Source organism: Antedon mediterranea, chromosome 4, assembly GCF_964355755.1.
Source record: "Antedon mediterranea chromosome 4, ecAntMedi1.1, whole genome shotgun sequence".
Classification (NCBI taxonomy): domain Eukaryota; kingdom Metazoa; phylum Echinodermata; class Crinoidea; order Comatulida; family Antedonidae; genus Antedon; species Antedon mediterranea.
The window spans coordinates 24,854,038-24,975,933 of NC_092673.1; the positions used below are offsets into that span (position 1 = coordinate 24,854,038).

General features: G+C 33.4%; 11 protein-coding genes, 3 long non-coding RNA genes and 1 other non-coding gene across 19 annotated transcripts; 4 read left to right on the forward strand and 11 right to left on the reverse strand.

Moving 5' to 3' along the window:
• Positions 1-11,809: 11,809 nt before the first annotated feature.
• Positions 11,810-13,350, reverse strand: LOC140046100 (uncharacterized). The gene is made up of 3 exons (XM_072090628.1): positions 13,163-13,350; positions 12,474-12,665; positions 11,810-12,177 (listed from the first exon to the last, which is right to left on the reverse strand). The coding sequence occupies exons 1-3, from the start codon at positions 13,257-13,259 to the stop codon at positions 12,161-12,163; spliced, it is 306 nt and encodes a 101-aa protein (XP_071946729.1). The 5' UTR covers positions 13,260-13,350; the 3' UTR covers positions 11,810-12,160.
• A 939-nt stretch (positions 13,351-14,289) lies between these two features.
• On the reverse strand, positions 14,290-17,300 carry LOC140046101 (uncharacterized). The gene is made up of 3 exons (XM_072090629.1): positions 17,146-17,300; positions 15,176-15,367; positions 14,290-14,778 (listed from the first exon to the last, which is right to left on the reverse strand). Exons 1-3 carry the CDS (start codon positions 17,240-17,242, stop codon positions 14,750-14,752), a joined length of 318 nt encoding a protein of 105 aa, XP_071946730.1. The 5' UTR covers positions 17,243-17,300; the 3' UTR covers positions 14,290-14,749.
• Positions 17,301-29,016: 11,716 nt separating this feature from the next.
• LOC140046102 (uncharacterized) lies at positions 29,017-32,561 on the reverse strand. The gene is made up of 3 exons (XM_072090630.1): positions 32,403-32,561; positions 30,802-30,999; positions 29,017-30,376 (listed from the first exon to the last, which is right to left on the reverse strand). The coding sequence occupies exons 1-3, from the start codon at positions 32,497-32,499 to the stop codon at positions 30,357-30,359; spliced, it is 315 nt and encodes a 104-aa protein (XP_071946731.1). The 5' UTR covers positions 32,500-32,561; the 3' UTR covers positions 29,017-30,356.
• Positions 32,562-33,974: 1,413 nt separating this feature from the next.
• LOC140046103 (uncharacterized) lies at positions 33,975-36,598 on the reverse strand. The gene is made up of 3 exons (XM_072090631.1): positions 36,421-36,598; positions 34,913-35,104; positions 33,975-34,617 (listed from the first exon to the last, which is right to left on the reverse strand). The coding sequence occupies exons 1-3, from the start codon at positions 36,521-36,523 to the stop codon at positions 34,598-34,600; spliced, it is 315 nt and encodes a 104-aa protein (XP_071946732.1). The 5' UTR covers positions 36,524-36,598; the 3' UTR covers positions 33,975-34,597.
• Positions 36,599-38,039: 1,441 nt separating this feature from the next.
• LOC140046104 (uncharacterized) lies at positions 38,040-40,404 on the reverse strand. The gene is made up of 3 exons (XR_011844734.1): positions 39,938-40,404; positions 39,428-39,598; positions 38,040-38,902 (listed from the first exon to the last, which is right to left on the reverse strand). It is a non-coding gene; the product is annotated as an uncharacterized lncRNA (long non-coding RNA).
• A 392-nt stretch (positions 40,405-40,796) lies between these two features.
• LOC140046105 (uncharacterized) lies at positions 40,797-42,567 on the reverse strand. Its single transcript, XM_072090632.1, has 3 exons — positions 42,388-42,567; positions 41,845-42,024; positions 40,797-41,449 (listed from the first exon to the last, which is right to left on the reverse strand). Exons 1-3 carry the CDS (start codon positions 42,482-42,484, stop codon positions 41,424-41,426), a joined length of 303 nt encoding a protein of 100 aa, XP_071946733.1. The 5' UTR covers positions 42,485-42,567; the 3' UTR covers positions 40,797-41,423.
• An 18,698-nt stretch (positions 42,568-61,265) lies between these two features.
• LOC140047025 (uncharacterized) lies at positions 61,266-66,070 on the reverse strand. Its single transcript, XR_011844898.1, has 3 exons — positions 65,920-66,070; positions 65,124-65,261; positions 61,266-62,018 (listed from the first exon to the last, which is right to left on the reverse strand). It is a non-coding gene; the product is annotated as an uncharacterized lncRNA (long non-coding RNA).
• Positions 66,071-72,874: 6,804 nt separating this feature from the next.
• On the forward strand, positions 72,875-89,212 carry LOC140047023 (negative elongation factor A-like). Its single transcript, XM_072091821.1, has 10 exons — positions 72,875-73,090; positions 81,330-81,501; positions 82,663-82,824; positions 83,470-83,559; positions 84,226-84,417; positions 85,273-85,394; positions 85,992-86,121; positions 86,393-86,667; positions 87,236-87,335; positions 87,770-89,212. Exons 1-10 carry the CDS (start codon positions 72,875-72,877, stop codon positions 87,946-87,948), a joined length of 1,638 nt encoding a protein of 545 aa, XP_071947922.1. The 3' UTR covers positions 87,949-89,212.
• LOC140047024 (uncharacterized) lies at positions 75,899-80,259 on the reverse strand. 2 transcript variants are annotated; one of them, XR_011844897.1, is made up of 6 exons: positions 80,101-80,259; positions 79,221-79,291; positions 78,588-78,667; positions 77,953-78,032; positions 77,330-77,419; positions 75,899-76,727 (listed from the first exon to the last, which is right to left on the reverse strand). It is a non-coding gene; the product is annotated as an uncharacterized lncRNA (long non-coding RNA). The 2 variants fall into 2 exon arrangements; XR_011844896.1 differs by having other exon boundaries at positions 78,584-78,667; positions 80,101-80,252.
• Positions 89,213-89,940: 728 nt separating the features above from the next.
• Positions 89,941-102,669, reverse strand: LOC140047012 (armadillo-like helical domain-containing protein 3). Its single transcript, XM_072091807.1, has 24 exons — positions 102,639-102,669; positions 101,833-102,003; positions 101,588-101,644; positions 101,225-101,290; positions 100,660-100,740; positions 100,227-100,334; positions 99,695-99,787; positions 99,456-99,530; positions 99,062-99,148; positions 98,616-98,672; positions 98,149-98,192; positions 97,831-97,897; positions 97,222-97,268; positions 96,611-96,692; positions 96,188-96,350; positions 95,834-95,892; positions 95,281-95,416; positions 95,072-95,132; positions 94,522-94,610; positions 93,652-93,861; positions 93,072-93,147; positions 92,602-92,680; positions 91,891-92,007; positions 89,941-90,565 (listed from the first exon to the last, which is right to left on the reverse strand). The coding sequence occupies exons 2-24, from the start codon at positions 101,929-101,931 to the stop codon at positions 90,473-90,475; spliced, it is 2,046 nt and encodes a 681-aa protein (XP_071947908.1). The 5' UTR covers positions 101,932-102,003; positions 102,639-102,669; the 3' UTR covers positions 89,941-90,472.
• On the forward strand, positions 97,638-97,739 carry LOC140048159 (small nucleolar RNA U13). Its single transcript, XR_011845065.1, has one exon. It is a non-coding gene; the product is annotated as a small nucleolar RNA U13 (small nucleolar RNA).
• A 333-nt stretch (positions 102,670-103,002) lies between the features above and the next one.
• Positions 103,003-104,259, forward strand: LOC140047015 (coelenterazine h 2-monooxygenase-like). Its single transcript, XM_072091813.1, has one exon. It carries the CDS (start codon positions 103,058-103,060, stop codon positions 104,051-104,053), a length of 996 nt encoding a protein of 331 aa, XP_071947914.1. The 5' UTR covers positions 103,003-103,057; the 3' UTR covers positions 104,054-104,259.
• A 722-nt stretch (positions 104,260-104,981) lies between these two features.
• On the reverse strand, positions 104,982-108,450 carry LOC140047018 (copper homeostasis protein cutC homolog). The gene is made up of 7 exons (XM_072091815.1): positions 108,316-108,450; positions 107,659-107,718; positions 106,992-107,160; positions 106,638-106,678; positions 106,159-106,194; positions 105,824-105,985; positions 104,982-105,331 (listed from the first exon to the last, which is right to left on the reverse strand). The coding sequence occupies exons 1-7, from the start codon at positions 108,365-108,367 to the stop codon at positions 105,111-105,113; spliced, it is 741 nt and encodes a 246-aa protein (XP_071947916.1). The 5' UTR covers positions 108,368-108,450; the 3' UTR covers positions 104,982-105,110.
• Positions 108,451-108,495: 45 nt separating this feature from the next.
• On the forward strand, positions 108,496-110,220 carry LOC140047019 (large ribosomal subunit protein bL35m-like). Its single transcript, XM_072091816.1, has 4 exons — positions 108,496-108,649; positions 109,122-109,366; positions 109,490-109,618; positions 109,743-110,220. The coding sequence occupies exons 2-4, from the start codon at positions 109,122-109,124 to the stop codon at positions 110,026-110,028; spliced, it is 660 nt and encodes a 219-aa protein (XP_071947917.1). The 5' UTR covers positions 108,496-108,649; the 3' UTR covers positions 110,029-110,220.
• An 85-nt stretch (positions 110,221-110,305) lies between these two features.
• LOC140047013 (HEAT repeat-containing protein 4-like) lies at positions 110,306-120,904 on the reverse strand. 4 transcript variants are annotated; one of them, XM_072091809.1, is made up of 15 exons: positions 120,812-120,904; positions 119,339-120,290; positions 119,052-119,195; positions 118,168-118,382; positions 117,643-117,754; positions 116,869-117,042; positions 116,360-116,413; positions 115,438-115,607; positions 115,076-115,090; positions 113,548-113,847; positions 112,786-112,969; positions 112,428-112,613; positions 112,038-112,227; positions 111,654-111,852; positions 110,306-111,357 (listed from the first exon to the last, which is right to left on the reverse strand). In XM_072091809.1, exons 2-15 carry the CDS (start codon positions 120,282-120,284, stop codon positions 110,437-110,439), a joined length of 3,810 nt encoding a protein of 1,269 aa, XP_071947910.1. In that variant the 5' UTR covers positions 120,285-120,290; positions 120,812-120,904; the 3' UTR covers positions 110,306-110,436. The 4 variants fall into 4 exon arrangements, with proteins under 4 accessions (XP_071947910.1, XP_071947909.1, XP_071947912.1 ...); XM_072091808.1 differs by having other exon boundaries at positions 113,548-113,850; XM_072091811.1 differs by lacking the exon at positions 116,360-116,413 and having other exon boundaries at positions 113,548-113,850.
• Between the last annotated feature and the right edge of the window lie 992 nt (positions 120,905-121,896).

Genomic DNA, 121,896 nt, shown 5'->3' on the forward strand with positions numbered 1-121,896 from the left:
TGTGATGTGCCCAAATATGGTGGCGATATGCCCAAATATGGTGGCGATATGCCCAAATATGGTGGCGATATGCCCAAATATGGTGGCGATATGCCCAAATATTTATTTCTGGTTTTATTCATTCTACTCATTTCAATATAAACATTGAATTGAGAGTAAATTACATATACAAATGCACAATAATAAAAAACAGTTAAAAACATTAAAATCTCTAAACATCAGTTAAAAACATTAAAATCTCTGAACTTCAATAAGTCAAAGATTATTATTATTATTATATTATTATAAGATTATTATAGATTAAGAAGATTATACAATCAGATCAAAAAATCGTAGCAAAAAACTATAAAGCTTTAGACAAAACAGGACGTTACTATTTGCTAAAACATTAAAATCGACATTGTGATAGCATATTGTTCTGATTAAAATTGTTAAAATTCATTTTTCTATTATTATTACTACTATTATTATCACATTGACAGGACAGGCATATTCTGTTATAGGCCTAATATGACTCATATCAATTTGTTTACGGTGGTTATATGGAATACTAAATTTCTTTAAGCATGAAAGCATGTATACATTTTTACCTACCCTACTAGCAATATAAAGATAGTAGCGATATGATATCATCATGTCCATTTATGGGCATATTACATTTTGTTGTTGTCACATAAAGTTTGATAGTGTAGACATGAGCTTGAGAGTACGACGATTAGAGTAATGCGCAGATATTACCGTATTCTTACGCTTTCTCGTCACATATCATGACTGATGCGAACATTACGGTACATTGAAATGCCTATCGGCCTTTTTAGGGAATGCAACGTAAAATTTGTTGTGGAAGTTATTTATGATGCTATTACCGCCGTACAGTCGAAAACGTTTAAGTAAAATATTGACTCCTACGGCTATGCACCAGACGGATAAATTGCAAATGGCTATACTTTACACTGTTTGTGTTAGTTTTAGGTCTTAAGATCATATTTATTATTCTAATTATTGTAAGTATGTTTCCGCAGGTTGATAAGTTAGGGCAATATTTGATTTAGTCCAGATATTAGTACATCTAAGGAGTTGCTAAGTACTTAACTTACGTTTAATTAGATTTCTAAAGTAAGTTAGCCAGTTTAAAGAGTGTAATAAATCGATTTAACGACGTACTGTATTTCTACAACCGATCATCATTGCTTTTCAGAATTTGGCGGTTGAAAAAGTTAGTCCAATAGCTTTTGAGATGAGAAAATGAATGTAATGTATAACACCCCGGAGCACAGATGTTGATGCGAATAGTGCTAATAATATAAGACGAATAATATGATTAACATCGGAAATAAACCAGCCATGACAGATTACCACACAATTTCAACCAATTGTCAATTAAGAAAAAAAGAAACACATCTTGATGAATAATGTTCAATTCTGTAAGCTGATAAAACGTAATTAGTTCGCTTGAACATCATAGGCGGAGAAGATTAGTCCATCTATCAAACATCATGTAATTTCTCTAGCATCAACAATCGACTGCACTCTTATGTCTTGTTATTTAATTATCTAACTTAGTAACGCATATAATAACAGTTTCTAATCAAGATGAGAATTTATAAAAGTGTGATATTGATTGAGGAAAAGTTGAAGACGACCTTTGTCTGTCCGAGGTTTTTTTTAGTGTAATTATATTAACGAATGTAATAACAGTTTCTAAAATCACAGATGAGAATTCCATTTTATAAAAATGTTATATTGATTGAGGAAAAGTTTAAGATGACCTTTGTCTGTCCGAGGTTTTTTTTTAATGTGATTATATTCACATTTAATTCGAGGGCATATATAATAACTATTGCTTTAACAGATTTTATACAATATCTTTATATCAATTATTAAAACCATCAATCGTCATTTTACTAAGGTTTCAATTCGTACAGCAATATAGGTAACTGATAAATATTTATTAGGCCATACTAACAGTACTATATTATAGTACAATGGACCCCCATACTCGTGAAGAAAACGCGGGTCAATATATACAAATGAGGAGTTCTCTAGAATGATCATGGGGGGAAAACGAGCGTAGTTCTCAAAGTCCCACTGTTTAAGGTATTTTTTTTTACTATACGGCTAGCCCCTATTCAGATAAAACCTCTATCAAGGGGCCACCTCTAAAGATAAACTTGTTATCACACTGAATAATGTATATTCACAGTACATTTTTTTCTATTATAGATATGCGTATTTCATTTCATGCGCTGTTAATTGTCGGGTTGATGACGTTTTGTAATTTCATTCAACTGATTTTTGTAAATGTATGCTTTCTCTGACGTGTGAAATCAGTATTTGTAATATTGAGATCAGTCAGTGTTTATCACACTAAACTCCTATTCAAAGGCCAAACACTAGGTGTCCTCATAACTTACGTGTCCCTATAAAAGGGCTTACCAGGTTTGTTTTTTTACTGAATAACGATTGGTGTTTCCGGGTTGATTGTATAAAACAGGAACAAGCATTAAAAAATTAAGATATATATTTCCTTCCAAAATCACTAATGTCACAAACAAATTTATCAATTTAATTCCACATGAACTCTATTCCTTCAACTTTTCGCCTTCGTATCTAATAATAACATCTACCTTGTTTGTTAATTTACTGTTAAATGTCGTACCGTAGGAAATGAATGTTCATCCTACAGCCTGAGAGATCATTGAAACCAGCAGTTACTATAGGGCATGGCTAGGGACTTTGAAGGTGTTCATAATTCAATTCAATATAGCTTTATTTCTTCCTCATGGGGAAATTACTTCTGTAGTCTAGTTTGAGGTGTTTTGGATTGGCCGTGTTCTCTCCCGAGGCTATTTTTCCACAATTTGTCTTCTTTTATAGGAGGAAGTGCGCAGCGGTTTTTAATGGCTTGTTTAGCAATACCTCTGTACGATTTACCATAATAAATTGACTCTCTGCCACGGGTGTTAATTAGATAATATAGATATATAAACACCTGTCAAAATATATTTAGGCTATACTTTGTAATCTGGATTGATAACAATACACAGGCACACTGTAAGTATATGCCATGCGTGCCAAAATATATACCTTTTTTCAATAGTAAGTTGAATAGCCGTCTAGAACTTATTTATTCAGATTTAAGAAACCAATACTATAATTCTTAATGATAAATTAAAAAAAAATATTCGAAATGCTTGTATATACAGTATTCGTCACACATTAAGTAATAATAATAATACTTTAATAGAAAACGGTAGATGAATCAAGCATGGTAAATCAATAATTGATGGGCCATGAAGACATGATGGACCAGTCACTCTTCTCAAATTTAACCTAATTAGGCCCTTCTGTATTCCGTTAGTTAAGATATTATTTAAAAAATATCACCCACATTGTAATAGCGTTATCAATTACCAATGAATATGATTATTCGATTATTAATTTAAATGGTCAACCTGAAATCAAATTGTTATTTAATTATACTCAGACAATTCTAACTAATCTTTTGAAAGTTTTCCGCTTAATTGTACTATGAACTGTGGTGAAATACAAGAGCGAACACGAACTCACTATATGGCCACCACTGAATTGGCGACTTTTTCCTTTTCAATTAGCAGAAACCAGGGCAGACTGAAATTAGACTTTACAATTACACTGAAATTTCACTCTTTTCTCACAGAAACATATTTAAAAGAGTCTAAAGACCAATTTACACAGACGAGCGGTAATAGTATGGTTATATAGATACAGAATCTATGACCATTTTACACACAACGTGTAGCGGACGGGCGATTTCCACTCAAAATAGATGCAGATTCTACGTGAAACAAGCTACGCGGTTTTCCGCTTAACGTTACCGGTCGTCTGCTGTGTAGATTGGCCTTAAAGATAATACAGTAGGCCTACTATTTAGTAAATCACGTAATGTTCAATATTTCTTTGTGAAGAACTGAGCGTTTCGTTGTGTAGAACCAAAAATTTAAATGTTAAAATATTGCAAACTTACCTCGTTTGTACGTCTGTCATCAGTTCCGTATGAATAATTATATTATACAGCCTCAAACCAAAAAGTTGTCCTAGAATATCTCATTCAGGCGTATAATAGAAAGCTATAACGTTATTTTCTTCGTATGTGTATTGTCTGTACGATGAAATACAAATAACTTGTAACCAGACAGCATTGGAGTGTCATACAATTTAACGCACAACTTCTGCGCTCTGATTGGTTGACGTTAGTGTTTTTACATACTTAATTTCTCACTGATACGGTAATATTTTACAATACTGAAAGTCATTAAATGGATGAGAGATGATAAACCTTAGATAACTAACTGGCGTATAGTAAGTTGAACCTGCCGTGTCATCATACAACGAGTTTACAATTGAATATTCACAATTGACACAAATAATGCTCATTAGAATGAACTTAAATCAATTATTATTAAGAATTAAACAATATTTTCTCCTCGTTCGTTTCACAAGAAAGTGTTCTTTTAGGAGTGTCCCAATCTGTTCTATTCTATGGTAGAAGAACACGTGTGAGAAAGTTTGGATGGGAGGGGGCCGGAGGAAACTTTTTGTGACCCAACGAAGTGTTCCCTTGTGAGGTGACTCCTAAATTGGTCGTGTAGTGTACTTCTTCCTTGGTTAGTTTCAAAGAACAGTATAATAATCAGTAGGGGTGTCCCAAAGGAGAGGTATACGGTGCTGTTTAAGATACTGTAATAAATCATCTAACATGTACCACGACTGAGTTCGGCAAATACGTGATCAAGTTGAATCATAATTGTAGATTATAGCTCAGAGCATAAGTCTGGTTACTTGTTCCTAAATTTCGCGTTCATTTTCAGCCGCCCAACCCAACAGTCTAAGGAATATAATTGCCGGTTCGACTTAAAACATTCATTAATTATTTTCTAAATTGTAAGCAAGTTTAACCAAAACGAAATTAATTGTATTAATGTTTATCGATACATGATTTAAGAATTAATAACTGACGCTAATAAATGTACGGAACGTTGAAAGGTTCTAAATTAATGAAAAATTAATTTCTGTATATTACAGTTAGGGATGATACTAATAGTTTGTATAACTACAGTAGTAAATATGTATAACACATAATTTAATATTGTCTCCATGCTTTCAGTGACGTACATAACCTACCACAAGATAAAGAATAGTTGGGAGTTGTTGTTTATAAAGGGGCAGAACCTAAATTCATTTTCATGTTAAAAGTTTGGCAAGATATAAGAGAGAATCGTTACCACAGTAGGAGATAAAGATGCCATCCGATTATTAGTGCTGTATCTCCACATATGACAATATTTCTCCAGAGGCCTATCATAGAAATACTCCGTAATTCGGCATGTGTATCACACATGTGGTGCCCTTTGTCATGGTACCGAATCGGCTGGACGTGTAGTCTTCCTTGGCTGGTTTTACACAATATTGTTTTAAGTTTCCAGGTATGCCATGTCAGTAAATAATGCTAAGAACGACCCAGTATATGCATATGTTACAATCTCAATCTTCTTTATTGGAAGCGTGCGTGCTGCAGCAACCAGTTGGGTAACTCATGGAGAAATAAATAATGTCTCCATGGTACAGTTCTTACTACTAATGGCATATATGCACTTTCAAATAAAACATGTACCACTGCTTTTCTTGATGTTAACTCCTCAATCACAATGCTTCTCCCCTATGGGGATCACGTCATGTGGCTGTGTAAAGCTAGTACATCCTACCGGGGTAACCCCCTACTCGTCTCGAATGGTGTACTGGTTCTTTAACGTGCACATGATAATGTTGTGTACACTGGACCAAGTCAATCTAGATTGTCTTGACTGGACCCACGGTAATAATCCGATAAGAATTGCTCTACCACAAGAACCATGGAACAAGTGAGCCTCAAACCCTTGCCATAAGGCTTTATAAATGGATATTTCCCCGCATTTGTTTCCTTAATAATGGTACGTACATTATTAATTAGTTAAATGAATAGAGTTTATAGTACACATTTATCTGTAGACCATGGTCTAGTCAGTTTTATGACTTGAAGAATGGGGCTTATACTACCTTTCACTCTTCTCTGACCTACATTATGTCTTTATCCAGAGAAATGAATGTCGTCATAGTGTACCATCTATTACGCTATGACATTCAAAATACACACGTGAATAAATGCAATATAATTTAGGTTAAGATCGATTGTTAAGTTTACATTTATATATTTCAAAACGTTATAAATAATAACCAAACCCTGCTGGAAATGTCATGGAATATAGACATAGGACAATTATATTATTCAAAGGTAAAAAATAATGATATAATGTTCACATACGTTACGTGTAATGAGGTGCGTTCAAAAGTTGTTATTAAGTTGCTAGGCCAGGCGATTAATTGATTCTTTACTCTAAGCCTCCGGCTTTGGAAAATATATTGAAAAGTCTCTAAGCTCGGCAAGTCGTATATCAAATTAGCCATGAACACTAGATTCGTAAGCAATATTGATAAACAAATGTAGGCCCTACTAAACATTACATTTACGTAGCAAGTTAAAGATCGTAGTAAGTAAACCGCTCGTTAGTTTAACTTCTTTATTTAAAATATCGTTGACAGGCGAAGATAATAAACAAAGCAACGAACATTTTTTTCCCTTGATTCAATAAAATTAACCAAAAAATATGAGGGAGGGGGGGGGGGGGGAGGCGCCGTTTCAACATCATACATGTATATAGTATCTTTTTTTGTATAATAAAGTGTCTTTGAAATATAAATTATGCGAAAGAAAATTTAAAAAAGATATATTAGGGGACGCTTAGGTCATGGGGTTAGGAGGTGAGCATCTTGGGAAGGTGGAACGAAAGCGTACATACTTTTTAGTCGCGTGGAAGCGACTCTATAGTTCACTAAGTCGGTCGGTCGGTCGGTCTGTCTGTCTGTCTGTCTGTCTGTCGGTCTGTCTGTCTGTCGGTCTGTCTGTCGGTCTGTCTGTCGGTCTGTCTGTCTGTCTGTCGGTCCGGTATCACTATGCGTTTTATCGCTTTCTGACCTTATCTTGATATCAGTTTAATCTAGCTAGGTCAATTTTTCACAGTATATTCCTTATGGCCAGGAATCAATGTGGTTATGTTTTCACGGTGCGCAATAAAAAATTACGCGGTCTACGCACGATTTAACGAAATCACGTTTGTAATCATATCTTCACAACCATGAATCACAATTAAATAGAATTTGGTACTCATAAATTTCAGGGCATAAAATATCATCATATGGCAATACAATTACGTGCGTAGCGCATGTAACGCATGCGTACGCGCGCTTAACATTTTCAAAATTTATTTTCGATGAAATAAGAGTACATTTCAGGCAATTTTAAGCGTTTACAAAATTGCCATGAGTGCGCATATTTTTGCGCGCGCACTGCGCGTTAAATGTTATTGCGCACTCTTTTTGCCCGATTTCTGTTTTCTTGACTTACTTTTCAACTCGAAATTACGTTATACGAGCACGTCGAAATTGACAGGCTACGCACGTGTAAATTAAAAAAATATAACTGTTTTTAAACATTTCAACATTTTTAAACATGTTCAGTAATTTCGGTCAGTTGGTAGGTTGGTCGGTCGGTCGGTAAACACTAAGCACACGACTGCAGCCATCTATATGGCCTTGTTTCATAATGTCTCTGTTAGTAGGATAACGTCAAAACTAAATGACGGAATTTTACCAAATTTCAACCACTACTAGGTATGTGGTCTCGGATTAAATTGAAAATCTCAATTCTGAACGACTTTTTATTTTATTAATTCTTGACCATACGTCAAAACTACAATACGATTCTTGATAGTTTTCTCTTTTCACTCCTAGCGGCTGTTGCAACTCCCTAGTTTCATTGTTTTTATAAAACAATAATTCGGCTCATTTTTATGTGGAACTATTTGCAATTATATGTACAATATTTTAATATAATTATTGTATTTACAGTTATTTGCATATAAATGTTTCAATATCTTGCGCTAGACATCAAACAGAATAATGTTGTGTATTACTTTTGATAAGTTATAAACCTGCAACAATAACAATTATTTGCCCTTTTTATAACCAGTCTATGGTAACGGTATTGCTTTCAGTTTCTTCGATACTATATCTATTTGTATTTGAAACTAGATATGTGAATATATTTTAATAATTAAATTATGTTTTCAATCTCAATTTTTCTCTTAATTTATACTTCATTCTGTTATGAGTTAAAGTTTAATTTTCAACAACGTATGCAATTCAAATGCATAGTTTTGTTTATTATTTTAGTCGCGTGGAAGCGACTCTATAGTTCACTAAGTCGGTCGGTCGGTCTGTCTGTCTGTCTGTCTGTCTGTCGGTCTGTCTGTCTGTCTGTCGGTCTGTCTGTCTGTCGGTCTGTCTGTCTGTCTGTCGGTCCGGTATCACTATGCGTTTTGTCGCTTTATGACCTTATCTTGATATCAGTTTAATCTAGCTAAGTCAATTTTTCACAGAATATTCCTTATGGCCAGGAATCGATGTGGTTATGTTTTCACGGTGCGCAATAAAAAATTACGCGGTCTACGCACGATTTAACGAAATCACGTTTGTAATCATATCTTAACAACCATGAATCACAATTAAAAAAAATTTGGTACTCATAAATTTCAGGGCATAAATCATCATATGGCAATACAATTACGTGCGTAGCGCATGTAACGCATGCGTACGCGCGCTTAAAATTTTCAAAATTTATTTTCGATGAAATAAGAGTACGTTTCAGGCAATTTTAAGCGTTTACAAAATTGCCATGAGTGCGCAGATTTTTGCGCGCGCACTGCGCGTTAAATGTTATTGCGCACACTTTTTGCCCGATTTCTGTTTTCTTGACTTAATTTTCAACTCGAAATTACGTTATACGAGCACGTCAAATGTGACAGGCTACGCACGTGTAAATTAAAAAAATATAAATGTTTTTAAACATTTCAACATTTTTAAACATGTTCAGTAATTTCGGTCAGTATAGTTCACTATGTCGGTCGGTCCGTCTGTCTGTCGGTCTGTCTGTCTGTCAGTCTGTTTGTCTGTCGGTCCGGTATCACTATGCATTGTAGCACGCGACTTAATGGCTGTTGGCCTTGTTCTGAGATATATTTGGAAAACAAATTCACCGAGGCTTACTAAGTAACTCCTAATTTGGGACTCCTTTATTAAGAGGACACTTGGGTAGGCACCTACAGAATGTGCTCTAGCTTCTACTGTGTATGCACTATAATTATTACGGAGAGCGAGGATCCAAGACAAATAATTGCTAATTTCTTGATAAAAACAGAAGATTAAATGAAATGAAAAGACTTAAGATGATGAAACTAATAATAGAAACGGGAGTTATACTTTTGCAAGGTTGATTAAAATTTAAGGTATTCATTCGTTCAGAAGATGAATAATAAATCCTCTGCAATGATTATAGTTACATGTGGATCAACTAGATTTAGAATTTATTTATCTGCATTTCATTGTATTTTCCTTGGCCTAACTTTAGTAAAGAGGTCAGTAATGCAACCATTTTTTTTAAGTCACATAAAAAAAAATGCAGTAAAATCATTTGGATACACATGGTTATCGCCAGCAAATAATGACCATCCTATCCTAAAAAAGTAATGCAGTCTAATTGTTCATTGAGAGTATTATACCACTAAAGAGATATAGGCTACAGAAGCTATCTCCACCCTGAATCAAATGGCTTTACGACTTTATCGGAACCTCAAACTGTACAGCATTCAGTGTAATGTAAATTACTATCACTTTAAATTCAAAACCGACCAAAACTATTTTGACCCAGAGAAAAATTTACTGGTTCAAGTAATAGTAGTAGTAGTAGTAGTAGTAGTTCATGTGTATTCAAAACGAGAGAAGTACAACCGAAAAAAATTAAATATTTAAAAGATTGACATTGTTTCGGCCCCTTACTTGCTAACGATTGTACCGAGACTTGTCAAAATCACCTTTGACTTGGAGTAAAATTGATTCGACTGCCTCTTTGATAGCCTATATGCGTAAATGATACTTTGAATTTACGTTTAACATGACGATATTTGTGTGTGTAAAGACTCACAATGTTGCCGCCTTCAATTATGCATCATTTAGATCTTTGGGGATTTATGTGTCCTTTTACCGATCTTTAGAAATGCTCGTTTAAGCTGACTTTCACAAATGTAGCAAGCGTCCTCGTAAACCTTTGTCAAACCATGCTAAAAACTTATACAAGAAATTATGACACAGTGTAAAACTAATAGAAACATTGATAACATATTGAACTGTTTTATTGATAATACATCGTTCGTGCTCAGTGTTTGACCCCGAGGACTACATTTGGTCAAAAATGTAAATATATAAATAAGGTTTAGGTTAACTTAACTTAAAATGTACACTAGTTTATGTATTATTCGAAAAGGTCAATGAGTAATATGTTGCATACTTTTCAAATCAAACTAGAAAAACGTGAAAGAATAAAGCGAAATATGTATAATAACTTTATGCTTATGATAGCTGTGAAATGCGTTTTATTGCGCATTTATTAGCGTTTCTAGTATTTTGTATAACCCTTTCCACAATTTGTCCATTTTCAGAATGGTTTGTTATTGTGTGTTAACATCCCATTCTTGATTTGTTTCATCCAGTTATTTTTTTGGTCTTTCTGTTTTTCGTTTTACTTTGTTTTTAGTTTTCTTCATTTGTTTGATTGAATTATGTATTCATTACCATTGTAGTCCGCTTCGTTTTAATTGTGTTACTCTATATTCCTCTTGATTGATTTAATTGATTGATTGATTGATTTTTTTAAAAGTAGCATTTAATGCGTATAACGTTGATCGATATGTAACTTTAAATAGTATGCCTACAGGATAAAAGTGATATAAAAAAGCTACAGTTATTTATTGAGGCCCCCATCTATACTCTGATTACCTTGAACTACGTCAGTACAGTAGTACTTTCGATAGGCCTACAATAGGCACTCGTCTACTATAGCGGGTATTTTTTTCATTAGGCATACGTGCAAACAAGGTGAATGTTGTTGACGCAAGGACCTAACCCGTACTCATTCATGTATTTATGTATTAAGATAGATTTTGGTGATATGAATTAGTGTGAGGTTGCAGAATTGGCATTTTAAATTCAGTTTTAGATGACAGCCATGAGGAGAACGTTAAGGTATAAGCCGTACATAATTAAAATTTACAGATGTCTGGTAAAGATTCACCTCTCCGTGATGATCATGCACACACAAAACCGAACCTTTTATTTAAAAAACAAAAATGAATGGATATTTTGGTTGTTATTTAAATCATTGAAACAACTGATTGAACGCAATTGTGCATAGCTTTTACTATTTTTCTATAGTCTCACTTTAACCGAGCCGCTATTCTCTACAGATGATCAAGAGGTAGTTGTCGCCCTTTAGATAAATCTAAAATACATTTGTGAAATTAAACATGCATATCGCCCTCTAGGCAAACTTTTCTCAAATTCAATTTTCTTCATAGTTCTTCTAGTAGCTCACTTTATCCGAACCGCTAATTCTCCACTTATCAAGAGGTAGTTGTCGCCCTCTAGATAAAATCTAAAATACATTTGTGAAATTAAAGATGCTTATCGCTCTAAACAAACTTTACTCAAATACAACCCAACACCAACACCAACACCTTAACACCACCACTACTACAGTAGTTACAATTTAAGTATTAGCAGTAACCTATAGATGTTGACGAATGTGTTACGAACACAACATTGACAATAAATGCATTCACAGTAATAGATTAACATTTATTTCGTCCACAAATATAACAACAACATTATAAAAATATAGAAAATACCGTATTAATATTATTAATTCACGATATGATTACCATATTTCAATATATTCATAATTTATAATACATTTTGTTATGCCGACAAAACATTAGGTAAAGCAAGCGATTGGAATGACTAAAACAGCCAAGCAATTGATAGAAATTAAAAGGAACGAATAAAAACTATAATGATATCGTTTATACTATTTTGGGTTTACACATACGGTAATTCCAGTATCTGCAGTTTAGTGGCCTAGCCTCTGTTGCTGCAACGTTACATTCGAATACGTCGTATATTTAGGGCTTTTTTTTTAAGGACATGGTGCGACTGAAAATAAAAAGAAAAAAAACGATTCAATGAACATTCTAAATAAAATAAAACTCCATCAACCGAAAAATCAATTTTTTTAAAGCTATTTTAATAACATTATGATTAATAAAGATATCACTTCAAATCAATGCATTCAGTCAAATAGAAACAACATTCTTAAATATCATCATTATTGTTTTTCTCACAAATATATTCAAAAGTTATTAAATAATATTACAGGAATTAACCGATGTTCAATCATCAATCAATTAACTTAAGTGTTAAACGTAAACGAAAAACTATATACATCTTACCATAAGGGCAACCTCTTTTTCCCTTCTTCTTCTCTATTTTCTTCTCTGTTTCCTTTTTTTGGTTCTCTATTTCCTTTTTTTGCTTCTCTATTTCACTTTCTTTCTCGTCTTTGTAATTCAATAAACATCCCATTAGTTTTCTTGAAGCCAGTATTTCCCAAACAGGATAACAGACATCTTTCATTTCAACATCTAAAAAAAAATTATATCTACTATACAAGAATTCCATTTGATTAGATTAATTAATTCGTTTTACCCCGGAAAAGATGTATCGTTCACAACGAACTCGGATATTCCGGTTCGGAGACCAGAAAAAGAAGCAACATTGGTTTAGTGTTCCAGATTCCGTACGGATGGATTTGAAACGGTGCACGATTTCGGATCCAATGGTCGAAAGCTATTTAATCGCACTGAAATTAACTTCTACCCAACCATAGAAAACAAAATAATCTACTATAAAATATTACCTTTACCTTCTTTTAAAAATATATTTAACTAATATGAACTTTTAAAACCAATGTGAAACTATGCAACACGAAAACAAAACTCTCACGAAACTCTCATCGGGTCGTTCCAGACGCATGTGGGTACTGGATTAGATTTACTGATTAAATAGGGGTATCTTAACATTTTATCATCAGACATTGTCTAACCATTCAAAGAACAAAAGTAAATTTAAATATATTTACCATTATTATGTATCTGGACGTTGTTGAAAATTCCAAAAGCATAACAACCGTTGATCATCAGCGACAAAAGAGCAAATGCAATCATTCTGGTCCTCATTTTAGTTGATTTACACAGCAATACACAATGTAGAATAAAGTAAACTTCTCAGTTGAAGCAATACTCTGGAAATGGTCAGTTTCACTCAAACTTTACTTGTTATAACAACATCTTCAAATGATAATAATGTATAATTTAAACGAACGGAATAATGCCACGTGATGTCTAAGTGCGTTTCTTCATAAAGTACATATATTATTTATTATTATATCATCATGATAATGGTCTATTCTATTATTAATAATTAGGAAATCCGTTTTACAAATTTCTCAAACCGAAATTAGAGTAAAATAACGCAATCAACGTATAGTTTGTCCGAACGATGGCACATATTTTTTTCGACAATTCCAGCTGTCCTAACCAAAATTACGACATGGAACCGGGGCTGATTAAAAAAAAAGACAACAGGTTATCAAAATACTGAAAAAGTAATATGTTTGCTTCCATTACACAATGTTGCACAGCGCCTTAAGGTTGATTCCCATTTGAACGTAACGCAACGACGTAGGCGCAACGCAAGCGAATTGACCAATCACAAGCGACAGTTCGGATGGCCCATCGATAAGTTTTGTCCGGTTTATTATTCCAAATGTATTATCACGAACTGCAATTAGTAAAACCATGAACAATACTATCAACACCAACACTTTCACCACCAACATCATCATCACCTACACCATCATCACCATCATCACCAACACCATCATCACCACCATCACCACCATCACCACCACCATCACCACCAATACAAACAACACCATCATCACCACCAATACCAACAACACCATCATCACCACCATCACCACCATCACCACCAATACCAACAACACCATCATCAACACCATCACCAACAACAACAACACCATCATTCATCACCACCACCAATACCACCATCAACACCATCACATTACAGTAGTTACAATTTAACTATTAGCATGGACTGCTGACCAGTGTGTTTGTCTTACGAGCAATCAAACATAGCCTAATTGACAATAAATAAATTCACAGTGAAAAAGTACCATTTATTTTGTTCACACATAATAAGAATTTAAAATATAGAATTACTAATACAGATAGAATACTAAATAATTACGTTATGTTCAAAAGTACTGTGAACGTACTGCAATCTACTATCAGTTTTACTGCCTCAGAACATTGAACGTAAAAAAGTCAAAAATATATATTTTTTAAAATTTATATTTTTATAATTTTATATCATGTGAATACAATTCTTTCAGCTTTTGCTTCCTTTTGAAATAAATAAATAAAATATTTACCGTATACTATTCATAACCCATACATTGATTTTGTTATAGCGACAAAACAGGAAATAAGGCGCGCAAGCAAAACGGAAAAAAAAACCCAGACAATTGATAGAGATCAAAATAAGCATTATATTATTCGTTTACACGTAATTCCAGTGAGTGTGATACAGAGTGACCTATGATGATCCTGCAGGGTTACATTCGAATACTTTCTGACAACAGAATTTACTTTTTAGGACAAGGACTTGTTAAGCCTGAAAAATAAACGAAAAATGTATTCAATCAACAATAAATATATTGTTAAAGCAATTTTAATAAAAAATTATGGTAAATATAATATAATACAAATATCACATCAAATCTATTATGCATTTATTCAAAATGTTTCATAATAAGCATTGTTTTTCTCATAAATAATATTCAAAGGTTATTAAATATTGTAGAAATTAACCGATGTTAATTTAACTCATTCTAAAGCTCTGTTTACACTATCAAACTTTATGTGACAACAAAATGTGATGTTCCCAAATATAGACATGATGATGATCACTACCATATTTTGGCATATTACTACCATATTTAGGCACATCACACTTTTTTGTCAAACTAGTTTGATAGTGTAGACAGAGCTTTAGATTTAACAAATCTTACTTTTTGAGCAAACTGGTTTTTCTCTTTTTGGTTGTGCTGGTAGTCGGTTTCGTGCTTTCTTCTCTATTTCATTCCTTTCTTCCTGTATTTCGTTTCTTTCTTTCTCCTCTTCGTAATTCAATAAACATCCCATCAGTGTTCTTGAAGCCAGTATCTCCCAAACAGGATAACAGATATCTTTCTTTCCAACATCTAAAAATCCAATAATAGGCCTATATTTATACGAGAATGCAATTTTACTAAATTAAATTATTTAAGGCCGTGTTTCCACAGCAATAACAAGTATTATCTGTTGTTTTTTTAACCAATCAAATAACAAAATAACAAATACAATGTGCGCATGATAATTTATTACCGAACACCAAACGCTTAATCGCAACTCAACAATTTGTCCTTCACGTCTCCTCCAAAACCACTGAACGGTACGTGCTCACATTTGGCACACTGATGTTTATTTAGCGGCCGCACACGATAGGCTGTCATTTTACTGAATTTTATATGTATCAAATAATTAATACACCACGAAAAACACCCAAATAATATATTTTGGCATTTTATACTTTCATTAGTGTTTGCGTGCATCATCTAATTCACACAGAACAATTTTTCTTTAGCGTTTTTTATTTTCGCGAAGTCTGAACAGTCAAAAGTAAAGTATAAAGTTCCATATCCAGTATTGCTTTCATTTTTTAGTCTACATATATTACCAAGTGAATGGATTTTGTATAACAAATTAAAATATAGTAATATATTGATATAATTTGTTTTTATTTTAATAATAGCATATGTCAAAGTACTTTTATCAGAGTGCGCTTTTATTATACTTGCCCATGCAAAGTATATAACCACCCACATAAGGCAGAAAAAGACCGTGCGGAAGTCAGTTATTATTTATCGATTGGAATCGGCTAAACCCTTTTCACTTTATCGGTTAATTATCGTATATTTTTTGTCGGTTAATGTTGGGCTGCGGAAACACGGCCTAATTTGTTCCCGGAAGAAGTGTAACAGTTACCGATAAGCCCGGATTCCGGTTGGTGACCGGAAAAAAAATTAGTAAAAAATAGGTGCGCAATCGGAACCAACCATGATAACGAAACAATACACTATACATTATTTTCTTTGCCTTCTTAGGAAAAATATTTTAATAGCAATAGAAATAGGTTTGAACTGTTACAACAAATGCGAAATATTAAAACTCTCAAAAATAAAAAAAAATAAAAATTTATATCAAATGAATTTGCTCAAATCAATAGTACTAAGAAGGATTTATTCATCATTATTAGGCATACTTGAATATATTTTTTTTGTAAGTTTATTTCTTTTAGGAATTCTTTCCGTATAATATTTTGTTTCAAGTAGCTATCAGGTCATACTGATTATGAAGTTGAAGATGAATATCATTTTGTTACAGTTTGCTCTCGTTACAAGGAAATCAGAAAAAAATTTATACCTTCTTTATTTTTTGAAAATCCAAATACTTTTAAATTCTGCCGTTTAATGTCATCACAGGATCCAATAATTATTGATAATCTATCTAAATATATTTATCATGCTTATAAGTTAAGATATATGTTTTGCTTAGAGAACGAAATTAATTAATTCATTTATCTTGTGACCATAAATTGCTTTATTTTTCAATGTAATTATTATTTTGTTAATTACTAGGGGCCAGAGGCCTAAAGTAAATAAAGTCAGGCGATAAGCCTGAATGAATGAATGATTAAGATACTACCATGCTAGAGCAAAGCCATAAGAACAAACATACATGGAACTGGATTCATGGAGGGAAACCTCTTTGAAAGAACTGATAAATCATAAAACAAATGTTTCTTTCACTTCAGAAATTAGTCCGCGTCCCATAAGCCCTTTCTATTAAAGAGCTTATCAGATATACTGATTAAATAGAGGTGTACTTAAATATTATGATCAAACATTGTCTAACTAGTAAAAATACAAAATACATTTACCATTATTATGTATCTGGACGTTGTTGAAATTTCCAAATCCAAAACAATCGTTGATCATCAGCGAAAAAAGAGCAAATGCAATCATTCTGGTCTTCATTTTAGTTGATGTATAATGCAATACACAAGTGTCGAATAAAGTAAACTTCTCAGTTAAAGCAATACGCTGGAAATGGTCAGTTTCACTCAAACTTTACTATGTGGAAACAACATCTTCAAATATTAATAATAGGCTAATGTATAATTTAAACGAACGGAATAATGCCACGTTGTGTTTAAGCGCGTTTCTTTATAAAGTACATATATTATTTATTATTATACAATCTGTGTCATGATAATTGTCTTTTCTATTATTAATAATTAGAAAAAACGTATTACAAATTATCAAATCTAAATTAACAATAATGCCGCAATTAGAGTCTTAAATATTTATAGTTGGCATATTATAGTGGCACATACGGTTCCAAGATTTCTACCGTAGTTGATTAGTAATATATTGTTAATTTATGAGAACCTACGTCCCTAGCGAACAGTTTTCATTAACAGTTTTATTGTACGTTTCTTTTTAATATGAGGTGGCATTTTTTTCTTTTTGCCAAAAGTAATTTTTTCAATATTCATTTCAACATAAAAGAAGTACATAACATGAAATTCAATATTATCATCAATTTCTTTTGACTTAATGTAAAATTCTTATGTTTTTAGGTGTGAGGTGGCAATTTACAATTGACGATGGAAGATCGTAACACAACTTTAAAAATACACTACATTTTAGAATGTTTAATCAATTAAAACAGTACTAATGCACAAATTTGAGTGATCGTTATAGAATATTATTATTATTATATTTAATAATGCATTTTAGCACACCCGGTAACTACGATATCCAGTATACATATAAGTGTAATGAAATTGATTATTAATGACATGTCGTTAACAAAAAATGTATGCACGTAAAGCAATAACTAGCGTCTGAACGGCCATCAACACGTGTGAACGATTATATTTGTTATTCAGGTCCGGGTAAGGATTATATCAGCGCCACCACCTCCTCCGCACCACCAAACCTCCTCCGCACCACCAAACCTCCTCCATTAACAATATGAAATAAGGCAAGCAAAACGAAAAACAACCAAAGAATTGATAGAGATCAAAATGAGCATTATATTATTCGTTTACACATAATTTCAGTGAGTGTGATACAGAATGGCCTGTGTTGATCATGCAGTGTTACATTCGAATACTTTCTGATAACGTGAATTTAAGTCTTTTTCAAACAACAATAAATACATTGTCAAAGCTATTTTAATAAAATGATGGTAAATATATATTACAAATATCACATCAAATTAATTAGGAATTTATTCAAAAATGTTTTATAATAAGCATTGTTTTTCTCATAAATAATATTCGAAAGTTATTAAATATTGCAGGAATAAGGGATTACCTTGAACTACGTCAGTACAGTATTACTTTCGATAGGCCTACAATAGGCACTCGTCTACAATAGGCACTCGCCTACTAAGCGGGTATTTTTTTCATTAGGCGTACGTGCAAACAAGGTGAATGTTATTGATCCTAGGACCTAACCCGTACTCATTTATGTATTTATGTGTTAAGAGAGATTTTGGTGATATGAATTAGTATAAGGTTGCAGAATTTGCATTTTCAATTCAGTTTTAGATGACAGCCATGAGGAGAGAGTTAAGGTATAACCCGTACATAATTATGATATACAGATGCCTGAAAATAGGCCTATATCAGCTAGATAAAGATTCACTTCTCCGTGATGACCATGCACACACAAAACCGAACCTTTTATTTAAAAAAACAAAAATAAATGGATATTTTGGTTGTTATGTTTATTTTTTGTTGTTGCGCGCCGAAATCGTTGAAACAACTGATTGGACGCAATTGTGCATAGCTTTTATTATTATTTTTCTATAGTAGCTTACTTTATCCGAGCTTCTACCGTAATTTTTTTTTTCCAGGACGAACGTGGACAATTTACATGAATGGGCGTGGCTTAACTCCCCCCCCCCCCCTTTAACTACTCTCGCGCATGCGCGTATTGTCTACTTTCAGCAGAGAGAGTATGCAGAGAGATTAAATCATTTTTGTTAACAGCGTTCGCCAACCGAAATGTTTGGTCTAGGTAAAGGCGTTAACCTATTACACTGGAGCCCTTTAAGGTCTTTCAAGAACATGTTTTTTAAATAGTTGAGAGAGATTATTTATATATGAGAAATCCATATAATTCCAATTTAATTAGTAAACTTGAAATGGTACAGAGAAGAGCGGCTAGATTTGCCTGCAACAACTATAGGCCTAAGCGCATGTCAAGTGTAACCGAAATGATGAAGGTCCATGGTTGGGAAACCTTGGAAGAGAGGAGGAGGATAGCTCGACTGCTAATGTTCCATAAGATACACTACTGCAATGTAGCAGCCGATATAAAAAACACATGTAGACCCAGTCGGAGAAAGAACAGTCAATCATACCATATTCCTCACTCAACAGTTGATTAGGCCTACTTTAGGTATTTATTCTTTCCACGTAACTGCCATCGACTAGAATCATCTACCAGATAAGGTTGTAAATTGTACTTCCATTCTGGAATTCAAAACCCATATTGTCCAAACTTAGGCTAATTAATAGTGTACCCCTTGTCACAACTTACTCTCTGAGGGTGTCTGTTCCTAGTGACAGCTCGCTGGGCACCTGGGTGGCTGAGGCGGGGTAAATGGTATCCGACTACTTTATTCTGCCTCATAGGTAGCGGCCCAGGAAAGTGATAGCAGTTGGCACGGACGGTAGACTTCTATAGTGTTTGATGTCGGGTACAGTTTACTCTATTTCAATTCAATTCAATTCAATTAAAACTTTATTATCCCCATGGCGAAACTCTGTTGGCCTTTTGAAAAGTACAGTACATACAAATATAAAATGGATACAGTACATAAAATATAAAATACGATAAAAAAAGCCATACAAAATATACATATAAAATCCTAAAAAGTCGATTTAAAATACTACAAAAAATAAAACTAGCGCAAAAAATACGATTATACGATTATATAATGAATGATATTATCATTCATTATATAATCGTATAGCGGCAAGGACGAATGAATTGCCATATCTATTTGTTTTAATTTTTCTTTGAAGGAGTCTGTCACAACGTTGACTTTTGTTAAATTTATAGTGCAGAGGATGAGCGTGGTCTTTTAAAATAATTTTCAATATTTTAATTACTAATTCCTTATATAAAACTTCAGGTTGAATTTGTTCAGAGCCTACTATTCTACTGCCTTGTTTAACTATTTTATTAAGTAAAAGTCTATCTTTAAAACGTGAATTACCATAATAACATATTAGGCAAAAACTAAGTACACTGTTTAAGATAGAAGTATAAAAAAGTTGTAAAATAGTACGGTCAATCTTAAAAGAGTTTAATTTGCGTAGAAAGAAGAGACGTTTTTGTAATTTATTGTATATGCACCTACTATTTGCATCAAATTTAAGTTTATTATCAATTTCAACCCCTAAATATTTGTAAGTTTTAACTTCCGGAATGGTCTCACCATTGATTTTGATCTTGGGAAGGTAGTTTATCTTCTTCCGAAAATCAAAAACCATCTCTTTAGTTTTATTTATATTTAGATCTAAAAAATTATCTTTACACCATTTGTGAAAAATATTAATACTGTCTAAGAAGCCTGTCATTGAATCATCTTTTTTATCTTTTAAAGGTGTCTGAATACAATTATATAAAGGATAGATTAAATAATAATATATATTCGTACTAACATGTATATATACTTATATAAGTAGAAAAAAAGAGAAAAGGGAACGGAAGAAGAAAAAAAAGAAGGGAAAAAATAATAATAATTATAAATAAATAAGAGAGTCAGTTTTCTCTCTGTAAAAGAATAAATTAATAGAATAACACCACACAACCAAATAATGTAGAGCTTTTTTTTCTCTTTTGTGTCGCAAACACCACTTTTATTCACATTCATATTATCTCATATTACATAAAATCGTATTATTTAACTTACGTCGTTACAGTTCATAAGTAACATTTTTACATATATGAATTCTGTATGTAATAATGTAGAGCTAGCAAATCAGAGTTGGAGGAGCAGAGTCTTCACATCTGAAGTTGGCTCCAAAAACAAAGAAGAAGAAGATGAAGATTTAGAGGGTTAAGTTTAGTACATTTAGGAAGTAGATCAGCTATCTTGCAATTCTTTATAATAAAAAATAATTAAGGTAATGAATTATTCATGATTTCTGCCCTGAAAAAAAAAAACCATGATCCGCGATTCTCAACTGATCAAGAAGTAGTTGTCACCCTCTAGATAAAATCGAAAATACATTTGTGAAATTAAAGATGCTTATCGCCATCAAGACAAACTTTCCTCAAATTCAATTTTCTTCAACTTAAGGCCAATTTACACAGACGAGCGGTAACGGTAAGCGAAAAACCTCGTGCTTGTCTTTCGTAGAATATGTATAATTACATTACACAATTACACTCCCATTACAGTCGTTACAATTAAGTATTAGCGGGGACTGCCATGAGTAACCAACAACACCACCAATACCACCCGACACCAACAGCCCAACATCAACACCACCACCACTACCGTAACAGTAGTTTACTTAATTTAAGTATTAGCATAGACTGCCATGAGTAACCAACACCACCAATACCACCCAACACCAACATCAACACTACCACCAATACCACCCATACCACCCAACATCAACACCACCACCACCAATACCATCCAACACCAACATCAACACCACCACCAATACCACCCAACACCAACATCAACACCACCACCAATCACCCAACATCAACACCACCACCAATACCACCCAACACCAACATCAACACCACCACCAATACCACCCAACATCAACACAACCACCACTGGTTCTAGGACACCTACCCCCTAGACAGTTACCCCCCGGATGTTTACCACCCGGACAACTACCCCCTTAGGACAACTACCCCCCGGACAACTACCCCCCGGACAACTACCCCCTTAGGACAACTACCCCCTTAGGATAACAACCCCCCGGACAACTACCCCCCGGACAACCACCCCCTTAGGACAACTACCCCCTTAGGATAACTACCCCCCGGTCAACTACCCCCCGGTCAACTACCCCCCGGTCAACTACCCCCCGGTCAACTACCCCTCCCCCCCCCCCCAATCCAAAAGTAGACAAATATATAGGACCGGTTTCTGTAAAAATGAAATCATCTGTTTTTAACGGGTGTTTCGAAACTAGAGACCCGAGACCAGAGACCTGACACGAGACCCAATACGAAAAGGGAGACCTATATTTGGGTCTCCCTTTACGTATATTAGGGTCTCCCTTTTCGTATAGTGTGGTCTCTCTTTTCGTATAGTGGGGTCTCCCTTTTCTAATTATAGTGGGTCTCCCTTTTCGTATATTTAGGTCTCCCATTTCGTATATTTGGGTCTCCCTTTTTGTATATTTGGTCTCCCTTTTCGTATATTTAGGTCTCCCTTTTCGTATATTAGGGTCTCCCTTTTCGTATAGTGGGATCTCCCTTTTCGTATAGTGGGGTCTCCCTTTTCGTACGTGGGTCTCCCTTTTCGTATATTTAGGTCTCCCTTTTCGTATTGGGTCTCGGGTCTCTGGTCTCTGGTCTCGGGTCTCTAGTTTCGAAACACCCGTTTTTAACCGATTATTCTGTTTAACAGCACGCTAGACCCTAGATGTGCTAGATTTAAAGTACCGTATTTATTGAAAAAACGGCCTGGGCTGTTTATTGTTTAGGTGGTTTTTAGGTGGACATTTATTGGAAGAAAGTTGTTTATTCAATGGGAGGGGGTATAATCTAATGGAAATAGACGCCGATTATTCCATATGATGTTTCATGGGAGTGACATGGTCACCGTTTATTTGAGGGGAATTTATTTAAAGATCGACGTTTATTCGGTGAGTGAACATTGAGGTCAAATATCAAAAGTGATATTATTCTTCAAGTGTACAAAAATACATATATGACAAATTTGAGACAAAAATTAATTCTTTTAAGACCAGTGGTTATCGAAGCATTGTCCTGACGCAAAAATTATTATTATTATTAGCGAACCCAGTCTTTACAGTAAATACATGGAGTACTATATAATACGTTCGACTATCCTATGATCATGTGTGACAATCTTCAGTTTATACCACCAGGCTATATTTATGTTCAATCTTTTACTTTTGTTTACAATAATGAATAGTAATTCGTCAAAGTAACGAATTAAAATATAGTTATTAATTAATAGTTGCAGAGTCAGGTTGTTGAATGGTCTGGGTGGTTAGGGTGTTCTAAAGGGATAGTTTTCTGGGTGGTAATTGTCCGGGGGGTAATTGTCCGGGGGGTAATTGTCCGGGGGGTAATTGTTCCTAGGGGGTAATTGTCCGGGGGGTAGTTGTCCAGGGGGTAGTTGTCCTAACGTTACATCGTCGTCGTATTGTCTGAAGAAGAAGGATCAGGAGGAAGAGGAAAAGGGAAACATGGTGCGGCTGAAAACAAGAAGAAAGGAAAACTCTAAATAAAATAAAAATCCATCAACTAAAAAATCAACGTTTTTAAAGCTATTTTAATGACATTATGATATATATATATATATATCACTTCAAATCAATGCATTCAGTCAAATAAAACCAACATTTTTAAACATCATTATTACTTTTCTCACAAATATTATATATAATTTTATATTTTTATTGATATGAGTGGTGTTTAGTAACTTAAAAAAATAATAATCCCATAACTTTAAATTAATTTGAATGCATTTTTCTCTCAAAAACGCATACACTTCTGCTTAATGCGTGACAAAATGTGGTCACGCATGACGTGTTTTTTCAAAAAGCGTGTTTCAGTAAAAATCACTTTGAAATGCGCCCGTCCCGCATGATGCGAGACAGTTGGTAACTATGAGACCAACTATCAAACTAAAAAAAAAAAACATCAATATTGAAAAATCAACGTTTTTAAAGCTCGATATCAAATCAATGCATTTGTCAGCCCAATAAAATCAACATTTTTTAAACGTCATAGTGTTTTTTTCATTAAAAAGTTATTTGGCTAAATATTACAGGAATTAACCGATGTTGTTATTAATTATACAGTCAGTTTACTCAATATAAAGCTCTGTCTACACTATCAAACTTTATGTGACAACGATTAATGCATTTTTAAATCTATTCATAAGGACACGAAAAAGCTGAAATTGCAAAAATAAAAAAAATGTTGAACAAAATCAACTCCGTGGATTGAGTACAACATAATATTTAAAAGCCTACTAAATAAATCAACAAATGCCTCAATCGAAATAAACTTACCATGTCTAGTAATTGCTTCTTTTTAGAAGCAACACCAGCTAAGCGGCCGTTTGTTCTTTTCGAATGAATAACATAGGAAACGCATGAATCCGTTATTCAAACATAGCATATTAGAAAATAGTGTAATACTTTCTATTTCATTTGATTTATTTCAATTAATAAACTTGATGAAATAAAACAATTAAACAGATTAAATTAACTAATTTCATAAATTCTTAAAATAAATAAATCCTCAAAAAGCTATCATAATGGTAATATGATTCAATCAGTTTATTTAATTAAATCATAACATCAAATCAAGTTGCGTTACATTAATTCAAACAAATAAAACAGAAAATAACTTTAATGTCTTTTTGTGTTTCATTCTGATGCAATAATTAAATCTTTAGTAAATATTGTATAACTTACTGGATAGACATAATGGTTTACGCGGTTGTCTCTCCAGTTCTTTTCTTTTTTTCTCAGCTTTGTTAGTCAAAATAATAATGACAAGAAACAGGTTAGTCTTGAGATCAACAATGAATATGTTCATGATAAGAAAGAAGTTGCTGAAGAGTTTAATTCGTACTTCACCAACGTTGCTGGAGAGCTAGTAAACAAACTTGACCCTCCTAGTAATACTTATAACTTGGAACATGTCAATGTCTTTTACAGTAGCAAAGGTGTCTTTCCTAATGATTTTTCTTTCATAGAATTATCTGAAGATAATGTTCTTAAAGCTTTGACACAATTATCGACGAGTAAAGCTACCGGAATAGATACTCTACCAGCCAAATTCTTCAAAGATGGGGCTTCTGCAATAGCAAAACCATTAACTCATATTATTAAGTTGTCCTTCACATCCGGTATTGTACCCAAAGAATGGAAATTAGCGAGAGTCATCCCAATTCACAAAAAGGGTAGTAAAACGGTGGTAGGTAACTATCGTCCGGTGTCTATACTCTCGGCTTTTTCTAAAGTTGTTGAAAGACTAGTACATGACCAATTGATGGAATACCTTAATTCTAAATCACTTATCTATGATTTCCAATGTGGGTTCCGAGCAAATTTTTCGACAGATCTTTGTTTAATTCACCTAACTGACCATATTAAAAAGAACTGGGATAAAGGTAATTTAACAGGTATGATAGTCTTAGACCTACAAAAGGCTTTCGATACTGTAGACCATCAGATTTTACTAGGCAAAATGAGAGCATTAGGATTGTCCCAAACAGTAATAGGTTGGTTTAAATCATATTTAACAGATAGATGGCAGGTAGTTGATAATTGTGGTACTCTTTCAACGTGGAAAAAAATAACATGTGGGGTCCCTCAGGGGTCAATATTGGGCCCACTGTTGTTCTTAATGTATGTGAATGATATGGAATCTGCATTGAGTAGTAAACTGCTCCTTTATGCCGATGATTCTGCTATAGTTGTATCTGATAAAAGTGTCGCCAATATACAAAATGTATTGTCAAAAGAATTAAAATCTATTAATTCTTGGTTATTAGATAATAGATTGTCATTGCATCTAGGCAAAACGTATTCAATTCTATTTGGATCTAAACGTAAACTCAGAAATCAACAAGAATTGAAAGTTACATGCAATGATTATATAATCACAAACAAACCTACAGTAAGTTATCTAGGACTTGAACTCGATAACAATCTAACTGGAGATTATATAGGTAAAACAGTTATAAAGAAAGTAAACTCAAGGGTAAAATTTTTATATAGAAATAGAAAGTACTTAACTTTCAGAGATCTTAAGTTACTAGCAAATAGTTTGGTGTTATGCCTTTATGATTATGCTTGTAGCGTGTGGTACTCTGGATTAAAAAAAACATTAAAAGTTAAATTGCAAACTGCACAAAATAAGACGGTCAGATGTATTCTTGGTCTTGAACCAAGGGATCACATTGGGGCTAATGAATTAAACAAACTGAATTGGCTCCCAGTAGACTTAAGAGTTAAACAGATAAAACTTTGTCACATGTATCGTATTATTAATGGATTAAGCCCTACGTTTATGAATGATGGTATTAGTAGAGCAAATGTAATTCACCAGTACAATACTAGATTTGCAACTCAATCAATTTATAGACCATATATAGGTAACCACTCCCAAACAACCTTTGTTAACACGGCAATAACGTCATGGAATCACCTGCCAAAATTGATACAGTGTTCAGAAACCATCAATCAATTCAAAAGAAATATCAGGAAACATCTCAAAGAGGTTATGCTTGAAAGATTATAATTTATATTTATATTGTGACTACATGTGTTATTGTTTATTGTAAATGTTTATTCTTATGGTGTTTTTTATCCTTAAGGGCCACAATGGAAATAAGTTTGACCTTTGGTTACTTTTTTGTGTTACCCTGAATTCATTCTTTGTATTTTTTTTTTATTTTGTGTTATTTTATGAATTCGAATAAAGAAATGAAAAAAAAAAAAATCCTTCAGGATAACTAACATTACTTATTCCAACCTCTGCAATGCAACAATACAGCTATATAATTAATCTATCATAACACTGTTGCATTACCATTAAGGATGTCCCCCACAAATATGAAACTGATGAAGAGTATTAAAATAAAAATAAAACAATCTTTTTTTTCAGGGGACAATGAAGATGAACTAAATCAGACTTTGAATGGGTTATTTTGTAGTTTTAATAAATGTAATCACTTCTGTAGAAAAAAATGTTTTCACTTATAAAATGACAAAATAAATGGTTACAGTAAATTCAACCAAAAAGTTGGCAGCCAATTTGACTATTTTTTATTTATAATCAATAACTTTTTTATAAATATTTAATTTTTTTATATCTATTATGTGACATTAAAATGACATATTCAACAAACATATTTTCAATAATTATTTTTTCAGGAGATAATACATCTTTAATGATAATGCTAGGTCTTGTATTTATACCACAACCCGATCCTGCAGCTGTTTCTAGTAGATTGTAACTGATTATTGACAGTGATAACATGTATTAAAATTACTGAATACACACACTCGTATCAGTTACAATTTACCTAGAGACACCTGTAGAATCCTGATCTCTTTGATATTGTACAATATTATCAGGTTGTCTTGAGTTAAGGCCGCTACACTTAGGACGATCGACGATAAATAGGTACACTTAGGCCTATATTTGTATTGAATAAAACAAAAGAAATTATAAAGAATTTCATTCTATTATATGATAACGATTTATGCTGTGTTTGATAATAATATTGTTCGATCGATATCGTTCTAGTATAAAAAGTATAGACGTTTTCAATTTTACTCAGACATTCATACTTGGCGACACGTTTGTTTTCATTAACAAATTATCTGAGTATAGCAAGTGCGGTGCATGTATCCGATTGATATTCCTTTTTGATCGGTTCATAGGCCACCCCACCGATCAACACCCCAAAAAAGACAAACAAAGAATATTAATAATTTACCATTATCCTGGCTTTGTGTGGTGGAATTCTTAACAGAAAAACAGTGGTTGATCACCAGCAAAAACACAGGGAATGCGATAATCCTGGTCTCCATTTTATAACAGTAGGCCTACACAGCAATACAATATAATATAAACTACGCTTGAAATGGTTGATTTCACTAACAACTCTCTTTTTAAATCATTATGATGTATAATTCAAACGAACGGGATACAATGTTAGGTACAATCTTTTAATTTAATCGAGTAAATGATTTGTTATTATTATATGCATCCATCATCATCATAGAAGTAAGTAGCCTACATTTGGTCGTCTATTATTAATAGGGAAATCTGTTTGACAGGTTATCAAAATGCTGAAAAAAGAAATATGTTTGCTTCCATTACACAATGTTGCACAGCGCTTTAAGATTGATTCTCACTTGGACGCAAAGCAACGACGTAGGCGCAACGCAAGCGAATTGACCAATCACAAACGACATCCCATCGATAAGTTTTGTCCGGTTTAATTATTCCAAATGTATTATCACGAACTGCGATTAGTAAAAATACGAACAATACCATCACCACCAGCACCATCACCAGGATCATCACCATCACCACCAACACCAACACTATCACCATCAACTCCAACACTATCACCACCAACACCATCACCACCAACACCATCACCACCGACACCACCAACACCATCACCACCACCACCATGTAATGTAATGTTGTTCGATTTATAAAGCACTTTTACAATCAAAGATTGTCCCAAACCAAAGAAAAAAGATGGGTTTTTAAGAGTGTTTTGAAAACTATGATAGAGGATGCATTTTTAATAGGATCAGGAAGATTGTTCCACCATCAACAACAATATCAGCATCACCAACAGCATCACCATCAGCATCAACACCAACACCCTAGATTCAATCAGTTACAATTTAAGTATTAGCATGGACTGTTGACCAGTGTGTTTGTCTTATGAGGAATCAAACATTATTGACAATAAATAAATTTACAGTAAAGAAATAACATTTATTTTGTTCACACATAATAACAATAAAATATATAAATACTAATATAGACAGAACACTAAATTATTCCAAATGTATTATCACGAACTGCGATTAGTAAAAATACGAACAATACCATCACCACCAGCACCATCACCAGAATCATCACCATCACCACCAACACCAACACTATCACCATCAACTCCAACACTATCACCACCAACACCATCACCACCAACACCATCACCACCGACACCACCAACACCATCACCACCACCACCATGTAATGTAATGTTGTTCGATTTATAAAGCACTTTTACAATCAAAGATTGTCCCAAACCAAAGAAAAAAGATGGGGTTTTAAGAGTGTTTTGAAAACTATGATAGAGGATGCATTTTTAATAGGATCAGGAAGATTGTTCCACCATCAACAACAATATCAGCATCACCAACAGCATCACCATCAGCATCAACACCAACACCCTAGATTCAATCAGTTACAATTTAAGTATTAGCATGGACTGTTGACCAGTGTGTTTGTCTAAACATTATTGACAATAAATAAATTTACAGTAAAGAAATAACATTTATTTTGTTTACACATAATAACAATAAAATATATAAATACTAATATAGACAGAACACTAAATATTAATTTATATAATATAAATTTATTTTTTAAAAGTACTGCAATCTACTGTACAGCTTTACTGCCTCAGAACCTTTAATGTGAAAAGTCAAGAATATATATCTTATGACTTTTATGTGCAGTTTTTACATGGGTGAATGTTCATTTACTAATTAAACTATTTAAGCCAGAACTTATGTTGTATGCGTCTTTATTTATTATTCTATGAGTTTGTTAATTGCCGCAGTCTCCGAGTAGCAAAATAACATTTATTTTGTTCACACATAATAACAATAAAATATATAAATACTAATATAGACAGAACACTAAATATTAATTTATATAAAAATGTCGATGAATTGAATTGAATAATATAAATTTATTTTTTAAAAGTACTGCAATCTACTGTACAGCTTTACTGCCTCAGAACCTTTAATGTGAAAAGTCAAAAATTTATATTTTTAATAATTTTAAATCAGGAGAATACAATGCCTTCAGCTTTTGCTGCTTTTCGAAATAAATAAATAAAATATTTACCGTATACTATTCATAACCCAAACATTGATTTTGTTATAGCGACAAAACATATAAAATGAGGCAAGTAAAACAACAAAACAATTGATAAAGATCAAAAGTGATATTCCATTATGGGTTTACACATAATTTCAGTGAGTGTGATACAGAGTGACCTATGTTGATCCTGCAGTGTTACATTCGAATACTTTCTGACAACGTGAATTTAAGTCTTCCTTTAAGGACAAATAGACGGCACTGAAAAATTGAAAATAAACGAAAAATATATTCAATCAACACTAAATGCATTGTTAAAGCCATTTTAATAAAGTTATGGTAAATATATAATACAAATATCACATCAAATCTATATGCATTTATTCAAAATGTTTTATAACAAGAATCGTTATTGTTTTCTCATAAATAATATTCAAAAGTTATTAAATATTGCAGGAATTAACCAATGTTGTTATTGTTAAATAATAATTGTAACCAATTTTTAAGCTCTATCTACACTATCCAACTTATGTTACAACAAAATGTGATGTGCCCATAAATAGACATGATGATGATCACTACCAAATGTTGGCATGTCACTACCTTATTTGGGCACATTACACTTTGTTGTCGAACTAATTTAATAGTGTAGACAGAGCTTTAGATTTAAACGCAACACATCTTACTTAATTGGCATTGTGGTTTTATTGGTGATGGTGGTGGATTTTCTCCGTTCTTCTTCCCCCTTTCTTTCTGTATTTCGTTTCTTTCTTTCTGTATTTCATTCCTTTCTTTCTCCTCTTCGTAATTCAAGAAACATCCCATCAGTGTTCTTGAAGCCAGTATCTCCCAAACAGGATAACAGACATCTTTCTTTCCAACATCTAAAAATCCAATAATAGGCCTATATTTATACAAGAATTCCATTTTACTAAATCAAATTAATTAAGGCCGTGTTTCCGCAGCAATAACAAACATCTGTTAATTTTTCAACCAATCAGATAATAAATAAATGTGCGCCTGAGAAAATAAAGAAAGATCAGTTATTACCGAATACAACCCAACTTTCGTTGCTGTTGGTTTTGATGAAATAAAATAAAATAAATATACAATTTGTCCTTCAAGTCAAATGTTCACAATTATTATTATTATGGAAGCGGCTAAACTCCTTTTCACATGAACTTTATCTGTTAATTACCGGTTAATTTTTTTCGGTTAATGTTTGGCTGGTGAAAACACGGCTTAATTGTTCCGGGATGAAGTGCAATAGTTAAAAATAAGCCCGGATTCCGGTTGGGTGACCGAAAAAAATATTAGTAAAAAATGGTTTAGTGTTGGACACATACGGATTTGAACCGGTACGTGGGATGTACGATATCGATCAATGGAAACAATCGTACAGATGTGATCTAACCAAAATGTAAGTTCCGCTCGTTCTGAACCACACATGATAACAAGAAAATCTACTATACACTATAACCTTTTTTTTTCTTAGGATAATTATTTAATAATAATTTATGTTTTACAATGAAAGCGAATATTATAAATCTCTAAAAAATAAAACCGTAGAAGTGAAAACGTTGACACAATCAACATTATATCAAATAAAAAAAAAATATCAAAATAAATAGTAGTAAAAAGGAATTATTCATCAGTATTAGGCATACTTGCGAATCTATTCATTTTCTTAGAAATATTTGGAACTTTGGTTCTAGGAAAAATTCAGTATTTTGTTTCAAATAGTTAAAGATGTATTTTCCCCCTGCAAAACTAATTATTTAAATTGTTGAATATGCCATTTTAATGCCACATAATAGTTATCCACTTTTACCAAAAATTAGATTAAAAAAATAATTATTTACCTGAAAAAACTGTAATTTAATGCAAAAAAATTAATCAAATTGGCTGCCAGCCAATGGATTTTTGGTTGAATTTAACCATTTATTTTGTCATTTTATAAGTGAAAACACTATTTCTTTTTGTTTTTACTACAGAAGTGATTAACTTGATTAAAACTACAAAATAACCTATCTTAATTGTTCATGTTTTTGAGGAACTATTATTAGACTGATGATTAAGATCAGCTAGAGCAAACCATGAGAACGAACATAAATTGAACTGGGTCCATGAATAAAATCATAAAATATGTTTCTTTCATTTCAGAAATTAGTCCGCGTCCCATATAAGCCCTGAGCTTATCAGATTTACTGATTAAATAGAGGTGTACTTAAATATTATGATCAAACATTGTCTAACTAGTAAAAATACAAAATTAAAATACATATACCATTATTATGTATCTGGACGTTGTTTAAAATTCCAAAAGCATAACAATCGTTGATCATCAGCAAAAACAGAGCAAATGCAATCATTCTGGTCCTCATTTTAGTTGACTTTAGTACGCAGCAACACAGAGTGTAGAAAAAAGTAAACTTCTCAATTTAAGCAATACGCTGTAAATGGTGGTTTTCACTTTACTTGTTATATTATAACAACATCTTAATAATGTATAATTTAAACGAACGGAATAATGCCACGTGATGTATAAGTAAATATATTATTTATTATTATACCATCTTTGTTTTCATGATAATTGTCTTTTCTATTATTAATAATTATAGGAGAAAACGTTTCGAAATTAACAACAATGTCGTAATTAAAGTCTCAATCAAATATTTATAGTTTGTCCGAATATGGCACATACGTTTCCAGGATGTCTAGTTGATTAATAATATATTTTTAATTTATGACAGGTTTCTTACAGTTTCATTAACAGTTTTATTGTACCTTCCTTCTTTCATGTGGAGACAATTTAAAATTAAAAATGGACAAATCAGAATTTTAAAAATACAAAACATTTTAGAATGTTTAATCAATTAAAAAAAAAAAAATTAAAAATGTTAGTGGTCGTATAGATGAGTATTATTATTATATTAATTACAACTAGAGGGTACTCCGAGAGTACAAATCTCCGCCTACATAAAATATCCCCGGAAAATGTATCTATATATTTTTTTATTATTAATTCTAAGTGTAAAATAATAGGCTAACTGCACACTACAAAGTTGTGGATGAGAGTTTGGTGTAATGGTTATGTATCCAGTATAATGAGTCATTGGTCATTGTGGCTAAGTTTGGTGAGAATCGAATAAAAACAGTGACCTCCACGCTGTTCACAGACAGACACACAGACACACAAACATGCAGGGGGGAAATATAACCTTCTTGGCGGAGGTAATTTTAGCACACCCGGTAACGATATCCAGTATACAAATAAGTGCAATGAAGTTGATTAGTAATCACATGTCGTAAAAAAATGGTATGCACGTAAAGCCTATAACCAGCGTCTGAACGGCCATCAACACGTGTGAACGATTATACTTTTGTTTTATTTTTTATTCAAGCCCGGGTAAGGATTATATCAGCATCACCATCATCACCAAACCGCCCCCATCACCACAACCACCCCTCCATCACCACCACTAGCCACTCTTTCATCACCATCAACACCAAACCACCTTCTCACCACAACCACCCCCTCCTTCATCACAATCAACACCAAACCGCCTCCATCACCACAACCACCCCTCCTTCATCACAATCAACACCAAACCGCCTCCATCACCACAACCACCCCTCCTTCATCATCATCAACACCAAACCGCCTCCATCACCACAACCACCCCCTCGATGACAACAACCACCCCTCGATGACAACAACCACCTCCTCGATCACAACAACCTTCCCCTCCTTCATCACCACCACCACAACCACCACTAACACCGCAGTATTAGTTAAGTTTAAGTATTATGATATTTCATACAAATCAAACATTGACAATAAGTACATTAACGGTGAACGAATGCCATTTATTTCGGCCACAATATGATAATAATAATAATAACAACAATATAAAGTATAGAAAATACATAATATTAATTAGGCCTAGTGTCATGATTATGTTTAAAAGTATCGCAGAAATCTACAGCGTTACTGCAGCACCTCTAATGTGAAAACAGACAAGAATATTGACCGTTTTTCAATACTATTCATAAATTAATATTGTTATAGCAGCAAAACATAAAACAACAAATACATGCGGTCGGAATGACTACAACAACAACACAAGTAATAGAGATCAAAGAAACAAATATCCATACAAAAACGATAGTTATATCGTTTTCACTATTATGGTTTTACACGTAATTGCAGTGAGTGTGATACAAAGTGGCATGTTAAGCTATACTTTCCACTAGGCGAATCGAATCGTATTGACTCTAATGCGCATGCGTATTTCAATTTTCATCTACTTTTTGTGCCGTGATAAATGCGAAAAAAAACCCCAAGTAAATAAAATCATGGTTTTCGATTAAGGTTTTACTTTAAAACCACGTGAATTTAAATCTTTCGTTTATAAGGACATCGAATTAACATGTTTTACGATCATTACTTCCTGTGACAACTTGAAATCAAATCTTACGTTAACATACAGCCATGTACGCTGAAAATAGAAAATGAATAACGTTAAACAGATCAACCAAAACTAATAAAATAACAAATCCAACATTTGAAAAATCAACGTTTTTAAAGCTCTTTTTGGCTGATCAACGGATTGATTTGACATTTTTTAGGTATCATAATGTTTTTTTCTCATAACATATTTCTATTTCAAAGTTTTTCAATGATACAATTTAATATAAAGAAGTAACCAATTCATACCATGGAGAAATACTTAGTCTATGGTCATCAATAAATTTGACTCATTAAAATGTAAACGCAAAACACAGAAATCTTACCTTGTCTGCAATCTGGTGGTACTGGTGTTTCAGTATTATCATCTTTCTTCTCTATTTCTTTCTGTATTTCGTTTCTTTCTTTCTGTATTTCGTTTCTTTCTTTCTCCTCTTCGTAATTCAATAAACATCCGATCAGTGTTCTTGAAGCTAGTATCTCCCAAACAGGATAACAGATATCTTTCATTTTAACATCTAAAAAATCGATAATAGGCATTCTGTTACTTTCTTACTCCGGACGTCTCCGAACCTATACAACCATTTTAAACAAAATTAAATTAATGGAGTGAGTGAGTGAGTGGCCGAGCGATTAAGACAATGTAACCCGTAATCCATAGCCCTTTGGCAACATTTGGTTTAAAGCTCACTCGCTCTATGATTCTGGTGGTAACCGGTCTTCGTGGATAAGAACTTTAAACCGTAGGTCCCGCCGTACGTGTACACACAATTATCATGTGTAGGCTACCTTAAAGAACCTAGTACATCTTTCCAGACGAGTGGAGGATTACCCAGATGTACTAGCTCACACAGCCACTGTCGCGGACAGACGAAATAGCGCTGTATGTGTTTAACAGCAATGACATGACGTAACTCTCGCGGGGAGTCGCATTGAGACGACAATGTTTGTGAAATTCGCTATTTTAAATACATTAACATTAATTAATACATTGTTTTTTTATTTTTTTTTTATTTCTTTATTCTGATATAAAATCAATAGGATAAAAACACAAAAAAAGTACCGAGACGGCAAACCTATTTCCATTGTGGTCCATTGTGTTACCCAGGCAGAAGCCTGATGGAAGTGCAATCGTTCACAATCAGCTCGAATTTCGGTTCGATAAAAAACATTGCAAAAAATGGATTTAATGTTTAATTAATTTCGGATTCCGTACAGATAGATTTAAACCGGTGCGCTTGGTGCACAGTGGGCGGAGCGATTAGTCTGAAAGCCATTCTATTAGGGAAAAAAGTACGAATTTTATCCAACCAAAATTTAACTTCTGCGCGCTCGAGAGAAAGTTTTTAAGATTGAAGCAGCGACAACGAATTCGAAATATTAAAACTCATGACCAACAAGTAACAACAAGTTAGAAGTAAAAACGTTGACAATTTATTACATTAATTGGCTCAAAATCAAGTACAGAAGTAAGTACGATACGGTATTCATCATCATCACGCATACTTATAACGAATCCACTTTCTCTCGGAAAGTTTATTTTTTAGGACTTTGGTTATAATAGAATTCTTTCCGTACAATATTTTGTTTCAAATAGTTAACTATCATTATACGTATTAGAAATACGCCGAATGTTTTACAATTTTTTAGGTAGTTTATATCAGCTACCGTACTGCTTTTACGGAATTTCGAGAGCTTTTCTAACTTTCGTAAGTCCTTGATTGACACCGAAGTGTTTAAGGTGATATCGTGACTAGTGTTTCCGAACTTCCGACAGCATAACAAAATTAAAATAAGCTTCCCTCAAGAGAATTATAAAACAATTATAATTTACCTGCATTATTATTATGTATCCGGACGTTGTTTAAAATTCCAAAAGCATAACAACCGTTGATCATCAGCAAAAAAAGAGCAAATGCAATCATTCTGGTCCTCATTTTAGTTGATGTATAATGCAATACAAAGTGTAGAATAAATTTCTCAGTAGAAGCAATACGCTGGAAATGGTGGATTTCACTAAGAAAAACTTTACTCTATCATCGTAAAAAATAATGTATAATTCAAACGAACGGAAGTGCCACGTGATGTGCAAATTTTCATAATGTAAATACTTATGTTTTATTATTATACCATGTTTGTCATAATAATTATCTTTTCTATTATTGATTTTAGGAAATCCGTTTACAGATTATCAAATCGAAATTGACGTAAAACAACACAATTATTTACAGTCTATTTATAGTTTGTCCGAACGATAGCACATACTTTTTTTCAGGATTTATAGTTTCACCACTACCACCAACACCATCAATGCCGCCAACAACAACTCCACCACCATCACCACCAACAAACACCACCAACACCACTAAAACCAACACCAACTCCACCACCTCCAACACCGCCACCACCAACACCACCCCCATAACCAGCAAGTCGTTAAAGTTGGTTTCGAGCACTTTCGGTGACGACATTCAGTTCATCATTTAAGTTTCGTTATCAAATACTCTTTTCACCCACCCCACCATCCAACACTTTCAAACCCCAAACAAGATAAACGTGTAGGCCTATATAATAATTTACAGTTATTCTGAACCGCAAAACGAATGTTGGTTGTGTTATTCCAAAAGCATAACAACCGTTATAATCATCAGCGAAAATAGAGCAAATGCAATCATTTCTGGTTCTTATTTGAGTGGATGTACACAGCAATACAATACTTCTCAGTTAAAGCAATACGCTGTAAATGGTCTGTTACACTAAAACTGACTAAAAGTTTTAGTATTATTATTATTATTATTATTATTTATTGCCAAAAACCAGTTACAAACAAACAAAACACAGAAACTAAGGGAGTAGGCAGGAACCTAAAAGTGAACCTAATCACTATAACAAGAGTTCAGGTTCCGTACTCCCAAAGTAACAACAATGATATAAAATAAACTATATAAAAATATTTTTTTGTCCAATATCAATTATACCATCTTGGTCATAATAATTGTGATTTTTATTATTAATAATTAGGAAATCTGTTTTACAGATTGTAAAATCGAAATTGAACTAAAATAACACAATCAGAGTCAGAATCAAATATTTATAGTTTTATAGTTTGTGATGTGTCCGGACGGTGTTTTCCAGGAATTTATATAGTGAAATTCCAGAAATTATGCGTTTTTTTATTTTATGCAGTACACCTATTTTAGTATTGGGAGTTAAGTGTTGTAACTGGTGTATATAAACTACATTAAGGAAATACATATACCCATCCCCGTTAGATATAATTAGGGGGACCGTGTATTCTGTTGAGACAATTTCCGTAATATAACAATTAAATGATTACAATTGCTTGTAAATCCGTCCAAAAATACGAGTGTGAAGGCATGTCAGCGTCTGAACGGATATTTGTTCTGAATTGACAATAAATAGAGTAAACGAAAACAGTATCATTTATTTAGTTTTTATTAATATAAAAATTCACAACCGTAATAGCATACTGCAGGAATGTAAAGCTTTACTGCAGAAACGTGAATGTAAAATCACAAGATTTCAATAATATTCTTAATAATTCATAAGAGTCGGCAAAACTTAGCAATGTATTCGATCGGTTGACTAAAACATCTAAATATTTCATTTTTGTCCAATATCAAAATCGCCTCCGAAACATATAAAACACTGTCAAATCGACAAAGTACATGTACAGTAAAAATCAACTCAATTTTTAGAATTGTTTAGTAATCAAATATATTATAGTATTTCTGTTTATATAAAGGCCTACATAATTTTCAAGAAAGGAGGACAAGAGGCACCGCAAGGACGTACCCAAGCGAGTTGACCAATGACAAGCGGCCACAGTTCTAATAATCCATCTCTTGTGATTGGTCAAATGACAACGCAGCGACGTATTTACGCAAAGTGCTGCATTGCGTAACCAGAGAAGTGGGAACCGATGACGCAACAGTGCTGCAAACATTGCAGGTTTGATTTCACGAAGGCGGGGCAAAAACAATTATTGGGAGGGCATTTTCTTACGTTGCGTCGTTTGCGTTACGTTACGTCGCTAGTGGGAACCAAGCTTAAGCTTTACTGAGTAGTAATTGTTATTATAAAAAGGTATTACAAAAGCTGATTAATTATTACCAATCATGTACAATGAGTACCATTTTGGTGCTGAGCATATTTCAACGATTTCACCATCGTTTTCACCATGATTTCACATTATAATTCTCGCGGCATCAGCAATGTTGATTGGTGCCACGTTGCCAAGTTGACATTTCAGATGAAATGAATTTAAATCTATCGTTTACCACATGGAGCTGGGGCTGAAAAATCAAAAAAAAAAGTTGTCGGCTCATGAATAAATCAATTAATGCATTCAGCATTCATAATATGTTTAAAGCTCTACACTATAAAACTATATGTGAACAAAAATGTGATGTGATGAACACTACCGTATTTGGGCACATCACACTTTTTTGTCACTAACTAATTTTGATATTGTAGACAGACTTTAACAAACCATAAAATGACAAATTGATAATACTGTACATTCAAATGAAGCTATGAAACTATGAAAATATTTTTTCTTAAATAAATTATATTGCATGCAATTAATAAAATCGATTGATGCAGTTAATCTTAAGCCGTTTTTTTTTTCAGTAGGTGAATTTGTTTGCGATAATCGAAAGCGTCTGCTTATACACATGCGTATTAATGTTTCCATCTTTCAAATCCCTCTCTACGCATGCGTATAAGCTGACTCTTTCGATTCGCGCGAACAAATTCGCCTAGTGGAAAATAGGCTTAATGCATTAACGTGTTCAAAATATTGAAATTTATTTACATACAGACACATTCCGGTTTCCCTCGTTTGAATGTTTTATCCTTCTGTATTTTATTTCTTTCCTTCTGTATTTCATTTCTTTCTTTCTCATCTTCGTAATTCAATAAGCATTTCATCAACGTATTCGAAGTCAATATCTCCCAAACAGGATAACAAACATCATTTATTTTAACATCTGTAAAATACAATATCATCTGACTCATTTATAATTATCATTTTACTATTAGGCTATTTTAAATAACTTATTTCGATATGTTATTTTTCTTCAGAAAAATGAGCCTGCGTCTCACGTGCCGTGCCTTGGTCTTGAATGGCTGATCAAAAGTACGTCGCAGGTAGCAAATATCATGCAATTTATAACAGCCCATCAATACCCACCCGCAAAAGTATGTATATAATAATTTACAATTATCCACAAACCTATTAATATTCCAAAAACCAAAACAGTTAATTTTGTTATCCATAAAACATCGTTCAATTTAATACATATCTCACCCAAAAATGTATAACTTACTATTATTTATCTCCACGTGGTAGAAAGGTAATCCAAAAGCATAACAACCGTTGCTAAGCAGCAAAAACAGAGCAAATGCAATCATTCTGGTCCTCATTTTAGTCGATGTACACAGCAATACAAAATGTAGAATAAAGTAAACTTCTCAATTTAAGCAAAATGCTGTAAATGGTTAGTTTCACTAACTATACTCGGCCTCGCTAAAGTATTATACATTATTTAACGAATATAAAAAATGCACGTGTTTTGGCATATGCATTTTCTATTTAATACGTAATTTCATCTCGTAAATGGTGTGTCTTATTATTATACCACCTTTTTCATCTTGGTATCTTAATTGAAATCATCAATTGTTACTGGGGACATCCATTTTACTACAAACTATTATAAAAATAGCCGACCAATCAAAATTATAGGAAATATAATAAGTGTTATTTAAGGTTTATCCCCAGCGTAAAGCGTGGTTCCCATTAGAACGCAACGCAGCGACGTATTGACACAAAGCGATGTATTGCGTAATTGCAAGTGGGAACCGACGTTCGACGCAACAGTGCTGCAAACATCTCAGGTTAGATTTCACGCAGGCGGGGGAAAACACAATTATTGGAACGGCATTTTCTTACGTTGCGTAGGTTGCGTTACGTTGCGTCGCTAGTGGGAACCAAGCTTTAGTCAATATTATAACCGCTTCTGTATCGAGCATTGATATTGATGTTATCTAACGAAAACTGCATTATGTCCATCTGCCTAATTAACGATGTATGTGACATGATATTACGACGAACTGCCATGAGTAAGAAATCAAACAACATTGACAATATTTAACTTTCACAATAGACAAATATTTATTTTGCACCAACATTTAAATAACAAAATTACATATTGATTAAACATTAAATATCAGCTAATTTGAACTTGAATCAATGATTTTAAAGACTAAAGAAAGAGCATGACTAAAGCTTGGTTCCCACTAGAACGTAACGCAAGCACGTAAATGCAACGCAAGTGAATTGACCAATCACAAGCGATGGCTTATTCGCTTGTGATTGCTAACTGTCCATAACATCTCTTGTCATTGGTTACGTTGCGTTTACGTCCTTGCGTTGCGTCGCTAGTGGGAACCACGCTTTACTGCGGAGCAGAGCAATCATATTATTGGTTTCGTATTCATTATGACATATACGTGTCTATCGCGATCCACAAAAATGTCAACTCTTTTACAAGGAGATGGAATACTGTATTTTGAATATAACTTTCACGTGATACCAATTTAGGCAAGGATATACGAAGTGTGTAAAAACAACAAAATAGACTGAGGTAAAACAAATACATAAAACAGATAAAACAATACGTGATAGGTACTATCGTGGTGTTGAGCGTCATTCAGCAATTTACGTTTTCACCGTGGTTCAAACAGTAATTGTACTGTACTAGTGGTATTCCAGTGGCCTATGATGTGTTGCTGCAACGTTAAATGGATTTAAATCTATCGTTTAGGACATAAAACTGAGCCTGAAAAAAAAAATCATCAATCGAAAATTTATAGCAATTACATTCATTTTTTCCAGGCACCTGCCTTTATTTCATCTGTAGGCCATGGGCCCATAGATTTACATTATATACAGTAAGGTTGACTCTCTCCTATTTACAATACATTGACAGATTAACATAAGCATTTACATCTGTTAGTAGTTAGTTAGTAAATAAATAAAATAAATAATTCAGTTTAGTTCAGTTCATCACAAAAATAAATAAATCAAATTATTTATATATGTATAAAATCAAATAAACCACATGCTCTTATACATTATATTTGATTTGAAGTTATTCAATAATATAATTAATAACGATTTCTTTTTCAAGGATAATTATAATCAATTGTAAACGCAAATCACTAGAAATCTTACTTTGGCATGTTGGTTTTTTTCTTTTCTCCACTATTTCTTTTATTTCTTTCTGTATTTCGTTTCTTTCTTTCTGTATTTCATTCCTTTCCTTCTCGTCTTCGTAGTTCAATAAACATCTCGTCAACGTTTTTGAAGTCAATATCTCCCAAACTGGGTAACATATATCATGAATTTTAACATCTGTAAATACAATTTAAAAAATTACAAATAATGTTATTTGAATGATTAATATTCATTGATTTCGTTTTTTATTCTTCAGAAAAATTTGCTGACTAAATTTAAAAGTACGTGGGTTGCTGAATATTTTGTTATCCATCAAATATAATCAAACTCGTCTCAACCTCCCCCACCAGCCAACCCCCACCCCAAATAACAATCGTAGTATGCCTACTGTATATATTAAGTTTCCATTATCCATAAACCTATTCGTATTAAAAAGCAGAACAACTGATGATTGTGTCCATAAAACATAGTCCAACTCTTCCTATCCACCCCACCAACCTTTCATCCGAAAAATCGTAACTTAAATAATTTAAAATTTACCATTATTTAAATCCACCTGGTAGAACGGTAATCCAAAAGCATAACAACCGTTGCTAAGCAGCAAAAACAGAGAAAATGCAATCATTCTGGTTCTCATTTTAGTCGATGTACACAGCAATACAAAATGTTGAATAAAGTAAACTTCTCAATTTAAGCAATACGCTGGAAATGGTGGATTTCACTAACTATACTCGGTCACGCTAATGCATTATTCAAACGAGTAGGCCTATAAAAAATGCACGTGCTTCGGCATATGCATTTTCTATTTACTATACGTAATTTCATCTCGTAAATGCTGTGTCTTATTATTATTATTATTATTATACCACCTTTTTTATCGTGTTGTTTGTCTTAATTGAAATCATCATTATTATCATATTTATAGGACATTCATTTTACTACAAACTACTATAGAATTAATCAAACTTTTAGGAAATGTATTTGCAATTTTTGAAGTGTTATTTTAAGATGTATTGTCCCCCAAAAACCTGAAAATGAAGATTAATTAAATCAGACTTTGAATATGTTATTTGTAGTTTTTAATAAAGTTAATCACTTCAGTAGAAAAACAAATGAAAACGTTTTTTTTTTTACTTACAAAATGACAAAATAAATTTTGGCAGCCAATTTGACTATTGTTTGCTTTAAATTACATTTTTTCAGGTAAATACATTTTTTTTCGAACCATTGTTTGATCAAAGTGGATAACTATTATGTTACATTAAAATGGCATATTCAACGAAAATTTTGTTCAGAATTATTTTTTCACGGGGACAATACATCTTTAAGGTTTATGCCCAACGTAAGGTCTCGCCTGAAGGTGGTATCGCCAACAAACTGTATACACATTTTAGGAATCAGCCATTGAAATGACAATCTGCGCACTGTGTCATGAGTAACATATTGACGATGATGAAAATGTGTTTTTAACCAGAACAATATTGACAAAAGTTGAATTAAGAATACTATTTATTTGTACTAAAAGATAATATGTAATATTTAAATGTAGTTTAAAACCATGGCCATCATGGTAACTCTAATACCCATGCTTAGCAAAAATACAAATACAATTTACGCGTTAATTTACGATATGTTAAAAGTTATAACGACATTTTAAACTTATAATATACTGCAGTGAACTACCACGGATAATAATTGATACAATATGCCTTCATTGTTGTTGATATTGAAGGCGGTATAATACTTAGGAAACAACAATAGGGCCTACAGTTACTCCAATTCAATAGACATTTATTTACAAAATCTGAATACATACAGTAGGAAAACCAGAAACAGGATTGTACAGAATTATAAAAGTATATCAGAAAATGAAGGCAAAAGCCCTGAAAGATGTTTGTAACATCTTGTGTTGGGTGAGCCTTAACACAAATAAAAAAAGAAAAGAAATGCATTGAAGAAAATCATAATAAATTTCATAATCTAAAATATGAATCACAGAAAAAAAAAATCTGTTGGTACTGCAGATCGAGACATGACCGATTAATAAATATTTAATAAGTAGAAAAGGTGTATTTTTTTAATTTTGAGAGAAGTATCTTAGGGGAAGCAGATTTTAAAATGGAGGGTGGTAGGTTGTTCCATAGGGTGGGTCCAGAGTATCGAATGTTATGTTGGAAAGAATTTGTTCTATGGGAGGGTATGGATAATTTATTTTTAGTACGTGTGTGATGGGAATGATAGAAGGAATTGGAAGTAAATAGATAACAAAGATGGTGAGGAAGGATGTTGTTTAAGGCAGAGTAGATAAAAATGGTTTGTTGAATTAAATTGATATCATTAAGTTTGATGAGATTAAGATTTGAAAATAAATGAGAGGAATGGGAAAGCGGAGGCGCGCCAGATATAATTCTGATAGCCTTCTTTTGGAGGGTATGCAATTTATCAAGGTTTGTGGGGTATGTGTTGCACCAAACAATATTATAATAACTCAAATAGGGAAGAATCATAGAGCAATACAGGATGCGTAGGATAATAGGGGTAAATATGAAGACAAACGAAAAATAATACCAAGGCTTTTGGAAATTTCGTTTTCAGTTACACTAATGTGTGTTTTCCACGTCAGGCCAGAGTCAAGATGGACACCTAAGAATTTTGCTGATTGAACAGAGGGGATGTTTATATTTTCAATGGTATGGAAAGTGACGGGTCAACATTTTTTAACTTCTGGGGAGTCCCAAACAGGATGAAGTTGCATTTTTTATGGTTTATAGAAAGTTTATTAGCAGCAAAGTATTGGGACAACATCTCTAGGTGGGAGTTGTTAGTATTAAACAGAGTTTGGATTTCAGGGTGAGAATAGGTGACAGTTGTGTCGTCAGCGTATAGGTAAAAATCAAGTAGGCCTAATGAGGAAGAAAGATAGATATCGTTAATGTACAGAATAAATAAAAGGGGACCGAGTAAGGAGCCTTGGGGAACACCACAAGTTACATGATTGAAATTAGAGATTGAATTGGAGAATTTTGTGCTTTGGACACGATTAGAGAGGTAACTTTTGAAGAGATTTAATGCAGGGCCACGGATTCCATAGTGAGATAATTTGAATAAGAGTATAATATTGTGATCAATTGTATCGAAAGCCTTGGAGAGGTCTATAAAAATTCCTAATGTGAGGTGACGGTCTTCGAAACCATCAACAATTTTATTAGTTAGGTCGATTAGAGCAGATGCAGTATTGTGGCTTTTTCTGAAACCAAATTGTTTTTTGTAGAGAATGTTGTATTTATTTTTGAATGAGGACGTACGTTCATAAATCACTCTCTCCAAGGCTTTCGAGAAAATTGAAAGAATTGAGATAGGACGATAGTTGGAGAGATCAGATTTGTTTCCGGACTTATAAATAGGTGTAACGCGCGCTATCTTCATCCTGTCTGGGAACACACCATTAGTTAAAACAAGATTAAAAATATGGGATAAAGGGAAGGAGATCAAATTGGCGACATATTTAATGGGTTTAGTTTTAAAATCGTCAATGCCAGGGGATTTGTTTGTTTCAAAGGATGTGATAATTTTTATAACTTCCGTCTCATCAACTGGATTAAGAAATAAAGAATTATGAGTTGGATTTGGCAGAAAGTCTTTAACTGAGTTGTTCACATGGGGAATTTTGTTAGCAAGGGAGGGACCGATTTCTACAAAGTATTTGTTAAAAGCATTACATATTGTATTGGGATCTTTAGTCAGTTCACCGTTACAGTTGATAGAGATATCAGAGTTTCGATTATTGGGGTTTTTGAGTAGTGAATTGATGGTTTTCCAGGTTGCCTTGATATTATTTTTATGTTTAATGAAAGTGTCCTTGTAATGTAATTTTTTAGCCAGTTTGACCAAAATATTTAGTTTATTGCGAAATTTTTTGTATGTTTTTTCATTGGCGACAGAAGGACAGTGGAGGAATTTAGAATAAAGTTTGTGTTTATATTTAACTGAATTTAGCAATCCATTAGTCATCCAGGACTTTATTTTATTTATTTTATTTTATTTTATTTATTTTTTTTTATTTTTGGAGGGGAAAGTGTTTATTATAATAAAGTGATTTTAATTTATTGTCAACATTTTTATATCCGAATGACTAACAAAACACAAATAGATGCCTTCATGAGTATCTGAATATCTGTATATGTATATACTCAATATCAGTATAGTTGCTGTGGTGAATATCTTCCGTTAACATAGACCAGTGACTGAAATATTACAGAAAAAATACAAAAGATTCAATCCACATTGTGAATATTAATCAACAAATAATATCGATCGAACAGCCATAAATTTCGTTAAGCTATAATATGATTTAATGAGGTTATTGTTTCAAAATTCATTCATTCAATGAAATAAAGAACGATTATTTAAAGTTCTTCAATTATTCTCATATTTGTTGCTGTAATCATATTGAAACTAAACTATAATTAATAAAGGTAAAATCAAATATTGCATCTTGTACATGGGTCACATTTAAATGAATTCAATGCCCTAATAATGCTATGTAATTAATTTAAACTTTTAAAACAATAGAAAAAAATCACTAATCTTCACTGAATCAACTGTGAGTATTTACAAGCAAAAATATACTTACAGTTGCACCCCGGTTCGTTTCGTTTAATTGATTCGTTTGGTTGACCCTTTCCCTTCGGTATTATTTCCTTCGGTATTTCGTTTCTTTCTTTCTGTATTTCATTCCTTTCTTTCTCCTCTTCGTAATTCAATAAACATCCGATCAGTGTTCTTGAAGCCAGTATTTCCGAAACAGGATAACACATATTATTCTTTTCAACATCTAAAAAATACAATATTAATTATTACAAAATATAACAATAAAATTAATGTATTATTATTATGAATGTTACTGTTATTACAAATAATATTCATTTCGAAATGTTCTTTTCTTCTTCAGAAAAATGGGTTTTCGTCCCAAGTGCAGTATCCATGCCTTGGTGTTGACTGGCTGATTACAACTACGTGATAGACAGATATTTCTTTGTATCTTCTACCTCATCTCAGCCCACCAGCCAACCCCCACAACCGCCAAAAAATCAAACATTGTAAGTATATAACAATTTACTATCTTCCAAAAACTTAACCAAACGTATTCTAAAAACCAGAAAAAATTTGATTATCAGAAATTATTGTCCAATACTTCTCTACCACCCACATGAAGAAAAGAAAATCTTAAATTTATAATTTACCATTATTTATCTCAACGTGGTAGAAAGGTAATACAAAAGCAAAACATCCGTTAATCAGCATGAAAACAACAATCATTCCGGTCCTCATTTGAGTTGATGTACACAGCAATACAAAGTGTAGAATAAAGTAAACTTCTAAGTTGAAGCAATACGCTGGAAATGGTCAGTTTCACTAGAAGGCTCTAAATCATGTTCAAACATTATGCATAATTCAAACAAATGTAAAAATGACACACGTGTGTTTGGCGTATGCATCAAGTAAAATTGCGTACTGTATGATTATACCATCTTTGATCTTATTTTCTTAATTGAAATAAAGTAAATTTTCTCTATTATTAATGATAAAAACACGAATAGACAAAAACATACATTAAATAAAAAAAGGAATTTATAATTGATAGCACAAAATAAGTCGAAATGTAAGTGGAATGTGATTGTGTATAATAATGAGAATAGAGCTGGAAAAATGGTCAACTTTTAAAAATATTTTTACTTTCATGAAAAGAAACGAAAATACATAACGTCTGTACAGTTCATTTATTTTGTTGAATTATTAAATATAATTTTTTCATAGAACACTACTAGAGATAAAATAAAACGTAAACCACTAAAATCATCGGTAATCATGGATCTGTTCAATATAGTTATCATTATATACCGATTCATGGTTAATCGCCGGTCTAAAGTTATTAGCTAAACTGCGCATGTCTGTTTCCTATATATCTTCTTTAATACAATCTGATCCACACGAGCGATGCGATTGCGTAGCCCTTGCGTTAGTAGCTTAGCCTACGATGATTAACTTGTATGAGCTGACTTAGGCTTAGGATTTAACCAGTTTAGCGGCAAGTTAAAATATGAAGAAACAAATAAAGTATGATTTGGGAATATTTATTGCATACTGTATCTGGAACTGACGAATTATCAAATGCAGAAACCAGGTGATGTTTTTAAGACGGTTCCAGTACAAATTATGTTAGCCATCACTCCCAACCCATAATCCCTCAGTGGCAGTTTTCAAATGTAGTTTTAAACATTCCCAGTTTCGGTCATGGTGATGGGGCTACATCCCCACCCCAAAATCCCAGCCGTTTCCCAGGAATAATTAAATACATTTTCCATCCACAATTCTGGTCAATTTGATAGCCTACTATTCCTAGCCTAAGCGAAATCCCCACTATCCCCTGAACCCCAACATCCTATCTCCACTACTCCTAGCCTAAACAAAATCCCCACTATCCCCTGAACCCCAACTCCCAAACCGTATCTCCCAACGCCCCTCTCCCACAATGGGCGTTATTTCCTTGGAGGCATGGTGATGTAGTTGAACACAGTAACACACAGTATATGTTCACACAGGAATGGATGTCTGTAATGAGACAATCCAAGATACTGATACATAGCTGGATATGGGCAAAGTACTTTGATAAATGTGTAAATGAATAGGTGTCATATTGGTTAATGAATAAAATATGTATATCTATATCTGTGTTTTCCCCAAACGCCTTGCTGAGGATAATTGAACTACTGTAAAACTTTTGTAGTATAATTTTACAATTCGATAGCCTACAACCCCGAGCCCTAGCAAAAATGACATCACAAACCACCAGACCCATCCCCCCTCCCACAAAAACCCCAGGAGTCGGGGGAATTTTTTAAATGTAGTTTAAAACCTTCCGGGTAAAATTGCCATCATTTTGAAACCCCATATGTATGGTTACGTGCAGAAACAGAAATTTGTATAACGAACAAACATCGAAAGTGGGGGGATTGACCACATTTTGGTCCCTAACTTGGATCCTAGGTGGCGGATGATGTTCAAATATAGCTTAGAACATTCCCGGTACAATTGCGGTCATTTTTATACCCCATATGTAAGATTAAGTGCAGTAACAAAAATTTGTATAACGAACAAACAAACAGACAAACGTACAAACTCTCTCACTTATAATAGATGATGATGATGTTGGATGTTGCTGCCATACTGCTCTGGTCCCTGACGCCGCCGGAAGCTGCCACTTGACAGATCAGGAGAGTTTGTTACTTACTTCATGAAGCTATCCCTCGGTGTTTTTACAGATATGATTTTCAAACAAGGGGAATTTCGTGTAGGCCTATATTGAACAAAGGGCTCATAAACACGCATGTAGGCCTACGCTTCCAATTAATAATTTGTTTGATAAAAGCCGATTCTTAATATGTAGAATAGAATAAATTCTCCAAGTGCCCGGTATAACAGTATTACTACTGTATTAGGCCAACTATGAAAAATCTATAAGCCGGATTTCTTCTACAATATCGGAACGAAGAGATATTATCTCAATAATAAAACAACATTGACAATATTAACATTCACAATAATCGAATATCATTTATTTTGTTCACAAATTAAGATACATAAATACAAACGATTACACTTAAATTTACTTAATTTGAAGTTTGAACCTGCAACTAATTTGCATATGAAGGCGGTGGGTGGTGGAGGGTTAATTTGTTGTACATGAACATAAACAGATATACATAATTCATTTAAAACTGTAAAGCCTTTGTCTAAAATGTTGTCCCACTTCACACCATAATTTAGAGATTCAGTAGCCTATAAATACGGCGTGTTTATTGCGTTGCAGAGCTGACCGTTGAATATAACCATAATAATCCTTTTAACGCTGTCGTGTGCCATTTTATCATGATTACTGAGTTGGCGGAGGCGGACCTGGCTAACATATAGCTGGGGCTGAAATAAAAACATTTTTTTTTTTAATATTAAAAGAGTTCACAGATTTGTTTTCAATCAATGACACAATAAATGAAACAAAAATGTAGATCTAATATCTTACAGTGACATTCAACATCATTTTTTTCTCTGTATTTCTTTTCTTTCTTTCTCGTCTTCGTAACTGCGTAAACACTCTGTCACCTTTTGAAAAGTCTCCAACTCCCGAGCAGAATAACAGATATCATCTGTTCAATCTCTAAAAACACAATTAATGATAATTCAAGTATATTAATTCTTCATTACTACTGGTGTTGTTTTATTTGTTTACCAATATAATAATGTGGTTAGGTCACCATCCTAAGATTCAATTGCAAACATTCGGGAATCTAAAAACAAAATACTGTAACACCAGCATAAATCAAAACAGCATTAAACATGACGATGTAGACTTGCCCCAAGTCTGTATTGTATTTTTTTTATTTTATTTTTTTTATTTCGACCGCGATTTTTGTCTGAAATCCAAACTCAAGTAATACACGTATGAAACGCCATATGTGCAAAAATATTTATATTTTTACTAATAATATTAAGAAAAAACTCCGTCTGGAGCCCAGACTAATGACGATGATAACAATACATAAACGAAAAATCATTGAAGAGATATGGAAATAAAATTGTAAATTAAAAAAAAAACACAAACAATATTTACGAAAATTCGAGCTTTGTGGGAGGAGGAGGTTGTTTCTAAAAGCAAACGAACTGTTGATTACCAACAAAAACAGAGCAAATGCAATCATTCTGGTCCTCATTTTTGTATAATGCAATACACAACAAGTGTTAATGTAGAATAAAGTATAAACTTCGCAATTGAAGCAACACGCTAGAAATGGTCAGTTTCACTAGAAATCGTCAAATAATATAAAATCTGCATAATTCAAACAAATGTCACGTGTTTGTACGCATGCCTTTCTATTTAATGCGTATCTGTCCATTAAATGCGCATCTTATTTTTATACCATCCTTATCACATTATTATCTTAATTGAAATGTAATCAATTGTATTATATTATTGATGAAAGAATGCGTTTTACAGATTGGCGTACAAAGTAAATCAATCAAATCCGATATGAAATTAATTATGTGAAACCATCAAGTAGAAGAAGTTACAAAGACACGTGGTATCTTTCGTGAGTAGTTATTAATTATAATATATTCAGCGTCTTTTTTGGACAATAAATATCTGTATCTATGCCCCAAATCGGATGTCGATTGCTTTCTCGATCTGTCAGATATTTCGCTAGACATGATACCGCTTAATCTAAGTGATCAAAACTCATATTCCACTGCAGTAATTACTTTTTACTGCAATATTGTATGATTTTAGTTTGTTGCAATGAAGTTTATGGAGCAGTCATTGCAATAAACAAGGTATGTTGGCATATATATGAATAATCATGTAATGCATGATTCAGGTCGTCGCGAGTCGAAAGTTCCTTTTATGCTTAAAGCTTAAAGCCGATTTTCCACTAGGCGAATTTGTTCGCGCGAATCTAAAGCGTCGAGTTTCTGTCTGTCATACTCCCTTCTGCGCGACGAATTCTAGTTCCTTGATTTTTTGCTGCAGCGAAATTTACTAGTTCGAATTGTTTCTACTTTTTGCGAAGCGAAATATTGCGCAACCAATCAGAGCTCAGGAAATGAGCTATGACGCTTTCATGAGCACTCATGCGAATCGAAATGCTCAGCAACCACGCGGGGAACATGAACGTCGCAACTATTCGCTCATGTAGTGGAAAGAGAGTAGGCGATTTTTTTCTCTTCGAAACGTTTGATTCGCGCGAACAAATTCGCCTAGTGGAAAATCGGCTTTATGCAAATGAACGATATAATGTCACGTGGCGTATTACTGTGTTTAAATATTGAAATGTACGTCTGGTATAATAATATTGTAATATAAATTATAAGACGTCTGATAAATATTGGTCAGTATATAATTTGTGTACAAGCACGTTTCGGTTTTATAAATCGTCATCAGAGATAAACATGTCATTGTCTTAATAATATTGAATTTACGAGGAAAATCGTTTTATTTTATGTAGGCCCTATTATTTGTTTAAAAGTTGATTTTTTAAGGAAAAAATAAAAAACTAATTAGTATATTTAATTATTCAACAATTCTCGAATTACTGCAAAATTGTGTTCAGATTGTGAGTAGGCCTATTTCTAGATTAAAACAATTGATTATATGGTTATTATTGAGACATTCTGCTTTAAACAGTTTAAATAAAGTTTAATCAGCCAATCGGATCCAAGGTTTAGATTTCCTTGCCATTGCAATACTATACTAATCTGTAAACCGGATTTCTTCTTTGTCATGAACAGTCCACAGGTGAAATGAGCGAGTTTTAGGAATAAAACGAGATCGACAATATTTACATTCATAATAATCGAATACCATTTATTTTAAGACATCATAAATACAAACGATTTCACTTTATTATGGATAAAAGATAAGAATAATGACTTAATTTGCAGTTTTCTTCTGAACCTGCAACTAATAAGTATGTCTATATTCATTAATAATGAATCCATTATGGCAAAGGACACACCACAAAGAGGTAGTGCATGCGCAGAAGGTGCTCTCACTACTGATTTTCTTTTGCTTTTGCTTTATGTTCTTTTTGTCCTTTTTCCGGCATACAAATAGCTGAAGACCCTGAAATAAAAAGAGAAATGAACATATAATATAATAAACAATTTTATAATTTAATCAAAAAATGCATGAATCGAAAATATCAACAGTTGTCATGAGCAGCTTAACAAATCACATTAAATAATACATTCAACTCTATTAATAAATCCTTTTATCGAAAAATGTGTAGATCAGAATGATTCATATCAGTTATAGATTAAATTCAATCAAATATAACTATATTATTTTACAAATACGTTATTTCATAAGTGGTAGTCAATTTGAAGGTATTTTGATAAACAGATTTGTGCTTATTCATTAGGGAGGTTTCGCAACCTTACGAATACGATAACGAAAACGGATACGTCATACATTTGTGAAACTTTTGAGCTGATCCCCATTTCATATTCGTAAAGTGTATTCGTGATGACGAATATCACCAGTCATATTCGTAACTACAAAACGAATATAATTTTTGATCTATTTAGCACATTTTGCATTTGAATCAGGAATGATTCATGATTATAATATAATACTAGATTTAGGCCTATTGAAAGTAATTTACTAAAGTAATTTACTAAAATGCCAAGTCAATTTTGATAAATAGCAGTTTTTAAAGTCCTCACTCGCTTTGATGTTACGCTTCGCTCAAATTTACCGCAGTCATATTTTGAACGCGCCTCAATATTTCGTTGCCATGCGAAACAGATTTTTTTATGGCTTACGAAAACGAATACGTGTCCGTGACGTATCCGTTTTCGTTATCGTATTCGTAAGATAGCGAAACCTCTCTAATAAACGACACATAAACGAAAACAAAATATTAGATATAATATCTTACCACATCCTTTTTTTATCGGTATTTCTTTACTTTTTTTCTCCTCTTCATAGTCCAATAAACATTTTATCAGGATTTCTGAATTGTCTAACTCTCGAATAGGATAACAGATATCCTCTGGTTCAACATCTAAAACACAATAATGTTAATTGTTAATAATTAAATTGTTAGAATATATATAATATAAAAGACCATAATTAATTGTAAAAATTACACCAGCATAAAAAAAATGACGATGATAAAAATACATAAAAGGAAAGAGATATGAAAATAAAATTATAAATAAAAACAGAAAAAAAACCAAAAACAATATATTATTTACCAAAATCAGAGCGTTGTGGGCCTGGGAAGTTATTCCAAAAAGCAAAGGAACTGTTGATTACCATAAAAAACAGAGAAAGCGCAATCATTCTGGTCCTCATTTTAGTGGATGTATAATGCAATACAAAGTTGAAGCAACACGCTGGAAATGGTCAATTTCATTACAAATCGTCTTCAAATAATATCAAATCTGCATTATTCAAACCAATGTCACGTGTTTGTATGTATTTCAATTTAGTGCGTATCTATCCAATAAATGCTTAAATCTTATTATTATACCATACTTATCACATAATCATCTTAATTGAAATATTGTCAATTGTATCTATTATTCATCAAAGTATCTGTTTTATAGATTATCCTAGTTAACACAATAAACGGGGGTACCCAGTTCAAATCAACTAGTAAGAAGTTGAAAGTTTCGGCAGTGGTAACTACGGGATCGTGTACTATTTCTGACCGACATTTCTTTGTTTTTTTACAGAGACAAATTAAGTTTCCTGTATCTTGTATAACTTAGACCATCTAGTTTTTTCAGTAAAGTATCAAACAATACTGTAAACAATGAATCATTTTTAGCAACCTGAAATGACATTCAGAAATGATTTTGATTGAAATTCTTTAAAACAAATTTAAACTTAATACGCGGGTACGAAAGATGGGCCAAGCGTTTGAACGGACTCTTCAAATGTGTTTTTCTATATCTATCTCTATAGCTCACTATGTCCGTCGGTTGGTCGGTCGGTCGGTAAAAACTAATTAAAAAATGTGCACGCGACTGCAGCCATATATCTGGCCTTGTTCTTTTTCTGATGACTGATATAATAATTTCTAACTGCATAGATGTCTAATGTCCACACGTTTATATGTGCGCGAGGGAAGGAGTGGGCAGAAGGAACGATGTGGGTTGGGTGAGTAGAATAGTAATATTGTCCAAAAATCAAACTGTCTAATATTATGTTTAATTAAACTTTGCTTTTCTTCTCGAGAATGCGCTATCTCGAGAATGCGCTATTATGTATGAAATGTTTCCTCATCAGCAGTAGTGCGAACATCAAATGTAGGCCTAATTCATGCACCAGTAACTTCCAGAGCGGATCCACTATGTTACGTTGCTGCAGCAACGTTGAATATAATGTGTGTGAATTTAAAATCATCGTCCAGGACATGGACCCGTGACTGAAAAATTGCAATAAACAAGAATAAGGAACCGTATACATCGAATTTGAAATTATCAAAGGTTTCCGAGAATGCGCTATTATGTATGAAATGTTTCCTCAGCAGCAGTAGTGCGAACATCATTGTATTGTTGTCGCATACCAGACTCGTCGGAACCAAACCGAGTGCGTTTTGTCTTATTAATCGTAGCGTTGCTGTTTTCAATGCCCAAGAATCTCCCGACTTTTTATAGAAGAACATTTAGGCCTACTTTAGAACAATAGGGTATTATTAATTAATTAATTAATTAATGTTGTATTTTGTTAGCGGATGCATGATTATCAAAATGAGGCTTTCCGGCCGCGATTTTTTTCGCGGCTGGAACTCATCTTTATACACGCCATACATTATAAAAGTTCGTTCACTGTAAACCGAAGGTCCGACCCGGCCTCCGGGTTGAGTTACGTTTTTCATTCACACATACAGGATCCGGAATAAGACTGTATACTGTACTCTTGCATTTTAGAGGTAGTCCCTAACTGATGAATCTCCGTGCGACCACCTACCGTAAGCGGCCACCTCAGCTCCCTTAACGGCTCATGTGAAAAGTGAAATTACAATTTAATTTGAATTTTAAATCTCGGGAATTGTTTTGGTAAATATTCTCAATGAATTTACCTTGAATTGAATTTACCTTGAATCGCCACAGTCTATTTTCTTTCGAATGTTGTGTAATTCCACATGTATTACCAAAAAAAACACATTAAAATAAATAGATATAACAAAACTAAACTAAATTTATTTACCAATATCCGAGCGTTGTGGGCCTTGGAAACTATTCCAAAAAGCAAATGAGCTGTTGATTACCAACAAAAAAAGAGCAAACGCAATCATTCTGGTCCTCATTTTAGTTGATTTACACAGCAATATAAAGTGTAGAATAAAGTAAACTTCTCAGTTGAAGCAATACGCTGGAAATGGTCAGTTTCACTAGAAATCGTATTCAAATGTTAAACATTAAATAATTCAAACGAATGTCACATGTTTACGTATGTATTTAGTGTGTATCCATCTATTAAATGCGCAACTTATTTTTATACCATACTTATCCAACATTCTTAATTGAAATAATATAGTTAATTGTATTATTGATGAAAAATCCGTTTTACAGATTGGCGTACAAAGTTAATCAATTAAATACGATATGAAATTAATTATTTGAAACACTCATGGAGAAGAAGTTAAAAAGGTACCTGGTATCCTTTGAGATAAGTATTTATCCCGCTTCGCTCGTGCTGGTTCTCGAATATAGTAATTTCAGCGTGAAACAAACTGGCGATTTCAAATGTACGTAACGAAGGACTATAAAATACATGTCGTTTACAGGAAAGAATAAATAGACATGGTGATTCGTATGTAGTCAACTAAAATTAGTACCCTGGGAATTACTTCCGAAAGAAAAACTTTTCAGAAAATAAGTAAAATTTAAACAAATCCATCTTGTGTTTTGTATGTAACATTAGGGTTGAGGGATGGGGAAGAGGATGGGTGCAAGGAGGAACAATTTTTAAATATATTCTCCTAATATTAATTTGTTTTCATGATTTATAAGTAATACCACTAATAAACATTTGCGATTTAATACTTTGTTGAAACTGTCACTGTCATAGTCGATTGAAATAAGATACACCGCCACTTTTCTGTTTATGTCAGAAAAGTATAACACTGGTGTAAAAACAACGAATTATAAAATTTTAAAAAATACACATACATAACTAATACATAATTATTGAAATGTGCGTCTGGTATAATAATAATTATAATATCAATTATCATAAGACATCTGATAAATATTTGTAGCTGTATAATCTGTTGCAAACACGTTTTGGTATTCTAATCATCATCAGAAATACACATATCAACAACATTCTTCTCCCCTAAATGTCCCATCGTGTCTTAATTCCATTGAATTTACGAGGAAATCCGTTAAAACAAGTTTATTGGCGATATTCATACTCACAATATTAACACGTGGAAATGGTTCATGACATTGAAGAAGAAATCCGGTTTAAAGATTATAAATAGTAATAGTGTATAGTATTGCAATGGCAAGGCAATCTAAACCTTGGATTCGATTGAATGATTACACTTAATTAATTAATGTATTTATTTAATAAAAAAACCGTTCTACAGGATTACACAATCGGTTGTGGAATAATTAATTTCAGTTGGTAGGTTATTCCATATTTTTGCGCCTGCAACTTTCAACGACGAGTTCGTACTATGGTATGGGCCTAGTAGGCTATTGTTATAAATATTAGGCGTTCTACTCCAGGTGTTTTAACACAAGTGTGAGTATGAATATCGCCAATAAACTTGTTTTAACGGATTTTCTCGTAAATTTAATGGAATTAAGACACGATGGGACACTTAGGGGAGAAGAATGTTGTTGAAAAGGTGTAACATCTTAGTCCACATCGCCTTTGATCACTTGTTGCTGGAATTGGTGCTTTAAAAATTCATATATATTATTAAATTCGTATATATTTCCAGGTGAAGTGAACGTGTGTATATAGGAATAAAACGAGATCGATAATATTTACATTCATAATAATCGAATAACATTTATTTTGTTCACAAATTAAAAGATATCAATACAAACGATTACACTTTATTATGGATAAAATATAATAATAATATTAACTTAATTTGAAATTTGCTGCAAAACCTGCAACTAATAATTATGTCTTTTATCATAAGGACATTGACCGGTACCTGAAAGAAAATAAGAAAGAAGACAAATGAACAGAATCAGTAACATTTAAAACATTTAAAACTACCTTGCACTGATTAGTGCAAATTGTCATGGCTGTTTTACATTATCATTTTTGCTTATTTTATTTCCTTTTATATTTTTCTCCATTGAGATCCAGCCTCTGATACCTCTGATATACTTTTTTATAAACAACTATTGTTGAAAAACATTTAATATTTTAATTATTAAAACAGTTTTTGATATTATATGAATAATAAATAAAACACAATGATGAACTAAATCGTATTTATAAATTAAAATATTAGATATTTTATTAGTGATTTTCTATATTGACTGTTTTCTGCATGTACGTATATTGTTATTATTTCTGCAGTGTATATAAGAGGAATTTCTAATGTATTTTTATATTGGACCAAATAAAGAATTGAATTGAATTGAATAATGTCTTACCGAACGGGCCACAGCCTTTTTTTTTCTCTGGTATTCTTTTTCTTTCTTTCTCCTCTTTGTAATCGTGTAAACATTTCATCACAATTTTTGAAGTCTCTAACTCCCGAGTAGAAAAACAGATATCTTCTGTCTCAACCTCTAAAAATACAATAATGAGAATTAAAACTAAGTGTACTATTTTCTTTTTTTACAGTCCTAATTAATTCATATGAATCCGTTGCTATGGGGCCTATTTGTTTCCATTGAGGATCATAGCATATACTGAAACTACAACTATATAAAACCATTTTCAACAGAATTAAAGATATAAAAATGACCAAAAAATGGCCTATAAATATAAATTAATTTACCAAAATCAGAGCGTTTTGGGCCTGGCAGGTTGTTCCAAAAAGCAAATGAGCTGTTGATTACCAACAAAAACAGAGCAAGCGCAATCATTCTGGTCCTCATTTTAGTTGATGTATATACACAAGTGTTGAATAAAGTAAACTTCTCAGTTGAAGCAATAAGATTAAATGATCAATCGTTAAAATCGTCTTCAAATAATATCAAATCTGCATTGTTCAAACCAATGTCACGTGTTTTTACGTAGTATTTCTATTTAGTGCGTATCTATCCATTAAATGCGCGTCCTTCGTATTTGTGTACCATCCTAATAATCATCTTAATTGAAATATAGTCAATTGTATCTATTATTGATCAAAGATATCCGTTTTACAGATTATCGCAGTTAAGACAATTATTCGATATCAAAACTGTGTAAATTAATTTACACAGTTCAAATTAAATAGTAGGCGTAAGTAGTGATGGGTGGTGCACTATTTTCGGGATAGGTGGTTATAACTTAGAGCATCTAGTTTTGGTGAGAAAAGTAAAAAGAAAATGAAACAATGAATCATTTTTATCAAACTGAAACGACATTCAGAAATGATTTTGATTGAAATTCGTTAAAATAAATTTAAACTTAATACACGAGTAGGAGACCACGAAAGCTGTGCCAAGCGCTCGAACGAACACTTTCAACTACATAGGTGGAAGTGCAGCTCTCTCTTTAGTTGGCAAAACTCTGAAACGGCTTAAGAGATATAACCTAAACTCATCTTTATACACGCCATACATTGTAAAAGTTCGTTCACTGTAAACCGTTGGCCCGGTCTCTGGGTTGACTTACATTTTTCATTTACACACGTACATATGTTGTTCCACTTAAAATTAATTTATTTCACAAAGAAATAATTAGGAATACCAAAAGACCTATGTATTTACAATCCACCTCTACTACACTGCCTTGAACCTGACAGCCGCCACCGCCACCTCCCCCACCCCCAATTAAAGTTTGGCTAGAGACTAGTAGCCTACATTAGATATTGTAGATACATTACCTTGGTCCTGACGGACACCCTAAATAAAAGTTCGACTAGAGACCCCTTACCTCAACTAGCCTACATTAGTTATTGTAGATACCACCAGAAACCAATGTCATGTTATCTAGAACATTGTACGGAATGCCAAATGACCTTACAGTACAGACAACATATACAAAGTTTGACTAGAGACCCCCTTATTGTAAGGAATACCAAATGACCTTACAGATCTATACCTACACTGCCCTTGTCCTACTGACATCCCCTCACCCTTTCAAAATAGACACCCCTTTCCCTAACACTATATTGCAGATATAATGATTTATACATTGTAAGGAATATAAAATGAGCTACCTACTGTACAAACTGCCTTAGTTTTATCATCACAATTTAAATATAAGGTATACTTATATCATCTGGGCTATCCTTTGCAGGTACCAGAATATAAATACCAATAATCCAGAAAAAAATCAAAACAGTAGCTTTAATTAAGTTTAGGTATATCAGTGCATTAACCTATTTGCAGGTTAGACTCATCAAACAAATGGAAAAAAATAGATACAAACAATTATAAAGGGAAACAGTTTCATTTAAAATGTATTATAAGTGTCTAGTCGAATTTAGCGGGGTCTGCCAGGACTAAGGTAATGCATAAGGGGTCTGTAATAGACCATTCGGTATGTAGTCGAATTTAGCGGGGTCTGCCAGGACTAAGGCAATTCATACGGGGTCTGTAATAGACCATTCGGTATGTAGTCGAATTTAGCGGGGTCTGCCAGGACTAAGGCAATTCATACGGGGTCTGTAATAGACCATTCGGTATCTAGTCGAATTTAGCGGGGTCTGCCAGGACTAAGGCAATGCATAATGGGTCTGTAATAGACCATTCGGTATCTAGTCGAATTTAGCGGGGTCTGCCAGGACTAAGGCAATGCATAAGGGGGTCTTTAATAGACCATTCGGTATCTAGTCGAATTTAGCGGGGTCTGCCAGGACTAAGGCAATTCATAAGGGGTCTGTAATAGACCATTCGGTATCTAGTCGAATTTAGCGGGGTCTGCCAGGACTAAGGCAATTCATAAGGGGGTATGTAATAGACCATTCGGTATCTAGTCGAATTTAGCGGGGTCTGCCAGGACTAAGGCAATGCATAAGGGGTCTGTAATAGACCATTCGGTATCTAGTCGAATTTAGCGAGGTCTGCCAGGACTAAGGCAATGCATAAGGGGGTCTGTAATTCGGTATTTCTCGGTATATATGGGGTGAGGGTGTTGTCTATATTTGTAAATTGGCAGACTGCACCGTAAAATGTAACCAGCATTTACCAATACCGCGCACAATGTATCGGCGGCCACCATATTTTTTTAAAGATGAATTTCTGACTGACCACAGTAGTTGCTTGTAGTGCGTCATGAGAGATACGAAAGGAGGCCAACACGCACTGTTTTCGGGAACAACCTGGCATATGGGTCGTCGATTTGTCCACAATAATATAGAATTTTATTCATGGAGAAATAAGAATTTCGTCTTGAATCAGCCTGTTGCGTTGAAAGATTGACTCATTCTATTAGAACGGTTAATATGTCTACTCATGGGGTGAGTTTGGATGGTGGAGAATATTTCAAGATTGAAATATTGACTGCTATTGTAAAGCTCACACTATCAAACTAGTTTGACAAAAAAAAGTGTGATGTGCCCAAGTATATGGACACATCACATTTTTTCGTTTTTTGGATAGTGTAGACAGATCCACGAATGAATTGTTTTTTGATTCTCAAAACGTTGAAAACATTTACATTCACAATATGTATACCATTACCATTTATTACGAATACAAACAATTGAAAAATACAAAAATGTACGTATTATATATATTCAACAACTATTGAATCAAGCTACTACCACTGTAGAAATATTATTTTATTATTAAATTATTTTACCAATTCAAATTCATGTATTACCATATCGTAGGCCTAACTCAATAACAAATAATACACCAAAAACTGTATTGTTTGTTGAGATGTCATAAAACATTACATGGGATCGGAAGTACAAACAACAAAAATGAATTGATAGGGATTAAACGAAAAGACGTGATAGGCTTGCTTGCTATACTATATTATATCAACTTGATTTATTCACGAGACTGAATGTACAGTACAACTCGTTCAATCAACATTGATTGTTTTTACACAAGTTCGTGATATTACGCACTAATACAACTTTTCATTTAATTGATTCCAAATTTATTTAGTCATCAATTACGTCATAATTGCAATACAACTGATAACAAGGATCCTGCATTAAAAAGCTGTATCTTCGTTTTTTTGTAGGACCCTTTTATATAAAAACAATATAAGTAAATAGAACACCATATAAATACGAAAAAAAAGAAAGAAAACAAATTGAAATTGAAAAAAAAAAAAAAATAGCAGAATCCCTTCCACCTGGCACCTCTATTTAGGGAACACCATACCGGTACTTCCCGCGTAAACGGGAACCCCTATTCAAATGTCTCTCTTATTCAACAGAGATGAGAGCATCATCAATATTCAGGGCATTCATAGAGTACGGTTGGTTGAGTCTTCTTATGGTCTTAGCATGGTCCTGTTACTGAAATATTGCAAAAAAATGTGTTTTAATGAACAAATTCATCACTAAAAAAACTTAACATTTCTTTAAGTTTTAAGTTTATTTCTTATCGTAATTGTTACCGTAAATCTTCTAAATTTTAACCCTGGGTTATTATTCTTTAATTGTTTTTTAGGGTGGGTTACTATTAGAAGGGGGTTACTATTAGAGTAGTGGGTTACTATTACTAATCTTAAATTAGGCACCTGAAAATAGTAACCCACCCCAACTTTTCCGGTCAGCAAATCATAGCAAAATAATAAAACAGTACAGATAAACTCAAAAACACTCAATCCTCCCCACTCCCGAGATCAACATGCATTATCTCCTTGTTTTTAAAATACGGCTGCATCATAAACGACCAGTCTTCATAAATGTCATTTTGTCAATAGTTTTTGTGAATCTAATATTAACCCCGATGGGTTACTATTAGAGTAGTGGGTTGTTATTATTATAGATTAACTTATAACGTGCGTTACTATTAGAAGGAGGGTTACTATTAGAAGGGGGGTTACTATTAGAGTGTGGGTTACTATTAGAGCGTGGGTTACTATTAGAGTGTGGGTTACTATTAGAGTGTGGGTTACTATTAGAAGGGGGGTTACTATTAGAGTGTGGGTTACTATTAGAGTGTGGGTTACTATTAGAAGGGGGGTTACTATTAGAGTGTGGGTTACTATTAGAAGGGGGGTTACTATTAGAAGGGGGGTTACTATTAGAGGGGGGTTACTATTAGAGTGTGGGTTACTATTAGAAGGGGGGTTACTATTAGAAGGGGGGTTACTATTAGAAGGTGGGTTACTATTAGAGTGTGGGTTACTATTAGAAGGGGGGTTACTATTAGAAGGGGGGTTACTATTAGAGTGTGGGTTACTATTAGAAGGGGGGTTACTATTAGAGTGTGGGTTGTTACTTTTATAGATTAACTTATAACGTGCGTTGCTATTAGAAGGGGGTTACTATTAGAGTGTGGGTTGTTATTATTATAGATTAACTTATAACGTGCGTTGCTATTAGAAGGGGGGTTACTATTAGAAGGGGGGTTACTATTAGAGTGTGGGTTACTATTAGAGTGTGGGTTACTATTAAAGTGTGGGTTACTATTAAAGTGTGGGTTACTATTAGAGTGTGGGTTACTATTAGAGTAGTGGATTATTATTATTATAGATTAACTTATAACGTGCGTTACTATTTCAAAGGGGGTTACTATTAGAGTGTGGGTTACTATTAGAGTGTGGGTTACTATTAGAGTGTGGGTTACTATTAAAGTGTGGGTTACTATTAAAGTGTGGGTTACTATTAGAGTGTGGGTTACTATTAAAGTGTGGGTTACTATTAAAGTGTGGGTTACTATTAGAGTGTGGGTTACTATTAAAGTGTGGGTTACTATTAAAGTGTGGGTTACTATTAGAGTGTGGGTTACTATTAAAGTGTGGGTTACTATTAAAGTGTGGGTTACTATTAGAGTGTGGGTTACTATTAGAGTGTGGGTTACTATTAAAGTGTGGGTTACTATTAGAGTGTGGGTTACTATTAGAGTAGTGGATTATTATTATTATAGATTAACTTATAACGTGCGTTACTATTAGAAGGGGGGTTACTATTAGAGTGTGGGTTACTATTAGAGTGTGGGTAACTATTAGAGTGTGGGTTACTATTAGAAGGGGGGTTACTATTAGAGTAGTGGGTTACTATTAGAGTGTGGGTTACTATTAGAAGGGGGGTTACTATTAGAGTGTGGGTTACTATTAGAAGGGGGGTTACTATTAGAGTAGTGGGTTACTATTAGAGTGTGGGTTACTATTAGAGTGTGGGTTACTATTAGAGTGTGGGTTACTATTAGAAGGGGGGTTACTATTAGAGTAGTGGGTTACTATTAGAGTGTGGGTTACTATTAGAGTGTGGGTTACTATTAAAGTGTGGGTTACTATTAGAGTGTGGGTTACTATTAGAAGGAGGGTTACTATTAGAGTGTGGGTTGTTATTAGAGTAGTGGATTATTATTATTATAGATTATCTTATAACGTGCGTTACTATTAGAAGGGGGGTTACTATTAGAGTGTGGGTTATTATTAGAGTGTGGGTTACTATTAGAGTGTGGGTTACTATTAGAAGGGGGGTTACTATTAGAGTAGTGGGTTACTATTAGAGTGTGGGTTACTATTAGAAGGGGTTACTATTAGAGTGTGGGTTACTATTAGAGTAGTGGGTTGTTATTATTATAGATTAACTTATAACGTGCGTTACTATTAGAAGGGGGGTTACTATTAGAGTGTGGGTTACTATTAGAAGGAGGGTTACTATTAGAGTGTGGGTTACTATTAGAGTAGTGGGTTGTTATTATTATAGATTAACTTATAACGTGCGTTGCTATTAGAAGGGGGGTTACTATTAGAGTAGTGGGTTGTTATTATTATAGATTAACTTATAACGTGCGTTACTATTAGAAGGGGGGTTACAAGAGTGTGGGTTACTATTAAAGTGTGGGTTACTATTAGAAGGGGGTTACTATTAGAGTGTGGGTTACTATTAGAAGGAGGGTTACTATTAGAGTGTGGGTTACTATTAGAGTGTGGGTTACTATTAGAAGGGGGGTTACTATTAGAGTGTGGGTTACTATTAGAGCGTGGGTTACTATTAAAAGATTTACGGTATTGACTGCTTCTCAAAGCAGGGAAATGTAATTCTCCCTTTTCAAATAAAGTATAGTCACATCGCATCAATTTAATTCTACATTATTCAATCAAAGAAAATGAGATACTATAATTGTTATTTATTTAAGTTGTAATGAAATAAAGCATGTATGTTATTTTTGTTTTGTTCAATCTAACAAGACCGTATCAAGGGTGAGAACGAAGCCTTTTCCTGGCGTGCCCTTTTCATTTCTTTTCGGACTAGAGATCATCAGCAATAGTAATAATTGATAATGCTTAACTAGCCTATTATATTGCTTATAACGATGATGATTTATGCCTCTTTTGGTGACATAAGCTTCTATTTGTGTAAAAAAGAACCCCCTGTAGAAACCCTGAGTATCTGCTACTATAGGCCTAAAAAGTCACTTAAAAATAGATAAAGGTATCTTACAATGACAAGAAACAGCACCGGCCCTCTTTTCCTCCAATCGCTGTATTGCTTTCTTGGCTTCGTAATTTACTATACATCTCCTCAGCGTGTCTGAAGCCCGTATCTCCGAATTAGAATAACAGATAGGCCTTTCAACATCTAGAAATATTATAATAATAATAATCATCATAACAATAACATGCCTAGAAGTATATTAATGATATTAAATAATATGCAGTAATCATAATAATAATTATATCTAAAATTTATTTTTTGTGTTTCTTTAAATTCTAATAATATTAGCATTTTATTGTCCTTACTGGTGAATCCGATCTTTAAGAAAATGTATTAATTTAAGTTTTATGATAGACTCTATTGCTGTCAAATAGCTCAATATTAATCAGTGTCGATTCATATTATACACCCCTGGGAAATGAATGCAACAAGCTCTTTGATCCTATAATGCATTTTAATAATTTAAATTGAATAACGGTTCAGATATCAGATATTAAAACAAAAATTAGCAATCATTATTATTAAAATCAATTAATTCAAATACAAAATAAACAAAAATGTCAAACGTTTGAGCTAAAATCAAATAAGAAATTAAAGCAACATATTAGATATATTATTACATCCGTGGCTCTGTACATAGGATCTAATAACATCTTTATTAACTACGGTATCATTTATACAGTATTCAACTCGTCTCCAACACCCCGCCAAAAACCAATCACCAACCAATACACTCGAAATTAACAACCCACCAAAAAAAAAAAACAACCTAATAACACATAGATAAATAATAATAATTTACCTTTAGCCCGACGTTCTATAAATATATTTCCAAACACAATATATGTGTTGATCAACAGAAAAAGCAGAGAAAATGCAGTTTTGTTACTCATTTCAGTCGATGCACAAAGCAATACAAAAATTGAATAAAGTAAACTTCTCAATTGAAGCAATACACTTGAAATGATTCAATGACAACTTTTTTTCAGAATCGTTTTCAAACATTATGCATAATTATTCGAATAATGTCACGTGATGTTGACGTATACATTTTCAATTATCCTAAAATTGTATTTTAATCAAATGAATTTGCATATTAATCACCGTCTACATTCTAAATCAATTTTTACTACCGGTTCAGATTATCAAAATATTATTAAAAAAGTCAATTAAAATGTCAAAAATAAATTTACACTATACGAATCAAGTTACTAAGATAAGTATTAATAACAACATCACTTACTGCAAATAATAATTATCATCTTGTAATTATGTTCTCTCGTAAAGCTCTGTCTACACTATCAAAGTAGTTTGACAAACAAAAGTGCTTGCCCAAATATGGTAGTGATATTACGATATCGTGTCCATATATGGGCGCATCAATCCCTATTGGGCTGCAATAGTCGTGTTACATGTTTTAATGAGTTATAATGTTGAATAAAATATACAGAAATATATATAATATATACGAATATACTTATTAAGATTTATAGAAGACATAATGGACATTAAAGCGGATTTTCATTGTTCTCCGTTCACATCCACCCCTCCAATGCATTATACAGGATACATAATCGGACATGAAAGAAGTTTTTTATTGTTCTTCGTTCACTATCTCCCGCTATCACCCGAAAATGCATTTATTTCCGTTCTGTCTCTCATAATTCTAATCAATAAATTATACAGGATACATAATCGGACTTCAAACTTGTCATTGTTCTTCTATTAAAGATGTATTGTCCAAAAACATGAAAAATGAAGATTAATAAAATCAGACTTTGAATAAGCCATTTTGCAGTTTTAAAAATGTTATTCACTTCCGTAGAAAAAAATCCCGAAAAAATAATGTTTTCACTTATAAAATGACAAAATAAACGGTTAAATTCAACCAAAACCTATTGACTGGCAGCCAATTTGATTATGTTTTGCTTTAAATTCTGCTTTAAATTACATTTTTTCAGGTACATTTTTTACGGTCCATTTTTGGTCAAAGTGATTAACTATTAGGCCTACGTGACATTAAAATGACATATTCAACAACAAACTTAAATTTGTAATACATCTTTAACTCGATAAATATAATACAGTGTGTTAATATTTGAAAAGAATGAATCACTAATTACAAAAAGAATTATGAATATATTATTATTATAAAGAGTTATATTTACATATAAATTAATTTGTTCTATAGGTGGAAGTTTAAATTAAAGTTAAGATAATGCATAATGTTTCAACCTAAAACCACCGTGCTAATTTTGCTGACCACATCAATTGAGTTCACTTAAACCAAAAGAAGAAAATAAAGACATTTTTAAATGATATCCATGGATAGGCCTATCATTGTATTGCCTTTTGTGAGGTGAGGACCATGCAGTCAAGAAACCGCATACAAACGGAGTAGCAGTAGGCCCTCCGCGGACCCACGGCAGCCAGCAATGCAGCGCCTACCAGATCAGCACACCGGGAGATGATCCCCTACTTTTTTCCAATAATGTACCTAGTTCTTTCATTGAGGAAAATCCTCCATGGTTCTTTAACGTACACTGACTTCAAAAGTACGGTAGGTGTTGTTTCCTCATTTTATTTGTTTTATTCATAGTCACGTCATCGGAAAAGAACAATATATAATTAAAACATCGAACAGAATATAATAAAAATATAGAGATATTCATCTCACAACATTTTGATTGTAAACAACACAGTTCATCATAAACAATTGTTATATTATTAATTTTTCTGAAAAAAAATTAATGCAAAGAAGCAACTCTAATGACGCAACACTTACTTCCGATAAATTATCGCGTAATTATAATATTTAACGATTTCTCCCATACCAGATGCAATGTTGTAGTGTCCTTTAATAGCACCGCTTTTTGCATTTATTAAGCGGTTTAAAGACGCTTAAGCAAATAAAACGTTGAAAAGAATTAATAAAGGAATTGAAACTGACGCTCATGGCGCTCATGAACAAATACAAGATAGGCCTAACAACAGTTTTGAATGCATGCAAAAATGGTGATTTATCCTCGTAAAAATATTGGTAGCGGCAGAGAAAAACATGATTGGTTTTTTTGTCTTATCGTGTGTCGCTCAATTCCTACACATCCCTTGTTATTCTTTGGAAGACTGTCACGAACTCGGAGTGGTTGAAAATACTTTAGGAACTCCCTTGTGACATAAAAGTATACACAAAAAATCCACAAAGTTGTGAAATAACTCAAAACAAAGCTTTAATTTCAATCAACTTCAACTTTCAACAATCCAGTAAGCACTTTAAACAACAGCTTCACAATAACCTTTACAATCTAATATCCAACCTTCTTCAAAATAAATGCTTCAATCAAAAATCCTTCTCCCTCCTTACAAGAATTGTCATACTTCCCCTTATATACAATATGTTCATAACCTTCTAGATCATTCCTTATACTTCTTATATTCTATTGGATTACAGTTTCTATTAATAGCACTTCTGAAATGTTTCTGATTGTTGTTATATTAATTATACATGGTTTTTTAAATCTAAACATACTCTTATCCTAGAATGTTCATTTATATACTATATTACTGTATATGTTAGGAATGGTAATTTATTACAACGATACGAACTAAGGGCGCACTGAAGTACTAAAGATGTTTTTTCACGCTGCTGCTCTAGCCCGCTACGTCCCATTAGGACTACTCAATCAGAAGCTAGAGCAAGCAGCAATTATAGTTCTAAGGACGACAGTTTTGCGAAAATGGAAACTCCACTATAATTTATTGATTCCAGCTGCTACAGTAGACCCAAAAAAATGTCATGCTAAAATTACAAATCCCAAAGCATTTCTGGTATATTCACTGTCACATATTCATTGAATTATTATCGAAACAGTCAATTAAAGTTTGTGTTTGTAATAGGATACTTCACACTTGAAATGTCTAGGGTGATGAAGTGACCCCAGACTTGACCTTAGTAATAAAATTAACTAAAGTGACAGAAATTGAGTATTCACTTCTGTAACAACAAAATAATATTTATTCACATATAAAACGAGAAAAGAAACCCCAAAACCATTGTCTGACAGACAATTTAAGTATTTGTTGCTTTAAATTACATTTTTCAGGTAAAATAACTATTATGTGAAAATAAAATGATGACATATTCAAAAACATTTGAAATAAAAAATATTTTTCAATAAGCGAGCAGCAGAAATATTTCTTGTTCTATTTTATCCCAGGTCCTGGTCTCCCGCGTAAACTTTATCATGAAGGTAAAAGATATATGTTTGTGATACAGAATCAAAAGAATCATCTGGATCTAGAATATGCGAAATTGGGTCCGACGACTTGGCAAAAATTTACAAACCAATCACAAATGAAATTAAAATGATGCCATCGGTCAAGATCGTCGCAAATTGAATACTCCTTTGACTCTGACGGACTACTCCATGCTTACTTTTAAAGTTATAAAATGAAATATGTATATTAGTCTGTGTATTATATTATTATGTAAACAAATATTTAATCTCGGTATAACGTATTAATTTTTTTTTAATCAGAAAAGCTTTGTTAAAACACTGCCGCAGATAAAACAGTTTAAAAATACGTAATGAAACGGTTAAAACAATAGAAAAGTACAGTACAATATTTATAAAATATAATCTATATATAAATTATGGTTAATTCTGACATAGGCGAGCACAATGCAAAAACTTCGGTACAAATCTCCGCCTTGGATACCTACCTTATCTATCTCAGATGTACCGCGAAACGTAGATTTGATAACATTAGTTTTCACATCGACGCTATTGTTCCATATTTCTATCTTAGGAAGATATTATAAAGAGTTTTTTAATACAATTTATGATTTCAACAGTAGATTTTCAACTCAATTTCAATTCTTCGCGGGTAAAGTAATTCCGGGTTCACCTTGCAACAACCTGGTTTCAACTATTTTCTCTCTTTTATACACAAGGGAGCAGTTAAAATAATAGATTTAACCCTAAAGGTGGCTGGAAACAGGCACTTTCCATCAATCAATACAGTGTCCCTTTGGAAGAAGGAAGAAAAAAACCGATAGTAGGACTGGAGCTTAAGTTGCATAGCCATTTCAGTTTTTTGTTTATTTTAGGAACGGACCGCGCGTGTGTGAAGGTACAGTAGTTAAAAATAAAAATTATACTGCAAATTAATAAAGATCAAATTAAATATACGCCATAAAGAATCGGAATATATTGTGGGAATAGTATTATAAGATTACATATATATATATATATTATAAGACATTTTGTTTAAAATCGAGTGAAATCCCGATAGTTGATTGAGTAAGCTGGCAGGAATAACTGTAGGCTATCTGTGTCCCGTTAGGACCGAGATGTCTGCCCATGTTACAATGTCTTCTTTCTTGGGCCCACTCTGTCACGGCAGTTAGTTTCAAAAGATGTTTAAATTAAATAATGTATTAATAATTATTAGGATGGTATTTATTTAAATAAACGCCTCTCCAATAAAACATCACTTTGAATAATAATCATTATACTATTTGTAGTAGAATTCATCGCACTGTTATCTACAATACCAAGCATTTGTTATTCTTTTTTACCATTTTTCATATCTATTAGAGGATTTCATTTGATTATAAATGTTACCATATTATTAAAACTAAACAAATTACCATATATTCCTCGAATAAGCACCTCCCTCAAATGAACTCCGCCTCCCCACCTCCGCCCTACCAAACAATAAACACTATACTTTAAAATGTTATTAATCATCTAAAACACTGTGAAACAGAGTAGTTTAGTTTTACGAATGTCAAGCATTTTCAATAATGGTAACCAACAGAAAACGTACAAGGAGAACATTTTTATCATTCCGAGAACCATCGTCTACACTTCCTAGAGGGGGAGCGAGCGAAGCGAGCTCACCCTCTAGGAAAATATAATTCATTCAAACAATATAAAAAAATTATAATACAAAATATTATATTTTATTATGATCCAGATTTTTTTCACCATGAGTAGGAAAATTATCTTGAGACATTATAAGTAAATGGATTGAGGAACGAAATACTTTGTTATAACGTTTAATATTATAGGCCTACTGTATTATACTATGACTATACACGATAGCTACTTTCATGTTCTCGCTTGTATAGGCCTATTATACAACTAGTAGTACAAATGCATTATAAATATCATGTTTATTTATACTTTTGACATGTCCATTTTTAGAAATTAGAAGAAGGAAATTGAACAACACTTCATTTCCGTGTAAATAATACATTATTTATTTTAGTACACCATAATAATAATTCTATGTTTATAATTAGACATTTACTATACTAAACAAATTTGTTGCTATTAAAAAGCGTGTCACTACACAGTACGCCAAACTACACGGAAGCACTCGTGCTTTTAACTGCATAGTATTATATAAACACATTTTGAGTTAGTTGATATAATATACCCTTGGGAATCACTATTACGTTTTAACAATCGTGTCTCCACTTGTTGTAAGTTTTTCACAATCAATCCTTATAATACCAGAGAAACATCTAATTTTGATTAGCGATAATTAAGCGTTGTATATATTGAATGTTTTGATATTCACGATGTTGTAACTGTGTAATAGAGGGTAGTTTTAGGCTATGTTACACTAACGAAATTATTTCCGGAATATTCTCATTCGACTTTAAAACCCTTTATAATAATAAGACACAACAAATAGTATAAAATTAAATAGTGAATGTTTATGAGTGCAATGGTGAAAATAATGTCATGAGGTGAATGAGGAGAGGTTATATTTCCACGACAGTAATTGTCGTAAAAAATGTTTTGTAGGCGAAAAAATTTGTTTCGTACGCGAAAAAATCGCTCGTTAAATAGTCAGTACTATTGCACGCCAAAATTTTCCAAAGAAATGACAGAAATTTATTTATATTTATATATAATAATATTATAATTTATATTTATATAGAATAATTGCTATTATTCCACTTTTCGACTGTTTTGTGAAGTTTGAGTTACCCTACTTAAATCATTTAAATGTAGGACTACTTCTGTTAAGAAAGATGTATTATTATTATTATCACATATACACAATCAATCAAATATTTTTTTTAATGAATACTGTCAGTGTCACCATGCAATCGGTCATATGATAATATTGTAATGTAGGTTTACTGTGTCAAATGTATTCTTCTATTGAGATTATAAAGCCATTTTCCATACTTCGCATTATTATGATCAGTTAAAAATATTAATTAATAAGTGGATTATTATATTATAGTGAATGGTATAATGACTTTTCGAACATAAAATTTACATGCAAGTTTTATCTGTATACTATAATTTTTATTATTGGCCTATTTATATTTAATTTAAATTAATTTATGCGGAACGAGATGATTAACCGGATTTGAATCCGAGCCACAATTATTGACGACTGCGATTGTTATATCTTTTATGTTAGTAATATTGATTATTGTACCAATTTTTAGTGATGATGATATTCTGAAATTGTCCCTCTGAAAAAAATATTTTGAATTGATTAAAACTGCAATTTTTCTTCATTTTCCAATTTTGTTGGCGGACGATACATCTTCAAACAAGTATAGACATTAAATAATAATTTTTGTTTTTAATTAGAACATATTATTATGTTGTAACAATAAACTGTATTTTTCTAAAAAGAAGGGTCGAGGGAGAGATTGCACAATTCGAGGAGTAAGAGTAAATAATAAAAAATAAACACAACAAACATACAATCAATGCAATATGGCGACTTTTAAAAATAGCGACAGCACGGGCCTGTGGCTTCATAATAAGTTAGGAGACGAAGATTTGTGGTCAGGTATTAGTGGAATTTGTTCACATTTAGCTAGTAAAGAAGTTATTCAAAACGTGCAGGCATGTTTCACAACGTTAACCCCAATAGTGAAGCTGAAATTACTAATGGCGTTTCTACACATACCAAGGAGAGCGGTACTGGAGGTAGGCCTAAAGTAGTTCACTCGCAGGTCCGAACCGTTTAGGTGACATTTTCTATTTGCGAAAGACGATTCGTACCAAGTATAAATCTGGTCTTGTATGATATTTGCACTGAATAGATGATGTTACCTTTCCGTTATTATAGGTTTATGATAGGCCTATGATATATAGTAGGCTAGCTAGTTAGGCGTAGCATACAAATAAGGTTATATTTTATATATATAAATATTTAAATATTTAATAATATGAAATCCTCTGTCTGGGTGGGCGGCTTAGTTTAGGTCCTAAGTAAGGGGTGTCACGAAACCTCAGACCACGAAAGCTCAGACCCCCTAAGACCTAAGATCACGAAAGCTAAGACCCAACACCTAAGATTACAAATACTAAGATATACTACAGCTTAAAAACAATACTTGTTTATCCATACATAATTTTAAACACAGTAGGTTTCATTTATTACCATAAATATAATTTAATACTACCGCAAAACATAGATAAACTCACATTATTTTCGCCCGTTGAGTAAATGTATATTTTTTCTTTACAACAAACAAATTTGACGGGTTGTTTGTTGGTATATATTTACTCCATTGTGTTGGTTCAGAGGATGTTTTTCTTACGCACCTGCCTTTCTTGTATTTTGACTCCAAATTTGTTGAGTAACTTTATCCTGAACACCACACTTTAAAATTAGGACTTATAAGTACTTTCAGAAGGAGAAACACATAATAACAAATAAATAAATCCTTTAAATTGATGATTTTACAGATGTGTTTCTTGTATACTGTAATGTAACTCCTCGAGCTCCCATGCTCAATGTTTTTGTTTCTATGGAGCGCCCACAGCTGTTTCAACCAATGTAAAATAAATAGAAAAAGTCAAGCGCCCTCAATATTGTCAGACGGCGATATGTGCCTGAGCGTGACGCCGCGCGAGTGGTTGAATCCCGTTCAACTTTCGCGACATTTGCAACTTTTATAACTACACTTTAAATTATTTTAATCAATTTCGTCATAAATATTATAAAACCATTTTTATACTATTTGTTAGAAAATAAGTTTTTTAATTACCGATTTTTTGGAAATAATAAGTAATTAAGCATAACACCAAGTTTACGAAATTATTTACACCCGGAAGTTTTAAAAATTAACATCGATCGGCCTAGCAAATGTAAACAATAGAAAGTTTGAAAAAATGCTTGTCAAATTGTACACTTTTTGTTTTTATTCGTAATTTTCATAAATACTTGGAAAATCTAGGTAAAAGTTTGATTATATATGCTTACATGAGACATTGAATTGTTAGGAGGTGACGGTGAAAATCTCAAGAAATTTTCATTGAAAAACTCGACTGTTTTGTTAAATGCGAAACAGCGTATTTGGCGAGAGGTCGATGAACGCGTCTGATAACCGCTCGCTAGGCTGTACGCAACTAGGCCTAGGTTGTAGCTAGGCCTAGTTGGTACGTATAAGCATGGATTAAAGAATAGAAGGATATGCATCGACGTGAGATCAAGGGTTCCTTGACTCTCGCCGACAGACTGCGGACCGCCCACAATGTTACAGTTTAATTAACCGCATGGTAACAACGAAACGGTCGCGTGCCTAATATATTGTTTACTGCACATGTGCAACGACATTTAACCTTGTTGGCTACGCTTCTTTCGCGCGTTCTTTGGTTGCATGATGTTTGTAGATGGTCAACTATTGACTATGTTGGTTTCTGCCGCGATTGATCTACGCTAATGATTTTTTTATGATGATTAAAGTAGCATTTTATGACCTGTAGTAGCCCTACATCTGAGACAATAACTATTAGTTGTCTCATTTGTTGTAAAATTACAAGAATGCTAGCCTAGCTAGGCCTTGTACTAACTAGGCTAAACTGGGCTAGTAAACCCTATATGATTTGCCGACATTGATACTGCCTAGGTAGGCCTAGGCTAATCTTAAATACTCACCGTTGTCTTACTTCTTGTGTGAATAATAATAGGTAGGCCTACTTCGTTTGTTCGTGATCAAGTTTGCCCTGCGTGTACTTTTCAAAACGACCGCTAGGTAACGAATCGCAACTATACATAGCCAGCCAATCCCGGATCAGGGATCGCTGTTTTCATTCAATTAGGCCCGGTGATGTGGATGACATAACCACTAGCCAATCACCAGGCACTACAGTTTAAATATAATCACATCGATAATTAAGGAGATTTATGAAGAAACCACTGCTTAGCCATATATTAAAAAACACGATTGGTGTATGTCTGAACACCGGCCACGCTAACAACATACATGGTCAAATGCATAATTTAATATTCTATAGATTAACGCAATTTTTAATGACAGAAGATGGCAGGCAAATAATGATAATTCAAATATAAAAATTGCATATTTTATTAATATTACCAACTACTTAAAATTACCAGTCGTAAGAAAGTGAACTTTTCGTAGTCCGATTGTGATGAAACTAAAACAGAATTATTCAGCAATATATGTTTGTTATCAATTAATCATCGACGCAGACATGTCAATAGAACATTCAGACTGCGCATACGATTTCTACATGGTTACGTTTTGGTCTCAAAAAATGTAACAGTTGATTCGCAGCGTTTTACAGAGGGCCGCGGTTAGAGACACGGAGTTCAATGAACGTGTTTGTTTGATTGGCAGCAGTGCTTTAGTATAGGCAAGCGCGTTGTAAAATCGTTTGATGTCACCGTCGATGCATATCCTTCTATTCTTTAATCCATGGTATAAGTAGTGTAATCATGATATACATCATTTTAATTTACAATAGATTAAATAATAAGCTTAATTATTATCATTGTATTTATTTCAACTGAATATAATTCATCATAAATGTAAAAATTTAGTAAAACTACTAACTACCAGGCCTAGGCTAGGCCCTTAAAATTAAAGCCTATACAAAAATACTCAAACTACTGTATGATAAATATAATATAAAATTAAAGGTTGGTAAAATTAACATTTCTTTTCATTTTTGTAGGCAACACAGTTTCACGAAAAGGCTTTACGTTGTACTTGCTTTTGTTGTGGAACAAAATTTAAAGAAAAAGATAAAAAATACAATTTTTAAAATATGAAAAGCCGTCACAAATTTGCACTAAATCTAACAAATGTAAAATCACAACCTATATACATTTTTACAACCTGCCATTCACGAATTTGCAATGGATACTGTATACTACCACGCTAACATTTAAATTAACAGGGCATGGAACAAATTGCTTGGCATGCTACACCAACAACTTACAACAACTATGACTTGGGCAAAAACTACATTCACAAGTGAAAGAACACACTGGCGTTTAAGGGAACAGTTTTTTTTATTTGGTACAGCTGCTCCATAATCTGCTTTTCTTCCTTATATCTTCACTCTTTTTGAAAGTTTATACTAACAAATTTATTTAAATGAACATACCTCATAATCAAATAACTGTTTTCTCATCCTAATTTATATACATAGTTTAAAAACTGCCAATTTTCAATTAAGATTACATCATACATTGTACATTTCTATTCAACAAAATTGTCAGAACTTTCTATTATTTAAATGTCTAAGATAGTCAGGTCTCGGGTCCATTCTACAGTCACCACAGATTGACTTTTTCATCACAAAATTTCTGAAATTATAAAATGTATTAATGTGTAAATTAAGTATTTTTTTAATTACATAAAAAATATGATATTTTTAGCAGAATACAGGCATATTGCACCAGGTGTAATACAGCCTAAGCTACATATGCTTGAGCACCATGCTATTGCATTCATGAGAGAATGGAAGGTGGTCTCTGAACAAGGCGGGGAGCTAATACATGCCAAACTCAACCGTCACAAAACAGCAGTGTGGATTAGAGTCAAACTTAGACTCATCTGACTTTCACATCTCCAATGATACAAAATGAAATAATAAAACCTAACAAATGCAAGAAAGCCAACAAAGAATGATTCATTAACATTAATGATCATAAAATATTGTACATTTTTAAATGTTAAAGGAATATTGCATTGTATTGATTTCCTATTAACAATGCCTAATGATAATGAACATGTAAAAGTAATACTATAGTATGTCTATATTTCAATTACTAACTAATTACTATTGATTGATAGTACTACTGCTGTACTGTACATGTGTTAGTGATTGATTGTTAAAGTTACAAATTCATAGCATGGTAAACACAATTTAAAATTTACTAGTTCTTGAACAGTAAAATAAACTTACCTATATAGATGGTAGGTATAGGTATTGGTCCAAATCTGTTTAAAATGTTTTAGCCATTTTGGGTTGCCGCTATACTATATTATTATGTACCTAAAAAATATTAATAGTAATAGTATAACATTATAATAAGAATTAATTAAAATTAACTTATTATATTTACTATGGTTGCATACACACTAATTTGAATATGCAGTGATGAGCAAAAACAAATGTTAAAATTCATTATTTTATAATAATTGTAATTATTACATACAGGGTAGGCATATATGCCTTATGTCATTGCATAGGGTATATATAACCAGGTATCCTCATAATAAACATTATTTGTAATAAATACTGTAAATATATTAAAAATAAAAATTAATAATAGCCTCTAGGCCTAATTAGGTAGCCTACTAATACCTAGCCTATTGCTCTAGGCTAGGCTAAATAAGCTGGAAAGCTGCTTCTCTTAGGCTGCTAGTGCAAGAGAGCACAGGTCTAGCTAGTATATTAAAATAAAAATAGGGCCTAGCCTAGCATAGCCCAGCCAGTGGTAGTGATTGGTTGTTAATATTGAAAATTAATAGCATGGTAAACACAATTTAAAATTTACTAGTTCTTGAACAGTAAAATAAACTTACCTATAATATAGATGGTAGGTATAGGTATTGGTCCAAATCTGTTTAAAATGATTTTTCCACTTCGGGTTGCCGCTATGTACCTAAAAAATAGTAAAACATTACTATAAGAATTAATTAAAATTAGCTTATTAAATTTAATATGGTTGCATACATACTAATTTGAATATGCAGTGATGAGCAAAAACGAATGTTAAAATTCATTATTTATAATAATTGTAATTATTACATACAGGGTAGGCATATATGCCTTATGTCATTGCATAGGGTATATATAACCAGGTATTCTCATAATAAACATTATTTAAATAAAATACTGTAAATATATTAAAACTAAAATTAATAATAATTAAATAATAATATATAGGCGTAGAGCCTAGACCTAATTAGGTAGTCTACTTATACCTAGCCTATTGCTCTAGGCTAGGCTAAATAAGCTGGAAAGCTGCTTCTATGTAGGCTGCTAGTGTTAGAGAGCACAGGTCTAGCTAGTATATTAAAATAAAAATAGGGCCTATAATATAGGCCTAGCCTACCCAGCCACTGGTAGTGATTGATTGTTAATATTGAAAATTAATAGCATGGTAAACACAATTTAAAATTTACTAGTTCTTGAGCAGTAAAATAAACTTACCTACTGTATATAGATGGTAGGCTGCTAGGTATTGGTCCAAATCTGTTTAAAATGTTTTTGCCACTTCGGGTTGCCGCTATGTACCTACAAAATAGTAAAACATTATTATAAGAATTACTTAAAATTAGCTTATTAAATTTAATATGGTTGCATACATACTAATTTGAATATGCAGTGATGAGCAAAAACGAATGTTAAAATTCATTATTTATAATAATTGTAATTATTACATACAGGGAAGGCATATATGCCTTATGTCATTGCATAGGGTATATATAACCAGGTATTCTCATAACAAACATTATTTAAATAAATACTGTAAATATATTAAATTAAAATTAATAATAATTAAATAATAATATATAGGCGTAGAGCCTAGACCTAATTAGGTAGTCTACTTATACCTAGCCTAATTGCTCTAGGCTAGGCTAAATAAGCTGGAAAGCTGCTTCTCTGTAGGCTGCTGCTAGTGATAGAGAGCACAGGTCTAGCTAGTATATTAACATAAAAATAGGGCCTATAATATAGGCCTAGCCTACCCAGCCAGAGGTAGTGATTGATTGTTAATATTGAAAATTAATAGCATGGTAAACACAATTTAATATTTGCTACTTCTTGAACAGCAAAATAATCTTACCTATATAGATGGTAGGTATGGTCCAAATCTGCTTAGCCACTTCAGGTTACTGCTCTATATATGTAGGCTACCTACAATAGTATAACATTAATAATTATTATAACAATTTTATAAAATTAACTTAACTTATTAAATTTAATATGATTGCATACTAATTTGAATATGCAGTGATGAGCAAAACCGAATGTTAATATGATGCTTGTCATTATTTATATTGTAATTATACTATTCCCTAGGGCCTATGTCATTGCATACATCATACATGGTATATATAATCCTCATAATATTAAATTTACAGTTTTTGTAATGAATACTGTAAATTTATTAAAACTAAAATTAATTATACTGATTAAATAATATTAAAAATATATAGGCCTAGGCCTAGGCGTAGATCCTGGGCCTAATTTTAATTAGGTAGCCTACTAATACCTATTAGGCTAGTAGTAGGCTAGCCTACTCAAGGCCAGGCTAACTAAGCCGGAAATCTGCTTCTCTGTAGTAGGCTGCTAGAGAGCACAGGTCTAGCTAGGGCCTAGGCCTAGTATTAAAATAAAAATAGGGCCTATAATATTGGTATATGCCTACCCTACCCAGCCAGGCCTAAATAATTAATATAATGTAACATTTCCAAACTCATTTGGGTCAGCTGTCACATGAAAGGCAGTGTAGCAACTAGAGTAGACACAAGCCTAAGCCTAAAAATGACACAATTTGAAACGGCCATAGCTCAAAAATTCAACCATCACCTCTCGACCATTACTATGTTATAACATTCACAGATAACTAAATTATCATGCAGTACCAAAGAATTAGAGTGAAAATTACATTTTTTAAAGATACGGACAAACAAACATGTACCAAATTTGGAAATGTCACTCACGTGCGTAAATTGGTATATGCTTGTATTTTATGGTCCACCCTTCCATTAATTTTCAGCGTTATATTCCTTGTAAAAAACAAAACGACAACGTGCTTGTTTCATCCAGGGACTCTTTAATGAATATTCATATTTTTAGCGACCCTTTATTTTTTTATCTCATTCTCATTGGCTGTTTAAAACATGTCTTTAAATGACGTTTGACTCCACTTTGCACACGTGGATTTGTAAGTAATTGTTTATGTATTGTTACTCCAGCGATACGACTTGTAACGTTGAGGGCGCATGACTTAATTCGTATGTTTGAAACAGCTGTGCGCCAAAAGAGCAACAATAATAGTACAAGTATAAAAACAGAAAGAAAACGAAACAAAAAAACTTATCATGATTTTTTAATTAAAATTTATTTGCCAGTATTTATTTCTTCGTACTTGCATGATTATACTATTATCATTACAATTTTAATTTTACATTGTTCCATCCACACTGTAGATGGACTCCACAGAGATTTTTGCTCTTTTGACGTTCCATAGAAACAAAAACATTGAACATGGCCCATGGGGTGGGTAGGCCTACTGTACTGTAGGCTAGTCATTTTGTGTGCGAGAAAAACGTCTGTAAAATCATCAATTTAAAAATGTATTTGTTACTTTTTATGTGATTCTTTTTCATGAAAGTGCCAATTCTAAGGTGTGGTATTCAGAATAAATGTTAGGAGTTAAAATACAAGGCAGGTGCGAAAGATAAATATTTGTAATCTTAGGTGTTGGGTCTTAGCTTTCGTGATCTTAGGTCTTAGGGGGTCTGAGCTTTCGTGGTCTGAGGTTTCGTAACACCCCCTAAGTAAGTTCAAAATTTCAAATTGTTAAAAAAAGATCTTGCACAATTTTACAGTTTGCTGCACAATTTCATATACCAGTATATAAAGTAGGAAATTAAAGTTGTTGCGCAATTTGATCATGAAAGAAGCTCAAAAAGAACATTCATTAATTTAATAATGATAAATAAATATAAAATTTTAAAAATAAATTTAAAAGCATACTGATCAATGTACTAAAAAAAGATTGTCCTCTACTCTCTAGCTAGGCCCTACACAGTACCTATGGTGGGCCAATACAAGATGTAATTTTTAACCATATATATGTACATTCTGTACATTAATTATGCAATAGTAATACCAAAATGGCATATCGTATTTATAATTGTGTGACATGATTTTGTTTTTCATACAGCACAAGGAAGATTTAGAGGATATTCTGCGACTTGCTTTACACGATAGTGACCAATGGGTATGCATGATAGCTGATCTCTTAAGGACATTCCCTCAGAATGGACAAATTAATTTAAAAGTGGAAGAAGAGCACCCAGCGTTGGCTGAAGCACTACAAGAGCTAAGGGTCAAGTGTAAGTTAGTGTTGCTAATGGTATTGCTATTGTAATGAGAGTTGCATTAAGTATGGCTATTTTAGTGAGTGTTGCATTAAGTATGGCTATTGTAATGAGTGTTGCATTAAGTATGGCTATTGTAGTGAATGTTACATTAAGTATGGCTACTGTAGTGAGTGTTGCATTAAGTATGGCTATTTTAGTGAGTGTTGCATTAAGTATGGCTATTGTAATGAGTGTTGCATTAATTATGGCTATTGTAATGAGTGTTGCATTAAGTATGGCTATTGTTTGTAGTGAATGTTACATTAAGTATGGCTACTTTAGTGAGTGTTGGATTAAGTATGGCTACTTTAGTGAGTGTTGGATTAAGTATGGCTATTGTAATGAGTGTTGCATTAAGTATGGCTATTGTAATGAGTGTTGCATTAAGTATGGCTATTGTAATGAGTGTTGCATTAAGTATGGCTATTGTAGTGAATGTTACATTAGGAAGGTTATTGTACAGTAGTAAGTGTTGCATTAAGTATGGCTAATGTAGTGAGTGTTACATTAAGTATGGCCAATGTAGTAAGTGTTGCATTAAGTATGGCTATTGTACTGTAGTGAGTGTTGCATTAAGTATGGCCAATGTAGTAAGTGTTGCATTAAGTATGGCTATTGTACTGTAGTGAGTGTTGCATTAAGTATGGCCAATGTAGTAAGTGTTGCATTAAGTATGGCTATTGTACTGTAGTGAGTGTTACATTAAGTATGGCCAATGTAGTGAGTGTTGCATTAAGTATGGCTATTGTAATGAGTGTTGCATTAAGTATGGCTATTGTACTGTAGTGAGTGTTGCATTAAGTATGGCTAATGTAGTGAGTGTTACATTAAGTATGGCCAATGTAGTGAGTGTTGCATTAAGTATGGCTACTGTAGTGAGTGTTGCATTAAGTATGGCTTTTGTAGTGAGTGTTGCATTAAGTATGGCTATTGTAGTGAGTGTTGCATTCAATATTTAAGTATGGCTATTGTAGTGAGTGTTGCATTAAGTATGGCTACTGTAGTGAGTGTTGCATTTAATATTTAAGTACAGTATGTCTATTGTAGTGATGTGTTTTTTATCCTATAACACCCTCAGCACAGCTACAGTATAATAATAGTTAATACATTAATTTTAATTTTTTTTTTTTTCAGTATCTGTAACAGATAGCAATGCATTACTGCCACTTGAATGTCTATATCTTAACCCTAATGCTCTCACCCAGTTAGTGGGAATGCAACGTCCACTAGTAAAGCACTTTGCTCTAAAAAGAAAACCAAAGTCAGCGGCCCTACGAGCAGAGCTACTTATCAAATGTGAGTAGGCTATCTCTAATTTGTTGGCCATATCACACACAAACAATACAACTGTGGTCTCACACATCCAACTAACTTTTAGCTGTAATGCAACTGTGGTCTTAATTCATTCATTCATTCAGGCTTATCGCCTGACTTTATTTACTTTAGGCCTCTGGCCCCTAGTAATTAACAAAATAATAATTACATTGAAAAATAAAGCAATTTATGGTCACAAGATAAATGAATTAATTAATTTTGTTTTCTTAGCAAAACATATCTTAACTTATAAGCATGATAAATATATTTAGATAGATTATCAATAATTATTGGATCCTGTGATGACATTAAACATTAATTTGACATCACCTTTGATGGTCAGCTCACACTGAAACAGTGTGAAAATTATGTCGTGAAAATGAATGTAATTTCATATGCTACTCGACATAACCTATTTATTGTAGGACAACATTTTTGGATTTTTCATACATTTTTATCTATCATGAATTGTAATGTAATATTTAATAATTGTTTTTTATTTATCTGCTTTTGTATATCTCTGAGCAAACATAATTTCTATGTATATTTAATATGCATATCATAATAAATGGAAATAATTTTCCACTGATGAATGAATGAAACCATGTTTAATATTGTTTATTTTAGCTGCTGAGGCTGCTAAGCAACAAAGTAAGGTTGGAGCAACAGCTCCATTTAAAGGTCGTGGTATGACACCTCGCAAGAATGATGACTTAAGTAAGTATAAATTTATAATGAAACAATGATTAGCTAAAACATAAACTAGAAATGGTAATACCATATGGCCAAGGATTTCCGGTTTTCAAATAGTTGATTGTTTATGTATGTTTATTCCAACCTTTACGTTTTCGTTTCATTTAAAATTAATGTGTTTGATTGAGTGAATTGGTGAACAGTTATGATGTCACTTAACCATTTGTCAGTTTGGTATGGATTGTAAACAAAGTGGATCTCCCTATGTTTTTGTATGTGCTAGAGAGATAAAAAACATGGAAAAACATCTATAGCAAGAAAATGGTTAAACTTCTTGTTACAATCAAAATAATTTTTTATTCAACTTAAATGAAGGGCCGCAGGGCCCATGGGTAATGTAAGTCTGGTGCTGGTATAGAAAACCATTTAAACAGTCAGTTGTCATAGTCATTTAAATTAAGAATAGAGTAAAGCCCTGTACAATGGACACCTCTATTAAGGGGACACTTTCCTGTGAAAGAACAAGCTGCAATATATGTTTTAACACTATATATAGTCAACCCTATTCAGAGGAAACGCCTATTAAAGGGACACTCTATTGGGGACTGAGTGTATCCCCTTGATATAGGTTCTACTGTATTTTTAAATAGAGTTTCAAACTGATTAATAACATTTTTACTTTTTTTTAAGCGCCATTAAAGGGTATTCCTAAAACACCTGGATTCCGGACGGCAAACACACCCAGAAGGAATACAGTGCCATTGAACCGCAATATATCAAGAATGTCAAGTGTTGGAAAAGAAAGGGGTACTAAGCTATTAGATATAACGGAACAACCCATTGGAGGTGGACCAGCTGCTAAGCGTAGAAAAAAGCAAGCAGGTATGAGATGCATAGATAGACATGTTAAAATTATTAATTTTGTCACTAGGGAGGTTTCACAATGCTACAAATACGATAACGAAAATGGACGCGTCACACACACGTATTCGTATGGCAAAAAAGTATTGAGGGCGCGGTTCGAAATATGAATGCGGTAAATTTGAACGAAGCGTAGGTACGTATTGCTTGGCTTCCCAGGCCTAGGGTAACATCAAAGCGAGTGAGGACTTTAAAAACTGCTATTTATCAAAATTGACCTGGCAATTAATATTAGTAAATTTCAATAAATCTATAATTATTGTTATTATAAATCCATAATATTATAATCATGAATCATTCCTGATTCAAATGCAAAATAGATCAAAAGCTATACTCCTTTTGTAGTTACAAATAATATATGAAATGGGGATCAGCTCAAAAGTTTAATGTGTGACGTATTGTCAAGTATGTTACTTGTTTGTATGACATTTTTTGCAAATAGCTATATAAAAATCTGTTTATTGTTGATGTCACAAATTTATTAAAGATTATCTTATTTATTGCAAAACTGAAATTCAAAATTATTGTTGGGACAGAGAAGTTTCCATAAAAAAAATACTGTAAATTGCATGTGAACAAATAAATGTTTGAAATAATATACTCAAACATCTTCTATCAACTAAAGTATAGTCGTTATCTCGGGACCATTCTATAGTCACCACCAGGTACGCTTGCTTCATCTACGCTTCTATGAATGGATGACTAGTTTGGAGCAGGAATGCTAGTAGACCAAAACCCAGTACCGTTTTGATTACGATCATGCAATGAATTACCTTACGACCAAGTAAATAATAAAAATGTTTAAAATATTTGTAGAACAAGAAGCAATTGAGAAGGCCAAGAAGGAAAAGGAGACCGCAGCTGCTACAACAGTAGCGCAACCCACACCAGATTATGCTGCATCCTTACTACCACCTCCAGCCAGTCAGAGTCGACAGGTGATACACCGATTATGTTTTTATATTATGTATAATAAAAAGAAAATATTAAAAATAGTATTGTAATATAGGCACAACATTTTGTTAGTGGAGTTGTTTTTTCTATGTTATTTAACATGGTTTGAACCCAGGACATTGGGTTGAAAAAAAGCATCTTAACCACCCAGATACAACAACGGTTTTGCTTATGGCTTATTGGTTAAAAATGGTTCCTTTGACAAATATAAAATGTAATAATTATGTGCATTCTATTTTTAATAGGATATTTTTTCAATAAGCTTTTTGTTTTCTTTGGTTTCAATTAGCTATGCATGCTAGGTAAACTGATTCTTAACACCTTTTGAAATAAGCACCCTTAATATTAAAAGACAGATGTTCAACCATTACTATTGTACTATTCCTATGATTAGATATTAAGGACGTTTTTACTGTTATTTTCAATTCTGTGATAAACATATATAGTTATTTTTGTGTTTCTTTTTGTCTGTTTTGTTATGGCCTCCCTGATGCAATGATTTGCTTTCTAGGTGACGCCACCATTTTTTTGTTTCTTGATTGATGTAAATTACTATATTGTTTTATTTTGTTTTTACTCAGCCAACATTGGTAGATTCAACTTCAGCAGAGACTGAACCAACACCTTCAACACCAACATACATGCCAAATATCAATGTAGCAAGGCCGGCTGGTGTCAATACGCCTCTATTTTCAGCAACGCTTGGAACAGGTAATTAACAATTTATCAATATTTAACAGTTAATTATGAATGTGTATAATACATAAATGTAGGGAATAATCCATTTCTTGCATTTGTGCACAGGTGTGTTTAAAAAACCCAAGGGTTTCACCAAACAGCACTCATTCGTCTGTCTACAACAACAGGGGTTTGAGATGGGCCAGAAAACCGGGGTAACTCACTACTCTATGGTGAAGGAGAGCCTTTATGAAATTTTTGGTAAAATGAGTTACAACATAGTACACTCTTACTGTCTTTTCAGGTCCTTCTCAATCATTTTCAATATCAGCTAGAGAAAACTTATCCCAACAACTCCAACAACAGCTACAACAGCAGCCGCCACAATATAACGTTTCTGCTTACACGCAACAGCAGCAACAGCAACAAGAAGAAGAAATTAAACAACCTGCACAACCAACACCCCCGCCACCATACCACCAGCCTGCTCCAGCTCTTGTACCTACCCCTGCTGCAGCACCAGCCAGTACCCCTGCTGCTACACCAAGTGCCGCTCCTAAGAAGGGACTATCACTCACTGTAAGTCTAGCCAACTCTCAGCATGGGACTGCACATAATCATCGTTTCGGCCGAATTTTGAATATGAAGATATTTCTGGAAAAGCTTGGTGATTTTGTTGATGAAATTGCCACAATATACATTATGGTCCCATCTTTTACCATAATATACATATGGGTTTTCTAAAGGGTTTTTTACACCTGTTTCGGCACAGTTCTGGTTTGGCGCCGGATAATCTATTCAAACATCAATGTTTCTTTTTCACAACGCTCCACATCGCTATGCACCAATCGATATGTGAAAACGAAACATTGACGTTCGTTTTGAGTTGCCTGAGCCGGACTGGAACCGGTGTGGAAAAAACGCTTTACTTATGTTCTTCATTTCTTCAAGCTTTTTTGGTAACGTGCATGATCCCTTACTAGGTCCCAGGATAGCTATGTGATTGCACCTTAATAGATGTGTCCAATCGTAGTATCTGGATAAGCCTAGCCTATGATGATATGAGTATTAGCTATCTACATCAAATATAAATATTGTTTATTCATCAAATCATCAAAATGTGAAAATGTATCATGTTTTATTTTAGAGAGAGCAAATGCTGGCTGCTCAAGAGATGTTTCGACAATCAAACAAGGTTACCAGACCAGAGAAGGCGCTAATTCTTGGTTTTATGGCGGGGTCAAGGGGTAAGCATAAAATGAAGTCCTCAATATGTCCTTGCCATTTGATTGGTTAATTATGCATGACATTAGTTTACTAACTGGAAAGTGATACTCAGCTTTTTTAAAACTTTTTGAAAGTTTTTTGCAATGTACAGGCTGTGACTGTTCAAAATCAAATCTGTATTGTGTGACGTCTATAACTGTTTAAGCTGCCTAGACGTCGACATTGATTCAAGATTAATTAATTAGTGGAACTGAATATTCTTAGTCTTAGTTTTTGTAATCAATGACGTTTATTATAAAATACACAGCTTTGTATCAAAAGTCCACTGCGTAATAAGTAATACATTCCTAAAAACGTTTTTTGGAAATTTGATTGGTTAGAAGCTAAAAGCAGTCCTCCATTTATTATTTTATGAAAGATTGATAATTAAAAAACTTGTTTTCTGTAATTGTAGAGAATCCGTGTCCTCAGCAGGGTGATTCAATGACTATTAAACTGAGTGAAGAAACAGAGATGGTGACCAAGTCAGATGGCTCTGGTGAAGAGCAATTGATGATGGCAGACACTTTCTTCCAGATGAACTATGCCTCAGGAGAGTGGCGACGATTTAAACGATACAAACCACTGCAGTAGAGTAGTTGGATTTCAACGGCCATACAGCAATGAAAAACCAGTTCTCGTAAGATCGCCGAAGTTAAGCAATGTTGGGCCCAGTTGCATTCTGGATGGGCGACCGTCTGGAATCGTGACGGGTGCTGTATATACAGAAGAGTGATGGTGTAATGATAATATCGGACTAGCATGTGATAGGCATGGGTTCGAGCCTATCTGTACCATACTAACTGTATCCTTAGGCAAGATGCTTTACTCCCATTTCCTTGTCCTTTGGATGGGACGTAAAGTACTGTGTACATAGTGCACGTTAAAGAACTTCGTACACTATTCACAAAGAGTAGGGGATCGTCTCCTGTTGTGCTGATCTGGAGGGCACTGCTGGTTGCCGTGCCTAATCCGATCTGATTTCCTTCGTTTAATATATTTACCAACAAAAAAATCCTGTCAAAAACCAGGATTTATTCTTGTGACAAAAATCAACTCCACTCCCAAAGTCTTGTAATAAGACTTTTGTTTATGTAGAGCATTTTGTGTAAATGTTTACCACCTATGAAAAGGATAGTGATTGTTATCCTTGGCAATATGCCTAAATGAACTGTTTATAAAACCTCGTTACTGGACAACCTGTAGTACAAGTTGTTGGGTATTAATCACTATTTAATACAGAAATAAATAAACACTCAAAAAATGGCCAAAAGTTTGTTAAAATATGTCGCATTATGTATAACGAACATTTTTTTTTTTCAAAATTGTTAACCCTTTTATTTTTAGACAAAACTGGTTACCATTGCTGCTCTATAATATTATGACATAAATTAAAATATGCCCATACAAAAAAACAAAAAAAGTCGATATTTTGGGCATTTTTCCAAAAAAATACCTTGTACAGGGATTTTTTCCAAAAATGGCACAATTTCTACCCTTTTTTTTTCCGACAAAAGTGGTTACTATGGCTCTATAAGATGATACAAAGCAAAACATGCACATATAAAAGCCATATTTTCGCATTATAGTTGAATTTTAAAAAGTCAATATTTTGGGTATTTTTTGAAAAAATCCCTGTACTATAGTACAGGTATTTTTTTCCAAAAATGGCCGAATTTCGACCCTTTTATTTTTTGATATAAATGGTTACTATAGCATAATAAACATGCACAGAGTCGAATAATGGGTTCTGCGTATGTCAATTGGGCTATAGTAACCCCTTTTGACATAAATGGTTACTATAGCATAATAAACATGCGCACAGTCGAATAATGCGTTCTGCGCATGTCAATTGTGCTATAGTAATTAGTTTTATCGAAAAATAAAAAGGTCGAAAATCGGCAATTTTTAAAAAAAATCCCTGTACTATAGTACAGGGAAATTTTCGAAAAATGTCCGATTTTCGACCCTTTTATTTTTTGACATAAATTGTTACATATAGCATAATAAACATGCGCAGAGTCGAATAATGCGTTCTGCACATGTCAATTGCATGTCAGGGATTTTTTCCAAAAATGGCAAAATTTCTACCCTTTTATTTTTCGACAAAAATGGTTACTATGGCTCTATAAGATGATACAAAGCAAAACATGCATATATAAAAGCCACATTCTCGCATAATAGTTGAATTTTAAAAAGTCAATATTTTGGAAAAAAAATTGCCCAAATATCAGTTACGGTGCGATAATATTGCTATATATGTGCATATATTGCGTTATTATGAACTTATAGACTCATTAGTAATCAGTTGAAAACTATGTTGAGGTAACATGTGCAGAACACATTATGTAATTCTGCGCACATCAAATTAATTTTATATTATTGATGGAGGTAACATGTGTAGAACACATTATGTAATTCGGCGCATAGATATAACTTTTCCGTTAGGTACAGCAAATTCCGAATGAAATGTGAATCATAAAATTAACCAATCAAATGGCAAGACCGCAAAAAGGTGCGTTATATTACAATTTAATATACTATAGGAAGTGCAGTAAATATTCAGTATGGTTGTACTACTTTATTACACAAATTGCTACTAGTTTATCACAGAGTATTAATAAAGTTAAATAATATTATTTTAATTTCAATAAAGCTAATATTAAAATTTTAACAAATCTTCATTACATGACCATAATAATATTTCGCTGTAAATGGTCTATATAAACAGAATATATGATTTTTATTATTAATCATAATGGAATATGTTAACATAATCAATTTCTCTATAAATGATGTAATGTTGAACATTTTCTGAAACAGACGTTGCTGGTTTTACATTGAGTCACTTTACAGGCCCATCACCTCTTTACTACAGTTACAAGAAAATATTAATATTTAGCTATAAATTTTCTATAAAGCTCTGTCTACACTGTCAAACAAGTTTGACAAATATGTGCCCAAAATATGGTAGTTATATGACCAAGTATGTTAGTGATATGACATCATCATGTCCATATATGGGTACATCACATTTTTTTGTCACATTTGATAGTGTAGACAGAGCTTAAGAGAGAATTTTTGTCATTACTTTACATCCCCAGTTTTTGTCTGTCGATTATGTAATGGTCGAAAATTCCTTAAGCAGACGTTGCTGTTCTAAGTTGGTGATGCTCAGATTCTTACGACTATCACAAACAACAGTGCGCACCTGAAAAAACATGAATTATCTTCATCATTTATTCTTTATACTGGGTGCCTTTTTTGGTACTAGACTGTTCTCGCAGAAACGTCCAGTGTACAGGACTATAATATGATCATCAAGTCAAAACCCTACTCTTTTTCAAATAGTGTAAATTTGCCTCTCTCCATCCAGGTGTATAAAATTGGTACCGGTTAGATCAAGACACAACTTTGCACTGATTACTACCTGCATTCTTATGGGCCAGGGAGTATGATTAAAAAAATGATCGGGGTAATAATTTGCAGAGCATTGAGAGCTTGCATATTACATAAGAATGAACTATTATTATTACATGATTCTTTATCGTGCATGTGAGCAATGTATATACACGGGACCAACGGCTTTACATCGCAAAAGAGTGTTATATATTCACCTTAGAACATCTTAAATTCTCATTATGTTATTGCATAAGGATTATATAATATTTTTAGATAATTAATTACAACGAGCACTTTACGATGATGAATAATTTATCGTCTTAATTTGGTAAGATTTAAATTTGGAATATTAATTCAAAAAACATATGAAATGAATAATACATTTCTATAATCCAGGATTACCCATAACCCTAGTAAATTGTTTACAAAGCAATCATAATAATTATTGTAGGATTATAATATTATAAACTAAACAGAAAGTGATAGCATCAAATTTAAAAAACCTCTCAATATTGTGTCAAATAGGCATGAAGTCTTTTCTTGAAACTGGAGATCCAGTGTTATGTACACATCTGGCCTGTGTGCACTTTAAAGAACCAGTGTGCATCTTTTGGAAGAGTTAGGTGTATTGCGTTTTGATACTTACATTACTACTGTGATAAAGTGCATTGTAATATGATGTAAAGTGCTTTATAGAAAAGTTTCTATTGGGCACTATGTAAACCATTATTATTATCAATTTGAAAGAACGCTCACAACGTTAACATCCTCATGGGTTACAGTTGACTGGTACTCGTCCACAGGTATATCAATGTTTCGATTAAATTTGGCAGTTGATGTGCCAGTTGACTTGCGCATGCACGTATCATAGAAATAACGCCATATGGTATCAGCCAACACCACGGACGTGAAAATAAAAAACCATGTGCATAAACAAGCAACTGAGGCAGATGCAGGATTTTGTGGTAATGAAAGAAATAGAGACTCCACTTACTCTTTCCTCTCCCACCCTCTAGTTTTTTGGTCAGATCAGAATTTGAACCTGCGACCCCTTGCATACACCCCATATTGGTGGACATATTTTCCCCATTTGTTCAACCTAAAGATATGCGATATATAAATATAGAAACTTACCATCTGAGTAAAAAAAGCAATTTCCTTTGGTTTCTCGGAGTAACGTTCATATTGATCAAGACTATCTTGTAGTTTTAATGTCAAAGTATCGTAATTTCCACGAACGACGTCTAAAACCTAATTATTAGAAATTACTTTTTTATTTTATTAAACTTTAAAAGGCAGAAACATATAGAAAAAAAAAGAGAGAAAGTGCCAATAAAGGGAGAATCTAACAGGTGAATTGACAATCTCTAAAACAATGGTTTTTAAACAAAAATAGAATAAATTAAACAAAAAAATGTAATCTTGTTATAATCCTTTATCTTTTTTTAGATAATATTTAATTTTTTTATTCTCACTTATCCCAACTGTTCAATTACGTCATGTATATATAAATTGTTTAAGAATAAAAATACAGTTAAACAGGGATTGTGCTGTTTTTATTAAACAATCTATAGTACAGTGAATATTCAAATTCAGTAATTGTTATTCAGGCCTGGTTTATAATATAAATGTTTAATTATTGACACTTCGGAAGTATACATTACACACGCAATGACACAAGCTATCATTGTTTGGATATGTTTGTTAATGTTATTACTCTATTATTTATAACAATTCTGTTTATTGATTATAGAAAAAGATGTACTTGTGGGGGCGTTCATTAGTATAAAAAATTGCTTAGAAAAGTAATGAATAAGTAACTACAATACATTTTAATTACAATACCTGTTCTTCTGTCAAGGTCGTCAAGTTGTTTGCTGCTGACCAAGAATCAATCTTCGGGGTGAAGTGATTAATTATTGCTCTGATAAATAAAACAAGAAATTTGATAATACGCTTCTTGAATGAATGTCACAGAAAGAAAACAGAGAATTTTTTGATTATTCTTCTTCTTCTTCTTCTTTTTTATTTATGTAAATTGAAAATGATAATCATAAGCGAATTAATTCATTATCATAAAGGTGGCAATCCAAGTCTTATTACAAGTCTTTTGGAGTGGAGTTGTAATTTGTCATCATAAAAAATCCTGATATACAACAGGACTTCAACCCAGGACCCTTGGAGTGGTAGCCAAGCATCCAAACCACCAAGGCCCAACTCTACTCGTTGGCTGTTTATTTTCCAACAGTAAAGCATAGGCTTGATAAATGATTTAACTTCAACAAATTATGGTATTTGATAAACGTTACTCATACCTGATATTGATAAGAATGCTAGTAAGTTTGTTTGCTGTGTCTCTATAATCTCCATTATTAGTAGAATGTCTCAGAGCTGAAATATATGGAAAGAGGCTTTATTATATTATATAGTTGTTAAATAGTGCAACAACTAATATTCTTGGGTTATTGCTCATAGTAGTACACACAAAGAGGGCCCAAATTAGACTTATTACAAGAGGAACAAATGGATTATTGAATTGCCATTGCATGTATAGTAATAACTTTTATACCCCTTTCACACCAAAACTCCGAAATGATCTCCGGAGACACCCCAGGGTTATGACCATTCAAAACGTCGAGAAACTCTGGAATTCATACCCACCTAGCAAAACCAGGTTTTTAAAATAAAATTGTAAATGTCGCCCTCTATTTTAAAGTATTTTGAAATAAACCTATAGCAATGATTGATCTTTGAGGATGACCTTTTGACCTAAAAACTGCAGAGTTTGATGATGTGGTATCTTTTACACTAAAACACTGGGCTATTGCATGTATGCACGGAGGGCCCTATTACAATTTACATATGGATAGCCCAAATAACCTGTGCATTACTTACCCATTGAGTATAACTGATCAAATATTTGGTGCATCCTTATAATTTCGTAATACAAGTCATCATAACTCGTTGGATTCGGTAAGAACGTGTCGCCATACGTGATAAACAAATTAAAGATGTTTACTACTTGGATAGCCACCTCAAACACATCAAACTGCGGCATTAACATCTGCTCACTTGAAAGTAGATATTTCAGGAGGCTAATCAGGGCTGAAAAAAAATTTGTTAAATAGGTAAATGGGGGAATAACCTGCGATTTGCAGCCTACTAGGCTGAATTGTGCACAGGTGTGGATGACACATACCATAACTTTCTACTCCCCTAAGGGTCCCTTCGTAATATCTAATCTCTTAATTTTAAAGACAGCAAATGGGCCTAAAAAGGAGAGAAGTTTTTTTTATCAGCATGATAAAGAAATCATGCATATGGAATTTCTGGACCCTGGTCTATTTGACTATACTTTGAATAAAATAAGATTCCATATTTAATATATTTAAATAATACATTGCAGAGATGAAGGGCCGTATACACAATTGAATACAACATGTGGAGTGTGCCATCTGTAATAACGACGAATTGATTAAACAATTATTTTATAATGATGAATGTTTTGTATTGAATGGGGAGAATATATATCTACAGCTCTGTCTAGCGCCCTATAAAACTTTATGTGACAAAATGTGATGTGCATAATATATATGGACAATATGATGATTATGACGATATTCGGGTATATCACTACCATATTCGGGTATATCACTACCATATTCGGGTATATCACTACCATATTTAGGCATTTTTTGTCAAACTAGTTAGTATAGACAGAGCTTTACATTATTTATATACTATTTCACACTGAGGCACACATACCTGTCCATAAATCTTTCCAGCAATAATGTAAACGTACTCTACATTTCTTTTGATAACACATGATTCGATGAATGATACTTAGACATTTTCTAGAAATAACAAACAAATATGTAATATTACAGAAATGTAGTATATAAAAGATGAAGAGATGTTTAATTGTTTTTTAGCAAGTGGTTTGTCTGTGTTTTTATCAATTTATCAAATTGTTTTTGTAGTACAATCTTTGGCAGTTACATGACAAATGAAAAACCTGGCACTACACAGGATTGTACAAATAAAATGCATAGTGTCACGCACGCAGTATATAATTGTTCTACTCCACATCCAAATTGGATTGCTGCCCTGTCAAATGATTGAGGCCTCAGCCTAGCCTCTTGGTAAAAGGTTTGTTATAAAACAAATAATGAATGTTTTATATTCGCGCAATGGTACAAATAATTTCATTCGGTGAAAGATGAAATGTTGCATTTCACTAAATAAAATTATTCGTCCCATTGCACTAATAAACATTCATTATTGTTATACTATATCACAGTAAATAACCACTTACAAGTACAATTGTTCTGGAAAGTTCTTCATCATGTGACTCATCACAAACTCTACCATCAAATCTGAAAAAATTTATTTACAAAACAAAATTTTAATTGATTGGCATGATTTTTTTTATTACACCATACCATTTTTTATCTCAAACAATCCGTTTTTTATAATTCAACTGAAAACCCTATAATATATGATATAATATAGACTAAAATTTACCAAGAAGAGCACAGGCTAGCGGTCTTGATGGCATATCTCTCTCTGCTAAGGGTTTCCGATGTCTCATACGTACTTTGTGCAGGTGGACTTTGAATGTTAAATTGGCATCGTGTAAAAAGGAATTTGCATACTGATCCTAATAGGAGAAAATATTGTCAATCAATATATTTATTCATTACCAAGTCCTGCATCAGTAAAGTCGCTTTCTCACACTGTGTGCCAGAATATAATATGTAAGAATACAGTATGACAGTATGATTGATTGTCAAAATGAGCGGTGCTGGCATCCTGCCAGCATCGGCTAGACCTGCAAATTTACCACTTGAAGTTGTCCGAGAAGACAAGGCCCAAGAAGTATAATTAATAATATTTGACTAAATTCAGAAAATATATAAATTAATTAACTAGAAATTAGAGGATGATCTAGTGGTCGATAATATAGTTAAATAAAGAAAGGATTGTTATAATAAATGCTTATATCAATAAATGCAATGATTAGATTTGTACTGTACAGTATTTATGTGTAGCCTTTAAACATAAGACACATTCTTACCTCAGCAATACAATTTAAGATGATGAGACATAGCCTAGCATGGTTTAACCTTTCATTGTCTGTAAGTAAAGAAAGTAATAAAATGATTATTGTTGTTACAAATTTAGTTACTTTCACACCTGCTCTGGTTTCAACATGGCAAATAAAATCATGTCCCAGTGTATTTCACGACGCATCACACACAGCTACATACCATTACTCATTGTAAAGATGAAAAGTACAATGTATTTATGCAAAACCTGACAGGAATCTAAACTGGAGCCAGATCAGAGTAAATCAGTGTATTCTGTATTCTGTTGATAATATTATTAATTGACATTTAAAATTTACTATTGTAGGTAAAATAAACAATACCTTTTGTATCCTGCATGATAATAGAACAGTAACTAAAAAATGTAGCAAGGATATTAGTAGGTGTTTCATTAACCAGCAACGTGTCGACTGGATGAAGCCCAGGCACAGCTGGAGAGGAGGCGGATGTTGGCATCTCTAGCCTGGAATCAGATTCTGCATGGTTCTAATAAAAACAATAGATATTAGTAGGTGTTTTATGAAGATCATATACTGCAGTGAAAAAGGTCTGTGTCAGCTTGGCAAAATATGTTATACTTGTTGGTCCCTCAATGAATACAAAACATTCATTATGAGTTAGGCATGCAATAGTCCCCTAAATCATTCAAATATTACACATGGTACTTGATACAAAACCAACCAATCTGAGAACCATTAAATATACAATCTGTTGCAGGTGTTAAATTAAAACAGAAATATTCTTACATGTGAAAGGACTGTGATAAAATTCCTATTAAGGTGTACAGCTTCATACAAAGTTAACAGTATAGAGAGGTTGGTGTCCTTCCTGTAAAATTAAATAAGATTTAATTATGAGAAATTAGGGTAGCAGTAGTAGTATTTAATTAAAAAAAATCATATCTCTAAATTGCATACAATTTACAAAGCAGCCGAAGATAAAAAATATCCAGAAAAAACAGGTAAAGATGGGTTGGCACTGTCAAATCAATCTCTTTATTCATCAATACAATACACGTAATAAAAAGAAAGATTAGTAAATTTAATGAAGGAAAATTAAGAGTTGAGGAGCTTAATATAAAAGGCATGGGACTACTAGCTAGGGTAGATTAAAACATCAGGGATGGGGTTTAACATCAATATGTTTAAGCTCTGCAAAAAAAGTGTGCCCAAATATGTAGTGATGTGCCCAAATATGGTAGTGATATGACATCATCATGTCCACATTTGGGCACATCACATTTTTTTGTCACATAAAGTTTGATAGTGTAGACAAGGCTTAACATTGTTCCCAGTTTATTATCATAAATCACTACGAGTTGGAGTATATTATTTTCAATAAGATATAACAACTGTACCCAATTGCTTGAATTCCATCTGTATCAGCAACAAAAATACTTCCAACCTAAAAATTATAGTAAGAATATCATTATATCATCAGAAATGAATGAAATTGAATGAATCAGAAATTGTAAAAAAGTTTGAGAACAAATAAAAATAGAGGGCGCTGTTTCATATAGCTATAAATATTCATGACCAAAGCATAAAGGTACAATTTTATACCTGTAAGTGAATTTACAATATGTTGGGTAGTATTATAAAATTAAACTAAACATATTAACAATATCAATATACCTTCATTATTTATCACTTTTCCTTTGCAACATACATCTTTATATCATAATTTAATATTAAATTATCAATTTAAAATGACACCCATTTCAAATTATATTATTTCATTCTATAAATACATAAATTTGCTGTAAAAACTTTGATCCTTCCATTTCATGGAATAATGATGAAAGGTGTGTCATGCATAATGCATGAAAGGGGCCGGCCATTTACTTGTTACGAAAGGCACCTCACCTATCTGAACCTGGAAGGACCCTTTTTTTTTTAAATTTACATAAAAACCAAATATGTATTTCTCCATAAAGCAGGGTATTTTAAAACAAAAATAATTTTACCATATTTGTAATCGCAGAGAACCATCCACCACCAGAAACTGCATCTTCTCCTTTTGCCCCAAATTGCCTGTTAAAATAAAGTTTTTATATTGAAATTCAGACATGTGGCATTACTGTTAATTAATAAGGTGTACAGTAATCCATGCCATTTGAATTAAAGAATGCATTCAAACAATAATCAAATTTCTTCCGGTCTATGTTACCTACCATACTTTACCATCCTGAATGTTAATATCAGAAAGGAGTAAGGGGTATATATAATGTCTTCTGATATGTTGATAACAATTAGGCTTAGTAATTACTTTAGCATGTACGTACCTATTGAAATCTGCTAATGCTGATGAAACTACACACCCAAGACCCTATTAATATATAATCATAGAAACAGGTATTCATTTCAAAGAAAATAACTATTTTTTTTTATCAATGCATAACCTCTCATTGTAATGTTTTTTTAAATTTTGTTAATGGTGGTCTCTGCTGACCACCATCCACGTTTATATATGTTTAATGATTTATAAAGAGATATATTTATAATTTGTGAAAATCAAAATAAACAACTACTGTACAGTAGTAACAAGCTATTCTCCTACATCTATGTGGCAAGTCCTTTCTGAGTTGAGCATAATAATCGCATGCTTTAGAGTATAATTCCACCCACTAAAACTTTGACAGACAGAAACCATCGCTTGTGATTGGTCAAACACTTGTGTTATGGCTAAATTCAGAAACAGGACTTGTTAATAAAAGTAACATAAAATAAATACTCAGTAGATAGTACTTACTGTTAATGCCAGTTCATTATCCAAGATAGATAATTTCAAAATATACGGATTGGCAGACTGAAAAAAAATAAATGACTTTATAAAACAGGTTTTTTGAACGAATGACAAATATTTCTGGATGTGGTACTACTAATCTTTCCCAATACACTAATTCTAATCAACATTTCTTGTATTTATCACTTGCCATTTTGTTTTTGTTACTTTTGTCTTCTGGACGTGAATAAATGTTCTTTGGATGAATGATGCACATAAATACAGTAGAACCACTATCAAAGAGACACCTGCAGGACCCAACAAAGTGTCTCCTTAATAGGGGTTGACAATAGTGTAAAAAAGTGTATTTCCACTCATTCATGGGACCGGGAAAGTATCCTGTGTTGTTCATCTGTATTTCAATATTGATACTGAATAAAGATTTATTAAACTGATGCATAATATACAGTCACCTCATGTTTTCTATAATTCACTAAAATTGTAAGCAAGAGCACTGCATCAAACCCATGATGTTGTCTACTTGTAGGATCTGCAAGTATCTGTAATAAGACATTAGTAATATCAATACTACAGTCGATTGAAAGGATTCTATCGTCAATGGGCATGTCTCTACAACAAATTGAAAGGATTATTACTCTCTTACCACTCCCCCCTCCCTGAACCTGCTAAGTGAGTAATTGTAGTAAGTGGCTAGTTGTCCCAAGGGGTAGAGTTGTCCAAAGGGCTTAGTTGCACAAAGTGGCTATAGATGTCTGATGCATAGGATAGTAAAGGATCATAGTACATTGAATTGGCTACTGATTTTGTTTACTATGGATTTGAAAATGTTATTATGTTTACACTTACTTTTAAAATTGCTTCAAAGACACTATTAATCATAAGATATTCCAGAATTGTATTTTGACTAACATTGTCTGTGACCTGAAAGTTAATGAAACATAGAATAAAAGTTGGGCTTTCCTGCTTTTAATGAGACTTATAGAGGCTAGAAGTAAGCAACCAAAAAGCACAATAGTAAATGAAGTTTCAACAATGTTTGAAATGTATATTATATATTCAGGTATAATTTTCTTTAAATTACTTACTGTGACCAAAACTAGTAAAAGTCGAAGAGTGAGGTTCTTTAGGCTTACAGAATATTCACCAGTTAAAAAGCCATTCAAATGCATTATGAGAGTCTATGAAAAAATAGAGTAACCAAGTCAAAACAAATAGACATACATTAGTCTATGATATAATTGAAAACTAGGAAATGATCCTATACTTATTTTTAAATACTATACAGTATTGTGTACTATATTGTGCACATGTGCATATCATGTACACTGGACAAATAGTATAATTGTTTCACATGACCTATAACATTACAGCACAAGGTAAGACAAATTAGGCTTAGATGACCTGGCAAGTCTAATTGCTACATAGGAATATAGCTTTAGATAGCCTATTTGTATAATTAGATCATAGACAGAAGAGGAATCATCTTTTTGGGTTCATGCACCGGAAAATCCTCGGGTATAGTCCAACCTCCCAAGTCGGGCAAATTTCATGTACAAGGGGGTGGGATTATACTTGAGGGAACTACGGTATTAGTCCATTGTCATACTTCATACATACCTGCATCTGTGCTTCTGCTGAATCAAACCCTATTAAAATGTTGATGATATCAAAGCTGTGATCTCCTAAACGTTTCTTGTGTACTCCTCTTACAAGTGCACAGAGTGTCTGTATATAAATAAAAAATGATCTTTATACTCCCACATTATATAATAGAACACCTATTTGTGTCCTTTTAATATGGTTGTCCCCTGAATATGGGCTTCACCATGTTCGTTTCAGCGGGAAAGATGTTCCCTGTTACGATGTGTCGCACAGAGGGTGTATTAACTAATATAGCACACCAAAGTGTAGCCTTGCTATTTGTTATTGCATGGTAAAAGATCTATTCAATGTTCAATTACAAGGCAGCTTTTTTGTAAACATTTCTAGAATAGCAAGGCTGATGAATCATAACTTGTACATTTATTGAATATCATGAATAAATACAGACCTGTAATGCATTTACTATTCGTAGAAGGTAATCTTCTTTCAACGTCTCAACACAGTGGTAGAAAATAGTATTGATATTTTCCTAAACAGCAATAAACAAGTAAACAAAACAGTGTTCAATTTGAACCTGATAAGGATAATCGTACGAGTGTACGTTTACAGGGGGATTATTGGGTCACATAGCCACGATATTTGCAGAGATTTGTTATTTCAGACAGACATTCCTTCATACAACAAGCTGCATCACAAGAGTGGGAAAGTCAAGAAGCACGATAGAGTGTACTGATTGATCAGGACGTGAAAGAGAAATGTATACACTACAGTGAGTGGTTTATAAATAACGGACCATCTTCGTATATTGATAAAATCTAGTGTTAAGCTTCGTTCTACACTATCAAACTTTATGTGACAAAAAATGTGATGTGACCATATATGGACATGATGATGTCATATCACTACCATATTTGGGCATATCACTACCATACTTGGGCACATCACACATTTTTTGTCACACTAGTTTGATAGTGTGGACAGAACTTTAAAAATCAGTGTGAACTTGCTAGTACCTTGAGTGCAACCACTTGTTCAGGGCTCATCTTTCCAAACTCAGATTCTATATATTGTACATTTGCCTGAAATAAAATATATAATAGCTCATTCAAAAAATACAACATCCATCTTTATAAAAATACGATACAAGGGTTCTGAATGATAAGCTCCACAAAACTGAATAGGGTAACCTAAATACATACAGTATGGTAATAAATAAACAATATCACTTACTGCATTGTTTATCTTACCTTAGTGTGTAAAGTGAAATAAGGAGGCAAAGAGTATTAATTACTCCTCCTCTCATAGTATTTATGTGCGAGTGATAAGTTTGTTTAAAAGTGTTGGGCTTGAAACAATGCGATAAGGTTATACTGTACCTTTAAAAGGAACATCTCATCCCAAAAATTTGGCACACCTTTAGATGGATCTTTTCCCTGAAATATAAACAAAATAAATATGAAAGGTGTTTTTTAAAAGCAGTTATTGTATGACTTTAACAACGTAAAAATTACTATTGATTTATTTAATAACCTTAGTACTAATAAAACCTTTTATTGTGTAAATATTCTTGTCAAAATACTAAAAAAATTAATTCAGTTGTTTTACTTTTTCATTTTTTTACCTGAAAAAATGCATCATATATTTGAACAATCTTTTCCTTGAGTGCTCCCTTAGAACCAGTACTGGTCCGTAGTAGCCCATCTTTGGTATCTGGCATCATGCAGTGTTTAGAATGTAATTTTGGTTAAAATATTGATTTTAAATTTGCATCTACTGTAGTGCAAGTGTGCACCTGTAAGTATAATAATAAATCATATACAAAGATACAGAGATGTCAGGTGCATGTTTTGTTAAAATTAAACCAGGTGTAAGGCCTTAAAATGAGCATTAGAAGACCTTAAAATGAGCTGTAAGTCAGGTGGAACTTGAAGATGGGTTTTAATGGAGTGAGTGCAGAATCTGTTTGGGCTTTAGCCTATTCTCATTCCTGGTTATTTTTACATTGATGACTGAATAAATATTATTATTATTTATTATGAAGAGGAGGTTCTTGCAAAGTTTGTTATTTTATTAATATTATCAAAAAGCAATAACAAAAAGCCTCTCCTACTCTACTTATGCCTATACTAAACATCTGCTAGTTCTATACAGCACTTTCTAGCTAGGCCTAGGTACTGGCTAAAACCTAGGCTAGCTGAGGTCAAGCCAGTGGGAGGAGACCTCTACAGCTAGCGGCTTAGACTTTCCACTCAAATTGAGGCTCAAGTCAGGCCTAGATTTAGGTTGGCCTATATTTTCTAAACTACACTAAACAGTTTATTAAAACCATCAATATTGGCTCATTATATTTATAATATCAACTCTAACTATTTTTTTAAAGATATAAGATGAGAAAACTATTAAAATATCAATATTTTATCGGCATACATTTCTCTTCCACAAAACTCCGTCATCGGGCTTCATGCGTTGTGTGACCACCCAGTCAGGGGTTTTTTTCAGGAGCGTTAATAAAGACAAAAACGCGTTTCACATGTTTTACAATTCATTGAGATTTTTAGATGTTTTAGATTGATCATGGAGTAAATTCTTTACTCCATGGATTGACACATGCCATAAAGAAAAATTGATAAATTCATACTACAGAAAACAAATAAATTTATCAGAAACTCATAAATACAAGAGTAGCTTTCCCACGTGCATGTCACAAATTGTGAAACGCTTGTGTTTTTCTGAAACCAGTTAGTTAGTTTTGTTGACGCATTTGTTAAACCCATCATACAGTAACAGAGATTGTACTTTAAAGATTAAAAGGATTCAGATTCCTTTTCCGCCCCCTCGACATCGACATGGCAGCCTTGTCTTTTGCAAGAATCAAAACAAGATCCATTATTAACTCATTTCGACTTCTTAAAAAATGTGGTTTGAGTTCAAGTACACCAGCTAACTGGTTTGATAAATGTACTAAAATCAATGTTTTGGATGCTGAAATGAATTATTATGATTCGAGTAACTTCAGCAAGCCTGAAATTGGTTCTGATAAGGCTGCAGTTATATTCTTGCACGGGAACCCAACGTCTTCATTCCTTTGGAGAAATATTATACCGCATGTCGAAGGTTCCGCACGATGCTTAGCACCTGACTTAATTGGAATGGGCCGCTCGAGCAAACTGAAGGATACAAAATCATATCGTTTTCAGGACCACTACCGATATCTTTCTTCCTGGTTTAAAAGTGTAGATCTACCAGAGAAAGTGATCATAGTATGTCATGACTGGGGTTCTGGACTTGGATTTCATTGGTCTCACCAAAATCAAGCAAGAGTAAAAGGAATTGTTCACATGGAAAGCATTGTTGCTGTGGTGCCTTCGTGGGAAGCCTTTCCTGAGATAGCACGAGACATTTTCCAGGCCCTGCGATCCGACAATGGTGAAGAGATGGTACTTCAGAATAATTTTTTTGTAGAAAAACTTCTTCCACTATCAGTAATGCGTGAGCTTTCTACAGAGGAAATGGCCGTTTATAGGGAACCTTTTTTACAAAAAGGTGAAGACCGACGTCCTACTCTGACATGGCCAAGAGAAATACCAGTTGCCACAGATGGTCCTCAAGATGTGGTTGATATCGTCAATGCTTATCGTACATGGCTATCGAAGTCTGCCGATATTCCAAAGTTGTACATCAATGGCAAGCCAGGATTCTTTAGTAGTGGAATTACCAAAGTGACGGAGAACTGGCCGAATCAGGAGACAGTTTCGGTCCCTGGATTGCATTTCCTTCAAGAAGATTCACCAGATGATATTGGAAAAGCAATCTATCATTTTCTGAAAAAACTTTATTCTTAGACAAAAATTACTGATACTGACTATTGAAAAAAAATTACTGAAAACAAGTTACTGTAAAACATGGTGGTAGTACTGTACTTTTATTCAATAAACTAAAAAATATATTTCTACAGTACCAACATAATAACAATTAAATTAGGCAAGTGTGGTTTAAAGGAAAAAGTACAAGTACCTGAATGTTAATAAAACTACAAAATATAATTGCACTAATTTGATTTTACAGTACAAAATTTAAAATGTGAGTTGTTGCCTTTATCAACATTGCTAAAATGCTGTACCATCAGAAACTTACGAGGAAAGAAGATGGAAGGCTTTAAAATATTAGCATGATGATGACCCCCAACCAATCTAGAATAAAGAATATCGTGTTTACAGAAAATCATGCATGTACAGTAATGTTCCTTTTGAGTGTGTCTGAACCTTAAGAAAACAGTTTTATTATTAATACCCTGAGTGTCAAAAGTATCAACTTATGTGACTTAAAGCTTGTTTCCCACTTGAACACAGGGCAACAATGTTGTTCAACCCAAGTGAGTTGGCCAATCACATTCAACAGTTTGGATGATCCAATGGGTCAAGATTGGTCAAATCGTTTGCAGTTTGTCAAAGTTGGAACCAATCTTAATGTGGAGTTAGGTCAATATGGAACTCAACTGGTAACACACATAGTTGTATAAAATATGTTGACATGAGTGCATTTGAGTTGCATTCAGTTGAACATAACTTTGAATTGCTTTGCGCATTGTTGTTGTGGATAACCACAACCAATCCATTTCATATATTCTTATCTTATACTATAAATTCTTTTCACGTATTCGAAAGTGAAAGAAAGTTTTCTTGTGCAACTAGTTCCTTTCAGTTGAGTCAACAAATTAAACTTGTAGTCATGTTTTAAATCTACAGTAGCACCAACGTGATAGAAAGAGCAAAAAAATAAAATGGGCTGCTGGGTAATGTCACCATCCAGCATTACACAAAAATATTTTCCTTTTCAAGAAGTTTTTGAATTACAAGAGAATGGAACTTCTTCTCTATACAATTCCACAGTGGTCACATTTCAGTTCAATAGTTCACTATGTTCTTCAACCAACCTCCGTAACATATCTAGATCAGCAACCTTCTGTACAAACTCTGGTGGTCTTAGTACACCTCCCATGAAAGCCTTTTTATTTCTGTATAACATATTAGAATCTTGAGTAGTCCTAGCAGAGCAATGGTATTCATTAGCGCAGGATCCTACTAGGATTCTTCTTAAGTTTCGGTCATTGATGCCACCCCCTGATAAGAAAATATTTTTTATATTATTGGTTAATTGTTACTGTATTGTATAAATAATTCATGAATAAATCACCATCATCTAAACAGGTTGTGAAACACACTGCTAGTCTGTGGTTCTTTTGGGCCAGCCTGTGTTCCGAGGGTGCTAGAAATTTCTGCCAGCCCATGGTCCCAAAGGCGCTAGCAAGAAGAACCACAGACTGACCCTGTGTTTTACGACCCCTGCTACCATCATTGAACTGCAAGCCAATACAGCTTCAACGGTTCGTATTACACAGAGTTGACTCTTTAGCCCGATGTCTACATCTGAAATACAATACTTGTTTTTTTCTTTCCATTTCAACAAATAATATTCAACTGGTCATTATTTTTTTACTTTTATTTTGGCTGAGAGAGAGAGAGGAGAGTGCACGCTCGCTTAAAAATAATGAAGGCAAATTCTCTAAAGCACAGGCTTTAATTTAGCACCAAAATGCCTCAGTTGCAACTTACCTGGCATAACAATTATTCTTCCTCTAGCTTGTTCAATTAATTTTCTAATAATAGGTAAACCTTCTAATGCTGATGCGTCTAAACCACTGGTGAGGACTCGTTCAAAGCCAAGATCTATCAGGACATCTAGTGACCTGTATGGATCAGCAACCATATCAAAAGCTAAATTATGAAGAAATATAATGACCACTTTATACAAACGTTCCAAGACTAAATGATATTAGAGCAGAATCTACAATATGTAAATAAATGCTTTTCGAGATAGCCATTTTTGGTTTGGAAGTATGGGTAAACTAGAACATTTGAACCTTGAACTATAAAAGAAAAGTACTTACCTCTACTAAAGGTTACTTCCAATGGCCGACTTAAGGCTATAAGTAAATAGTAAGTATGAATGAAGGTATAATAACTTTAAAGATATTTTTAGTAAGGTAAAGTATGATCGTAATCCATGACTACAGAGTGACTAAAGGAGAGGATCATTTTAGAAAAATAATTTAAAATGGCAATCAACAAGGTAAAACTTCAAGACATTATATTAGGGTATAAAATGTTCTACAGACAGTGACGTGACGCAGAAAACTGAGGCCCCTGATTTAGTAACACTCATAGCCGATACACCACTGTTTACAGAGCAAGAGTATATGTCTGGATGGATCACTGTGTTTGTTATGTTGAGTAGGGAACAAGAAGATCTCATTCTACTAGTCTAAGCCTAAGTCTAACATGTCTGGTTGTTATTAATGTGGTGTTGTTTCTCTACTGGTGCTAAAGTTATAAACATAAATTCTGTAAAAATATTTTGTGTACTTACAAATAAATTCTTTACATCTTTCAATATCAATCTCCCCATTCCTGTAATCAAATTAAAAACAACTATTTAAAGTCTGGAGGAGAATGCAGACTTGTTGTTTTAAGGCGAGTTGTAGCTGAGGTATTCAAGATTCAAGACATATGATTGGTCCACTTTAATATGGAAATTATATTGCTTGGCATAATTAGGACAATAAAACAACAAAAGAAAAATACCTTTTCAAAAGGTAATATTAAAATACAATTTATCGGTATGATATAAAGGTAAGACACAGCAAGTAGGCTGGACTTTGCATTCATTTAGCAATAACTTTAAAAGCTACAATGTTGTTTTGCACAGCCTTGTTCCCGTTACCTAGTTAGAAAGCCAATCACAATTCCATTTGCTCCGCAGTCTTTTGTAACTAACAAGTCTTGCCTCATTACCTCAAGCTCAGAGTTAGAATAACAGAAATCACCACCTCTAGGTCTAATCAACACAAAGATAGGTAGTCTACATTCTGATCGAACTATTTTAAGTAAACCTGGAGTGGAGAAAAAAATGTTAACGATTCAAGTTGTTCTGATTGTAATGTTCAAATGTCAATTAACTAATTAAAAGTGTTTGAGTGCAATGGTACAAATAATTTCATTTCATCTTTCATAGAATGCAATTATTTGCTCCATTGCACTTATAAACATTCATTATTTTTATAATACGCCTTTTTCACGAAACGGAAGACATCTTCAATGGATGACAAACAATTCTGTGCTGGGAAGCGTAACCAACAGAAATAACATAGCTCGGCGAGCATATTTTCAGAGGTCAAGTTACCGAAAAATTCTTCCTTAATGGACAGTCATATGCCATGGACAAAACTTTTACTGTAAAATTTTCTTTTTTTTATCATACGATCCTCATTTCAAATTTTTTACTTAACATGGTGTACCGAAATCTCCTGAAAACGATATGTTAATTCTGTTGGTTACGCTTCCCTACACACCATTGATGTCTTCCATTTCGTGATAAAAGTGTATAGTACCTTGACTTGGTGTAATGCCTCCTTCTATCAAACTACTGCAGAGTTCTATGCGATTTGCACCTGAATGATAAAAAAAAAATGACTGTGGTGTAGAAAGAACTAGGATGATGCATTATTATAACGTCTCAATGATTTGATTCGAGATGATTAAATGAAATAATTATCATATTCCTTTCAACCAAATGACAAACAATCAGTGTCATCTCGAAAAATGTCGACACGGAATTTACACACATAACACATGGTTTGATGACCTCATCCCTTATTTATACAGTAGTATAGTAGGCAGTAGTATAGTATAAGCTACCTAGCCTAGCCTAGATATGTCTTACTTAGTCTTTGCTTGGACCAACCACCACATGATAGAACTGGTGGGGGAGACATGTTATGTTAGTTATACCTAGCACTGCTGCTGCAGGCTAACTAATTAGGCTAAGCCTAGATAGCACCACCTGGCTAGCCGAGCTTGGCCTGGCCCTGGGGAGGCTAGCTAGCCTAGGCTAGTAGTGGGCCTAGAGTCTCAGTATGCCTAGTTAGAATAGCAAGCTATAGGTAGGCCTAGCCGGCTAGGCCTAGGCCCAGGCCTAGTCAGGCTTCGTGGCAAAGATTTAGCATTTAAAAAATTCATACTTAACTAATTATTTACGTAAGTCTTACCACCCCTTTCAGCAATCAATGCTGACTCGACAGAGTCAACACAGACTTCCATTTTCAGATGTTTTAAAGAACAAAACAAAGTTTATTCTTCAACAAACCAAGCGTTAACAAACTACACAATAGAGACCATCAGTAACGCGTTGCGCGTTTCCGTCTCATCTGAGAAAAGTTTCCTGTTGTTTTGACACAGAGGGCAGCAGACACATGTGCTCATAAAAAAACTCAAAACTCTCTTCGCTCAAGATATCGTAAAAATACACTAAAATTGCAGAATATTTCTTATGTTGCAATAAAACCGTGAAAATACACTGTTCTCCTTTATAATAATTGAAAGGTATCTTTCAGTAAACGAGTGTACTTAACTTATTAAATGTAGGCTAGGCTAGCTAGGCCTACTAGTCTACTAGTTAGGGCCTAACTAGTTTAGGGATCCCCTAACTAGGTAGGCTGCCGCGCTCTCTTTTCCCCACACTCTCAGCCGCCTTTAAAAGTCGGCCATAACAGCGCAGACTGTCGATCACGAACAGTCAATAGGCCTAGAATGTAATCTATCTATTCTAGCCTAGACTCTTGGTCTGGTATGTATTTAAATTAATTTATTATGTACGTTAAGATAAACGTACTGCCTATTATATTATTACAAAAAAATGCATTTTTCTTTGGCTACATTTTTAACATATATAAATGATGCATATACTGTACTACTAATAAGTAATATTCAATGTTAACAGTGTTAGTGTCAGTTGTGAAATTACTACTGTGTATTATAAGTAGATAACCTCTATCAGTATCTCTTTTTTTTACAGATGTTCAGGACTGCTTTGCTAAGACTGGCAAGTCGTCGTGGAGTAAGCAGGAAAACACCAATATTGCAACAACCTCTACAAAACTGTTCTCCTCCTCTATATAAAGTACTCCCGGACAATGTTGTCAGTAACCATGTTATACCAGAGTCGTTAAAAAGATCATTTTCCACATTTTTGACAAAGTCTTATGTGACTCGACCTATTGTAACTGCTGGGATGTTTTTAAATGAAAGAAATGCAAATGTGTAAGAAACGTACCGCTGTATCATAAAATAGTTTAATTTAAAACTAAAAAAACAATTAGAATATTTTTCTGGTAAGCTTACTATTCATTTATCGCTGTAACCCTTTCTGGTTTTTTTTTCCAGACCACATTTACTAAGAGTAACTGCATCTACAAACGACCAACCATCAAGGATGGTTGTGCGTTGTAGTATGAACAAGGGAAAAAAGAAAACCGTTAAGGCAGTTATTTCCAGATTCTACAGATTTTCAAAGTAAGCATTCAATACAATTAAATGGAACCAACAAAGTGTCCTCTTTATAGGGGATGGCTTATGTGAATAAGAATAATTATAGTTATGACATTGTTTAATACTTTCAATATTTCCTTTTTTTTAGTGGATTATGGCTTAGAAGATATGCTGGCTATAAAAAGAAGCTTTTTAAAAAGTCTTTAAACCGAAAAAAGCGAATTAAAAATCATATTTTCTGCAGCAGAACGCAATCGAAAATGTTAGATTTAATGGTGACTAGATACTGGAGAGAACGTAAATATTATGTTGATCATCCTTATGACAAGTACCAAGAAAGAAACTTTAACGGATTTAAAACATGGCCTGGTGAGAAAATTGCACATGCCAACTATGAAAGAGTTGGAAAACATGGCTATAGAATGAAGGACTAGATATACTGTGCATCAAGGAGGAATAGGATAAATTTGGGAGGGGACAAGGGATTGATGAGGGTTTAGGGTAGAGAGAACACCGAATCAACCCATTACAATACAACCAAAGTATAACGATACATTGTACTTGTCACGTCCCATAAAAACATTAAGGATTGTTCAGTAGCAGATATTAAATTTATATGAAAAAGAGATCATATTTAGTGTTATCAATGTTTTTAATCAAGCAACACAATTGATTTATTTAAAACGGTAAAGAATGGTAACAAATATACATAATAAAGTTATTTTATTTCTACAATATTCACTGCTACCAAAAAAAAACAATCTATAGAAAAATATGCATCACATCATCTATAAATATAATAAGGAATATTCAAAATAAATGTACATGGATTATTCATGGAATTAGTCATCGGAAGATTCTGATTCGCACCAAGAGTTAACTTCTGATGCTCTACTTTCAGGAGGTGGTTCACTTTGTAGGCTATCATTGGCATCAATAGATTTTTCATCCATCTCTTCATTAACAGATTTGTCATCGACCTCTTCATTCACAGATTTGTCATCGATCTCTTTATTATCTACAGTTTCATTTGAATAAACTCGTTCATCAGCTATTTCTTCTTCAGCTATTTCTTCTTCAGCTTCATCTTTAGCAGAATGCTGGGCATTCTTGATAGCCTCGATAGCTTCTTCAAATTGCTCAATATCAACAGATTCTACATTTGATGTCATGTCAGTTGATGGACGGACACTGTCTTCCACACTCATCAGGTCAGGAAATTCTTTATCGAGGTGATCACCTACAGATATCGTTTCCACAAGAGTACTGATTGAAGTGCTTCTGTCCATCGGTGATTCAGTAACAGCTGGTTTAACATCACTTGCTTCAGTGTCGCCTGTTTGTGAAGGTTTTTCTTCCATTTCTTTTTCTGGGATTGATTCCAACACTTCTACATTACTTTTTGATGCGCTACCTTCATCTGTTTTATCATCTGGATGAGCAAATTCATTATACTCATCTGAGGTGCAGATACCTTCGTAAAGATCAATCAGTTTCTCAAGCCGCTCTTCAGGAGTTCTCCTGTCATGTGCAGATTGGACTCTACTTCCTTTGGAGGATCCTGTGAGGCCACCAGTACGATGATCTCTTCCACCATTGGCCAGAAACAAAGACGTGTCAGAGCTGTCATTGATATCATCTTCGAGGCTAATGATGATGCTTGGCGTTGTTGTCCGTACACTGTGTCTGGTGGAAGGACGACTGGCACTGGTTCCTCTTGTCTTCACAGACATTACTCTTTCATCTTTATTTTCATCCCAATCCTAAAATAAAACAAGTCCAGTAAATCAATCATTGACTGCTAAAACTAAAAACAAAATATTACAACAACTTTCTCCAAGTTTATTGAAACATTCCATGAATTTATACTGGCATTCTGGTCTGTTAGAAAAGGGCTATTGAGTGATAAACGATTCAGATTCTTTCAATATTCTTACCAAGATTAGGCCTACTGAAAGTTGTTTGCATAGTGTATACAATAATACATTCCAAAAAGCAAGGCAATAATTAGAATTTTGCATGAACTAAAGTTTTGCCAAAGTGGACAAAATAAACTTACTGGTAATTCTGGTGACTTTGGTATATTGAAGTACTTGTCAACATATAAATCATTGTTCTCCTTTTTCTCATTCTGAGCAATCTTTGCTGCTATATTATATCGTGTACACAGACGTCGAACCTCTTCTTTGATCTGCAACACCATGTCCATGTCACCGTGTGAACTTAAGCCCATTGATTCTAATGCTAAAACAATTTGGCTGTAACAATAATAAGAAAAATATTACTATATGTAATACTATCTCATTTCACATATTTTACAGCAGTTAGGACTACTGTAGTCAATTTAAAATGTTAGTTGTTTACTTTTATATAATTGTTATATTAAAAAGAATATGGTGAATTTTCTCCATTCCCATCACAGAAGGCAGTCAAACAATCATACCTTCTAACCAACTGTTCTGGCTCAACCAACAGCTTATCTTGCAGTATATAAGCTATGTCATCCCCAGTGATCTTGAGGCTTATAAGTGCTGAGCAGGCCTCGGCTCGTACTCCAGGCTCTGCCTCAAACCTCAGTGCCCAGATGATGGCGTCACGGATTGGAGTTGTCACCTTACCAACTAATGCCAGAGCTGGAACAAAAAAACAATTATCATTTTGATGCCTTATCAGTGTATTTGATACTGTACCTCTCAAAAGTAGACATTCATAAGGGCTGCAGAAACTGTTTCAATTCTGGAGTGGTATTTATGACAATTTGCGTAAGAGAAGTTGTTTGCTACTCATCTTTATTTAAACATTTTTTAGTTAGTATATAAAATGAAACACATACCTTGAATAGCATGGGCTTTTACTTTCCAGTTGGTATCAAACTGAGTCATAAAAAGCAGCTTTCTGAGAACTCGATCATCATCCACAATGAGGATGCCAGCAGTCCTTGCTGCTGCTAGACGAACAGATATATAGCCATCATCAAAACACTGTAGGTACGCTGGCAATAGGCGTGCAGTCATAATACCTAAAAAAGGCAATTATCAAAATGTTATCTTACTAATTAAATACAGTAAATCCCAAGAGAAATAAAACCGAGTTACAAGAAATATTGGTTTACTCTCAAAGCAAAGTCAAAGCACTTCTATACATCAACATAATTTGAATGGCCACTTCTTCTCTATATATATTTTCATTACCAAGGTGAGCTATCTTCTGCAGTGCATCAACTTTGTCTCTTTCTGTTCCAGTCAAAATACGATCATGAAGGTCGTTGTGAACCTCTTTGCCGTGTCCCGTCTTGCCGAGTGTCTGTGCTGCAACACGTCTCACTTCATGGTGCCAGTCATGCCACATTAGAGTTGCTAATTTATGCATAATATCCTACAAGAATGAGGATTGTATATATATTATTCTATCCTGCAATTTTTAAAATGAAAATGAACCGGAGTCCGCCAGTTCTGAGCTCTGCCATTAAGAATGACATTGCCTCCAGGTTACATTTTGACATTGATTCAAGATGGAAGTAGCAAGTAATTCAATAAAAGCATACTTATAATTTTATTATTTATTATCTTTATAATAATATAATAATTATATTTTGTACTGAGTAGAGACAAAAGCAATAAACAAATGCCCAAATATGTTAGTGATATGACATTGTCATGTTCATATATATATATACAGTATTCACATTTTTTGTCACATAAAGTTTGATAGCTAGACAGAACTTTAGGAAACACACCCCGAAACTAACTTTACTAAAATAGAAATGAGTTGTGAATATGGCTTTCATAATAAAACCTTGTCACACTCTGATAAACCCACCTCTGACAGATATGAGAAAACAGAAAATACCGAAAAAAAGTAGAAAATTTACCTGTATTTCATTATCATATAAGAAAATATCAAAGATGAATGAATGAATAAAGTGGTGTAAACCACAAAAGACATAAACCCACCTTATTGACAAGCCCATGCAGTTTTGGCAAAACCTTACAAGCCATCATGCGGTGCTGCCAATTCGTACTATTCAACTGTTCTGCAATCATTGAATGTACTAGTGTGGAGTTATCACTTAACTTTGACATCAAGTGGACACACTGTTCTAGTTTTACTGGCTCTGTACTGTCAAAAAACTGTTTGACTAGTTCTCCGACGACGTATGAATCACAGACACCTGCATGAGCCAGACACTGTGCTGCGGCCCAACGCTCAGGTGGATTGCCGACACGAATCACCTCATGAAGTGTCTTTCTTGCCTGCAGTTAAACAAATAGAATAGAAACTATATAATATATATTATTAGTAGGCACTATAGTAAATTTATTGAATGACTTTTCTAAGATCGCTATACACTCAGTCAGTGGAAGGTTTGTACACCTCTATCAGTTCTCCTTCACCTCTCTTCTCCTCTATGGTACCACACAATATTCTATAGACAGCTTATAGTTTATTAATTTACAAACCCATGAGAATTTTATCATTTATGCAAGTTTGTACTTGACAATATTCAATACAAGCCGGTGTCTAGAAAGTCAGATCAGTTTTCTAGATCTGAGTTTTCTAGACACCCAATTCAAGCTCCATTTTTGTTGGTATACAGCTTATCTTTCTACATGCTTAGTGGGAAGTTTGATGTGATAATAACCAGTTTATTCCACCAAAACAGTACTGGATAAGTAAACGTAAATACTATTAAGAGTAGTAATACTGTAGTATAGTCGTAAGACATTTTTAACATTTACATGCAAGTTTGTCTTACAGTGCAGTGCAATTTTTGCTTGTGGTTATTTTTCAACTATCATAAAAATGTAATCACAACCTCCATCACAAACAGTTTAGAAACGTCAATCAAGTTAATCGTTACAATATTAGTAAAAACGCAAACAAGAATGTTACAAGGACACACTGTATACAGTGTTATGTGTAAGTTTACATTTACATACTGTATACAGTGTTATGTGTAAGTTTACATTTATATACTGTATACAGTGTTATGTGTAAATTTACATTTACATACTGTATACAGTGTTATGTGTAAATTTACATTTACATACTGTATACAGTGTTATGTGTAAGTTTACATTTATATACTGTATACAGTGTTATGTGTAAATTTACATTTATATACTGTATACAGTGTTATGTGTAAATTTATATTTATATACTGTATACAGTGTTATGTGTAAATTTACATTTATATACTGTATACAGTGTTATCAATATGTCAAACAAAAATAAAGCCAGTTGGTTGGTTGGCTTGATCATGGAGATATAGCTCTAAAGTTTGATGGTCAGACAACCTAAATCTGGAACATCAACTAACTAGTTGGTCAGTTGGTAAACAGTCATAGTCAACTGGTCACTTATTAATACGCTAGTCTTTTGTTGATAATAATATCTTTATCACAACATGCATAGCAGCACAGGTGAAGAATAGCATCAAATTAGATTACAACAATTGCATGCACATAATATAGTACTTACTTCTTCATATGGGGGCTGTTCAAATATTTAAAAGAAAATATGTTGGTTAATTTGTGGATCATCATGATAGGTGTTTAAATATTGGTAGATACCATTGACAAAAACCCTCAGCAAAAACATGTCAACTTTTGAATCATGTATTGTATTTTAAACCTCAAAATGTGTACATTGTCTCCTATCATGTTCTTTTAATACACATGCAATTTAAACCAGGCACCCACGGAGAGCTCCATACCTGGAATATTGTACACAATATCTGCATATATTTTATGTTAACAATACAATGTAACTAATGTATATAAAATGATTTCTGTGTTTACACGCCAGAGCTCTCTCTGTGTGTGCCAACACTTTGATCTCACCTCTTCATTTGGCCTGTTGAGTGTGTACAAAGCCATAGCTGCTGTAACCCTAACCCTGATACTCGTGTCTCTTAAGGCCTTAATAACACAGTTATAAAGCTTGTCCGGTAAAATTCCTTCTTCACTATGTTTTTTTCCTTCTTTGCCATCACTGGATTTTTTAAACGTACCTACAATTTAAACACAAAATTATTATTATTTAATATCAAAATAAAGTACTCTAATATTGAATATTAGCTGCTGGAAAAAGTCATGTTATTTCAAAACACTTTTTCTTTTGCTAGCTGCATGAAAATAGGTGATGCAATGTAAAAAAAAACTGTGAATATGTTTAATTTGGGTGCAAAATATATTATTACATTGTGAGGTTCATTTAGTTAATTAGTTTAAATCAATAAAATGACGTGGGTTTTCAACTTGGTGACTTGAAACTGTATAATTATTACTGTACCATGAATTATTGTATTAATTGTGTTAGTTCAAACATATGAATGAGAATGATCAATAATAATGTTTAAACACCATCATGCACACACCAATCCAATGTTTGTACCTGCTAGACAAATCATCATACTAGTGTATTTGTTGTCGCTCTCCATTCAGTGGCGTAATGCAGAGGCCTGAGGCCCTTGGTTTAGGAAACCTAAGTGGCCTTCCAAGTTTCAACGCTGCAGGCCTCTTCAGGCGTTTTTTTTTACCTTTTCGGTGCCTATTTTTTTTCTCTGAGCACTGCTCATGGGCTTCTGGGTTTAGCCAGTGAGCGCGCTCTGTCACTGTTTCCATTTCAATATCATTAATACCATAACTTCAATATTATTTAGTATTTGTTAGATTCAAACATATGCATATGATTGTGAATTATCAATTAATTATTAGGTTTAAACAGAGTCATGCACATCACACGCCAATCCAATGTTTGTACCTGCTAGACCAATCATCATACTAGTTGTTTTTGCCCTCCATTTCATTATCTTGCCTAAAGTTCACGCAAAATTAAATTTAATAGCAACAAAAATTAGAACTCAATGGTTATTTTTCATAAGAATAAACAAAAGTGATTAATAATTAAAATATTTAGGAGAGAAAGTCAAGTTGAGTTGGCGGTTAAGACAGGGGTCAAACCAGATTCATTGGCACAGATTCAAGGCACTCCTTGACCATACATAATTATGGTGGTACATGTAGATCAAGTTTTTTTTGATAAGGATTAAAACAGGACGCCCAGTGTACGTACATCAGTACATTTTTTGGTGTTCTGGTCTATTTAAGCCCCTGTCAGGCTAACAACTCTACCAATTAATTCACTTTGGGTCTATAGTTTAAATTTACCTGGTTAAGTTGACCTAATGGATTAAATATACATATAGAGAGTCCGGTATTTGGAGAGTTGACTGTACTTAAAATGATTGATGAATATTGTTCCAGTCTTACTTTTCAGAGGAATGCCAGGATCCGCTTGTGGTCTAAACGTGGCTGCCCTAGCAACAGTTGCTATAGCTTGCAGCCTGACATGCTCATTAATATCCGACATATCACGCTCTAAGTCGTCTATAGAACTGTCGTACCACTTGTTACCGAGATGCCATTTATTGCGCCATTCATCAACTGGAAAAGAAAAGGTTAAATTTAGATTAAGGTAGACCGAAGAAACACAAATTAAAAACAATATGGGTAATTATATTATTAGTATTGAAAGAAGAAGAAGAAACATTATCTGTTGCAGACATTCATACTATTGTAAACACCTCAAATCCTACCTTTTTAATTTTCACTGTCAACATACATTAATTAATTTTTGTGCTTCTTACATTTTCTGTTGATTGTTTAGCGCTTAGAGGCGCCCTGCATTTCGCAAATGCATACTAAAATGGATAAAGTCAACCATTAACAACCTCAGCTGATGTATTCGTTTGTTAAATAATATAGTATAAAATCATTGTTAGTCGACTAAAACAGGACAGAAAATGAAACTGGTAAGTGGCAGTAAAGACAATTGACATTGCAAATGTGTTCAACCACGACTAAAAAAAGTATGTCAAACCTTTAATGTTGGTTAACTGTGCGAGCGTCAACTGTTAACATTATTCACAAACATATCAATACAGCAGCAGTGGCACCCTACAGTGGTGTTTTTTAAACTCCTACTCATCAATAGATAAAGTAAAAGATTGTAAAATTTAAATATAGGCTTCAAATGCGTCTTACCAACTCTGATAAGCGCGATATTACTCCTGTGTTGTTTCAGGGTCATGGGGTCAGGATCTCGATGAGCTTCTGCATCATAGCCTGCTTCATGAATTGATAACGTTGCTTCATTCTGTTTCAATAAGAATTTGATTTTAAATTACCATATTCTAAATTGATTTTCTATTTACAGTACAAATGAGGTTTTATTGAAAACACATTCATGCTGTAGTTAACATGGTTGATTTCAAATCTTCCCTTCCCAGGCAACTAGATGATATATTATTATTATTATTTGCTGTGAGATTGCAAAAATTTGACTTATATATTTGCATTATTAGTTTCTAAAACTAAAGCATAATGTTTGGATTTGATATGCAGTAGATCATAATGAAAAATTCCAAATTTTTACTATTGGCATAGTCAAACATGCAGATAGAAAATACTGTTTTACATGCAGGGTCGACTGTGCAACATATAGAAAACTTAAATGACATGCATGGTTATGGTTGACCATGCTGATAGTCTCATCCATACAGTACTTACCTCAATTGGTTTTGGCAAGTCACTCCATTTTCTATAACCTTTGTGAGGAAGTTTGTCTTTAGTTGGTTTGTGACCCTTCTTGCTTATCTTGCTCTTTTCTTTTGAGTGCCAATGTTTAGGGTCTGCTGGATAGTTTTCTTGTTTCACCTTCCTGTATTTATTACCAGTGTCAAAGGTTAAAATTGAATTGTCTTTTCTTGGTACAAGTTGGGCTCCTGTATTTAGAAAATGAAAAGTAATTCATGCAATAAATTAACGTCATTCAAAGATATTGTATTTGTGGATGCCAAGATAGGATAAGCAACAAGGTATGGAAAAAATTGATCCTAGCTTTGATTATATAGTATGACAGTTTAATACTGAACATCATGGTTGAGGTTTGCACAGTGTGTGTAATTTAATGTTTTCTATAGGCACAGTCAACAAATCATACAGATAGGCCGTGTGGCGCAGTGTGTTGGTCATTGATACTGGTTCGAATCCAACTCTTTTAGCATTGCTTGTATCTTTAGGCAAGACACTTTACTTTCATTTGCTTCTCTCCACCCAGGTGTATAAAATGGGTACCAGTTAGATCAAGAAACTTTGCGCTGATTACTAGCTGCATTATTATGGGAGTACGTTTCCATACAGTACGTGTTTGATACAAAAAATTACCAGGGTAATGATGTGCAGAGCATTGAGAGCCTGCTTATATGCATTACATAAGAATGAACTACTGTATTATTATAGCAAACCGTATAAAATTGATGCATGGTCGACACCAAATATTGTCTATAGGCATGGTTGACTATTGAAATAGTGCAGTACAACTCGTTCAATCAATATTGATTGTTTTTACACAAGTTCGTGATAATTGACCATGCCGATAGTCAATTCCATACCTGACAGCCATTCCTGTTCATATTGATTATCAGTTTCGTATATTTTATTTCCTACACCTGCATTCATTACATCCTTCAAAGTAGGCGGTGGTTTGATTTTCTTTTGAGGAATTGAGATAGTTTTAGCTGTAGCGTTGATAGCACCTACAATACAAACCATGTATAAAGAAATGAGTGTACATTAGAGTTTATACAGATAACAATGACAAATAATTTAAGTTTCTGTAACCATGTGATTTAATTTGTAGTAGGATCTTATAGTTGAATATAGATCTGAGATACAGTACCTGATAATTCTTTTTCTAGGTTTCGTTGGGTTCTTCGCACCCCTCCAGGAAGACGATAAAAGGAAGCTAACGATTGAGAATTGATATCATCATCAATAACATCTTTTTTTAGTTCGGTTAGTGTACTGGTAGTTGATGGTACAGGAGGTAACGATTTTGGACGGGCAGGTAGATCGGTGCCCTCTGCACTACCAAGATCACTGATGCTAGCATCGTCGCGAATGAGTGTGTCAACAGTGGTCAAAGATTCACCGTATATATCAATCAGTAGTCTGTTTAACTTATCTTGTTGAGGTCCTTCACTTAAACGTTCGCTTACGATCCAACGAGCCGTATTCTTACTCAAACTCATCATTAAATGCTCATCCCATTTAGTTGATGATTTTTTGTTTAGTTTATTCTGCTGGTTTTCATCAACAGTCTCATCTTGTGTTAAAAATACAGAAGATTTTTTCGATAAATCTTGAGGAGAGCTTACTTTTGTTTTAACCTCATCTTCTTTGTCTTTGATGTTATCTGGTTTGGGATGTTTGACTTTCTTTTTCAGAGGTTTCAACCTGTGTTGTGAGATGGTCTTTATGTGACAAGGTAGATGTTTTTTCTCGGCCCCTCGTTGGTTGTATCTACCCATAATTCCGGATGTTTTAGCGGGTTTCCGATCCACAATGCTTGAAGGATCGAACGACCTCCAAATAGCATCTTTATCGTAGGGAAGTGTGTGGGCAGCATGATGGCGTACCACCTCTTCACTGAATATTAAATCAGCACTAATCTTTTTAATATATTTCTTATTATATGTTTCTACTGGTTGCAGAAAGTGACGACTGATAGCTTGTTCAAGGTGAAATGATTTGAAATTTCTTTCGTCATCTCCAACTTGTGGGACTTTGACCCTGTCTGCACAAACAAAAAGCTGTGGATGGAGTAGTTTTTCCTGAGCATTCATAATTGCCTGATAATAAAACAAAAAAATAGATACTGTAATTATTTAATATAAGAAATTAAAAAACCCATACATAGCAATCTATGAAAAAAGGCCTCACTCAATCACACACAGCATACAATATAATATAGGACCTAGCCTAGCTAGGCCTATAAAAAATAATATTTCTAAGTAGGCCTAAATTTAATTGGCTACTAGGCCTAGTAGTAGTACTACTACTTCCCTACTCTAGGCCTACCCTACCACTACGTACTCTAGTTGGGTAGCTACCTAGGCCTAGCCTACTCCCCGGTTGGACCGATGGACCTACTAGTCCTAGCCTACTACAGCTAGCTAAAGTTAGTAGGCATAGGACTCTCACTCAAGAGCATATGATAATGGCATGATGATGATGATGATGGATGGATGATGGAGGCTCCAGTCAGCAGAGTCTAGAGAGTCAGGAGTCACTTCTACTGCTGGGAAAACTAATAGTAATAGTAGCTAATAATATGCCTAACTAGCTAGCTAGCATACACACACATACTAACCTGATTTCTATTTATTTTATTTATGTTTCATTTTCATATTATACAATATAATTATTGTTTTGTCCACCCTCCTTTCCCACCACACTCTTTCGAGTCTAGTCTCTCGAGGCTTGTGTCAAGCTAGCCGACAATAAGCCAGCCGACAATAAGCCAGCCCACTTTTATTTTTTCCAGCCGACAATAAGTATGAAACGCCGTTTGTGTATTTTTCACACTTTCAGTATTGCTTAAGGTTTTTATAGTATTAGAAATTCAATATTTGTGAGAAAATGGCGGATTGCACCTGGGAGTCACTTGGTGGGATTATACTAGGGGACCTCCTTAATCATCAAGTATAAGTTAGAGTAGAACCGCTGGTCCTGTTTACTCAGCCCTCATCTTTTAAATCTGAGTGTAACTCAATTACGATTTTTAATATTATAGTGAAATTTGATACTGTATTTGTGAGAAAATGGCGGATTGCCCCTGGGAGTCACTTGGTGGGATTATACTAGGGTACCTCCTTAGTCGTGCAGTATAAGTTAGGGTGGGACCACTGGTCCCGTTTACTCAGCCCTCATCTTTTAAATCTGAGTGTAACTCAATTACGATTTTTAATATTATAGTGAAATTTGATACTGTATTTGTGAGAAAATGGCGGATTGCTCCTGGGATTCACTTGGTGGGATTATACTAGGGTACCTCCTTAGTCGTGCAGTATAAGTTAGGGTGGGACCACTGGTCCCGTTTACTCAGCCCTCATCTTTTAAATCTGAGTGTAACTCAATTACGATTTTTAATATTATAGTGAAATTTGATACTGTATTTGTGAGAAAATGGCGGATTGCTCCTGGGAGTCACTTGGTGGGGTTATACTAGGGTACCTCCTTAGTCGTCCAGTATAAGTTAGAGTAGGACCGCTGGTCCTGTTTACTCAGCCCTCATCTTTTTAAATCTGAGTGTAACTCAATTACGATTTTAAATATTATAGTGAAATTTGGTACTGTATTTGTGAGAAAACGGCGTATTGCTCCTGGAAGTCACTTGGTGGGATTATACTAGGGTACCTCCTTAGTTGTCCAGTATAAGTTAGAGTAGGGCCGCTG

Coding starts and splice junctions, on each gene's coding strand:
- LOC140046100 (XM_072090628.1), bottom strand. CDS start 13,259: ATGAGGACCAGAATGATTGCATTTGCTCTTTTGTCGCTGATGATCAAC. Junction 12,666..13,162: donor CGTCCAGATACATAATAATG/GTAAATATATTT, acceptor ATTTTTTTTTAG/ATGTTGAAATGAAAGATGTC.
- LOC140046101 (XM_072090629.1), bottom strand. CDS start 17,242: ATGAAGACCAGAATGATTGCATTTGCTCTTTTTTCGCTGATGATCAAC. Junction 15,368..17,145: donor CGTCCAGATACATAATAATG/GTAAATGTATTT, acceptor TTGGATTTTTAG/ATGTTGGAAAGAAAGATATC. Junction 14,779..15,175: donor AAAACCAGTTTGCTCAAAAA/GTAAGATTTGTT, acceptor TTTATTTTTCAG/GCTTAACAAGTCCTTGTCCT.
- LOC140046102 (XM_072090630.1), bottom strand. CDS start 32,499: ATGAGGACCAGAATGATTGCATTTGCTCTGTTTTTGCTGATGATCAAC. Junction 31,000..32,402: donor CGTCCAGATACATAATAATG/GTATATGTATTT, acceptor TTGGATTTTTAG/ATGTTGGAAAGAAAGATGTC. Junction 30,377..30,801: donor AAAACCACAATGCCAATTAA/GTAAGATGTGTT, acceptor TCAATTTTTCAG/TGCCGTCTATTTGTCCTTAA.
- LOC140046103 (XM_072090631.1), bottom strand. CDS start 36,523: ATGAGGACCAGAATGATTGCATTTGCTCTTTTTTTGCTGATGATCAAC. Junction 35,105..36,420: donor GATACATAATAATAATGCAG/GTAAATTATAAT, acceptor TCGATTTTTTAG/ATGTTAAAATGAAAGATATC. Junction 34,618..34,912: donor ACCACCAGATTGCAGACAAG/GTAAGATTTCTG, acceptor TTCTATTTTCAG/CGTACATGGCTGTATGTTAA.
- LOC140046105 (XM_072090632.1), bottom strand. CDS start 42,484: ATGAGAACCAGAATGATTGCATTTTCTCTGTTTTTGCTGCTTAGCAAC. Junction 42,025..42,387: donor CCAGGTGGATTTAAATAATG/GTAAATTTTAAA, acceptor TTGTATTTACAG/ATGTTAAAATTCATGATATA. Junction 41,450..41,844: donor AAAAAAACCAACATGCCAAA/GTAAGATTTCTA, acceptor TTTTTTTTTCAG/GCTCAGTTTTATGTCCTAAA.
- LOC140047023 (XM_072091821.1), top strand. CDS start 72,875: ATGGCGACTTTTAAAAATAGCGACAGCACGGGCCTGTGGCTTCATAAT. Junction 73,091..81,329: donor CAAGGAGAGCGGTACTGGAG/GTAGGCCTAAAG, acceptor TTTTTCATACAG/CACAAGGAAGATTTAGAGGA. Junction 83,560..84,225: donor TCGCAAGAATGATGACTTAA/GTAAGTATAAAT, acceptor CTTTTTTTTAAG/CGCCATTAAAGGGTATTCCT.
- LOC140047012 (XM_072091807.1), bottom strand. CDS start 101,931: ATGATGCCAGATACCAAAGATGGGCTACTACGGACCAGTACTGGTTCT. Junction 95,893..96,187: donor TATCATGCAGGATACAAAAG/GTATTGTTTATT, acceptor CTTTACTTACAG/ACAATGAAAGGTTAAACCAT. Junction 90,566..91,890: donor TTGCTTTTTTTACTCAGATG/GTAAGTTTCTAT, acceptor ATGTTTTTTCAG/GTGCGCACTGTTGTTTGTGA.
- LOC140047015 (XM_072091813.1), top strand. CDS start 103,058: ATGGCAGCCTTGTCTTTTGCAAGAATCAAAACAAGATCCATTATTAAC.
- LOC140047018 (XM_072091815.1), bottom strand. CDS start 108,367: ATGGAAGTCTGTGTTGACTCTGTCGAGTCAGCATTGATTGCTGAAAGG. Junction 106,679..106,991: donor GTGATTGGCTTTCTAACTAG/GTAACGGGAACA, acceptor ATTTGATTACAG/GAATGGGGAGATTGATATTG. Junction 106,195..106,637: donor AAGATGTAAAGAATTTATTT/GTAAGTACACAA, acceptor ATTTACTTATAG/CCTTAAGTCGGCCATTGGAA.
- LOC140047019 (XM_072091816.1), top strand. CDS start 109,122: ATGTTCAGGACTGCTTTGCTAAGACTGGCAAGTCGTCGTGGAGTAAGC. Junction 109,367..109,489: donor AATGAAAGAAATGCAAATGT/GTAAGAAACGTA, acceptor TTTTTTTTCCAG/ACCACATTTACTAAGAGTAA. Junction 109,619..109,742: donor AGATTCTACAGATTTTCAAA/GTAAGCATTCAA, acceptor CCTTTTTTTTAG/TGGATTATGGCTTAGAAGAT.
- LOC140047013 (XM_072091808.1), bottom strand. CDS start 120,284: ATGAATGCTCAGGAAAAACTACTCCATCCACAGCTTTTTGTTTGTGCA. Junction 112,614..112,785: donor GCAGAAGATAGCTCACCTTG/GTAATGAAAATA, acceptor TGCCTTTTTTAG/GTATTATGACTGCACGCCTA. Junction 111,358..111,653: donor CAAAGTCACCAGAATTACCA/GTAAGTTTATTT, acceptor GTTTTATTTTAG/GATTGGGATGAAAATAAAGA.